Raw genomic sequence first — 144,179 nt, forward strand, 5'->3', positions numbered from 1 at the left:
CCTTATTTTGTTTATTCAATAGTAATTTGCTAGTCTTGGTCAATAGGGAAATAGCACTACCCCTTTAAACCATACAACGCATATAGCGGGCAAATCGCGTTAGCACCAATGCACCCGTTATAAATGACGGGGACTGTACTCCAATGTGCCATGTGTTGCTAGCTCGCTTACTCTACCAGCATTGCTCCAGAGAATGCAGTCTGTGACCTGGAGGTTTCAGTTAAAGATGAATTGCTATATAATATACTCTGTGCTGATTTCATTCAGGGCTCCACTACTACTGCAGTTGGCAGAGGAGCACCAGAAAGAACAGAAAATAACTTGCCAATGATCTAAGGTGGCAAGCAAGGAGTATCATCAGGTCTCACTGCCCCGCAATGCAGCTGGTCTAATGTACCAGGCTTTATTGGGAATGACAGAACAGATGGTACCTGAAGAAGACGAGGGTTAGTAGGGAGGCTGACACAGAGCTGTGCCATTTCCTGTAGAAAGACTTTCATTCAATATCCAACCCCACAGAGCTCTGCCAGTGGCTTTCAAAGTCACCTGGGACCTCAATTTTAATGCATCTGGTTTCTTCCAGGTTAACACTAGTGACAATTTCCTTGTTAGTCAGTTTGCTGTTCCCAGGCACATCCAAGAGGCCACAGCTATGTTACTGAGCGGGCCTAATGATTGTATCATAGAATCAGAGAGTTACACAGCAACCAAAGTACAAGAGCGGGTGCAAATTAACCAAAATATCATCTGTATATGCTCAACGCATGCATTTGTCTGAGTCATCCGTTGTTAAACTCAACAGTGAGGGTCACCAGGCAGTTCACTCAAAAATGGATAACAGCTATAGAATCATAGAATCTTACAGGAGGAGGCCAATCTGCCCATTCTGCCTGTGCCAGCTCTTTGAAAGAGCTATTCAATTTTTGCCACTCCCCTGCTCTTTTCTCATAGCCCTGCAATTTTTTTCCTTTTCAAGTATTTATCCAATTCCCTTTTGTAAGTTCCTATTGAATCTGCTTCCACCACCAGGCAGCGCATTCCAGATCATAACAACTCGGTGCATCAAAAAAATTCTCCTCATCTACTTACCGACCCTTCTGCCAGCGGAAACAGTTTCTCCCTATTTACTCTATCAAAACCCCTCATAATTTAGAAACTAATTTAGAAAATCAGTCAAGGTTTTATTCCTCATCGATATCCTATGGTCTCTGCTGGATAATGTGCTTATGCAGATATGAGATGAAAGTAGAGCGGAGAGGCGAGAAAATAGAGAGTAAGTCGATAGGAAAGGAAGGGGGGAGGAGAGAGCAGAGAGTAAGGGGAGAGGAAAGAGGAAGTGGAATGGAGAGGAGTGAGGAGAGGAAGAGGAGAGGGGAGGGGGAGAGAGGAGGAGAAAAATTTGGTTAAAAAAAGAAATGGACTAGATTGTCTTCTGTTTTAAAACCATTTGGTGTAATCTCAGCGCTAAATGGAGAAAAATGCACTAAATCTGTCAAGTTGGGAGTGCTATGTTTCAAGGATTCAGCTTGTGACTTCTTTGGGTCTTCTTCAGCTTTTGAAGCACTCAAAATGGATACCCTGGAGCTTCCTCTGATATAGTCACTTAAATGCTCTCGATAGAGGGTGAAAATAGCACCAAGAGCCTACCCACATAATGCAATGGGTTAAAATCGGGAAAATTAGGCAGGGTCACAGCAGGGTCACTAGGAAGTGCATTCCTGATGTTATTTTAGTGTTAATCTCAATGGAGAGGAAAATTTAGGCCGAAATGTCTTGAAGGTAGTTTACATTGGTCTCAAATACCGCAACAGACTAAGTACATACATTTCAAATGATGTTTGCACAAGACACATTCCTGCAAATCTGTTAGCTATTATAAACATACAAATGGCCTCGACATTAACCCCTCCACAAAGGGCAGGAGGTGGTTGGGGGAGGGGTTAATGTCGAGGCCATTTGTACGCTAAGGAAAAGGTACGCGACCCCAACCTGCCGCATACCATTTTCACGGTGGCAGGTACCGTGGCAACTGAGTGTCCTGTGTTGGAGAGGCGGGACATCTCATTAACATATTTAAATCAGGCTCCCACTGTGCAATTGCGAACCTGATTTAAATTTAACAGTTGCCACGCGGATTTCCCAAGGTTCTGAAAACCCGACAGTGAAAGGGAGGCGGGAGCTGTCAGCCCAAAAAAGTAAGTGCTTTTTACAGCACTCCTCGTGGGCCAGATCCCCCCAGCCCCTCAAGGAAGCCTTTGGCCTCTCTTCTGCCGATTGCGGTCTGCAGCCTGACCCCCGATCACGGCCGGCCCCCCCAACCCTCGATCCGCAGCCTGCCCTGCGATCGCATTTGCCGGGGACTGTCCTCAAGGGTCCCTGGCTGCGGCCTCCTGCCGCTGGTTTTCCCTCCCGGCAGCCAGTCAGCTTGTCAATTTGGCCGGCTGCCAGGCAGGAAACGGAAGGAAAAAATTATAATGAGGTCTTGCTGTTAAATTCGGCAGGACCTCTGCGTCCCTGGCCTCGCTGGGTTCCCCCTGCCCCCCACAACCGTGCTCTCCCGCATCCTCCCGGGCCTCCCCGTGAATATCGGGGCCAATAATCAGATAATATATTAACTTATCACATCACGGAATAAGTCACTTTCTATCTGTCTTGTATCTTTAATGTAAATTCAAATTTTGTATCGAATAGATACGCAGTTAAAGGGCTGGAAATTTTACCTAAAATCTCACAGTAGTATGAATCCCATTGACCCGAAAATATGAAGAAGAAATGATCCTGAATGCTGAAAGAGTTGATTTTTTAATCATTGCGTGAAGTTATTGAGCTGGTGAGCTCTGATAAGGTAGCAGGTACGTACGAAGGAGGGGCTGGCATTTTACCACAGTGCCTCTCTGTTGCAGAAGCTGGGGAGAATCTTAGGCTATCGACAAAGGGAACCTTAAGCAGTAAAGCCATCAGTTCCGCTCCAACACTTACTGGGTCAGCGAGGATAACATCGTACTTTGATTATCTCAGTTTTTCCATTAGCTCTTCATTCCTCAACTCAGCATCACAGACATTCCTGTTAATAGTTATGATGTTGGCCATAGTGACTTTAATTCTTTCATAGAACTTCCATGAAGACAGATCTCTCATACGCCACAACTTTAGCATATCGCCAATCAGTATCTCCACTTTGTCTTGCCCAAATGGAACCTCCACAATTTCAGTCTTCATGCTTGCTGGCTGGTCACGTAGCCCAAAGATTGAAGCCGTGAGCAGCACAGCAGTCATATATGGCCCTGTCTAATCAGTTCTTTGATGATACTTTTCACATTCAGCCAATGTGCTTTCCGTCGGCCAGACAAGCATATTGCCGCAAAGAGAGGACCCAGTCCAAGTCATGAGAAGGAACAGAAATCTTTGATGGATGCCCACCGATGCCATGATCGCTGTGCTGAAAAAGTCCAAATTCTTCTCTCGGCCTCATTGCTAATTCAGCAACAGCCAACAGATCAGCAATTCAGTAACCACAGGGTGTGGATTATTACCAGAGGGGAAGCCTGCCAGTAGAAGGCAAAACACCTGATGCAGAGCACAGTCATTGAATGTCTTCAAAATAAACCTGGATTAATGAACTTTGTACAAAACACCACGGTACTTCCTGTGTTTTTGTTGTGGGGGAGGGTGGGGGTGGGGGGAGAGGAACAAAATACCACGCGATTCTTCCTAGAACTTGGAATGAATGAGATGACTTTTTGGCTCTCTGTGCCGCATTTAGATAATAAAGAGCTACAAACGATGGTGATCTGAAACAGGAAATACCAGAAATATATGAAGAAAAAGACAAGTTCAATGAGTTAACAAAATTTACTCCCGAAACAGAAATTTGCACCTTCATATATCCAGCATTTTTGTTTTTGGTTGAGCCACGTTCAAACCCACGCTTCCATTGCTGAAATTATAGAGTTCGAATACACTGTGGAATCCAGTTTTTCAAGGTTTCAAATGTTAATGTATGCATATTTCCCTCTGTAAAGTCTTTGTAAAGGGATGCGATTGAACACAATGCCAATGTCTGGTAGTATTTCCATTAATATCCATTAAACTCGGAATGAAAGGAGGGAATGAGAGCGGTTTTTGTTTACCAATTCCAGTGGTAGCCATTGATCAGATTGAATCCAACCTGATGTGTTATGACAACCTTTATTCGGGGCAGTGTTGTTAGCGATCCCACAGACTGGGAGAGATATAAAGAACAACAAAGGGATACAAAGAAAGTGGTAAGAGCTGTAAAAAGGGAATACGAGAAAAAGCTTGCGGGTTATATCAAGGACAACTCTAAAGGTTTTTACAAATATATTAAGAGAAAGGGGGTGGCTAAAAGTAATGTGGGCCCCTTAATGACAGAAGCAGATGATACTGTAATGGCAGGAAATGGCAGAATTACTAAACAGCTACATTGTATCGGTCTTCACAGTACAGGATGAGGATAAAGTACCAGAGATACAAAGAAAGCTAAAAAAAAAATTAAGGAGGGGAACTAACTAGATTCAATATAAGTAAAAAAAATGCTAATGGAGCAACTAATGAGGTTAAAGATAGACAAATCTCCAAGACCCGATAGTTTCCACCCCAGGGAATTAAAAGAAGTAGGTGAGGAAATTGCGTTAGTCATAATCTTCCAAAAATCTCGATTCAAGAATTGTCCCCTTGGATTGGAAAATTGCCAATGTCATGCCACTACTTAAGAGGGGCAGGAGAGATAAACTTGGAAATTATAGGCCTATTAATCTAATGTCAGATGTGGGGAAGTTATTAGAATCTGTTATTAGGGACAGTGACTGAGCATTTGGACAAATATGAGCTGATCAGAGAGAGCCAGTATGGATTTGTAAAGGGTAAGATGTGGAGATGCCGGTGATGGACTGGGGTGGACAAATGTAAGGAGTCTTACAACACCAGGTTATAGTCCAACAGCTTTATTTAAAATCACAAGCTTTCGGAGGCTTCCTCCTTCGTCACCAGTCATGAATGGTGGTGGATAATTAAACAACTAACGGGAGGAGGAGGCTATTTAAACATCCCCATCCTCAATAATGGTGGAGTCCAGCACGTGAGTGCAAAAGACAAGGCTGAAGCGTTTGCAACCATCTTCAGCCAGAAGTGCCGAGTGGATGATCGATCTCGGCCTCCTCCCGATATCCCCACCATCACAAAAGCCAGTCTTCAGCCAATTCGATTCACTCCACGGTGATATCATGAAACAGCTGAGTGCACAGGATACAGCAAAGGCTATGGGCCCCGACAGCATCCCAGCTGTAGTGCTGAAGACTTGTGCTCCAGAACTAGCTGCGTCTCTAGCCAAGCTGTTCCAGTACAGCTACAACACTGGCATCTACCCGACAATGTGAAAAATTGCCCAGGTATGTCCTGTCCACAAAAAGCAGGATAAATCCAATCCGGCCAATTACCGCCCCATCAGTCTACTCTCAATCATCAGCAAAGTGATGGAAGGTGTCGTCGACAGTGCTATCAAGTGGCACTTACTCACCAATAATCTGCTCACCAATGCTCAGTTTGGGTTCCGCCAGGACCACTGGGCGCCAGATCTCATTACAGCCTTGGTCCAAACATGGACAAAATAGCTGAATTCCAGAGGTGAGGTGAGAGTGACTGCCCTTGACATCAAGGCAGCATTTGACCGAGTGTGGCACCAAGGAGCCCGAGTAAAATTGAAGTCAATGGGAATCAGGGGGAAAACTCTCCAGTGGCTGGAGTCATACCTAGCACAAAGGAAGATGGTAGTGGTTGTTGGAGGCCATTCATCTCAGTCCCAGGGCATTGCTGCAGTAGTTCCTCAAGGCAGTGTCCTAGGCCCAACCATCTTCAGCTGCTTCATCAATGACCTTCCCTCCATCATAAAGTCAGAAATGGGAATGTTCGCTGATGATTGCACAGTGTTCAGTTCCATTCGCAACCCCTCAAATAATGAAGCAGTGCGAGCCCGAATGCAGCAAAACCTGGACAACATCCAGGTTGGGCTGATAAGTGGCAAGTAACATTCGCGCCAAACAAGTGCCAGGCAATGACCATCACCAACAAGAGAGAGTCTAACCACCTCCCCTTGACATTCAACGGCATTACCATCGCCGAATCCCCCACCATCAACATCCCGGGTGTCACCATTGACCAGAAACTTAACTGGACCAGCCACATAAATACTGTGGCTACAAGAGCAGATCAGAGGCTGGGTATTCTGCAGCGAGTGACTCACCTCCTCACTTCCCAAAGCCTTTCCACCATCTACAAGGCACAAGTCAGGAGTGTGATGGAATACTCTCCACTTGCCTGGATGAGTGCAACTCCAATAACACTCAAGAAGCTCGACACCATCCAGGACAAAGCAGCCCGCTTGATTGGCACCCCATCCACCACCCTAAACATTCACTCCCTTCACCACCGGCGCACAGTGGCTGCAGTGTGTACCATCCACAGGATGCACTGCATCAACTCGCCAAGGCTTCTTCGACAGCACCTCCCAAACCCGCGACCTCTACCACCTAGAAGGACAAGAGCAGCAGGTACACGGGAACAACACCTCCTGCACGTTCCCCTCCAAGTCACACACCATCCTGACTTGGAAATATATCGCCGTTCCTTCATCGTCAAAATCCTGGAACTCCCTTCCTAACAGCACTGTGGGAGAACCTTCACCACACGGACTCCAGCGGTCCAAGAAGGCGGCTCACCACCACCTTCTCAAGGGCAATTAGGGATGGGCAATAAATGCCGGCCTCGCCAGCGACGCCCACACACATCTCATGAACGAATAAGAAAAAAACATAAAAGGCAATGATATCTGGAACTCTCTCCCCCAAAAGGCTGTGGATGCTGGGTCAATTTAAATTTTCAAGACTGAGATCGACAGATCTTTATTATGGAAGGGTATCACAGGATATGGATCAAACTCGGGTAAATGGAGTTGAGGTACAGATCAGCCATGATCTGATTGAGTGGAAGAATGGGCTCAAGGGGCTGATTGGTCTATTCCTGTTCTTATGTTTGTGATCTAGTGGAGATTTTGCATGGCAATATGGAGAGGATGGAAGCCTGAGACTAACTGGGAGTATTGGAGAGGGCATGGGAAGGCTTACTAAGCGGGTTGGAGAGAACAAGCATCAAAAGAGCAGTATGTGCTATGGAGTAGCACAGTGGAAGGTGCCCAGGTTGGAGCAGAGGAAGGCCATGAGACTAAACAGAAGGGACAAGAGGGCGTGGTGGCTGGCTACCAGTAGCAAAGGATGGGATAGGAGATGAACAGATTTTTGTTAGGTAAGGGTTATCAAGGAATATAAAGCAAAGGCAGGAAAACCGAGTTGAAGTACACATCAGCCGTGATCTAACTGAATAGCGGAATAGGCTGAAGGGGCTGAATGGCCTACTCCTGTTCCTATGTAACAGGAGCATGGTGCATGAAGCAGGGAGGGGGGAGGGTGATTATAAATGGCAGATGCCAGGGAGAGGGGAGGAAAGCAAGAAATGAGGTACAGGAGCAAAGTGGGGCAACAGACTGAGAGGCAGCGGAACTGGGCAGCCAATACTCAAGTGAGTAACACATTGCCAGCGATTTACGTCATTTACTGGACTATAGAATAGAGTACAATTCCTTGAAGGAAAGGGGCTGATGAGTCCAATGGTTTCTGTTTATCTCTTTTGTTATATTCCTACTCTCTCAGCCTCACGCTACCCTTACTGCCTGCATTATAATGATTTATTTTGTATTTGTTCCAATCCATGCCAAACATTTCCTGTTCGGAACAAAGAGAGAAAAGCCCGAGGTGGTTATATTCTTCGTTTTTATAAGCAAGCAAAATAAACCTTTGCAGCATTGCAGTAAATGACTATGAGCAGAAGTGGAGATATTGAAAACAGGTCACTCCTTCGATTTGAGTGGATTGGCTGAGAACTGGATTTTGATGGGACTCCAGGAGTTCTCTCTCTCTTTACGGTGCAGAGGGCGTAGTGTTTGGATTTAAGCACAAGTTCAGCGCCAGAGGCGCCTCGGGTTATGCTAGCAACCACAAACAAAATATATCTACATAAAAAAACAAAGCAAACCGTAAGGTCAGTTATCCGTCTACAGAAGCACATTTTTGTGCGGCATCCAATTATTAAAATAATTAAAAGCTTTAAGAGAGACAAACGGTTGAATAAGTTCCAATGATGTTGCACTTGAGAAGGTAGTAAAGTCTCCACTGACTGTCCCTTTCTTTCAGCTACTATCAAGCTGGTAATTTCAATGCAATGTCATGTTAGTTACATCTCCTCTGTTGCAGGCTCCCGGGGTGTTTGTGACCCGGTCACGTGACGCTGGTCGTTAAAGTAACTTTCGCCCCGGTGCCTGGTTACTGCTGAAGCTCAGCCCAGCTACACATGGTAACGTATTAATAGCCAGGAGCAGCCTGGGACACAGTAACCTTTTACTCAACCGATGAGAATATTCCTTCAAGGATATTACTTTTAGGTTCTTTCATTGCACTTTGCTTTAAGATGCCTTTTCCATTACCACTCAAAGCAGAGAATGTATTTAGTACGTTTGATCCGAACTTCATGCCTGGGTAAGACTTGAGAAATGTACTTTTTCTAAGTTAATTTGTGGAGATGCTGTATGTTGAGGCATTTTTGTGCACTGATCCAAAGTTCTGCCCAGCGATAGCAGCACAGGTTTGGCTGGCACACGCAGTGAGTTCCCAATTTCGGCAGTGCTGACTGGAGGTGTACTTCCCCAAAGGGAGGACAAGGCAACCTCAAACTAATGTCGCATGGCTTCTAATGATTGGCTCAGGAGTGCAATGGGCAGAGGCTTGGGAACACTAAACCCAGCTCATCATTTGGATCGGGGAATGGTTGGTGTGGTGCAGGGCAACAAAAGAGGAGGCGGAAAAATAACTTTAAAAATGGGTAAAATAAAATGCTCGTTAGCCGTGGCTCAGTGGCAGCACTCCCGCCTCTGAGTCAGAAGGTTGTGGGTTCAAGTCCCACTCTAGAGACTTGAGCACATAATCTAGACTTACACTTCAGTGCAGTACTGAGTGAGTGCTGCACTGTCGGAGCTGCCGCCTTTCGGTTGAGATGTTAAACTGAGGCTCCATCTGTTATCTCAATTGGATATTATAGATTCCATGACACTATTTGAAGAAAAGCAGGTGCAGTTCTTCCCGGTATCCTGGCTGATATTTATCTCTCAACCAACATCACTAAAAGAACAAATTATCCAATCATTATCTAATTACTGTTTGTGGGACCTTACTGTGCACAAATTGGCTGCCGTGTTTTCTACATTACAACAGTGACTACGCTTCAAACGGACCTCATTGGCTGTAAATTACTTTGGGACATCTTGAGGCTGTGAAAGGCGCTATATAAATGCAAGTTCTTTCTTTCTTTGCATGCTACTTCTAACTCTAGTAGTTGTAATATTAATATAGATTAGGAGGTGGCCTTTTTTGTTTTGTTTTACATACTTTTATGTAATATACACATTTGAATCAATAAAACTAAATAATTATATACATAGATTTACCACAAATTTAGTTAACAATTATCAGTAAAAGAAATAACAAAATAGTTGTTGCAATCCTGCTACTCTCCAGATATTTTTTCTTGAGCCTTTTCTTGAAGGACACAGGCAAATGAATGCTTCCTGTGAATCAAAATGTGACCTAATGCGCAATGTGCTTGGGAGGGAATGTGACATAGGTGAACAATAAACCCTGGATTGTTCCTCCCAAATTCTGTACCCGTCTTTCCTACAACTCCATGTTTGAACCTCTCCAATCAGGTTTCTGACCCTCCTATAGCTCAGAACAGCCCTAATCAAAATCACAATTGACATCCTGTGACAGTGACAGTGGTGCGATATCCCTCCTCGTCCTTCTCGACCTCTCACTGCCTTTGATATGGTTGACCACACCATCCTCCTCCGATGCCTCTCCTCCATTATCGAGCTCAGTTGGACTGCCCTCACTAGGTTCCACTCTTACCTATCTAATCATAGCCAGAGCATATCCAGCAATGGCTTCTCTTCCTGCCCCGTACCATTACCTCAAGGATCTATCCTTGGCATCTTCTCTTCCTCATCTACATACTGCCTCTTGGAGACACCATCCGCAGGCATGGGTTAGCTTCCTCATGCATGCTGACAACAGCCAGCTCTACTTCTCCACCACCTCTCTTGACCCCTCCAATGCATCTTTGTTGTCAGACTGTCTAACATCCAGCTTTGGATGAGTTGCAGTTTCCTCCAGGTAAACATTGGGAAAACCAAAGTCATCCTCTTCAGCACCGGCCACAACTTCCGTACCCTAGCCACTGGTTACATCTCCCTCCCAGGCCACTGTCTCAGGCTGAACCAGACTGTGCACAACCGTGGTGTCCTAGTCAACCCTGAGCCGAGTTTCCAACTCCATATTATTTTCATCACAAAGACTGCCTATTTCCATCTCATAACATCGCCCACCTCCATCCCTACCTCAGCACGTACGCTGCTGAAACCCTCATCCATGGCTTTGTCACCTACAGACGCAACCATTTCAATTCTCTTCTGGAAGGCCTCTTCAGCTCATCCAAACCTTTGCTGCTCATATTCCATCCTGCATCAAGACTCAGTCACCCATCAACCCTGTGCTCATTGGCTTACATGGTCCCATGGCCTCCAGCATCCCAAATTTAAAATTCTCATTTTTATGTTTCAATCTCTTCATGGACTCACCCCTCCTTATCTCCGTAACCTCCTCCAGCCATACAGCCCCTCTCAAGAGCTCTCCGTTCCCTTGATTCTGGCCTCTTGTGCATCTTGGTGGCCATGCCCTAAGCTGCCTAGGTTTCATGCTCTGTAATTCCTTCCCTAAACCCCTCTGCCTGTCCACCTTGCTCTCCTTATTTAAGAGCTCCTTAAAACCCAACTCTTTGACAAAGCTTTTAGTATCTCCATCTTTCACTTGGCATCCATTTTTGTCTGTTCACATTTCTGTGAAACTCCTTGAGACATTTTTCTAAGTAAAAGATGCTATATACATGCGAGTTGTTGTTGTAGTATAGTTCTGATAAGGTTAACGTTACTGAATATACCATAAGCTGCTTCACACTCTCCATTTCTCTTCAATGGAAATAGACAGGTTATACATCTCGATCCAAAAGCTAAGAATTGGTTTTATTAAGAAATATTAAATTAGTAGGAGCCACAAAGGAAGAAGGACTTGCATTTATACAGCATTTTTCATGTCCTTAAGGCATCTCAAAGTGCTTCACAGCCAATTAATTACCTTTGAAGGGTAGTTACTGTTGTTATCTAGGCATACACTGCAGCCAATTTGCACATAGCAAGGTCCCACAAACAGCAAATGAGGTGATTGATGAGTTAATGTCTTTTGGCAGTATTGAGTCAAGTGCTGGAGGGTGATTGTGGCTTAGAATCATAGAAACATGGAATGATACAGCACACAAGTAGGCCATTCAGCCTATTGTGCCTGTGCCAGCTCTTTGAAAGAGCTATCCAGTTGTGAGCTAACTAGACAGGAATGCCCCAGGTTCCATCCTCGGTCGGTGCTGAGTCAGCTGACCTCAGCCGGTGTTTGAAAGTTGTTATTGAATCTGCTTTTTTTTTTATTCGTTCATGGGATGTGGGCGTCGCTGGCAAGGCCATCATTTATTGCCCATCCCTAATTGCCCTTGAGAAGGTAGTGGTGAACCGTCTTCTTGAACCGCTGTAGTACGTGTGGTGAAGGTTCTCCCACAGTGCTGTTAAGAAGGGAGATCCAGGATTTTGACCCAGCGACGATGAAGGAACGGCGATATATTTCCAAGTCGAGATGGTGTATGACTTGGAGGGGAACGTGCAGGTGGTGTTGTTCCATGTGCCTGCTGCCCTTGTCCTTCTAGGTGGTAGAGATCGTGAGTTTGGGAGGTGCTGTTGAAGAAGCCCTGGCAAGTTGCTGTAATGCATCCTATGGATGGTACACACTGCAGCCACAGTGCGCCGATGGTGAAGGGAGTGAATGTTTAGGATGGTGGAAGGGGTGCCAATCAAGCGGGCTGCTTTGCCCTGGATGGTGTCGAGCTTCTTGAGTGTTGTTGGAGCTGCACTCATCCAGGCAAGTGGAGAGTATTCCATCACACTCCTGACTTGTGCCTTGTAGATGGTGGAAAGGCTTTGGGGAGTCAGGAGGTGAGTCATTCGCCACAGAATACCCAGTCTCTGACCTGCTTTTGTAGCCACAGTATTTATGTGGCTGGTGCAGTTAAGTTTCTGGTCAATGGTGACACCCAGGATGTTGATGGTGGGGGATTTGGCGATGGTAATGCCGTTGAATGGCAAGGGGAGGTGGTTAGACTCTCTTGTTGGAGATGGTCATTGCCCGGCACTTGTTTGGCGCGAATGTTACTTGCCACTTATCAGCCCAACCTGGATGTTGTCCAGGTCTTGCTGCATGCAGGCATGGACTGCTTCATTATCTGAAGGGTTTCACCACCCTTTCAGGCAGTGCATTCCAGATCTTGTGGAATCACACCCCAGAATGAATCACCATTTGCAAAAGAAAGGAGAAAATTGGAGGGAAAACTGGAGAAGAGAAGAAAAAAATGGTTAAGCGGGTTTAAAATATCGAGGCGTTTAAAATGATAAAGGGATTCAATAGGTAGATACAGAGAATCCATTTCCTCAGGTGAGGAACACAGAACAGGGTAGCACGGCCTTAAAAGTAGAGCTAGGCCATTCAGAAGAGAAATCAGGAAACATTTTTTCACACAAAAGGTAGTGGAAATCTGGAGCTCTCTTCCCCAAAAGGTTTTGAATGCTGGGTCAATTGAAATTATCAAGTCTGAGATCGATAGATTTTTATTAGGTAAGGGCATCAAGGGATATGGAACAAATATGGAGTTGAGGTGCAGATCAGCCATGATCTAATTGAATGCTGGAATAGGCTTGAGAGGCTGAATGGCCTACTCCTGTTACTATGTAATAATAGCTGCCATGAGAAATGTTAATACCTGACTAGTTCAGTGGGGAGGGGAAACATTTGCGGTTAGGGTGTAGATTTTAGATATTTGCGTACTATAAAGTGTATGTGTTTGAATCTGAGAGTACCTGTGATTTGGATTAGATAGATTTCTTTCAGAAAAGAACATTTTGGGTTACAGTATGTCAGTAATTTGAAATAAGATACGTGGTAAGTGTAGTATGCTTGGGAGGAACAGGTGACTTAGGATCTATGGTTCCCAAAGCTCTTCACCATTGGAGTTTTCCTCACGTCATGTCTAGATTTGTTATAGACTAATTGATAGAGATTGATTGCTCTGATTAGTCAACAACTCCATTATCCTTGTATCCTGAGACTATCTGGACGGTAGAAGGCGAACTGGATGGACATTGTTTTTTTCATCTAGCAATTCCTGTCATCATAGAATCATAGAAATTTGCAGCACAGAAGGAGGCCATTCAGCCCATCGTGTCCGTGCTGGTGGAAAAAGAGCTATCTAGCGTAATCCCACTTTCCAGCACTTGGTCCGTAGCCCTTAGGTTACGACACTTCAAGTGCACGTCCATGTACTTTTTAAATGATTTGAGAGTTTCTGCCTCTACCACCCTTTCAGGCAGTGAGTTCCAGACCCCCACCACCCTCTGGGTGAAAACATTTCTCCTCAACTCCCATCTAATCCCTCCACCAATTACTTTAAATCTATGTCCCCCAGTCACTGACCCCTCTGCTATGGGAAATAGATCCTTCCTATCCACTCTATCTAGGCCCCTCAAAATTTTATACACCTCAATTAAATCTCCCATCAACCTCCTTTGTTCCAAAGAAAACAATCCCAGCCTATCCAATCTTTTCTCATAGCAATCACATCTTTCCTGTAATGTGGTGACCAGAACTGTATGCAGTGCTCAAGCTGTGATCTAACTAATGTTTTATACACTTCTAGCATAACCTCCCTGCTCTTATATTCTGGGCATCAGCTACTAAAGGAAAAAATCCCCTGTGCCTTCTTAACCACCGAATCTACCTGTCCTGCTACCTTCAGGGATCTCTGGACATGCACTCTAAGGTCCCGCTGTTTCTCTACAACTCTCAGCATCCTCCCATTTATGGTGTATTCCCTTGCCTTGTTTGCCCCCCACCAAATGCATCACCTCACATGTCTTTGGATTGAATTCCATTTGCCACTTTTCCACCCTTCTGATCAGTCCATTGATATCTTCCAGCAGTCTACAGTTTTCCTCCTGGTCAGGTGGGCTATTTCCTCTCTTGCTTCTCTTAACAGCCTAGGATACATTTCATCTGGGCTTGGCGATTTATCTACATTCAAAGATGCTAAACCCTTTATTACTTCCTTTCTCACTATAAGAGATAGGAGCAGGAGTAGGCCATTCAGCCCCTCGAGCCTGCTCCGCTACCTAACGAGACCATGGCTGATCTGATTTTTACCTCAAATCCACTTTCCCGCCCATTCCCCATATCCTTTGACTCCCTTGCTGTTCAAAAATTTGTCCAACTCAACCTCAAATATATTCAATGACTCAGCCTCCACAGCTTTTTGGGGTAAAGAATTCCAAAGATTCACGACCCTCTGGGAGAAGAAAATCCTCCTCATTTCCGTCTTAAATGGGCGATCCCTTATTCTGAGACTATGCCCCCTAGATTTAGATTCCCCCATGAGGGGTAACATCCTCTCAGCATCGACCCTATAGAGTCCCCTCAGAATCTTGTGTGTTTCAATAAGATCTCCTCTCATTCTTCTAAACTCCAATGAATATAGTCCCAACTGTCAAAACTTAACACTATACCAATGCACTAACACACTCAGACCAGTATCACAAAGGGAAAAGTTTTATTTTAATTGACTTGTATACAAGGGAAGCTGTATTCTGAACAACGGTCAGAATAACCTCTTCACTGAACAAAGGAAACAGTTCACATTTATACAGTTTAATTAGCAATGTCACCTGTCATAGAATATGGGCGTACATGTACATTCTTTATTGGTTCAGGTAGTTGGTCAATCAAATAGTGAGCCTGCCTCCTCTGGACATCCATAGCTCATTCCTGTTTTGGCACGTAGGCCTCGTAGGCCTGAGAACACTACCCTCCCTAAATTCTAAAGCTGGTTATCAGTAGGGCTGAAGTCAGTCTCAAGGCCACATGGCCTCTCAAGAAACTGTATTCTCAGTATATTTTATAGTCAGCAATACCCTTATCTGCTCGGGGCGGGGGGGGGCAGACAGTACCAAGCACCTGCACAGCCAACTTAATTATCAACATACCAAGGCTTAAATGTAATTACACAATTGTGTCTTTCTGTGTGTGTGTGCTGTAGCTACCCCATTATGGGAGCCAAGGAGTTAACATTGGTCAAATATCCATCATGCATTTCTTCTTTACTGTGGTCAAGTAAAGAAGAAATGCATGATGCATAATGTAGAAATGCATGATTCATGCATTTCTACATTAACATGGTCAAGTAACTCTTTATGCATTTCTACACAACCTGTTCAATCTTTCCTCATAAGACAACCCTTCCATACCCAGAATCAACCTAGTGAACCTTCTCTGAACTGCCTCCAATGCAAGTATGTCCTTACTTAAATAAGGGCACCAGAACTGTATGCAGTACTCCAGATGTGGTCTCACCAGCACCCTGTACAGTTGTAGCATGACTCCCCTGCTTTTATACCCCATCCCCCTAGAAATAAACTATGTTTATCCCATCCAATATTTCACACTCCTCCTCAACTATAATCTCTGCATCATCCTCCTCTTTTGTGAAGATAGACGCAAAGCATTCATTAAGAACCGTACCCACCTCTTCCGCCTCCACAGATAGGTTACCTTTTTGGTTGCTAATAGGCCCTACTCTTTCCTTAGTTATTCTCTTGCTCTTTATGTATTTATAAAACATCTTTGGGTGTTCCATGATTTTACTTGCCAGTAGTTTTTCATGCCCCCTCTTTGCTTTCCTAATTTCCTTTTTAATTTCATCCCTGCGCTTTCTATACTCCTCTAGGCTTTCTGCAGTATTGAGCTCTTGGTATCTGACATAAGCTTCCCTTTTTTGCCATATCTTACCCTGTATGCTCCTTGTCATCCAGGGAGCTCTTGATTTGGCAATCCCACCTTTTTTCTTTGTGGGAACATGTTTGTTCTGAACTCTCACTATCTCTTTTTTGAATGCCTCCCACTGCTCTAACACTAATTTACCTTCAAGTAGCTGTTTCCAGTCCACTTTTGCTAAATCACTTCTCAGCTTAGTCAAATTGGCCTTTCCCCAATTGAGAACTTTTACTCCTGTTCTATCTTTGTCCTTTTCCATAACTATGCTAAATCTGACTATATTATGATCACTACCAGCAAATTGCTCTCCCACTGATACTCCTTCCACCTGCCCAGCTTCATTCCCTAAAACTAAGTCCAGAACTGTCCCCACTCTTGTTGGGCTTGCAACGTACTGGCTAATAAAGTTCTCCTGAATGCAATTTAAGAATTCTGCGTCCTCTGTACCTTTTACACTGATTGTATGCAGTTAATATTAGGGTTGTTGAAATCCCCTACTATTTCTGCCCTATTGTTATTGCACTTCTCAGAAATATGCCTACATATTTGCTCTTCTATCTCCCTCTGACTGTTTGAGTGGGTCTATTGTACACTCCCAGCAGTGTGACTGCCCCTTTTTTGTTCTTTAGCTCAACCCATATGGCCTCATTTGATGATCCTTCTAACATATCCCTCCTCACAGCTGTAATTGTTTCTTTAACCAATATTGCCACCACCCCCCTCCTTTTTTACCCCCTCTCGATCTCTGAAAACCCTGTAACCAGGAACGTTGAGCTGCCATTCCTGCCCCTCTTTACATTTACCTGAGGAAGGAGGAAGCCTCCGAAAGCTTGTGAATTTAAAATAAAATTGCTGGACTATAACTTGGTGTTGTAAAATTGTTTACAATTGCCCCTCTTTAAGCCATGTTTCAGTAATAGCTAAGATATCATAATTCAACGTGTCTATCTGTGCCCTGAGCTCATCTGCCTTATTCACTAGACTCCTTGCATTGAAGTATATACTATTAAACACTGCCGAACTCTTTTGTTGTCTATTTTCTAATCTTTGTTTCCTCTGCCTTCCAAACTCGCTTACTAATTTTTTACCTTCCATTTCCAGCTCTGCTTCTCTCCCTTCTGAATCTACGCTCAGGTTCCCATCCCCCTGCCAAGATCATTTAAACCCTCCCCAATAGCACTAGCAAACCTCCCCGTGAGGATATTGATTCCAGCCCTGTTGATGTGCAACCCATCTGGCTTGTACAGGCCCCACCTCACCCAGAACTGGTCCCAAAGTCCCAGGAATCTAAAGCCCTCCCTCCTGCAACATCTCTCCAGCACATATTCATCTGATATAGTCAGATAACAGCTGAAATATCTTCCCTACCTAAATAACAATAGACAATTAAAAAACTCTTTTTCGTTTGCTTTGCAGGTATGGAGGTTATGTGCCAAAGTTACGAAGCCGGTTAGGGGAGACCTATGGCAATGCTACTCTTGGGCTGCTCTCATATGAACCTGGGCAGCCCAAGTCACCACGTTTAACTCTGACCCAAACAAAATCACTGTACAATCCCCAGGTTCCGAGGCACCTCCTAAATAGGACTTACGGCCATCCAGAAATTACCACGTATGCGGGACAGGTGCAGAAGACAAACATTAAAAATGGTGATGCTGATTCTGCCTTTGTGATTCATTGAGGCTTGTTTTGTGACAGATTTCATAGAATCCACCAATGAATAAGATGCAGAAGAAATGTTTAGTTCAACACCATCTCACTTTGTAAAAAAATACTGCTCCACTTTATACAATATCAGAAAAGGATTTTTTTTTTACAAATTCTAGAAAGAAGGTCCCTCTGAAACCAGTCTCTGATTTTTCCAAAGTAGTCTTTGTTGCTTGCGTACACTTGCAAACAAGACGATTGAAAATCAGATAGGGAGCTGAATTTTTTTTTATTCACATGATTTTAGGTGGGGTGGGGAGTGTATATATTGTGATACACAAGGTATCACAATATATACAAGGTTTCACAATTGTGTGGGACGGGCTGGATGGACCAGATGGTCTTTTCCTGTCTGTCACTGTTCGTATGCTCGTATGTTCATTCTTGGGATATGGCATCGCCGGCAAGGCCAGCATTTACTGCCCATTCCTAGTTGCCCTATCCATCATAAAGACTTTGTACTAAAATACTGACTGAGATGTTACTAAAATTGTTACATGAGTTCCTAATTGCATCTATGTGGGTACCGAAAATCGTCAGCTAATCACAGGACCAGATTATTTGTTTTAGTGATGTTGGTTGAGGGATAAATATTGGCCAGAACACCAGGAGAACTCCCCTGCTCTTCTTCGAACAGTGCCATGGAATCTTTTATGTCCACCTGAGAAGACAGACGGCACTGTGGTTTAATGTCTCATCCAAAAGACAGCACCTCCAACAGTGCAGCAATCCCTCAGTACTGCACTGGATTGTCAGCTCAGATTTTGTGCTCAAATCTCTGGATTGGGGCTTAGAACCCACAACCTTCTCACTTCAGAGGCCAGAGTGCTACCACTGAGCCACGGCTGAATCCGCCTCGTGTTTTCACTGAATCCGCCTCGTGTTTTCACTGAATCCCTGCTGTTACGATGATTAACTCCAGATGACTCTAGTGATACATGGACAGCAGTTGAAATTTGACCACCAGGTCAAGATTAAGTGAGTATCGACTGCCTTATATTCTGTTTATTCTTCAACAGACTGCAGTGGTCTCACAGTTAATGGTGCAAAATTACCGTGTTGCGACTTTTCAGCTGTGTCAATTGTTTTCCCCCATCGTTTTTAAGTTGTTTGAATGAAGAAAGCCAGTATGCTTTTTCCTCACTTTGTCAAAAACAATAACTGTGTCACTTTTAACCATAGGCTACTTCTATCCGAGGGATGGTAAATATCATTTTGCTCTAAAGAATTATGTTTACGACAACAATCCTGAAGCAACATGTGCCATTCAGACAATTGAAGAACTGAAACAACTTGAAATGATGGAGTGCAAAAGGAGCGATATGATTGCATCAAAGATGTCATCGAGGCCTCTATCTGGCATTGTAAGATTCTGTGTGGATTTTGTGCTGTCTCTATGTCTGAAGTAACACATATTGCAACTTCTTTTCCTGTTTCCTTTAGGCGCCAGATCAAATTAGACCACCGAATAACTGTACTTTCATCCCCATGGAATGTGAGCTGCCTAGTGATCCTTGTCTCCCAACCAGGAGGGATATGATCCAAAAAACAGATCAAAATCTAACAGAGCAGCAGACAACAGAGCAGCAGAGCAGGACTATTTATAGACATAATTCTGCAGTCCATCCTACTTATAATGGTTTTGTTCCAGGTACGATGTTACCGTGCTTTATTCATCTTTTTCTCTCATTCCAATGTTGATATCTATTAGTATATTTCTTGCTGTAATTGACCAGCCTGCATTCTGGTTACGGTTCAGTAGGTTGTAGGTAAAATAAATAAGTACATGTTTAATGATGATAGTCTTACTCACAACACACCTCATTGCATACATTACCCATAGTAACATGGTGAGCATATTGAGCTCTGTATGTTTCAAATGATACATTTAATTCTGCATTAACTTACCTCCCCTCCCTCCACCCCACCCCGGGTGCACTCATGCCCCTTGTTGGGAGAGATTCTGTATACTACCAGGTTTTGGCCTGCTATCAATGTAATGTGTACTAAGGTTCTTCTCCCTCTCCCCCCACTGTTACGCTGCTGCTACCACCAATATCCACCAGCAGCTCTGTAATATAAATGAGGTGCACCTACAATCAATGCTTCTGAATTCAAGGTTGCCTACTTGAAACTATCAGTTAATCCAAATTGGTTTAGCACTAAATTCCCATCTTGCGGTGTTATATATGTTGCTGTCCCATTTTTGGGTCTTTACACAAGATATTTTCTTCATTGATCACTTTCGTAAGCTGAGCTAACGTGACTTATGACCCAGAGCATGACAACTATCCATTGATATGAAGACCCAGGAAACGCAACAGAGATCTCTTACATTTTTAATCTACTTATGATGGCTTGTCAATAATTTACAAGCTCAAGTGCAATTATCAATATCATCTCTTCCTTTAAAGTTTGGAATTAAATTAGGCTTAATAAAATTAGAGGCAAAAATTAACTGTACCCTCACCTGTCGATATGTATTTCTCTACCGGTTCAAAAGCTTGACAATGGGATCTCCTGTCATCAGCTTCGTGCCGGCACTTGTTCCTTTCTTTGGCTTCGAATTCATGTCCACGAAGTTTTTTCTTTTCTTCGTGTCTCAGGACCGCGGAATGAAACGCTCATTTTTTTTGCTTTCTCTTCCGCAGATACGGATAATAAGAACATAAGAAATAGGAGCAGGAGTAGGCCAATCGGCCCCTCGAGCCTGCTCCGCCATTCAATAAGATCATGGCTGATCTGATCCTAACCTCAAATCGAAATTCATGTCCAATTTCCTGCCCGCTCCCCGTAACCCCTAATTCCCTTTACTTCTAGGAAACTGTCTATTTCTGTTTTAAATTTATTTAATGATGTAGCTTCCACAGCTTCCTGGGGCAGCAAATTCCACAGACCTACTACCCTCTGAGTGAAGAAGTTTCTCCTCATCTCAGTTTTGAAAGAGCAGCCCCTTATTCTAAGATTATGCCCCCTAGTTCTAGTTTCACCCATCCTTGGGAACATCCTTACCGCATCCACCCGATCCAGTTTCTCGCCATTAAGATAATAACTTGCTCTCTGATTTTTCCTGCCAAAGTGCATAACCTCACATTTTCCAATATTGTATTGCATCTGCCAAATCTCCGCCCACTCACCCAGCCTGTCTATATCCCCTTGTAGGTTTTTTATGTCCTCCTCACTCTCTACTTTCTCTCCCATCTTTGTATCATCTGCAAACTTTGATATGTTACACTTGATCCCCTCCTCCAAATTGTTAATATAGGAGACAGTATATAGGGATGCTAAACCCACCTCTTTATCTAAGGCCAGGAAATTCCTCGAAGCTGCTTGAAATGGGGTTTCCACTGCACCTCCGGTGAAATTATGCTAGCGGAACAGACAGCAACTCCGAGGAAATTCCCAGCCTAAGTCTTGGAGTTTTTGTCATTGTGTTCCACTGTTTGTTACTTCAGAACCATAGAACAGTACAAGTTTACAGCACAGAAGGAGGCCATTTGGCTCATCGTGTCTTTGCTAGAGCAAGCCAACACTAATCCCATTGACCCGCTCTCTTACCATAGCCCTGCATCTTCCTCTGTTTCAAATATTTATCTAATTTTCTCTTAACAGCTGTGATGGTCTCTGCCTCAACAGTCCTTATGGCAAAGCATTCCACACTCCACAAACCGTCTGCATAAAGAATTTTTTCCTAACCTCTCTCCTCACTCTCTCAATAACAATTTTAAATTGATGACCCCTTGTTGATGACTCTCCAATCAGAGGAAATAGTCTTTCCCTATTCAGTCTATTAAAACCCTTCATCATTTTAAAATCCTCTATTAAATCTCCTCTTAGCCATCTCACTCCAGTAGAAATAGTCGCAGGATCTCAAATCTCTCCTCAAAGCTATAATTTCCCACCCCTAGTATCATCCTGGTGAAGCTTTGCTATCTCATTGCTATTTATGTGACCTTGCTGTGTGCAAATTTGCTGCCGCATTTCCTACATTACAACAGTGACCACATTTCAAAAGTACTTCATTGACTATAAAGCACGTTAGGACATCTTGAGGTCATGAAAAATGCTATATAAATGCAAGTTCTTGCATTCTTTCTTTCCTTTCAAAGTGTATACATTACGCTTATCCACATGAATTTGTATCTACCACCCGCCCGTTCCACTAACCTGTTCATCTTGCTGAAGTCTTTTACGTCCTCCTCACTGTTTGCCAAACCTCCAACTTTTGTGTTTTCAACAAATTGTACTCCCTATGCCCAAGTCCAAATCATTTGTATAGACCAAAAAAAAGTAGACCCAGCCATGACGTCTGGTGTACCCCTCTTTCAACCTGTCTCCAATCTGAGCAACCCCCTTTTACCTTAAATCTTGTGAGATCCCTTATTGAACACATTTTTAAAAATCAATATATACTACTCATACTATTTTTCCTTATTTATCCAATCGGCCACTTCTTCAATTCTCTATTAAATTAAGCAAACATGAGTTGCCTTTAATAAATCTGTGCTGGCTGTCTGTGATTAGTCTGTGCTGACCTTTTTAATCTCAAATGCCATTACTGTCCAAGTAACTTACATTTTAAATGTCTAAATCACCTTCAGTCCATGAGTGCTATTCAGATCCCACAAAGCTGCCACCATTGTCACATTTCTGGATGCTTAGATTAGATATTTTCTCGGGCTCAACATCATTGACTGCTCCCATAAGTAGACCTTGTGTCTCTACAATCTAGAGTCTGCCACAACCTTCCCACTATCTGGGTTCATGATACCAAAACGCGGGGATCATAAGAAAGAACCCTACTGTGCACATCAGCTACTAGACTATGTCACCACGTACTTCTCCTCCGAAAAGCAGACTGAATATTCATTCTACCAGTCCAAGGCTTGGGCTCTGAATCTGGCAGTTTATTTAAGTGAAAGAGATAAATGACCACAATGCAATATAAAACAGTGAATCATATACATCACCGTCCTCTGCCATACACAAAATAATAAGTATGCCACTCACTTTTTCTCCCCACATAGACTTTAAACAGAAGCTCGCTTCTTATGCTGTGAAACATGTTAGTTTCAAAATGATCTAACTTCTTTGCAGATCAGCACAGACCTAAACACAGAACAAGCTTACCACAGAATCATTTCACAAACCCTATTGAAGTTACGTTGAAACAAAAGGCAATAGATGACTGCATCTCCCATAGTTACATTCGATCAAAAGGCTGCCTTTCTTTTACCAATCTTAAATGGATGGCCAATCTTTGACAACAGGAAGGATGTTTGTCCCTACATTTCATCCATCTGATTTCCTCTCCTATCCTGCCATTGAACTTACTATGAAGCAGCTACTATTTAGTGCCTCCACACACTGCCTACATTACATATGAAAACAACTTTGCTCCACAGAAAGCACCATCCCAATGCACATTAATTGAACTTTTTAATTTAATGCTACGTGTAATTTCTGGACCCAGCAGAAAACCAAGTCACAGGAAACGGCAAGTAACCCTAGTAAGTGTACTGATTCTAGTAAGTGATACAAGTCAATCATCCAATGCAGACAAAAATACATTTCTGTCATGGTTGCTTAATTCAAATTATTGAATAATTCAATTTTATAGCGCAATAAAATGACTTTGACTTATAGTAGTAGTCTAGTGAACTAAGCAGCACAGAGCAGCTCATTGTTTTCCCTGTGCCATCCAGGGTCAACGTAAACATCTGCTTCCAGCCTTTGTGTTTTTTGTGGTAAGACCCCCACCTCCCCATGATCCCCATTCAAGTCTCCTTTCCACCAGACCATTCGGCTGATGGAGGAGAGATGGCTGTTGGTGTTAATGGGAACCACAATATCAGAGCAGAATGGGAGCTGTTCAGTGCCAACCCGCCCAGGTAGAATATGCTGCCACAGGGTATGTATGCTGACAATTTTGCCAGTGGTGTTTTTCCCCATAGTTCAATACCTGAAACTACAAAGTAATTTTCTATTGTGTGTCCTTCGTCTGCCGCACCAAATTCAAGTAAAGATTAAACTGACAATTATGTTCCACAAAGATGTGGCATTTGACCTGTTAGAGCAGAGTCTAGATTTTTTTTTTCCAGTACCAATACCTTGGGATTGTCTGTCCCTCCAGCACTCCATCTTCTTTTCCCAGTTCGTCCTCCAGCTCTTATTTCACTCCTCACAATCTCTGCAGATCTGAGCCTATGCCAGCTGGGTTTATTTCCCAGAGCGCAAATGCCCCCCTGCGACAGTCACTGCTAGCAGCACACAGCTGGCCACAACACCAATTCCCTGTGGCATGACAAAATCATTTAAAAAAATTCTTCATAAATAAGTTTATGATTTCACTACGCATAGTGCAAAGGGGAAACTTCTACCAGTATTATACCCTTGTATTTGAAGCTGATACAGATTTACTTTACCTCCCGCTCCCCCCCAGCCAACCCACCCCCCCACCTTGTCAAAGTTCCGTTGGTCCAAAGGCTGCACCAAAATGTTCCCTTTAAAGTGATGAAGGGATTCGATAGGGTAGAGACAGTGTAGCAACTATTTCCTCTGGTGGGGGACTCCAGAACAAAGGGGCACAATCTTAAAATTAGGCTGTTTAAGAGTGAAATCTGGAAACACTTTTCCACACAAAGGGTAGTGGAAATGTGTAACTCTCTCCCCCAACAGGCTGTGGATGCTGGGTCAATTGAAAATTTCAAGACTAAAATCGACAGATTTTTCTTCGGAAAGACTATCAAGGGATATGGAGCAAAGGCGGGTAAACGGGGTTGAAGTACAGATCAGCTGTGATCTAATTGAACAGTGGAACAGACTCGAGGGGTTGAACGGTTTGCTCCTGTTCCTATCTTCCTAATTTCTTTGACTAATTTATTTGCTTCCAAATAATTACTTATGTGTGAGTTGTTGTGATTTATAAATCAATATATTCATTTTGTTTTTTTACAGGTGAACAGTTTAAGGTCGGAAAGAGCCGGGGATGCAATACTTTTAACGCTCTGGGAATTGGTGAGAAGAGATCCATGCAGTCACCATGCCCCACTTGATTTAGGAATGAGCTCTCTATATAGCTGATTTCTAGGCTTTTTTGACTTTTACAAGAACATTACTAAAATTTGAGTGTGCTGGCAGACTGTTCTGATTTTCTGCTAATCATATCAGTCGCTCATTTGATTATGTTTACTGCATCCCGTAAAATTAAAGTCGGAGCTAATTCTTTCACATTGTTTAATCGTGTGTTGAGAAATTCATTAAGAATTCTGTCATCTGTATTATAGTTCAAAAGTCAAGGTTTACTACAGTCAATGTATAATATTTTACAAGGAACTTAAAATTTATTAAGGAGAAAAATCATTTTTGATCTCTAAACTTAGAAAGGTAGACTTCCAACTTACCATACAACACAAAACTGATATTTCAGATGGACCGCCCGTTATAAAAACCACCCAATTTTCATTTCCTTCAAGTGTCAGCCTTGGCTCAGTGGTCACACTCTCACCTCTGAGTCAGAATGTTGTGGGTTCAAGCCTCACTTCAGAGACATAATACAGGCTGACACTTCAGTGCAGTATTGAGGGAGTGCTGCATTGTTGGATGTGCCGTCTTTCGGATGAGATGTTAAAACTCTGTGAGATGTTAAAAATCTATACGAGACATCATTTATCCCTCAACCAACAACTAAATCAGATGATCTGGTCATTATCACATTGATGTTTGTGGGGCCTTGCTGTGTGCAAATTACTTGGCGTGTTTCCTACATTACAACAGTGACTACACTTCAAAAGTACTTCATTGGTTGTAAAGTGCTTTGGGATGTCCTGAGGTTGTGAACGACGCATATAAATGCAAGTCTTTCTTTCTTTCTCAGTGGAATTTAAAATCGGGTGGTTTCTGTAATGGGGTTGATCCACAATACCAGTTTTACATGCAGCTGACAATTCAAAAATCTACCCCAGACCGTTTAAATTTCAATTTTTGTACAGGTGAATCTTATAGGACTGAGATACTATCGAAACATGTAAATTGGAAAATGCAGTATTGTATCAAATAGCGTAAGATGCTTTTTGGAGAATTTATTGTAGATTATAAGGGTAATTCCATGATCAATCTCTGGTCTGTGCTGAGTTAGCTTATTTTAGCCAAGCTCACAATTTCAGGGAGCTGAAGTGCCGTCAGCCTTGGGCAGAGAAAAGTCAGCAAGGGTGCCTAATCCTAACCACTGTCCTGAACCCAGCAGGATAACACGTACATGTGGATATCGAAAGACGACAAAATCAGGATCTCACAGTTGAATAGTGGACTGACACTCTGAGAATAATTAATTAGCAAGGTATTGGGGGGGGTGGGGGGGGTGGGGGGGGGGGGGGGGAGTGTGCACCCTATATAGCACAAGTCATCCCTCTTTCAGAGAGGAAGATAAATAATTGGGGGGAGAAATTCTGATCGTTCATAAATAATCAAAGGTAGTGAATGTATCATAATATGTTGAGACTTTGCCATGAAAAACTAATGTAAAAATGGAAGTATTAACAGTTTAAGAATTAAAGTACAAGACGATAATAAATTATATTGTATACAAAAATAATAAAAGACCTCTGAAAGGCAACAGAGGGTGACTGTCTTATGAAGACCATGCAGGACCACCCTCAGACATTAATCTAATCACTACAGTCTATCATACACACATTTTGATGCTATAAATTATGACGGTCATAGGGTTCAAAATGCTGAGGAATCATCTAAATTTACAACAACAGCTTGCATTTATATAGCACCTTTAATGTAGAAAATGTCCCAAGGCACTTCACAAAGGCGTAATCAAAAAAACAAACTGGAGGCTGACCCAAAGGAGATATTAGAAAGGGTGATCAAAAGCTTGGTTGAAGAGGTGGATCCTAACTAGGCTCTTAAAGGCGGTGAGGTTAGGGAAGGCAATTTACACCTCGGGGCCTAGGCAATGCACAGCGTCAATGTGCGGCAAAGGGAGGATGCACAAGAGATCAAAATCAGCAGAATGGAGAGTTTGGGGATGGGACAGTTTGTAGGACTGGAGGAGGTTACAGAGATAGGTAGGGGCGAGGCCATGGAAGAGATTTTTAAACTTGAGGCATTGGGGGGCAAGGAGCCAATGTAGGTCAGCAAAGAAAAGAGTGATGTGGAAGTAAGATGAAATGCTGGATAGGATATGAGAAGCAGAGTTTTGAATGAGTTGAAGTTTATGGAGGCTGGAGGATGGGAGGCCAGCCAGGAGAACATTGGAATAGTCAAGTCTGGAGGTGATAAAGGCTTGGTTGAGGGTTTCAGTGGTATATGGGTCTAGGTAGGGGCAGCGGAGGGTGATGTTATTGGGGTGGAAGTAGGGAATCTTAATGATGGAGAGGATTATGAAGTTCCGCTCAAGGTCAAATAGGATGCCGAGCTTGCGAACAGTCCAGTTGAACCTGAGTCAGTACCAGAGAGGGGAATGGAGTTGTTGGCAAGAGTATGGGGTTTGTGATGGGCACTGAGGACAATGGCTTTGGTCATTCCAACCTTTAATGGAGAAAATTGTGGCTCATCGAAGACTGAATGTCAGACAATCAGCCTGATAGCACAGAGACAGTGGAGGGGTTGAGAGAGATGGTGGAGATATAGAGTGTACATTTTCCATCTCCCCAGCCAGAGTAGCAGTCTGTCCTCCGGTAAGTTTGATCACCTCAGTCTATACCTGTAACCCAAAATAAAAACAGCAACTGCATCAGCATCTGAAAAGAGAAAAGGCAGTAGAATGTGTTAGCTAGAGGCCCTTAATCTGAATTGACTTGTTGTCTTAAATCTCAATCTTAATCAGGCTAACGGGCTTCCTGCCCAGTCCCAAAGCCACAGAATGACCAAGAAAGAAAGAACTTGCATTTATATCGTGCCTTTCGCAACCTCAGGATATCCCAAAGCGTTTCACAGCCAACTAATTACTTTTGAAGTGTAGTCATTGTTTTGTAATATAGGATAATACAGCAGCCAATAATGCACACAGCAATGTCCCACAAATAGCAATGGGATAAAAGACCAATTAAACTGTTCTTAGTGATGTTGTTTGAGGGATAAATGTTGGCCATGGGATCTTCAAAATAGTGATCATGGGATCTTTTACTTCACCTGAGAGGGCAGACAGGACCTCAGTTTAACACTTCATCTGAAAGACAGCACCTCCGACAGTGCAGCACTCCCTCAGTACTGCACTGGAGTGCCAGTCAAGATTATATGCTCCATCTTGGAATAGAGCTCAGAACCCAGAATGTTCTCACTCAGAGGCGAGTGTGCTATCACTGAGCCAAGGCTGACACCTAGAGTTTTTTTTAAACTTAGCAAATCAATGATCAATAAAGTTGTTAAAGATTAAGGAAAAACTTTTTTTTATATATGGAGGGACTGAGATTCAGAGCTTAAAGTGAACATAATTTAAAAAAAAATGTAAACAGGACTGTCCAGAAGGATCACAGCTTAGATATAGGTTTAATATTTTCACTACAGTGATTGTTGGGGAAGGAATGAAAATATCTCATTAACTTGACAATGAATTAACGAGAAATAGAGAGAGGGCAGGTGAAAGGGGAGGGCCATACATTTTAAAAACAGTTCATATTGCTGTGGATTTAAAATAATTTAATTGCTACATAACAAGAATTAGACTGAAGCAGTTATGGAAAAACATCCCTTTCAATGAACGTGAACAAAGATAAAATTGATTATTACATTCACATGAATGTGAAACACATTAGACATGGATGAATATGAGCTACGAATGGGGCACTGAGTCTTACGGTGTTAATGCTCGGAGTCACAGAGCAGGCACTGATACAAGTTCAAGTTTCACCTCACTCACTTCTCAATCTGTGCATCTCTCAACCGAAGAGGGTGAAATCTGGGAATAGTCACAGTGAGATGGTTCGTGAGGCCGCTTGGCGGATGGTATCAGGGGTTATTGGTGACAGTTGATCAATCGCCCTCTCTACTGCAGAAATCAGGCTGCCCACAAAGTGATGGGAGATCAAAACACAGTAAGAGGAGGAAAGTTACCCAAAATACCCCCGTAAAAATAACATTGAACAACACAGACTTCATAACTTCTTTAATCATTCGCACGTAAATCTGGGTTTTCAAAATGCATTTTACTTCCTGAAGTGTCTGCCAAAAGAAATGACTATGGGGCGTAATACAAAACATGTTACTCGGGCAGTTATGAGTTTAGCCAACAATCCTATGTAACCTCGTTCTTATGGCTCAGCGGTAGCACTCTTGCCTCAGAGTCAGAAGGTTGTGGGTTCAAGTCCCACTCCAGAGACTTAGGCACAAAATCTAGCCTGACACTCCAGTGCAGTACTGACGGTGTGCTGCACTGTCTGAGATGCCATGAGGTGTTAAACCGAGGCCCCATCTATCCTTTCAGGTGGATGTAAAAGATCCCATGGCACTAATCGAAGAGAAGGGGCGTGCTCCCCCGTGTCCTGGTTAATATTTATCCTTCAACCAACATCACTAAAAAAAAATTATCAGGTCATTATCACATTGCTACACAGTGTTTGTGGGATCTTGCTGTGCACAAATTGGCTGCTGTGTTTCATACATTACAACAGTGATTACAATTCAAAGGTTTATTAGCTGTAAAATGCTTTGGGACATCCTGAGGTTGTGAAAGACGCTATATAAATGCAAGTCTTTCTTTCTTTACAAGTCATTCAAGAGGAACCACCTTACAAGGTGAACCTCCCAACTGCACTGCTGCAGGTAGGGGAAAGGTGTAGTGCAGTGGGCACGTTTGCCTGCACCACCAGGAAATGGTACAGCTGGCATAGGTGATCCTGGTATGTAGATTAGGAAATTTGTAAGGTACAGACCCCAGTCACCTATTTCAGCTTTCACTGTTTGTAATGTAGGGTCAGTAATAACTGTTCATGTTGTTAAAATCAGGATATTCCTGTGGCAGAAGAATAGCTCTTCCATGCCTCAAACATGCCGAGTTCTGTATTAGAATTTTTCCATCTAGAGCAATTAGTTTTAAAATTGACTTTTATTAGTTTGGCTGAGCCACAGAGTTCTTTACTCCTGGTGTCAGTAGAGAAAAACAATATTTGAAACTGTCACACTTAAGGCTGTAAGTTTCAGTTCATTGGAGATGTGGGTCTATTTATGGAAACTTTTTGCTGTGAACACGAGTTAAAAGTGTCAGGGGAAAGAACCATAGAAACTTACAGCACTGAATGAGGCCATTCAGCCCATTGTGTTTGTACTGGCTCTTTGCTGGAACAATCCAATATTAGTTCCACTGCCTCGCTTTCTCCCCATAGCCTTGTATCTTCCTCTACTTCAAATATTTGCCCAATTTTCCCTTAACAATTGCAATGGTCTCTGTCTTAAGCATTTCCCGTGGCAAAGCACTCCACTATTCAACATCCATCTGCATAAAGAAATGTCTCCTAGCCTCTCTCCTCACTCTCAGTGACAATTTTAACAACCCCACATCACCGACTACCCATCCAGAGGAAACAGTCTTTCCCTATTCATGGTATCAAAGTTCTTTATAATTTTAATAACCTCTATTAAATATCCTCTTAGCCTTGTCACTCCAGTAGAAATAGTCCCTGTATCTCAAATCTCTCCTCATAACTATAGTTTCCCATCCTGGTGAATCTATGTTGGATACTCTCTATGGCTTTAATCTCCTTTCTATAATGGGATACCCAAAACTGTACACAGTGCTCTAACTGTTAGATAGATTCCTGATTAACAAGGGAGTCAAAGGTTATAGTAGGTAGACGGGAAAGTAGGGTTGAGGTCACAATCAGATCAGCCATGATCTTATCATATGGCAGAGCAGGTTCAAGGGGCCAAATGGCCTATTCCTGCTCTTAATTTGTATGTTCGTATGGTTAGTATGTAATTGTGGCCTAGCCAATGTTTTGTATGAATTAGATTTTTAAAAAATATTGTTGCCTTCCTTACTCTTCTTTAACCCCTCCCCTCCTGACTGATGATTCATTTTGTGTTTGGTTCAATGGGAGCCACCCACCTTGCAGCATCCCATCCAAGTGACCAGTTGTCACATGGCAGCTTGGACAACCGGTGCCTGTGGCCTATTTAACTTTGCGGATTGCGGTTACTGATCCTGGTGCTGCCACCAAGATTCCACACGTGTACACTTCCAGCAGAGGGCTCACGCAGGATGACAACTAGTTTCAAGATCCTCTGTCAAATTGGTTCATCTCAATCTCTCTAGCTTGGGGATGCAAGGGCCAGTTGCAGAACCCCTACTGGTTGAGACTAAGGTCCTTCCTGGTCTGTATGATGTAATACCACACAAACATACATCCATCATATTAAAAGCCTTGCATATAGCACACACTTCCTGTAAGTCTCACGTTTCCTGCCACAGTTTGGACATCACACTTCAGCAAAAGCTCTGATTCATTGTGAGCAATTCCACGAGAGGTCTCGTTAGTATTCCTCAGAACATGTAGCTTGATTTTTCCAAAGTTTTCTCTTTAATATCATTTGACTGAAACACTGGAATATTCCTGCATGTTTCTGAATTTTCTTTCTCTTACTATTGGTGGAATTGAGGAGTTCTTATTGAGTTTCGGCCGAGGCGGAACAATGCAGTACCATCACATCAGCGGAAGGAGGAGGAGGATCCACACTCTCTGCAAAAGAGGGATAGACCAGCTGCATTGTCGGATAACGATAAGATGAACGATACGACAGAATTGGAGCATCGACGGGGATAGTAGTGCGTGCTGCAGCCTGAAACAAAACAGGGTAACATTTACCCGAGTAATTATTAACCTCCTTATACCTTACTGAGTTCAAATCAATCCACCTGTACATTTTTTTAATGACGGATTTGAAACATACATGTTTACAGCACAGGACAAGGTCATTCGGACCATCGTGTCTGTGCCGGCTCTTTGCTAGAGCAATCCAAAACCAAGTCTCTGTACAAATGTGAAAGATTCAAACACCGAAGATACCTCCCAGTACATTATAAATACCGCATATAATATAGGCAGAGATCAGTATCATCATTTAAATTAGTTTTAGGATACTGTGTAATCGCATATAAATTGTAATCATATTGCTCCTCTCCATGTGATAATGCCTCCCCGAGGCACTTTTCCTTCTCTGACACTTCCATTAGTAGCATCAGTCAAATTGACATTTAATGTTACTACCGACACTCACTCAAGGCCATTACAGTAATAACACGTGAAGAAGGCCTTACAAATCACAGTTCCAAAACAGCAACAATCCAGCAGGTGAGGGCCTAGCAATCTATGATACTGAGCCAGGAAGATCCCAATTGTTGATCTTAGTCACATTAGCTGATCTCACTCAGTACAGCAGTAGGCGAATTGGTCTCAGTGCCGAAGCCTGAAAAGGGAGAAGCAGCCAGGGTTTTGCCACTCTTACAATCCAACAACAACAATTTGCATTTATATAGTGCCTTTAATGTAGTAAAATGTCCCAAGGCGCTTCACAGGAGCGTAATTAGACAAAAATTAACACCGAGCTAAAGAAATAGACATTTGGACAGGCAACCAAATGCTTAGTCAAAGAGATAGGTTTTAAAGAGGGTCTCAAAGAAGGAGAGAAGTGGAGAGACAGAGAAATTTAGGGAGGGAATTTCAGAGTTTAGAGCCTAGACGGCTGAAGGCACGTAACTCCTGTTGGAAAGTGTGCCCGTGTTTTTCTTTTATTCGTTCACAGGATGTGGGCGTCGCTGGCAAGGCCAGCATTTATTGCCCATCCCTAATTGCCCTTGAGAAGGTGGTGGTGAGCCGCCTTCTTGAACCACTGCAGTCCGTGTGGTGAAGGTTCTCCCAGGAGTTCCAGGATTCCCAGGAGTTCCAGGATTTTGACCCAGCGACGATGAAGGAACGGCGATATATTTCCAAGTCGGGATGGTGTGTGACTTGGAGGGGAACGTGCAGGTGGTGTTGTTCCCATGTGCCTGCTGGCCTTGTCCTTCTAGGTGGTAGAGGTCACGGGTTTGGGAGGTGCTGTCGAAGAAGCCTTGGCAAGTTGCTGCAGTGCATCCTGTAGATGGTACACACTGCAGCCACGGTGCGCCGGTGGTGAAGGGAGTGAATGTTTAGGGTGGTGGATGGGGTGCCAATCAAGCAGGCTGCTTTGTCCTGGATAGTGTCGAGCTTCTTGAGTGTTGTTGGAGCTGCATTCATCCAGGCAAGTGGAGAGTATTCCATCACATTCCTGACTTGTGCCTTGTAGATGGTGGAAAGGCTTTGGGGAGTCAGGAGGTGAGTCACTCGCCGCAGAATACCCAGCCTCTGACCTGCTCTTGTAGCCACAGTATTTATGTGGCTGGTCCAATTAAGTTTCTGGTCGATGGTGACCCCCAGGATGTTGATGGTGGGGATTCGGTGATGGTAATGCCGTTGAATGTCAAGGGGAGGTGGTTAGACTCTCTCTTGTTGGAGATGGTCATTGCCTGGCACTTGTCTGGCGCAAATGTTACTTGCCACTTATCAGCCCAAGCATCAGGCAAGGACAGCACTGGGTTTGGCTACAATTCTCACTGTCTTGTCCTAACAAATACCAATTGGGCAAGGTACTGGCGACACCGAACTATATCACAAAAAGCCTGCTTCTGATATTGCATTTGTATGTAATATCACTAGACATAGCAACAAGAAGAAATCATCCCTACTAATGTGCAAGCAGGCAAAGCTTCCCATAGTGGTCACGGGACAGTGATCAGGAGTGAAAGCCCTGGTTGATTTCCCTTTCCTAGCTCAGGGGCGCTGAGATCAGCCAACTCATCACAGATCAGGGATCGTATTTGGGAGGTTCCCAGTCTATAATACTCAGTTCAACTCTGGGCAATATACTTCCCAAATAAGCCATTGGAGAAGGCTGTTTTCTGATGAAAGGTCATTGACCTGAAACGTTAACATTAGATTTCTCTCTCCACGGATCTGCCTGACTTGCTGGACGTTTCCAGCATTTTATGTTTTTATTTCAGATTTCCAGCATTTGCAATATTTAGCTTTTCATTTCACTTTTTGCCTATTTAATATGTTCTATTCTATTTGAACTGGATGGATCACCTGAAGGAAACAGTCATGCCCTGGATAAAATACAATCAATGTGAATTAGAAATTCAAATACAAATTAGATAGATTTGTTTCAGAAAATAACATTTTGGAATACAGTATATGAGTAATTTGAGAAATGACATGTGGTAAGTGTAGCATGCTTGGGAGGAAGAGGTGACTTTGGACCTATGGTTCCCAAAGCTCTCCATCACTGGGGCTTTTCTCACGTCATGTCTGGGTCTGTTGTAGACTAACTGATAGAGAATGATTGCTATGACTAGTCAACAATTCCATTATCCTTGTATTATGCGACTACCAGGATAGTAGAAGGCGAACTAGATGGACCTTGGTCTTTTTCCGTCTAGCAATTCCTGTTTCTATCCCCTGCGAAGGCTGGTGTCTAGGTACTCACATGGTATGGACAGACTAAAGTTTGGAATTGTGAAGAAACCTTACATACCAGTGGCGGATATTTATACAGTCTGGCATTATTGGGATCGATAGCAGCAGTTGTCTGGACATTTGCATCTCTTGCATTGACTAAACGAAGATATAGCTCTGCATTTTCCAACTATAAGACAAAGAAAAATCAAATTGACATAAAAAGAATACATTGAACGACAATCTTGATTTACGCACCTAAAAATAATTTCTGAATCAATGGGATAGGTGGTTTTTTCCACGGCCTCACTCTCTTAGCTACTGTGTTCAACAAGTTTCATCGCAGCTCAATGCTCCCCTCTCCCAATACAGCCCACTCCTCTGAATTCAAATTATCAATTTTTTTTAAAGCAATTATTTCAATTGCTTAATTTGAATTACTGGACGATTCAAATCTTTATTGAGCAAACACAACTTCAAATTAACATCAGTGGACTGTAAGCGCCATTAGTAGGCGGTGCATATTCAACAACAACTTATATTTCTATAGCGCCTTTAACATAGAAAAATGTCCCGAAGTGCTTCACAGAGGCATAATCAAAAAAATGGTGATATTAGGCAGAGTGGCAGCTGATTGAAGCTGCCCGAAGTTTTCACTTTCCAATTGGCCTCCCATAGTTGTTAACAGTGCGAACATCTGATGGAGACTTTGGGCAGCTTCAATCTGCTGTTTGCACTGTTAACAAATACAGGAGGCAGTCGGAAAGTGAGAACGTCGGGCAGCTTCAATCAGATGGTTTTACCATCCACCGCACGTAGTGGGCAAGTTGGGTTAATACGAACGCGCCCGCTATATGTAGTGAGGTCTGCTTTACATTCCTGGTGGCGATTATTTTCTGATCACCTATTCCACTTGGCAGTCACCTGAGTGACAAGTAACTAATTGTTCCACAATACTAGTGCCTCTATTTTATTAAGTTCACTTTATTCAGATAGTACCTTCAAGAGTCAAAAATGGAAACAGAAAATGTTCAAAATACAAAGGTCAATCTGCACCTGAAAGAGAAAAGCATTCTCTGGATCTGCCGCTGCAGGAGGGAGTATTTTACAGAGGCAAATGGAACAAACAGAAGAGGGGACTCAAGAGAGAAGAATAAGAAGCCTGTGCATAAAAGGAGCAAATGTGTATCCTAAGTATGAATGAGAACCTACTTCATCAATCATTACCAAAACATGTGCCTTGGGGCAATTTTTAGGATATGACAGCACTTCTCCTTGCAGAAGACTCTTCAGCATGTGAAGGGCAAACTTATTACCGGATGACCGCCCTAAGTTTGATACCAAGGAGAGCATCTTAAGACCCGAGTAGAGTTATCCCCATAGCTTTTAGTGAGATGAAGCTGTCAGCATCATCTTTATTGTCCAAAAGCAAGGAAGAGATCCGGGGATTTTAGTGGATAGATCATTAAAACCTGCCATCCTTACCTGATCTGGCCCATATACGTGTCTCCAGTCCCATACCAACGTGGTTGACTCTGAACTGCCCTCTGAAGTGACTGAGCAAGCCACTCCGTTGTATCAAACCGCTACCAGCAATTCAAGAAGGCGGCCCACCACCACCTCCTCAAGGCAACGAAGGATGGACAATAAATGCTGGTCTTGCCAGTGATACCCACATCCCAAGAATGAGTTTTAAAAAATTAAAACTGGTGGTTCAAAGTTTGCAGGCAGTGAAGAAAGGAACTAAAGTGTTGGGATGTATAATTAAAGGTCATGAGAAGAAGATGTTGAAGTTGTACGTGACCTCGGCAAGCCTGCAACTGGAGTACGGTGTTCAGCTCCATATTACAGGAAAGATGTAGAATTATTGGACACCGTCCAGAGGAGAGTGACAAGGCTAATTCCTGAATTTAGTGGGCTGCATTTATGAGGAAAAATAGGCTACCTTGAGGAGCAAAGGATCATGTTAAACTAGGCCACAATCTGAGTGTATGATGGCCTTTGCCTACTGTCCAGGATGTTGAAGAGAAAAGTATCATGGATTTTCTTATTGCTTCAGATTGCCTTGGGAAGGCTGTCTTTGTCTGTAGGTAAGAACAGGGGACAGATAAGCAGTGAATAACAAGGACAGCTGCTTTGCTGCGCTGTGAGAAAATTGTCGTAAACACCAATCCGTTCTGCCCAGCAACAAACTTGGAAAAGAAGATATAAAAAGACAGGCTTACAATGATTTTTAGGAGACCATCAGAAACAATCAAAGATGTAGTCTGCAAAAATTAACCCCTCAGCTCCCGGAACAAACGCACTGATTATTCTGAGTTTCGAACTGCATTCCCCCAGATAAGGTTGTATGACATCTTTATCTGAAAAACCGTTGTTTCTTAATATCAATAAAATGATTTAGAGTTTCTAAAACCATTCTAAGGTTCTTTCAGTCCCGGTTGATTCTTACCTTTTGTACCATAAAGAGTTAAAAACAAAACTACAGCATGATAGAATTCTGGAACAGATTATCAGCATGCGACAGAAATCATGACATATTTTCAAAAATATTAGATGTTAAGGGATGGATACAGGACTGTTAGTTCCAATGTCATGGTAAAGAAACAGATGGGTAGCTTGGAAGGATAGGCTAAATGGACCAATGATTTTCTCCTCTGTAAAGGATTAACTGCCTTACCATGGCTGTTATCACTCGTAATACTGCAGTGACCTAGCCTAATAGTAAGGGCTGGGGAAATGGCACATTCAGTCCTTCAGCAAAACTGTCACAAACCACCTAGTTAAATCAGACCATAATTCTGTCTCAGAATAATTGTAAACAATTTTACAACACCAAGTTATAGTCCAACAATTTTATTTTTAATCCCACAAACTTTCGGAGGCTTCCTCCTTCCTCAGGTGAACGGTGTGGAAATAACATTTTCGAATCCTTCGCATTTTAAAATCACAGAACAATGCCTGGTGATTACTGCCCGTTGCCAAGGCAATCACAGTGAGCAGACAGAAAGGTGTCACCTAAAAAGGCCACCGAATATACAAACCCCCAAAAACAAAAAAAAGAGAGAGAGAGAGATAAGGAAGACAGTCAATGACCCGTTATATTAAAAACAGATAACATTTGTTCGCTGGTGGGGTTACGTGTAGTGTGACATGAACCCAAGATCCCGGTTGAGGCCGTCCTCATGGGTGCGGAACTTGGTTATCAATTTCTGCTCGACGATTTTGCGTTGTCGTGTGTCTCGAAGGCCGCCTTGGAGTACGCTTACCCGAAGGTCGGTGGCTGAATGTCCATGACTGCTGAAGTGTTCCCCGACAGGGAGAGAACCCTCCTGTTTGGCGATTGTTGCGCGATGTCCGTTCATCCGTTGTCGCAGCGTCTGCATGGTCTCGCCAATGTACCATGCTCTGGGGCATCCTTTCCTGCAACGTATGAGGTAGACAACGTTGGCCGAGTCCCAGGAGTATGAACCGTGCACCTGGTGGGTGGTGTCCTCTCGTGTGATGGCGGTATCTGTGTCGATGATCTGGCATGTCTTGCAGAGGTTACCGTGGCAGGGTTGTGTGGTGTCGTGGACGCTGTTCTCCTGAAGGCTGGGTAATTTGCTGCGAACGATGGTTTGTTTGAGGTTGGGTGGCTGTTTAAAGGCAAGTAGTGGAGGTGTGAGGACGGCCATAGCGAGGTGTTCGTCATCATTGATGACATGTTGAAGGCTGCGGAGAACATGGCGTAGTTTCTCCGCTCCGGGGAAGTACTGGACGACGAAGGGTACTCTGCTGGTTGCGTCCCGTGTTAGTCTTCTGAGGAGGTCTATGCGATTTTTCGCTGTGGCCCGCCGGAACTGTCGATCGATGAGTCGAGCGTCATATCCCGTTCTTACTAGGGCGTCTTTCAGCGTCTGTAGGTGTCCATCGCGTTCCTCCTCGTCTGAGCAGAAAAAAGTGGAGCATCGTGAGGTTCCACTTTTCCAGCTTCCACCCTAACCATGTCAAAGAGGCCATCCCCTATGGACAGGCCCTGCGAATACACAGGGTCTGCTCAGACGAGGAGGAACGCGATGGACACCTACAGACGCTGAAAGACGCCCTAGTAAGAACGGGATATGATGCTCGACTCATCGATCGACAGTTCCGGCGGGCCACAGCGAAAAATCGCGTAGACCTCCTCAGAAGACTAACACGGGACGCAATCAACAGAGTACCCTTCGTCGTCCAGTACTTCCCCGGAGCGGAGAAACTATGCCATGTTCTCCGCAGCCTTCAACATGTCATCAATGATGACGAACACCTCGCTATGGCCATCCCCACACCTCAACTACTTGCCTTTAAACAGCCACCCAACCTCAAACAAACCATCGTTCACAGCAAATTACCCAGCCTTCAGGAGAACAGCGTCCACGACACCACACAACCCTGCCACGGTAACCTCTGCAAGACATGCCAGATCATCGACACAGATACCACCATCACACGAGAGGACACCACCCACCAGGTGCACGGTTCATACTCCTGTGACTCGGCCAACGTTGTCTACCTCATACGTTGCAGGAAAGGATGCCCCAGAGCATGGTACATTGGCGAGACCATGCAGACGCTGCGACAACGGATGAACGGACACCGCGCAACAATCGCCAAACAGGAGGGTTCTCTCCCAGTCGGGGAACACTTCAGCAGTCAAGGACATTCAGCCACCGACCTTCGGGTAAGCGTTCTCCAAGGCGGCCTTCGAGACACACGACAACGCAAAATCGTCGAGCAGAAATTGATTGCCAAGTTCCGCACCCATGAGGACGGCCTCAACCGGGATCTTGGGTTCATGTCACGCTACATGTTACCCCACCAGCGAACAAATGTTATCTGTTTTTAATATAACGGGTCAGTTGCTGTCTTTTCTATGTTTCTACCTCTCTATCTCTGTTTTTTTTTTGTTTGTTGTTTTTTTTTGGTGATTTGTATATTCTGAGACCTGGCAGGTAACACCTGTCTGTCTGCACACTGATTGCCTTGGCAACAGGCAGTTGAAAAAACTGTCTGTTATCACCGAGCATTGTTCTGTGAATTAGAAATGCGACTTCATTTCGAGGATTTCATTTCCACATCGTTCACCTGAGGAAGGAGGTAGCCTCCGAAAGCTTGTGAATTTAAAATAAAATTGCTGGACTATAACTTGGTGTTGTAAAATTGTTTACAATTCTCTTTTTTTTGTTTTTGGGGGTTTGTATATTCGGTGGCCTTTTTAGGTGACACCTTTCTGCCTGCTCACTGTGATTGCCTTGGCAACGGGCAGTAATCACCAGGCATTGTTCTGTGATTTTAAAATGCGAAGGATTCGAAAATGTTATTTCCACACCGTTCACCTGAGGAAGGAGGAAGCCTCCGAAAGCTTGTGGGATTAAAAATAAAATTGTTGGACTATAACTTGGTGTTGTAAAATTGTTTACAATTGTCAACCCCAGTCCTTAACCGGCATCTCCACATCCTGTCTCAGAATAAGCAGAGATCTCTCTCCTGGTATCAACAGTTGCTAGGTACATACTACAGGAACTGGCCTGGGCTTTCTGATTGGGGGTGGGGTACATCTCAGGCAGGGCCTGACTTCTCCCCTCCCCGGAGATGCTCCTCTGACCCCAGTGGTATTTCCGCCCTGAGAGTAATTTATGTGCAGGAGGTGAGCTCTCCAGCCAGAGTCAGGGTAGCAATCAGAAGTGGTCGTCCATAGAGACTGGCTGCTGTGTGGGAGTGTCAGCAGTCTCAGAGCTGCACAGGAAAAATTAATAATAAATATTGAAAAATTTCTTACCCTCTTCTGGGGCCTGTGCATGTCAATCTTGACGAGCCACAGGACCGGCCCTTGCTATTGGCAACATCATCTTCTTACCTCCACCAAACTTTGCACACTTACACCAGGGTCCAACAGGCAGCCCCTGCATCCAGCAAATGCAGGAAACCCTGGTGGAGACCATGGGGTAAGTTTTAACCCCAAGGACGGGTGGGTTGGGGATGGGTGGGAAGGTAAAAATCGTAAATAAAGTAAAACCTACCCCAATCTGCCCACTTCCGGTTTTAACGGAGGCGGGTTGAGGGGTGGGCGACCAACGCGCTCTCAGGAGGTGGGTCAGTCAGCGAAATCTTTTAAGGAGGCTGTGGGCCTCCATTTTAACAGCATTTTTATTTTTAACTCCTGGGGGCCTGGATTTCCGGGCCTTCTATTTCACGCCACGAGAGGAGGCAAGAAGGCCCCGATCAACAGGTAAGTGCCTTTATTGCACTGCTTGTGGGCCAGGAGGAGCAGGAATGTTTCCTCCAGGCCCAACAAGCTTACCTGCCCCGATTCCACATACGCGATTGGACGACCCCCCCACAAATGACTGAGCTCCTGATGACTGACCCCCTCCCCCCCCCGGATGACCGCCAACCCCGATGTCCGACGACCACCCCCGCCACGATGACCGCCAACCCCGATGACCCCCCCACCGATCTAAGACTTACCTGCTGCCATCCGCTCCCTGGCTGCTCTCCCGTCCGACTGACAGCCAGCCTGTCAATCTGGCTGGCTGTCGAGCGGAAACCTACTGAAAAACACTGAAGGACATCCTTACATCAAAATCATAAGGACCTCCGGGAAACCTATACTTCCGGATTGCCCATCCGGAAATCCGCATCCCCCCAACCAACCCCGCTCTCTTCCAGGCTGATGTTACCCCCACGCCTCCCTCAGTATCCTGTGATTTGCATATGCTCACCCACATGTGGGCAGGTGCATCTCAAACCACTGGGATTGGCCTCTGGAAAATAAAGCGGGGGGGGGGGGGTGCGGAGGGAGGCAGGACTGTAACAGAGCACGCCCCAAGCACCTTTCCTCTCTGAACACGATGGTTTGAGTTTTCCAGCCCTATCTTCCTCTGATCCATTGGAAACTGCACTGTGTCCAGAGATCATGGGGCTCCTGGCTCTGCCAATGGTGATAGCTGATGGAGCATGGAAGTAACTGATGCTAATGATTGGAGAAAAAGAACTCGAGAGAGATAATTACAGTGGCACTGAGGTGCAGTGAGAGGACATCTTATGCAATATTGCATAAGGCTTGCTGCACATACCCTAAATTTCTCTCACAAGTGGAGGTTATTAAAGTACCTCCAATGGGAGCTGCCAAAATGGACTTAGACCTAAGTTAGATACAAGAGGCTGAATGTGGAAGAATTTAAATGTCTCTGGATTAAGGTGCATGTTGTGAACAGTAATTTAAACTGGTTTACAATACAAAAAAAGTCTATACGCTTTCTTTAGGTGTCAGCCTTGGCTCAGTGGTAGCACTCATGCCTCTGAGTCAGAAGGTTGTGGGTTTAAGTCCCACTCTAGAAACTTCAGCATATAATCCAGGCAATAATTCAGTGCTACATAGTTGGAGGTGACATCTTTCGAATGAGACATTAAACCAAGGCCCCATTCTGCCTTCTCAGGTGGATGTAAAAGATCCCATGGCACTATTCAAAGAAGAGCAAAGGAGTTCTACTGGTGTCCCGGACAATATTTACCCCTCAATCAACATCACTGAAACAGATTATCTGGTCATTATCACATTGCTGTTAATGGGATCTTGCTGTGCACAAATTGGTTGCCACGTTTCCTACATTACAACAGTGACAACATTTCAAAAGTAATTAATGGCTGTAAAGTATTTTGGGACATTTTGAGGCTGTGAAAGGTGCTCAATAAATGCAAGTTCTTTCTTTCTGACCTGGAAATTGCTTTATATACTACACAGTAAAAAAGAGAGTGAGATGGTATGTGCACATCAATGTTACTTAAAGGGGAGAATATTCATCTGAAATGTTATATTAACCTGATTTTTCTAAAGGAAAATATCTGTATATTTATTTATTTTTTCTGTGCTTTGTGCTTCAATCCAGGAGCCTGGGAGCATATTTTCCTAAAGATTTCCTTCTCAAAGTGACACGATGAATCAGCAGTGCTGGTAACAGCCATTCTGATTCATATGATCATTGTGCCAGCTTGGTTCAGTTGGTAGCAATCTCACCCAAATCAAAAGATCATGAGTTCAAGCCCCTCTCCAGGCTGATACTTCACTGCAGTGCTGAGGGAGTGCTGTACTGTCAGAGGTGCCAACTTTCAGATAAGATGTTAAACGGAGGCCCCTTCTGCTTGTTCTGGTGGAAGTAAATGATCTCATGGTATCTCATAGAGCATAGGAGTTATCTCACTGTCCTGGTCAATATTCATGCCTCAACCAACAACATGAAAAGATTAACTGGCCACCTCCTTGCTATTTGTGGGACTGTGCTTGCTGTGGAAAAATTGGCTGCTGCGGTTGCCTACATAACACCAGCAGCTGTACTTCAAAAAAAGTAATTTGTTGGTTGTGAAACACTTTGAGACATCCTGAGGATATGAAAGGGACTATATAAATAAAAGAGCTTTCTTTCATTTGAGATGGGATTCCACTAAAAATGTTTGTTTCTGGACTGCCTCTCAGTCATTGGGTTTGAAGTAGACAACACAAAAATAATGGAAAAAATCTGCAGGAATTCCTCTTCATAACATTTACAATGAAGTGGCAAATTCAGTATCTCCACTTATAATTGATACATGATCAGCACATTTTCTGATTGGTAGCAACAAATGACAAAGGGGATGATACGAGAGCCTCTGTACAGCTGGAATTAGCCACTGCCATGGCAACTGTGGCTACTCAACCAGAACACACACCAACACATGCAGACATCATTTGTATGATCGCTCTGTTTGTCCATTGTAGAGTTAAGACTACAAATGCATGAACCTACGAAAAGAAGCATGTGGAAAAGACCATCAAGCCTGGTCCATTCAGGCAATAGTCGAACCATGGAGCCCACTCACCTACCTGACAGGCGAAAAAGACTGCAGCCAATTAAGGAATTACTCTGGCAAATTCCTCTCCGACTCCCTAGAGCAATTGAGCAAGGCTCCAGGAGACTGTGGGAGCCCAAAACTCCTCGTAATCACAGCTAACTAGCAACTTAAACTCTATAACTGAAAATGTCCTCTTCTCTTAGGAACCTGTCAGTTGCCTTTTAAAGGATTGTTTCAACTCCTTACCCACTACATGTTTTTAGCAGTTTGCTGTAAGGGGTGATGACATTCTGTAAAAAGAAATGGATCCTGGCATTTAATCTAATTCTTTTCCTACAGATTTAACAGACACAACCTCTACTCCTATCATCCCAAGTAAACTATCCAAACAAACTAAGTCTAATAAGATTACCCTGCTCGTACTCCTCTGCGCTTTCTATGGAGCCATCATATCCTTCAACCAATGCAGAGACTAAAACTGGATACAATACTCCAAGTGCTGACATTCCAGAGCCTTAAATAGCCTTAGTACTCTTCATTTTGTGCTCAGTGATCCTAGCAATACAACTTAAAATGCTATTTGCTTTCCCTACAGCATCGCACACTACTTGTGTACCTCTAATGAGTCACCAATTACTATTCCCAAGTCTTTTGCCTGACGTGTTGCCTTTTACAGATAGTCCTGCATGGTATAGGCATGCCTGGAGTTTCATAATCCCACTGCATGACCTGTCCACATTAAAGGACATCTGCAATATAGGATCAGGAGTAGGCCATTCAGCCATTCGACCCTGTTCCCCCATTCAATTAGATCATGGCTGATCTGCACTTCAACTCCATTTACCCACCTTCGATCCATATCCCTTGATACCCTTACCTAATAAAAAATCTGTCAATCTCAGTCTTGAAAATTTCAATTGACCCAGCATCCACAGCCTTCTAGGGGAGAGAATTCCACATTTCCACTACCCTTTGTGTGAAAAAGTGCTTCCTGATTTCACTCTTGAATGGCTGAGCTCCAATTTTAAGATTGTATCCCTTTGTTCTGGATTCCCCCACCAGAAGAAATAGCTTCTCTGTGTCTAATATAGCTTACTGAATCCTTTTATCACTTTAAACAACTCAATCAGATCACCCCTCAACCTTCTAAACGTGTCTAAGTTGGCCTGCAACCACTTACTTGATGTGAATTACTAACCCCAGGGCAAATTTTTGCATCATCAGCCAATTTAAAAACATGATGTGGAGATGCCGGTGATGGACTGGGGTTGACAATTGTAAACAATTTTACAACACCAAGTTATAGTCCAGCAATTTTATTTTAAATTCACAAGCTTTCGGAGACTTCCTCCTTCCTCAGGTAAATGTTTCAGGAGCTCCTTGAAGCCTACGCATTTATACATATAGAACAATACATGGTGTTTACAGACTGCCCCTGCAACTGCCCGTTGCCAAGGCAATCACCGTGTTCAGACAGAGAGGTGTCACCTGCAGAACCCCCGAATACACATTCAACAAAAAAACAAACAGGGAAAAAAAACATTTGCTGGCTCTCTCTGCCTTCCGGATGTTTCTGCCTTTCTCTGTTTTTTTTCTCTGTTTTTTTTCCCTGTTTGTTTTTTTGTTGAATGTGTATTCGGGGGTTCTGCAGGTGACACCTCTCTGTCTGAACACGGTGATTGCCTTGGCAACGGGCAGTTGCAGGGGCAGTCTGTAAACACCATGTATTGTTCTATATGTATAAATGCGTAGGCTTCAAGGAGCTCCTGAAACATTTACCTGAGGAAGGAGGAAGTCTCCGAAAGCTTGTGAATTTAAAATAAAATTGCTGGACTATAACTTGGTGTTGTAAAATTGTTTACAAAAATTTAAAAACAGTTCCATCTAAACTCTGACCTAATTCACCAATGACTTGCTTCTTCTCAGACATTATCCAGATTATTTTACCTGAGGCACTCCATTTAGTTCACCAGTAGTCATGGATGGTTTAACCGGAAGAACTCGAACTGGAACCTTCCATCGGCCACTGATTACACGATTCTGACAGTCAAAAATATCAATCTTGATCCAGCCTCGTGAGACAAGACGGTTGATGTCCTGCCCATAGGGATCACAGCCACCAGAAGCCTGTAGCTCCATTATAAGACTGATACCTGGAGATGGACGCACCCTGTAACAGAATAGATAAATAAAATCCATGAAATAAGATAGCTCATATCGGTTTTTAAATACACAAAGCATTCAATATTAGAGCCTGAGCCCACTTTTCATTTATTTTATTTTCAGGTCTTTGTCAGGTAGACAAGCTACTCGCAGGCTTCAAGGCTTCAGATCCAGCATTTATGATATCGGCTTTGGCTGAGTGGTAGTACTTGTGCCCCTGAGTCAGAAGGTCATGGGTTCAAGTCCCACTCCAAAGACTTACACACATAATCTAGGCTGGTGCTTCAGTGCAATACTAAGGGAGCACTGTACTGTCAGAGGTGCTGTCTTTTGGATGAGACGTTAAACCGAGACCCCGACTGCCCTCTCAAGTGGACGCAAAAGATCCCACGGCACTATTTGAAGAAGAACAGGGGAGTTCTCCCGGTGTCCGGGACAACATTTATCCCTCAACTAACATAACCTAAACGGATTATTTGGTTATTTATTTCATTGCTGTTTGTGGGACCTTGCTGTGCGCAAATTGGCGGCTGCGTTTCCTACATTACAACACTTCAAAAGTACGCCGTTGGTTGGAAAGTGCTTTGGGACATCCTACGGTCATGTAAGGCACTACATAAATGCAAGTCTTTCTTTTTCTTTTCTATCTTAACCTGTTACTGGTAAAAAGAGTATATGGAGTGTTGAGTCAACACACAGTGCTCCTGTTCAGCTCCCAGTAGCTGGCTCTAAGCAACACTGCCAGAATCCTAGGAGCAGTTCACCACCTCCATCTTGGTTTGAAAATGACAGGTGGCTTTGGGACAGGGCAAAGAATTGGTGAAAATAATTTACATCATTTGGGGAAAAGAAGCCAAACAAGAACATTTATTTTCAGGAAAATGCTCGTAGAAAGATGGTTAGATTTTTTTTTAAATCCCCTGGTAAGGTTATTTGTGAAACACTGCTACTTCCAGATATAAAAGATTGTAAGAATACAGTTTTGCTCATTCCTAATTATGTTAATGAGTATCCTACATATACATCACTTTTCAGTGATAGTATCATCACTGACCATTCCTTTCCACTTATTTCATGATATTGAAATGCTACCAACCAATCATCCAATCAGCTAGCCAGCTAGCTAACCAGCCATCTATCAGCCAATCAGGCAATTATTTTATAATACACCTTCTGAAGCACCATTTCATTACTGAAAAATTTACAATTTGATCCTAACTATACAAAAAAATCTTTAAAATATCTGTTTGCCTCATATAATGGTCCCTTTATAGTCTATTACACATTCTTATTTATATATTAAATTGGTAAGTTGTTGTGTTGAATGACCAGCAATTCAATAAGCACCTGGGCACAACTTGCTTGACTGCCAGGATTGCTCCATTGCCTCTGTTAATATCTGGAAAGTAGGCAGGTAAGTTGCCAATATCACAGTAGACAGCTGGAAGTGGAGATGGATCGCCCATTTCCTGTCCGCCATGATACAGCCCCATTACCAAGCGGCAAGCCCGATACGCAGGATCCAACCCAAGGAGGAAGTCATAGAACACCACAAAACCAGCTCTGAAAGGAAATCAGTCAAGAGTTATTAGAACTTTGTTTGCTGTACAGTACTATCTTATCTAAAATGGCAAGAGTTAGCACAATATTACACTGCAAACTCTACTTCTGAGAGTAAATTTTGTGAGGTTCCACTCCCAGTGCTCAGTTCCACTCAATTGGACTACAGAGCAGAGTCTTTGCATGTCTTTGCAAACCAACAGTGCTCTAGTAATGGAAAATGAACCAGAGTAGATTAGAGAAGTAAATGTAGGGGAATATCTAGGCAATAGCGATCACAACACAATAAGGTTTAAAATAATGATTGAAAAAGACATAAGTAAAACAAAGACCAAAGTAATAGATTGGAAAAAAGCTAATTTTGAGACAATGAGACAGAAATTAGAAAAACATTACTGATAGACAAAGAGATAAAACAGCAGTGGGAAATATTTAAAAAGGTGATCAAGAGAGTGCAGGAGAAATATATTCCGCTAAAAAACAAGAACAAACTAGCCAATAATGAAACACCATTGGCGAATAAAGAGATAAGGGAAAAATTGAAACTAAAGAAAAAGGCATACACTAAGTACATAGACAATAAAGGAGAGGATGACAAAAGGGAATATGAAAAGGTTAGGAAAGAAGTAAAAAAAAAATTAGGAAGTTAAATTATCAAGGAATATAAAAAGAAAAGGTAAAGTACTATACAGACACATAAATAACAAAAGGAAAATCAGGATAGGGATAGGGCCACTAATGGATGCTCAAGATATAGGCATTTGATAAAGTACCACATAATAGACTTGTTAGCAAAATTGAAGCCCATGGGATTAAAGGGACAGTGACAGCATGGATACAAAATTGGCTAGTGGACAGGAAGCAGACAGTAATGGTGAACGGTTGTTTTTCAGACTGGAGGGAAATATACAGTGGTGTTCCCCAGGGGTCAGTATTAGGAATGTTCTTTTTGATATATATTCATGACCTGGACTTGGGTATAGAGGGTATAATTTCACAGTTTGCAGCTGACACGAAACTCAGAAATGTAGTAAACAATGTGGAGGATAGTAACAGACTTCAGGAGAACATAAACAGACTGGTGAAATGGGCAGACACATGGCAGATGAAATGTAATGCAGAGAAGTGTGAAGTGATACGTTTTGGTAGGAAGAATGCAGAGAGGCAATATAAACTAAATGGTATAATTTTAAAGGGGGTGGAGGAACAGAGGGACCTGGGGGTGCACATACACAAATCTTTGAAGGTGGCAGGACAAGTTGAGAAGGCTGTTAAAAAAGCATATGGGATCCTGGGCTTTATTAATAGAGGCATAGAGTACAAAAGCAAGGATGTTATGCTTAACTTTTATTAAACACTGGTTAGGCCTCAGCTGGAGCAGTGTGTTCAATTCTGGGCACCACACTTTAGGAAGGATGTCAAGGCCTTAGAGAGGGTGCAGAAAAGATTTACTAGAATGGTACCGGGATGATCGACTTCAGTTATGTGGAGAGACTGGAGAAGCTGGGGTTGTTCTCCTTAGAAAAGAGAAGGTTAAGGGGAGATTTGATAGAGGTCTTCAAAATCATAAACAGTTTTGACAGAGTAAATAAGGAGAAAGAGTTTCCAGTGGCAGAAGGGTCAGTAACCAGAGGACACGGGTTTAAGGTGATCGGCAAAAGAGTCAGAGGCAACCTGGGAAACATTTTTTACATAGTGAGTTGTAATGATCTGGAATGCACTGCCTGAAAGGGTGGTGGAAGCAGAGTCAATAGTAACTTTCAAAAGGGAATTGAATAAATACTTGAAGGGAAAAAATTTACTGGGCTATGGGGAAAGAGCAGGGGAATGGTACTAACTGGATAGATCTTTCAAAGATCTTTCAATGGGCTGAATGGCCTCCTCCTGTGCTGTACTTACTACGATACTATGATAAACTCACAGGTAATGTCAGAACAATGGCAGCAATATTGAATAATTACTTTGTCTCAGTATTTACCAGACACTAAGGGGTGGACATGACATTAGAAGAAGAGATCATAAAGATAACAGGACATTTAAGTTAGAAAGGAGGAGACAATTGACAAACTAGTTAAACTTAGAGAGGATGAAACCCCTGGTCTGGATGGATTACATCCGTGCATACTAAAAGAAGCTAGAGAAGGGATAGTAGAGGCACTATTAGATATTTATAAAAATTCATTAGAAAATGGTATAGATCCAGGGGATTGGAGAATGGTTAGTGTTATTCCCATATTTAAAAAGGGAGATAGAACAAGTCCAGGAAACTATAGACCAATTACCTTAATGTCAGTATTAGGAAAGATAATGGAATCTTTACTCAAAGATGTAATAGAAAAACATCTAGAAAACAAAAATATAATGAAGAATAGTCAACAAGGATTTCAAAAGAGAAGGTTATACTTGAACAGAAGTAACAGAAAATGTAGACAAGGGTTATGCAGTAGATGTAATATACTTGGATTTTCAAAAGGGCTTTGATAACATACCATATAATAGAGTCATGACCAAGGTCAGAGCATGTGGAGTTAGGGGACAAGTAGCAGAATGGATAGCAAGCTGGCTACAAAACAGAAAACAGAGAATAGGGGTCAAAGGTAGTTACGCAGATTGGCGGAAGGTGGGAAGTGGTGTTCCACAGGATCGGTGCTGGGTCCACTGCTTTTCACTACATAGATAAAGAGTTTGGACTCGGGAATCAGAAGTACAATTGCAAAATTTGCAGATGACACCAAATAGTTAATTCAGAGGAAGACTGCGACATGAAGACATTAACTAAACATTCACTCCCTTCACCACCGGTGCACCGTGGCTGCAGTGTGTACCATCTACAGGATGCACTGCAGCAACTCACCAAGGCTTCTTCGACAGCACCTCCCAAACCCGCGACCTCTACCACCTAGAAGGACAAGGGCAGCAGGCGCATGTGAACACCACCACCTACACATTCCCCTCCAAGTCACACACCATCCCGACTTGGAAATATATCACCATTCCTTCATCGTCGCTGGGTCAAAATCCTGGAACTCCCTACCTAACAGCACTGTGGGAGAACCTTCACCACACGGACTGCAGCGGTTCAAGAAGGCAGCTCACCACCACCTTCTCAAGGGCAATTAGGGATGGGCAATAAATGCTGGCCTTGCCAGCGACACCCACATCCCATAAACAAATTTTTAAAAATAAACTTGCAGAATGGGCGTGTAAATGTCCAAATGAATTTTAATATAGATAAGTGTGAGATGGTACATTTTGGTAGGAGGAATAAGGAGGCTACCTACTCCTTGGAAAATTAGAGTCTAAATGGGGTAGTGGCGCAAAGGGATCTCGGGGTACACATTCACAAATCATTAAAAGTAGCAACACAAGTTAACCAGGCCTATAAGAAATGCAAACAAAGCACTGGGGTTCATTCCTAGAGGAATAGAATTGAAAAGCAATGAAGTTATGCTAAACTTAAGTTATGAAGGATTTTGATTGGATAGATATAGAGAAGATGTTTCCACTTGTGGGGAGCCCAAAGCTAGGGGCCATAAATATAAGATAGTCACTAACAAATCCAATAGGGAATTCAGGAGAAATTTCTTTAGAATGTGGAACTTGCTACCACATGGAGTAGTTGAGGCGAACAGCATAGATGCCTTTAAGGGGAAGCTAGATACGTACATGAAGGAGAAAGGAATAGAAGAATATGCAGATCGGGTTTGGTGAAGTAGGGTATGAAGAGACTCATCTGGAGCATAAACACTAGCACAGACTAGTTGGGCCGAATGGCCTATTTCTGTTTTGTAAATTTTATGTAACAATGAGAGGAGCTACACGCAATTAGAAAAATCCATAAAACTTTAATTCTCTGAAGCCTAGCTTCTATCTAAACAAACTGTGTTAAATTATTCACTAATAGTTGTTTTTTTTCCAAATATCAATTTTAAAGGCCTGCTCTTGTATAAGTATTGCTAAAGCCACCATTTTGGAATCAAGGCTAACAGTTAAATGATGCGGCTGAGCAGTTAGTTTATAACTGCAGTAATCAATCTGCTCATTAAATATAACAAGGTTTCTGAAGTTGTGAAGAAAAGAATCCTACTGTTACATATGCTGAGGGTAAACACTCTACTGATTATTCTGATGAAAAACGTTTTGGGTCACAATTACAGTGCATAATGTTTTTATTTATTTTTTTCAGAAATTTTTGTCTATCACATAGGCCCCTTGAGCCTGTTCCTCCATTTAACTAGATCATGGCTGATCTGTACCTCAACTCCATTCATCTGCCTTTGATGTAATTCCCTTGATACCATCACCTAACAAAGATTTGTCGATCTCAGTCTTGAAAATTTAATTGACTCAGCATCCACAGCCTTATGTGGGAGAGAGTTCCACATTTCCACTACCATGTGGGTGAAAAGGTGTTTCCTGATTTCACTCCTGAATGGCCTGGCTCTAATTTTAAGATTGTGCCTCTTGTTCTGGACTCCCCCACCAGAGGAAATAGCTTCTCTGTAACTATCCTATCAAATCCTTTTAGTCAAAGTGGCTACAAAAAATCCATACAATTCCATATTTTAGTCAAACCCAACAGGTGTAAATCATTATTTTTTTTGAAATCTGTAAAAAATAAACCCCACGCAAAAGAATCCAATTTACATTATTTGTTCCACTTAGTTATCAGAAACAAATGATCTTGTAGCCTCTTTTCCAATAGGAGAAATCTTATTTTTAGTTTACTCCCCAAAGCCTTCTGAACTCAGAAGAAAGTCTCAAAACTGGCCTTAGCTGTGGACTCCACAATTAAGCATCATCATCATCCTCTCTAGTTTTGGATGTCAATGGGGAGGGGTCAGTGAGCGACATCAAAATTCAGTACCAACCTAAAGTAAGGACTTGAAAAATTACTTTATTTTAGACTCCTCTGACTGCTTGGTGAATTTAGCCAGTGAAAAGCTGTGTCAAACAGACCAGGAAAGGTTCAAAATTTGATCTCCCATCAGCACCCAGTTAGCTGATTTCCGACAGGACGGTGATACTGCATTTGCTTCAGCATCTCAAGATTAGAGAAGGGAAACAGCCAGCCAGGGTTTCTGCTTTTGATTGATTCCACAGTGACCCCTGCTGGAAGTGCATGGCTGTACAATTGACTGAGCACAGGATCAAGCTCAGCTGTGACTGCTCCCAGGAACAAAGGGGGGGAAAAAGTTGGATACGGGCCATTTTTGGGCGTAGGTAGTGAGATGTGCTATTACCCCCCCCCCCCCCCCCCCCCCGCCTAATGGCCCCTGCGCAGGCAGGACGCAAGTTTCAGCCCACCCGAGCACTCACCTGCAATCAGCGTTCCATTCCAGGCCTTGCAAGTGGAATCAATGCAATTCGCACTTTCCACCACCAGGGCAGCTCAATCTCTTAAAGGGAGGATGTTTCTTAGAAATCTCTTAAAAGGTAGCTGGTACCTGTTATTTACTGAAAATAACATTCTACTATCTGCACGGAGTCTGAACGGAGATCAGACATCGCACATGTAAAACACAGATGCAGGTCCCATCCCTATGTTTACACACTGATGAGTTACGTTAAAACACTGAATAAAGGTTGCACACGACTAAATCCCACATCCTCCAATCTCCACACCAGACCTCACCAATCTGCCGATCTGAGTTGATACCAGGCCTGCGAGAGTGCATGCACCAAGGTTCTCTGCTGATGCACTTGGTGCAAGAGGTGGACAGAAGGAGGGACATCCTATATCCACAGGGGGGGTGGGTGGCAAGAGGCCCTCCAGACATATATCCAAAAATGGGAGGCAGCGGGGAACGAAGTCAATGCCAGGCGCACAGCTTCATGAACATGGATGCAGTGCAGGAAGAAGTTCAATGCTTTGACACGAGTGGTCCAGGTGAGTGATGTCAACTGTCAAGTGCCGTCTCTTACCAACTGCACCATGCACTACACCCCCATCCCCCACATACCAATAAACTCACTCTTTCCATTAGTACTCAACACTTCCAATCAGATGCTTCCTCTCACCCTTACACATTACCACTGTTGCAAGCCTCCCAACCACAACCTACAGGCCACACACACTGGTAGCTATTCAACAATGACAGGCACATCACCCAGACACATGACCTGCTTTCTTGCTCAAGATTGTGGCGCATATCAGGAGGTAGCAAGTGGCATTTAGCCTTTCGAGCCTGTTCCACCATTCAATGAGATCATGGTGGACCTGTGACCTAACTCCATATACCCACCTTAGCCCCATATCCCTTAATACTCTTGGCTCACAGAAATCCGTCAATCTCAGGTTTAACATTCATAAGTGAGCTAGCAACAACTGCCGTCTGCAGAAGAGCGTTCCAAACGTCTCCCACCCTTTGTGTGTAGAAGCATTTCCTAACTTCACTCCTGCACGTCCTGGCTCTAAATGTTAGGCTATGTCCCTGTGTCCTAGTATTCAAGTCTAGGAGACCTCCAAAAACAGTTACAAATATCTCGGCAGCCAGAAGCAATAATCCAGCCACTAACCTGTAAATCCTGCATGGTCCCTTTAAATAGCACTGGTGGGGGGTCCTCAAGGCACTCTAAGACATGTTCAGATGGTTGGGGTTAAGACTGTGCATTGAGTTGAGCGTTAAGTGCCAAAATGGTGTCCATCACTTTAAATCAGCGTTGCACACTGACTGAAGCCATTTTCTCCCTACTTTACATGATTCCAGCGTTCATTATCTGCACCTGTGCTTACTTCTATACCAAGATGGTGTCTGGCACACGTCATGCTGGAAACGTGCGTGCACATCCAAGACACCATCTTGGATGTCAGAGAGGCCTTGTAGCACCGAAACAACGGGCGCTACTCGGCTCAATTTAGCGCCCAAATAGTCCACCAACACACAATGTCAAGGGTCACAAATCAATAATGGCCACTTGGATGAGATATTGGGAGGCAACCAGCAGCCATGAAACCATACTCCGGTGAGGAGTCAGCGTTTTCAGGAGAGGGGAGAAAAATGGCCAGAGGAAAATAAATTTATTTCCGACGGCTAAGTGAAAACATTTTTTTTTTACAATATTTTACTAAATCTCAGATAAATTCAGAGCAGTGTCAAAGAATCGTCACACCCATATCTATGAAGTGGAGTAAAATGCATGAATTCTTTAAGATAAATCATCAGCCCTGAATTTCCACAGGGTTGTCCTGATCTCCAAGCCCGAACTTTGCAGTGAAAACAACCTTTTATGCCGTTTCTCTGGGAGTTCTGCTGAGATTCCAGCAGGAGGTCAGGACACCTCCTGCAGAAATTCAGGACCAAAGTGTATAGTGGTTATCATACACTTGTACAAGTCATCTGTCTGAGTGTAATCTTAATGGAAACTTTAATTTTAAAAAGAGAGAATTAACTGGGAACAATAGATTCCAGAAATCATGCAATACTAGAAGAGATGTGATTGCATTAGAGAGGGTACAGAGGAGATTTATGAGGATGTCGCCAGGGCTAGAGAATTTTAGCAATGAGAAAAGATCGGATAGTCTGGGGTTGTTTTCTTTGGGACAAAGGAGGCTGAGGGGAGATTTAATTGAGATGTACAAAATTATGAGGGGCCTAGATAGAGTGGATAGGGAGGACCTATTTCCCTTAGCAGAGGGAACCAGGGGGCAGAGATTTAAAGTAATTGGTAGAAGGATTACAGAGGAGCTGAGGAGAAATGTTTTCACCCAGAGGGTGGTGGGGGTCTGGAACTCACTACCTGAAAGGGTGGTAGAGGCAGAAACCCTCATCACATTTAAAAAGTACTTGGATATGCACTTGAAGTGCCGTAACCTACAGGGCTACGGACCAAGTGCTGGAAAGTGGGATTAAACTGGATGGCTCTTTTTCAGCCATCACAGACACGATGGGCTGAATGGCCGCTTTCTGTGCCGTAACTTTCTATGATTCTATGTTTCAGAGAGATTGTAGGGTTAGAGAAAAGCTACCAGATACAATAAAAGTCATCATTACTCAAACTGGAAATGTTGACATGAATTGGCAGTTGGGTTCTTCCTGCACTCCCTCAATCAACTTTCAACAGAAGGACTTCTTTTTCACAATTTTTTTTTAAAGCACCACCAATAAAGACTCTTTAACTATAACAACAAAAGAAACCAGAAATCCCATTTATACCAATTTGTTTGGTAAAAATATTGATAGGAAGAATTTTATCCCACCCCACATCTAGTCAAAAAATGTATTTTAATTATATACTTTCATGGCAACCCAAGAACCTACTGAATGGACTCACACTGGGTCATACGGTGCAGGTCCCAATCCATCACTGGAATCTAGAAAATGTTTGGCAAGAGTTGGAGTTTGAGGCCTGGGGTCCTCCTAAATCAATGAAGTACAAAACAGAGGTTTTAACTCTTTGATTTTCCGCACACAGGCTACATGTTCTTACAAGTATTTGCTACTCAAGAACTATCTTAATAGTCAGTAGATAAGCAACTTTTTCTTTCTGTAAAATTGTAATATTGAATTCTATAAAGTACTATTGTAGATTATTTGTTTTTGTCTTTATGAAAAAGCCATCCGTCCGTTTGGATATGTAGAATGTAAATTTCCTCTACCTTTCCCCTTCAGTAAACCCGATTTTCCATTCGTAACTGTCCTGCACTGTTCTTTTTAAAAATGGTCTATTCATAAGGGTACTATTAATAAGTATGGACAGGCTCAACCAGGTTCCGAGTGGCCAAGGACCCACCATAAGCAGAGGTCCCTCATTTCATTGTATCATAGTAGGTACAGCACAGGAGAAGACCCCTCAGCCCATCGTGCCTCTACCAGCTCTTTGAAAGAGCTATCCAATTAGTCCCATTCCCCTGCTCATTCCCCATAGCCCTGTAATTTTTTTCCCTTCAAGCATTTATCCAATTCCCTTTTGAAAGTTACTATTGAATCTGCTTCCACCACCCTTTCAGACAATGCATTCCAGATCATTACAACTCGCTACGTAAAAAAATGTTTCCTCATGTCGCCTCTGGCTCTTTTGCCGATCAGCTTAAATCTTTGTCCTCTGGTTACTGACCTTTTTGCCCTTGGAAACAGTTTCTCCTTATTTACTCTGTCAAAACCCTTCATGATTTTGGACATCTCTATCAAATCTCCCCTTAACCTTCTCTGTTCTAAGGAGAACAACCCCAGCTTCTCCAAATAACTAAAATCCCTTCTCCCTGGTACGGATCCAGTAAATCTCTTTTGCACTCTCTCCAAGGCCTTGATATCCTTCCTGAAGTGTGGTGCCCAGAACTGAACACAATACTTTGGCACTAGAGTGGCAAACTCACTTAGAGGCCTGAAGGATTACTGAGGTGCAAAGTGGAAAAATTCACACTGGTGCTGTCTGAGCTTGATATGTACTGGCCTAGCCATCAAATTTTGGCTGAGTAAAACTAAGTAACTAAAAAAATATATCTTTTTTGTTTATGGACTAAAATTCCATGGAAAAGTTTAAACTACCAGGACAAAACAAGCAATGACGTTTCCCCCTAATCCTCACCCACGTGGAAAGGAAGTACAATATTAGAAGTTGACTCCACAGCACAGGATTACATGGTTCAGACCAGTTAAATTCAGAATTGGTCAAGCTTCACTCACAGGAGACCATTCAGCCCATCATTCCTCTGTCATAGTTAGCTCTTCAGTTGGAGCTCTCTAATTTCATTTCCCTGTCCTTTCCTCTTATCCTTTTCAAATACTTATCCAATTCCCTTTTAAATAGTGTTACAGTTTCTGCCTCAATAGCCACTAGTGGTAACACATTCCATGTTCTAGTAACCAATTGTGTGAACAAAATTTCCTCTACCTTTCCCCTTCATTCTTCTAATAATAATCCTAAGTCTATGCCCCTTTGTTACCAATTCTTCAAACAGTCGAAACAATCTCTCACTATTTACCCTCTCAAAGCTGAAAACCTCTATCAATCCCTCTTAACCTTCCTTGTTCCAGTAAAAAGCCCAATTAGAGAGGTAGAGAACCCAAAACTACACACAATATTCCAAATGTGTTCTCACTGGTGATTTTAGAAAGGACTTGGTATGGTCATTGCAAAGACAGCACTGCTCTTGAAATGTACTATGTTATTTATCCAAATAAAGTCCCAGCCAAGAAGGGTACGACACAATTGATCTCACTCTTTGTCTTCACTTTTTATTTTATTTTGGTGAGCTTTCGTGTTCATCACCTTCTAACACGATCAAGCTCTCCCAAGGCAGGAATAGCACAGCCAGCTACAAAGTAAGCTGGATTGTTTCTCCCACCCATCCCCTTAATGTCAGCCTTGGCTCAGTAGTAGCACTCTTGCCTCTGAGTCAGAAGGCTGGGGGATCAAGCCCCACTCCAGAGATCTCAGCACATAATCTAGACTGACACTCCAGTGCAGTACTGAGAGAGTGCTGCACTGTCAGAGGTGCTGTCTTTCGGATGAGATGTTAAACGTCTGCCCTCTCAGGTGAACGTAAAAGATCCCATGGCACTATTTGAAGAAGAGCAGGGCAGTCCTGCCTAATATTTATCCCTCAACAAGCACCTAAAACAGATTATCCGGTCATTATCACATTGCTGTTTGTGGGACCTTGCTGTATGCAAATTGGCTGCCATGTTTTCTACATTACAACAGTGACTACACTTCAAAAGGACTTTATTGGCTGTAATGCACTTTGGGACATCCTGAGATTGTGAAAAGCGCTATATAAATAACTTTCTTTCTTTCTAAAGCTCCCTCTGTTCTGCCCCAATTAAGTGCCCCAGTCCCAGCCTCGGAGCAGCAGCCTTATTATACCAGTGTGAATTTTTACATCAGTCATCCTTGTGATAAGAATGAGGGTACTAAGTTGTAGCACATTGGGGTCAGCTTTGTGCTGTGAACCTGCACTCAATCAGAACTAGGTTGAGAAGATATTCTTCGCATGGGACCCCAAGAGAAGGAAGAGACTTCCATGCCATCAGTCCAGACCCAGAGATGAAATCACAATGTGTTAAGCCTTACGTGCCATCCCAGGTCGTTTTTTTCCAGGTTTATTCAAGTGGACCATTCTTAATACAAAGCTGTGAGACGCTATTGGCTGCTTTACAGTTTTTGAGATGAGAAGGTGATCCACTTTATCACACTCCTCCTGAAGGCAATGACTCAATCTGGTGTCAAGTTTCAGAAGCAGCAGCAACCTGCACTTTGGCCAAGCTGCCATTCAACATGTTTGAACAATGCTGAATAATGAATGTCAGCTGGTTATTCGACCATGGAGACATCACGGCCAAGCCCTCACCCCACACACACACCCCACACACACACTAAGTGTCCTCATTTTAATAAATACATATAAAATACTGCATACTGGACTTTTCTGACTAATTATAGATACAGTGCGTATATCAGTGAATAAATTAGTACTAATAAAGTAAACTTTCAAGAATAATACTGCAGGATACTATCATGCAAATATTTTTGCAACTTTTTCTATACATTAAAGATTCTAGTTGTCATTTTGGTAAAATTAGATCAAAGCCATAGTGTTTAATTGGATTATGGGTCTTCTGTATAACTGATTAATATATATATCTCCTCTCTTTTCTGGATATGAAGGACTTCAGAAGAAAAATGATTTTTTTTTGCAAGGTTTTCAAGATTATGAAAGGTTTTGAGAGGGTAAATAGTGCAAGATTTATTTTCTACTGTTGGAAAATCAGTAACAAGGGCATAGACATAGAGAAGATATTTCCACTTGTGGGGGAATCCAAAATTAGGGGCCATAAATACAAGATAGTCACTAATAAATCCACTAATAAAGCAATTTAGGAGAAACTTCATTACTCAGAGTGGTGAGAATGTGGAACTTGCGACCACATGGAGTAGTTGAGGCGAATAGCAAAGGCACCTTTAAGGGGAAGCTAGGTTAAGTACATGAGGGAGAAAGGAATAGAAGGATATGCAGAAAAAGTTAGATGAAGTAGGGTGGGAGGAGGCTCGTGTGGAGCATAAAGACCGGCATAGACCAGTTGAGCCGAATGGCCTGTTTCTGTGCTGTACATTCGATATAATTCTGTGTAATTCCATGTAATTATATTTTGACATATAAAATGAAGACATTATACAAATGCTGCACAGAAGTTACAACGTGGAAACTGGTCATTCATCCCAACCAGCCTGCGTTGGCAGTTAGCCTACACACAAGTAAATAGTCCTAATTACATTTATCTGCCCTGTTCCCATATCCTTCATCCCCTTTTCCTTCATCCACCTATCCAATCCAATCTTGAATGTTGACATACTTTCTGCCTCAACCACTAACCTCATACTTTCTGTTCGAAATCTCTGACATTTCATCGTGTACCCATGGCTCCTTGTTGTAGACCCCTCAACTACTGGGAACAAGCTTCTTCGACCTATCTGCCTTTAACGCTCAGAACTGTAAAGGCGACCAGGTCTTTTTGACACCCAAAGCTGTGACTTCTGGTCACAATCTGCTCTTACCATTGGCAGGAGGGGAGGAGTCGAAGGGGGAGCAACGGGTAGGTCTCGTGTCTTTGAGCTCCTCAGGTGACGCTGAAGACGCTGAATCTCCATCTCTTGTTTCAAGAGGTCGATCTCGGTTTTCAGAGCCCTCATTTTCTGATTGCTATCTTTCCGAGTTAGCTGTAGTTGATCGTTTTCATCTCCGTCTTGTAAAAATTAAATTTTATTTCATTCAATTACAATTTTTTTTGTTCTTCTCAAAACAAGTAATGTTAATGCCTGGGAACAGAAGTCTTTTATCACAGGTGTCAGCATCAAGCACTTAGAGGTCAGGCAGAGCTTGGGCCAGGTTCAGTGTAAAGCTCCCTCTCCTCTGCCTCAATAATGCACCTTAAACCCAACCTACTCTGGGATTGAGGCATCCCCCTCTTGTACCAGGGTGATATTTTAACTCACTGCACCAGACACACTGTGACCTCTTAATTACCTTGCCATAAGAGCAAGTCACTATTCACTATTTAAAGAAGAGCAGGGGAGTTCTCCCTGGTGTCCTGGCCAACATTTATCCCTCAATCAACATCACTAAAACAGATTAACTGGTTATTATCACACTGCTGTTTGTGGAACCTTACTGTGCACAAATTGGCTGCCGTGTTTCCTACATTACAACAGTGACTACACTTCAAAAGTACTTAATTGGCTGTAAAGTGCTTTGGGGTGTCCTGTGGTCATAAATGCAAGTTCTTTCTTTATTTAAACAGAAGATGTCAGTCTACTATACAAACTGGCGTGTCACAGGTTTTAAATTGGAAATCCAGTCAGCTTAAGTACAATTAAACTCACCATGTCCCACATGCTTTCCCAACATAATATTGCACCTGTCCAGATATTGATGCTGTATGCTAGTTCGCTTTTTATCTATCCCGCCATGTTGCACACACAATAAGACTCCACTCTATTTGCTTTTTAGGATCCCAGTAAATGAATAAATGCTGATAAATACTTTGCAAAGCTTACCCAATAACATTAGCCTTTGGCCAATGGAAGTCTTCAGTGATTTTTGACTTCCACGGTTCCTTTGTCGTTTTAGCTGCAGTTTGAGAATTTCTTCTTCCAGCCGCTGATTTTCCAACTCCAGGGAGATCAGCTCCGAATCTAAATTGCGTTTAAATGTATCGTGTCCCCCTGTCAATCAAGATGAAGTCTGTTTAAATGCAGATTTCAATAAATTTAATTCAATTATAAAAGACAGAGAGTCAGTATATTATATATATTAAATGACTGAGTTGAGTGAAGAACAAGACCTCAAGCTGAACCTCTAGAGAGGGGGAGAACTTTACGAGTCCACACTTCCGGTGAGGAGTCTCACCCGCTAGCACCACAAATCGGAAATTTGCGCATAGACTGCCCTCAGTTTATGACCATTTATTTTCATTATTCCAATCTCATTACACCACTTTTAAAGAATATTTCAAAAAAAGTAATATGATTTTTTCTTTAAAGTATTTTTCCTCAGAATTTATTCCATCCCCCATTCCCTTTGTCCCTCTGTAGGTTTTGTCAAGCTAAAAACCTCCAGTAAACAAGAAGGTGGGGGTGGGGGAGTAGGATGACCTCCTGCTGGAAGGTATGGAACAGCGGCCTACCAACAACTCTCCCTCCTCCCCCCTCTGGGGAGGCACTTGGTATCCACTTGATAGAATGTCAAGAACTCAGCAGAGTAAAGGGGGGGGGGAAGGGAGACAGAAGGGGGGTTGGCCCTTCATTCCAGCACACCATGACACCATGTGGTAGAGCTCCAACATGTTGCACCACTCACCACCTTAAAAGATAGAAGTGATTGGTGTTTATGTACTGTGGAGGTGACGGAGACAGCTCAGCAGATCGGAGGCAGTGACGTAAGGTGATGGTTCTATCAATGCTACTTGTACCTTGCGAAGTTAGCTTTCTAAAAAAAAAATTATGGTGGCACTAGCTTTGAGCAGTTGTGTGAAAACCTGGCCTGTAAGTAATCTTAAAAAAGTTACAAGCCAAAAAATATTATTTAAAAACATCCCCCTAGGTGATTACCCTCCGACTCAGGACTGCGACCTTCTCACTATTTCCAAGACTACTGTGGAACAGGACACTTGAAGGCTCAGCCCTGTTCCAAACTAGCTTTTGTTCACTGCTTTCATTTTTTAAATTCATTCTCGGGATGTGGCCGTCGTTGGCAAGGCTGGCATTTATTGCCCATCCCTAGTTGCCCTGAGGGTGGTGAGCCGCCTTCTTAATTGTAGTGGTTTGATACAACTGATTGACTCTTAACAAGCCAATCACATTGGTGTGGGACTGGAATCACATATAGGCCAGACGAGGTAAAGATATCAGGTTTCCTTCCCTAAAGGACATTAGTGAACCAGTGGGATTCACAACATTCTGACAGCTTCATGGTCACTTTATTGATGCCAGCTTTTTATCTGAATTCTGATTCTCAAACTGCCATGGTGGGATTTGAACTCACATTCTCTGGATTATTAGTCCAGGACTCTAGATTACTAGTCCAGTAACATAATCACTACCATACCCAGATTATTCCAGGCTGTTCCTTTAACGACCTAATATCTAATCTAATAAAACCTTTGCCAGCTGTATTAATCTATTAAAAAGCCTCTGCATTGTAGCCTCTGCAGACACTCAGCAGCTGCTGATTTAAAACAATAATTATTTTCTGTGGTATTATGCACTTTCCTCCATTTTACGGTGCAGACGTACGTAATTAGGTTCAAAGTATTTTTAATTTCCATTTGCAACTTGGCGTGTTCTCACTTCTGTCTGTTAGAGAGGAAAAGAAAATTCAGAAAGAGAACAAAAAAAAAATGGGCCTGATCATGATTTGAAAATAGTATTGTGCTGCTTAGTACAAAGGCCAAGCAGCCTGGAGTGCTCGTCGGTTGGAGGAATGCATTGATTGATTGATTGATTGATGTACACCCCTGTACAACAGGCTGGCAATGCTCCTCACAGGTATGAATGCCTTTCCCATATATTAGCACCATTGCTAAACAAACTTCTACACAACCATACTGTGGTTCCTCTCCTTCCGGTGAGTCCTTGGGTGCTTCACCCTCCGTTCCATTTGCAGAGCTTCTGCCAAGAGGTCCTGTAGCTGTACGAGGATCAGCTGATCATTGCCGCCGTTCTGCAGGTAGGAAAGCCGCAAGACACTGTGGGGGAAATTCAGATACACGAATCGTCAACACAAATCACACAGGGAGTATCTCAAGTTTATCGTCCAATTCTGCTGAAAAATAGACTGCACAGCTTTTGCCTTCCACTCCCTATACAATGAGCTACCAATCTTAGCCATGCCATCTGTGGAAGAGCGGAGCAGAGGCCTAGACAAATACGGGAGGGAAAATCAGGGGAAGGATCATACCAGCTGCTCTTTGTGCACCTCCCAGCAATCAGATGTCTGGTACAGGCCTACGAACAGGTCAAAAATTCATCCTTTTGGCCAAGATATGGAGCAGGGCTTGGGAGGAGAAGCAAAACTCAACCAAATACAAACAAGAAAACTATACTTCAGATAATATGTTTTGTCTAAGGGCAACTCAAACTCTGAGTCTATTTTCTTTGATAAAATACAGTAAACAACAAGCCAGATTCAAAGATTTTTCATTTAAGCACCCTTTATACTTGAAAAAATAACAGCAAAAAGTAATAGAAACAAACACCAGTGAAATTTTAGTAACTTGCCAGATATTGAACTTTTCATGTAATAAATTGTAATGTCAGGCAGGGTTAGTGAGGTTTTACAGACACCAGTTTTTCTAAGTTTGGTAATTCTCAAAGCTCCAAAAATGCATTTCTCTGCACACGGCAGAATATTTCCAATAACTATGTGATTATTGTAAATGCACAGACCACTTTTGTTAAAAATACCAAATGCAAAATACTGCCAAAAATTAAAAGTGGCAGAAAAGCATGGAATTGATTTGCACACTGAGGAGAACTCCCCGCTCTTCTTCGAAATAGTGCAATGGGATCTTTTACAACCATCTGAAAGGACAGACAGGGTCTCGGTTTTTAACATTTCATCCGAAAGACAGCACCTCCAACAGTGCAGCACTCCCTCAGTGCTGGACTGGAGTGTCAGTCTAGATTCATTATATGCTCAAGTCTCTGGAGGGGGGCTTAAACCCACAACCTTCTGATATAGAGGCAAGAATGCTACCACCGAGCCATGGCCGACACTGGAAGGCACAGGACATGAAGATGGCCTGAGATTGGACAAGGCAACTAATGAAATGTAAAGACAAACTTTTAATCCTAGTATTCCCTTTCCAAAGCTGACAGCCATATATAAAGATAGACTGTGAAGAAAAAACACGACAGAAACTCACTCAACGAAAACCATGAATATTTATTTGGTGACATGAAGCATCACTTTTAGGGAACTGGAATACAATTGGTGCAGGCAATGATGCAAAATAAAAAAATGTAATTCTTCCCTCAGTTTTCCATCTGTTCACAACACATAACTTGGGCTAAAATATGGTGCAGCGGTGTATTGTGCAAAGTACTTCCCATTCATGATGTCACAGCGGGGGGAGACAAAATGTCTGCCTGCAAGGTGCTTCTTAAAGCATAAAACGACATCGAAGTTATAACACAGAAACAGGCCATTCAGCCAAACCAGTCCATGTTGGTGTTTATCCTCCACACGAGCAGTAGTCCTAATCCCATGTGTCCACCCTGTTCCCATATCCCTTTATTCCATTTTCCTTCAACCACCTATGTAACCTATTCTTAACTGTTGACATGGTTTCTGTTTCAGTCACCAACTCAGATATTGCATTCCGCAGCTTCGCAACCCTCTGTGTAGAAATATTTCTGCTGCTCTGTCCTAAATATCTTACGTTTAATCTTATTTCTATGTCCTCTTGTACTAGACACCCCTCAACTACAGGAAACAGTCTGTTTCTAACTACTCTGTCCCATTCCGATATAATTTAAAACATCTCTATGAAATCACCCCTTAACCTCCTCTGTCCTGAAGAAAGCAGCTCCAATTTCTCAAGTCTTTCTTCATATTTAAATTACCTCATAACAGGCAGCATCCTTGAAAAGAACAAGGATAAACAGAGAACAAAATATTAATAATGATATTACTCTTTATATTGTTTAGCATCATAGGAACAGGAGTAGGCCATAAACCCCCACGAGCCTGTTCCGCCATTCTGTTAGATCATGGCTGATCTGTACCCCACCTTTGCTCCATATCCCTTCATATCTTTACCTAGCAAAAATCTATCTCTCTCAGTCTTGAAAACTCCTATTGACTCAGCATTCACAGCCATTTGGGGGAGAAAATTCCAGATTTCTACAACACTTTGTGTGAAAAAGTACTTCCTGATTTTCCTCTTAAATGACCTAGCTCTAATTTTAAGATTATGTTCCCTGGTTGTTGATTCCTCTATCAGAGGAAATAGTTTCTCTGTATCTACTCTATTGAATCCTTTTAAAATTTTAAATACCTCGATCAGATCATCCCTCAATCTTCTAAACTCAAGGAAATACAAGCCAAGTTTATGCAATTTGTCTTCATAATTTAACCCTCTCAGCCCCGGTATCATTCTGGCGAATCCGGGTTGCACCCTCTTGAAAAGGCCAATATATCCTACCTGAGGTGTGGTGCCCAAAACTCAATGCAATACTCCAGATAGGGTCTGACCAAGGCTCTATACAACTACAGTATACCTGCCTCCCCTTTGTAATCCAGCCCCCTTGAGATAAAGTTCAACATTCCACTAGGTTTTTCGGTTGCTTTTTGTACCTGTCTACTAGCTTTAAATGATTTGTGTACTTGAACTCACAAATCTCTTTGCTCTTCTACATTTCCTAGTTTCTCACCATTTATAAAATACTCTGATTTATCTTTCTTACGTCCAAAGTACATGGCTTCACACTTGCCCACATTAAAGTTCATCTGCCATAGTTTTGCCCACTCACTTAATCTGTCTGTGTCCCTTTGCATCATGTGACAATTCAGCAGAATATACTTCTTGATCCTCACTGCCATATATTGTTACTCTTTTGATATTTAAAGACAAACTATGTTTCTTAGAGGTTCTCACACACCGCTGCTTCTTTAGGCAAGGAAGTTGGACTTTTATTTTGAAGTATAGGAACAGTTTACTTACATCGCTGAGCCTGATTCAGCCACTGCCTTCCCAGCTCTGCACAATTGCTGGTGCTTCTCTCTATAGGTGTAACCAGTGCACCCGGTGGCCCTGCTGTAGGAATTTACACTTTTCTCTTTTAATTTCTTTTAAGTTATTCATTGTCGTTCAAAACTTCAGCACAACTAGGTCAAAACCCTGTGCCCAGCATGAGGCTAAGCTACTAATCTGTACCGAGATATCTCATACATTCTTCGCTCAGAACAAATCAACAACTTAAAGTAACAAAATCTTTCTCTTAACAGTTCTTTCAGACATTGTCGCACAAGGACCATTGATTTTGATTCATCATCCATTCTGGAACAGGTATCCTATTCTCTCAGTATTAATTCCGCACTCTCATCTTACTGTGTCTGTGCTTCTCGAGATGTAGGTGTCTGAGCTCGAGTTCATCATACCCATGAGTGAGTATAGCGATGGATCCAATTCTCTTGCAATTTCCTCAGATGCTAACAATTTCTCAACACTTGTCCACCTTCTGAGAGAACCTCACAAGTTTCAGTGCCTTCTCCTCTTTAGACCTCTATCTTGTCCCATCAGCAACATTCTCATGAAATCTCCTTCCTTCAGGGGTGAAGATTCTTTGGCTCCCTTAGTACTTTCTGAGCTTCTGTTGCACATTTTCATTCATTTTTATTTTGACTGAAAAGCCTATTGTAAATAGTAGAATCTCGGTTCTGCTCATCAACACTGCAACAGATTGCTTCGCACTCCATGTACAAATTGCATTCTTATAGTCCAGCACTGCAATGAATTGGTCTGCCCTGGCTATTTTAACCTTTATCATTAGAGATTTTGTTATTGGACTGCTCATTCAGCATTTCCATTACTCTTGGATATCTTGGCAATATGCTTGAGGTCATTGAGTTACTTCAAGTAATGTGCTTGAGGTTCCAGTCTGTGGTGAACTTCCCGAATTCCTCAAAGATAAATGGTAGACATTTGCTGAAAAGATATATCCAACAATCCAGTCTTGCAAACTGACCTTTGAGGGTTTTTCTTAAACTTAGAGTCTCGGCTACTGTGTCATTCAAAGAGTCAATTTTCCAGAAATTCATTTAATAACAGAGGATGATCAAAAAGTTATCATCATTAAAGGTAAGCAAGTCAATTCTACCCTTTGACCACAGACAATCAGACACTTGTTATTACTCTTTTAATTTAATCCATTAGGAGACACTGGCTTGCCCCAGTGTCATCAACCCAAATACACTTAACAAAAGTGCCCCCTTTTTAGAGGGGCACAAACAATAAACCCACAAATCATAAAAAAGGGACAAAGGAAACTTATTAAATCAAATCACAATATTATTCCCATTATCAAGCATGCACCCAGTCAGAGGGTTGTTATTAATTGCAGATGATCTGAATGGGACCCGGCTATGGGCAGAGTTCCATATTGGGACCACTGTTGTTCATCATTTTCATTAATGATCTAGAGAAAGGGTTAAACAGAATCATTCTTACATTTGCAGAAGAAGCAAAAGAAATGTGCATAGGGTTTAGTAATTCAGAACACATTGATAGATTACAGACCAATTTAGATAAATTAGGTGAATGGACCAGATGTGTGGCTGATGATATTTAATGTGGACCATACATCTGGAGTTAGGAAGCTGTGGGCATCTCTCCCATGCAGGGATACCTGTTAAATGTTTATAAATTAAGGAGGAGACCTGGGGGAAGTAGTTGATCACTTATTAAAAGGTGCACAAGGTGTGTGAGGTGAGCATAGGGAAAGCAAATTAGGTTGTATTACTAGGACCATTGAGCACAAAATGGAGTGTACTATGCTTATGCTGTATGAGGGTCAGGTACATCCACACTTGGCGTATTCTTTCCACTTTTGGTCCCTGTTCATGATAAAGGATAACAAGGCTCTGGAGAGTGGACAGAGGGCAATGACCAGAATGATACCAAATTTTAAAACTCTTAGTCATGAGGATAAGCTCCAAGAGATAGGTCTAATACTTTGAAGATACACAGGGATATGTTTGAAGTTTTAAAATGAAGCGGTGTTTGGATGCAGGTCATTTGAAATGGTATGGGATTGTAGTATTGGATGGTTATACCAATAAAATCCATGACAAAGCATTAAGCTAGATGCCAGGAAGTACCCCCACTCCCAGCCCCAGCCCACCAGAGAGAGTCACAACCCTCTGGAATAAACTCCCAAGGTATGTGGTAAGTATGGAATTGCTACACTCCTATTCCTGGGAGAAGAGGACATTTCTAGTTATAGGGGCAAGTTGCCAGTTAATTGTGACTGTGATGTTTCATGGGCAACTATGGTTACCTGGAGCTTGCTTGATTGACTGAGGGGGTTAGAGAGGAATTGCCCAGAGGTCATCCTGAATTGGCCGCAGATCTTTTTGCCTCTCCCAAGAGACTGCTCTGTTAGGCGGCGAACAGAGTGTCGGGTAGGAGCATCGACTGGATGGGGCAAACCTAATGGTTTCTTTTCACCCTTCTTCTCCTACCTTCACATATTAGAATCTTTTCTCTTTTGCAACATGTGACTCACAGTGTAGCTCTGCAATCGATGTTTTTTTTAAAAATCAGATTAATTGCCTCTGGCTCTTCCTGCTACTGATCCTCAGAAGTATGGACTAAATATGTCCTGCTTGAAGTATCTAGTTTTAAACCAGCTGATGCAAGGAATTCAGCTTGCTAGAACATGTTTACATAATTAAACTCAGTGCCATAAGGCCCAATTTTCCAAACTAGTGCATAGGAGCATAGTGCATGCCCACTCTTTCATTCAAAAGCAAAACTATGCAGCATGCAGCAGACAATAATGACTCTGGTTGGACTGTAAACCAACACCCTAACCAACTGGTTCATACAACTGAATCATTCCTTCAGCATTCCTAAGCTTTGCTTGACAGTCACTCGAGTTGCGTCATGGATCTCACTGTTTCTGTGCTATGCTGTTGTGTGGGATTTCTAATTGAGGTTATTAGCCATGGCTGGAAGGGTCTCCTACTGTGGACTGCTGAGGAATAAAAGATTCATGGCTACCCTCTGGATAACAGACATTAACATGCAGGACTGCATTTCTTTGGTCTGAATAATTATGGTATAGTACCCCTTCCTCTTCCTGTATGCATTCAAGTTGGTAGATGGATCCTTGTACTCTTCGGAAGCCTGTACAGTGGATGACGTTCTGTGCCTTCTCCAGTTGGTGTCTTCTTTCCACTGGGAAAGTTATAAAGGTGTTTCCACTGACAAACATGGCATCAGTCACTCGCTTGGTAGAGATATGATAGACTAAATTATAAAAATAAAGAAGGCCTTGCATTTATATAGCACCTTTCACATCCTCAGGACATCCTAAAGTGCTTCACATCCCACAGTACTGTTGTAATGCAGGAAACATGGCAGCCAATTTGCACACATCAAGGTCCCATAAACAGCAATGAGACAAATGACCACATCATCTGTTTTAGTGATGTTGGTTGAGGAATAAATGTTGACCAGGACACCAGGGAGAACTCCCCTGCTCTTCTTCAAATATTGACATGGGATCAAATGAGGACTTGGTTTAATGTCTTATCTGAAAGACTACACCTCCAGCTGTTCAGCACGCCCCTAATACTATACCAGCCAGCCTGGATTATGTGCTCATTTCTCTGGAATGGGACTTTAATGCATGACCTGCTGACTCAGAGGCAAGAGTGCTACCAGTGAACTAAGGCTGACAGCATATGGCTGATGGCTTGAATGGATCTTGTTGCCTAGAAGCTTTATGCCATTATTAATTTCACAGCCATGGGAAGAGGCATCCAGTTCTTGAGGACATCAGTAAGTCAGCCCACAGCAAATGGCATAGTTTGGTCACTGCCTCTGTAATGAAGCATGTCTGACAAAAAACAGATCTTGTTTAACAAAGCCTGCAAGGGTAGCACGGTGTGCAAACTGGCTTAAACATCCATTCCCTCCACCAGCAACATACCGTGGCTGCAGTGTGTACTATCTACAGGGCGCACTGCAGCAACTCACCAAGTCTTCTTCGGCAGCACCTCCCAAACCCGCAACCTCCACCACCTAGAAGGACAAGGGCAGCAGGTGCATGGGGACACCACTACCTCCAAGTCATCCTCCAAGTCACACACCATCCCAACTTGGACATACATCGCTGTTCCTTCATTGTTGCTGGGTCAAAATCCTGGAACTCCCTACCCAACATCATTGTGGGAGCACCTTCACCACACGGACTGCAAAGGTTCAAGAAGAAGGCCCACCACCACCTTCTCAAGGGCAACTAGGGATGGGCAATAAATTAATGAATTAAAAAACCACAGGTCCTTGGGTATTGGTGACAGTGAACATGTTGCCTGAGGTATCCTTGAACCTGAAGATTTAGTGTCCTCACACATTGGTCTTCCTTATCCAATTCATGCAGCACTTTGGGAAAAGCCAAAGAGATTCTCATCCTCGAAGCCTTGTTAGGTACAACTTGTACTGCAGCAGTAATTGTCCAGACTAAGCAAACTGAAGGCTTTAGCAAAAAGGCAGAAATATAGAAAGAAAAAGTATGCAAATTTCAATGCACAAAGAATGCTCACTACCCACAAAATAAAAATTAGACATCAACAGAAACAATAGCAGCAACCTTGCCAAAGCAGACCAGATAGGTAGAGCAGTAAAGTGGCCATTTTATGTAGGTGAAGTTTGTGCTCAGAGCAGAGCCTTGTCCATTGTCTTGAAATACAACATGGTGCTTCTTTTGCTTAAATATACCTCTTAAATTAGGCTTGTGCATATGTGTCACGCAGCTGCACTCCGTCCCCAAAATCACATCTTAGAAAATTGGATGCTTGAAGTTAAGAACCTGATTTTGCAACCTGTGTCCGCCACCAGCTGTGCTGCATTCCACTGGTGGAGCCATGTAAAGTCAGCTCTGTAGATTACTGAAAATGGACAGGAAACTATACTATAAATTATTTGTGTCTCAACAAAACGTACTTGTGTTGCAAAATATGATGCAAATGCTTTTTTTTTAAACAGTACGCAAGTGTAATCAAATTCGGTACAGGGTCTACAGTCTAACCACCTACTTCCACCTCCGTAACATCGCCCGCCTTCGCCCTGGCCTCATCTTATCTCCTGCTGAAACCCTCATTCATACTTTTGTTACCTCCAGACTCGACAATTCCAATCCTCTCCTAACCAGCCTCATATCTTCCACCCTCCATAAACTCGAGCTCATCCAAAATTCTGCTGCCCGTATCTAAACCTGCACCAAGTCCTGTTCACCCATCACCCCTGCGCTCGCTGACCTACATTGGCTCCCGGTCCACTAATGTCTTAATTTTAAAACTCTCATCCTTATGTTCAAATCCTTCCACGGTCTCGCTCCTCCCTATCTCTGTAATCTCCTCTAGCCCTACAACCTTCCGAGAACTCTGCGTTCATCCAACTCTAGACTCTTGTACATCGCCTCCTCCCTTCGCCCCACCATTGGTGGCTGTGCCTTTTGCTTTATAGGCCGTAAGCTCTGGAGTTCTCTTCCTAAATCTTTCTATCCTCCTTTAGGACTCTCCTTAAAACTTACCTCTTTAACCAAGCCTTTAGTCACCCATTCCAATATCTCCTTCTTTGTCTCGGCGTCAATTTTTGTCTGATAACACACCTGTGAAGCGCCTTGGGGCGTTTTTCTATGTTAAAAACACTATATAAATGCAAGTTGTTGTTGTTAATTTATTTTCATTCATTGATTATAGATTACTAGAAGGTACAATTAACACCGTGTAGTATCACAGCCCCATCATTAACTGGATTTAGTCCAGAAAAGATTTACCTGATTTCGGATGACAGGCTTCCTCCTCCATAGAAAGGAACGAAAGTCTGTGGCTGCTGAACCTTTTCCTTTTTCTTTGATGAATGTGAGTGCAAAGTGCTCTGTCTGCTTACAACTTTGTTTCGTCTGCATTAATAAAAGTATAAGAATTAGTTACTGAAAACTCCCTGATACAGGTTGTATTCTGACAATTTGAAATTTTCCCAATAATTCAGCCTATTGCCCTAGAAATTTGAGTCAAAAGCTGATTAACAACCTCACTTCACGAGGGTTTTTGAAAAGAAACTTAAAATGAAATTCCTCAGTTAAGATTTGCTTTTTTTTTGCCTTTTTCCATTCCACTCATGATGTGAACCATCCCCCAAAAAAAGGGTGGGTGGACAGCCTACACCCACTAATGCCGCTTTGTATTCCAATGCTGAAAATATGCAGAGTAAACATTGCACCACAGGAATTGCTAGATGAAAAAAGACCAAGGTCCATCCAACTCGCCTTCTACCATCCTGGTAATAGCAACAATAATGGAGTTGTTGAATAATCATTGCAATCAATCTCCATCAATTAGTCTGAAACAGACCCAGAGGAAAACCCCAGTGGTGGAGAGTTTTGGAAACCGGGCCAATTCTCTCTTTGATTTCTTCCTCACTGCCCTTGAACGAATATCTGACTCCAGACAAGCTGAAGCTCATTCCTAGGATATTCTTCTCACTTCCTTGTACTTTTGTCAACAAATTTGTCAACAAATCAGTAGTAGTTGAGCTGAAACTTGTAGGGGAACACTATGAAACTTCTCATGGATGAAACGTGCAGAAGTAGTAAGGATAGTGCAGTCCAATCCTATAGGAAAGTTGCAATAGAACCTTATAGTGAAGGACCAGGAGAATCCATATAATTATCTCGAATTTAGGCCGCATTTATTGCCCATCCCCAGTTACTCGAAGAGCTTGGTGGCGGTTGCAATTTTGGAAAAGGAATAGGCCAATTTTTTATTCGTTCATGGGATGTGGGCATCGCTGGCAAGGCCAGCATTAATTGCCCATCCCTAATTGCCCTTGAGAAGGTGGTGCTGAGCCATCTTCTTGAACCGCTGCAGTCCATGTGGTGAAGGTTCTCCCGCAGTGCTGTTAGGAAGGGAGTTCCAGGATTTTGACCCAGTGACGTTGAAGGAACGGCGATATATTTCCAAGTCGGGATGGTGTGTGACTTGGAGGGGAACATGCAGGTGGTGTTGTTCCCATGTGCCTGCTGCTCTTGTCCTTCTAGGTAGTAGAGGTCGCGGGTTTGGGAGGTGCTGTCGAAGAAGCCTTGGCGAGTTGCTGCAGTGCATCCTGTGGATGGTACACACTGCAGCCACTGTGCGCCGGTGGTGAAGGGAGTGAATGTTTAGGGTGGTGGATGGGGTGCCAATCAAGCGGGCTGCTTTGTCCTGGATGGTGTCGAGCTTCTTGTGTGTTGTTGGAGCTGCACTCATCCAGGCAAGTGGAGAGTATTCCATCACACTCCTGACTTGTGCCTTGCAGATGGTGGAAAGGCTTTGGGGAGTCAGGAGATGAGTCACTTGCCGCAGAATACCCAGCCTCTGACCTGCTCTTGTAGCCACAGTATTTATATGGCTGGTCCAGTTAAGTTTCTGGTCAATGGTGACCCCCAGGATGTTGATGGTGGGGGATTCGGCGATGGTAATGTTGTTGAATGTCAAGGGGAGGCGGTTAGACTCTCTCTTGTTGGAGATGGTCATTGCCTGGCACTTATCTGGCGCGAATGTTACTTGCCACTTATCAGCCCAAGCCTGGATGTTGTCCAGGTCTTGCTGCATGCTGGCTCGGACTGCTTCATTATTTGAGGGGTTGCGAATGGAACTGAACACTGTGCAATCATCAGCAAACATCCCCATTTCTAACGTTATGATGGAGGGAAGGTCATTGATGAAGCAGCTGAAGATGGTTGGGGCTAGGACACTACCCTGAGGAACTCCTGCAGCAATGACCTGGGGCTGAGATGATTGGCCTCCAACAACCACTACCATCTTCCTTTGTGCTAAGTATGACTCCAGCCACTGGAGAGTTTTCCCCCTGATTCCTATTGACTTCAATTTTACTAAGGCTCCTTGGTGCCACACCCGGTCAAATGCAGTCACTCTCATCTCATCTCTGGAATTCAGTTCTTTTGTCCATGTTTGGACCAAGGCTATAATGAGGTCTGGAGCCGAGTGGTCCTGGCGGAACCCAAACTGAGCATCGGTGAGCAGTTATTCGTGAGTAAGCTTGATAGCATTGTCGACGACACCTTCCATCACTTTGCTGATGATTGAGAGTGGACTGATGGGGCGGTAATGGCCGGATTGGATTTGTCCTGCTTTTTGTGGACAGGACATACCTGGGCGATTTTCCACATTGTCGGCTAGATGCCAGTGTTGTAGCTGTTATGGAACAGCTTGGCTAGAGGCACTGCTAATTCAGGAGCACAAGTCTTCAGTACTACAGCCGGGATGTTGTCATGGCCCATAGCCTTTGCTGTATCCAGTGCACTCAGCCATTTCTTGATATCACGTGGAGTGAATCGAATTGGCTGAAGACTGGCTTCTGTAATGGTGGGGATATCGGGAGGAGGCCGAGATGGATCATCCACTCGGCACTTCTGGCTGAAGATGGTTGCAAACGCTTCAGCCCTGTCTTTTGCACTCCGCCATCATTGAGGATGGGGATGTTTACAGAGCCTCGTCCTCCTATTAGTTGTTTAATTGTTCACCACCATTCACGACTGGATGTGGCAGGACTGCAGAGCTTTGATCTGATCCGTTGGTTGTGGAATCGCTCAGCTCTGTCTACAGCATGTTGCTTCCGCTGTTTAGCATGTAGTCCTGAGTTGTAGCTTCACCAGGTTGGCACCTCATTTTTAGGTACACCTGGTGCTGCTCCTGGCATGCTCTTCTACACTCCTCATTGAACCAGGGTTGATCCACTGGCTTGTTGGTAATGGTGGAGTGAGGAATATGCCGGGCCATGAGGTTACAGATTGTGCTGGAATACAATTCTGCTGCTGCTGATGGCCCACAGCACCTCATGGATGCCCAGTTTTGAGCTGCTAGATCTGTTCTGAACCTATCCCATTTAGCACGGTGGTAGTGCCACACAACATGTTGGATGGTGTCCTCAGTGCGAGGACGGGACTTCGTCTCCACGAGGACTGTGCGGTGGTCACTCCTACCAATACTGTCATGGACAGATGCATTTGCGACAGGTAGATTGGCGAAGGCGAGGTCAAGTAAGTTTTTCCCTCGTGTTGGTTCGCTCACCACCTTCTGCAGGCCCAGTCTGGCAGCTATGTCCTTCAGGACTCGGCCAGCTCGGTCAGTAGGGGTGCTACCGAGCCACTCTTGGTGATGGACAGTGAAGTCCCCCACCCAGAGTACATACTGTGCCCTTACTACCCTCAGTGCTTCCTCCAAGTGGTGTTCAGCATGGAGGAGGACTGCTTCATCAGCTGAGGGAGGACGGTAGGTGGTCATCAGCAGGAAGTTTCCTTGCCCATGTTTGTCCTGATGCCATGAGATTTCATGGTGTCCAGAGTCAATGCTGAGGACTCCCAGGGCCACTCCCTCCTGACTGTATATCACTGCACCGCCAGCTCTTGTTCTGGATTCCCCCAGCAGAAGAAATGGTTTCTCTGTATCTAATCCAATTGAATCTCTATCATTTTAAGCACCTCAATTATATCACCCCTCAACTTTCTAAACTCAAGGAAATACAAGGCAAGTTAATGCAACCTGTCCTTACAATTAGCCCTTTAAGGCCTGATGTCATTCTGATGAATCTGCGCTAATATATCTTTGCTGAGGTTTGGTGCCAAAACTGAACAAAGTTCTCCAGATGGGGTCAGGCCAAGGCTCTGTAAAACTGAAGCATCATTTCCTCACTTTTGTATTTCAACCCCCTTGAGATAAACGTCAATATTGCATTAGCCTTTTTGAACCTGTGTACTAGCTTTTAGTGATCCGTGCACATGGACACCCAAATCCCTTTGCTCTTCCACAGCTCCTAGTCTCTCATCATCAAGAAAATATTCTGATTTGTCTTTTTCAGATCCAAAGACCTCACACTTTCCCACAGTGAACTCCATCTTCCAGAGTTTTGCCATCTCCTTGAACCATCGCTTGTCAGCCCAACTCTGAACGATATCCAGATTATGCTGTCGGCTGGCATGGGCTCGTTTACGCAGGCGTACAGTGTGCATGTTGACCCAACTGATTTTCCAATATTTTCCAATGTGGTGCACCTGGGCGTGAACCCAAGAAAATCTCCCCTTACCTATCTGGTAGTTTTTAAAGTCTTTAAAGACTTATGGTCTTCTTGCAAAAAGCACCTTTTGCCCACAGTTTTATACCAATAACATTTTAAGCTTATAGACAACTGTGCTTGTACTTCTAACTTCATTTTTGCCCCTCTTTCCTTCAATCCATTAAATTGAGCCCTGATCCAAAATACCATAGATTCAAGCAAGTCAATCACAAATTGGGGATGCACATGATATTGCAAATTGTCCAAATTAGGCATTAACTCACAATTAGTTGATATTGGCCATTAATCTATATTTTTAGTTAATTAATTAATCAATACATTTAAATAACTAGACAAATGCAAACCTCATCTTTTTCAGCTTTGTCAAGTGGACATAGACGTGATTGCTAGTGGCTTCACTGATAAAACCCTAGTACAAGGGGGTAATTTTCAACCTTCACGGTCTGGGTAGTTATCTGACACAGCTGATCACTCGTCATTGTAGAATCCATCCGATTTCATCCCTCTGATTTTAATGGGATGACAATCGGGCAGGTTTTATACCAGGTGGGCAATCTGCCCCGCCAGGCCATGAAGATGAAAATTACCCCTCCCCCAACAGTTTGTTGATCCTCTTTATGATTTTTATTGGCATTGTGCTGAGTTAAACAACATTTTCTCATAAAACCCAAATGCAAGACAAAACCAGAGCCTGCTGCCCGTTTCACCACTGGCATAGCGGCAAATTCAAAGAGAAAAATGAATCCTGGACCTGAAAGTTTTTTTCTCTGTGATGTTTTTGAATGTGCTTACATTGATTCCTGCTGTAGGATCTCCAGCTGTTGCTTCATTGACTCCAGAAGTAGCTCATTTTTGTGTTCTTGTGCCTTAAGCTCTGCCAACATTTTCTCCACTTGTGAAGAGGTCTTGCTTTGCTCAGACAATTCATTTAATCTTCTCACAATCTCTGCAGTGAAATTACAAATGCTAAATTTCTGTGGCAATCTCTATAAATCTACCTATAACAAAAGTATACCTTACAGAAAGCCACAATTACACACAATGCTTGACAAACATTAGCCATTCCCCTTAAGTATCAGCCTTGGATCAGTTGGCACCACTTTCACCTGAGTCAGAAGGTCATGGGTTCAAACCCCACTCCTAACACTGAGGCACATAATCTAGGCTGACACCTCAGTACAGTACTGAGGGATTGCTGCACTATCAGAGGAGCTGTCATTTGGATGAGACGTTAAACCGAGCCCCATCTGCCCTCACAGGTGGACGAAGGTGGGCAGGGGAGTTCTCCTGGTGTTCTGGTCAACATTACTATAAATCTGTTAACTCATTGTTGTTTGTGGGGCCTTGTGCACAAATTGGCTGCTGCCTTTCCCGACATTACAACAATGGCTACACTTCAAATCTACCTCATTGTCTGTGAAGCACTTGGGATGGCCTGAGGTCATGAAAGGCGCTATATAAATGCATGGTTTTTCTTTCTTTAGGGGAAAGGGGGTCCCAGGTCACATCTGGGAAAAAAAGGCCCAAAGTATTTAAGTAGTTCACAAATACACAAAGAGTTCAGCATTTTGAAATATTAGAACAATTTTTAAGACCTCAAGCTGTTGAGTGAACAATGCCTCATTTGATAGTGGAGTCAGGGTCTTGCCTTGTGTATAAGGGACTATGCAATGCAGGATACTAGAAAGTGACTGTACACAAAGTAGCAACACGTTTACTAAGCTCTACCTTATCGATTGTAAAATATAGCTCAAGATAGAGTTCTGGAAAGATCAACAGGGCTATGGAACAAAGACACCCGATTACATCAGGACTCCAGTTTTGACCATTGCAAAACCATAACGGAAGATAATTCTATCTAGAATACAACATTAAATAATCCTGACAGAGATGACAGGTTGAATAATAAACGTAAGCAGCCACTACTGTTCTGCATTGAGACAATACATTTAAATTTAAAAATTTCTTATTCCCCATCCGGGACTACATCAGGCAAGGAATTTGGCAGCAACCCCTGGTGTTGGGGAGAGGTAATAATGCAGCATTTCTTTATTAAATGGAATTAGATAGTAACCCTTTATCAAATCTGAAGCGGTCTTTGTTGTATTTTGATGATTTTCCGGTAATCAGTTCGGATTACTATTGACCGAATCTTGGGAGTTTACCTGCTCTCTGTTCCTCTAGTTCCTTGTTGCGAGATAATATACCAGTGACGTGTTTCCCGTGATCCTGTGCCAAGTTCTGCAACTCGTTCTTGTGTTCCCGCATCCACTGCTCTCTGGGGCTTGGACCATCCTGAGGTTTAAGGCATAAGGCATAACACAGGACAAAATGTTAGTGGATAGTTACTCTGGCACTTATGATAACCTGGCATTTTACGTCAAAAACAAATTGCTGTACCTTGCAATGGTTGAATGTGGTTTTGGATCCTCAGACACTGAAGGGAGAATTTTAACCCCCCCTGCTGGGGGAGGGGAGGGAGGAAGGAGGCTGGGGGCGGGGGTTTAAATTCTTAAAAATGTGAAACCCGATCCCAACCCGTTATGAATGCACCTACTTCCGCTTTAACCGGGGTGGGTTGAGAGGGGACAAGTAACCTGCTCTCCAGAGGCGGGTTGGTGATTTTAATATGTTAATGAGGCTGCGTGCCTCAGATTTTAGAAGCCATTTGGATTTAACGGCTGCAGGCCGGGTGTCCCAGGGCTCGGGAAACTCAGCAGCTAAAGGGAGGCGAGAACTGCCGGATCCAGCAGCAAAGTGCTTTTCCAGCACTGCTTGTGGGCCAGGAGGAGCAGGAGTGCTTCCCCCAATTCCCCAAGATAACCTGCCGTGATCTGCCTCCTTCCTCACGATCTTCTGACACCCTCCCCATGATCGGCCGACACCCTCCCCGCGATCCAATGTCTCTGCTTCCCCCCCCCCCACCACCCTGGCGATCTCTTCCCCGCCCCCCCCCCCACCTCCCGCGATCTCTCCCTCCTCTCCAGTCCCCGGCTGTGGCCTTCTCCCGCAGGACTTCCCGCCCAGCAGCCAGCCAACCTCTCAATCTGGCCGGCTGCCGGGCGGGAAATGGAGAAAAAAAATGTAATGAGGTCCTGCCATTAAATTCGGCACAACCTCCGCGTTTCCCAGATTTCCAGATTTCCCGGCCGCTGACAGTCGCCCCCACTCCCTCCCATCTCTCCATAAATATCAGGACCTGCATTTTCAAATTTGACAACAGTGGGCCATTTCAGTAGTTCAGACAGAGCAAGAATACACCATTTCAGTTAACAGGATACAAAGCTACCCTTAAGGACTACCCTTAATTACCTTCCTACATTACAACAGTGACGACACTTCAAAAGTACTTCATTGGCTGTAAATCATTTTGGGACATTCTGAGGTTGTGAAAGGCTCTATATAAATGCAAGTTCCTTCTTTCTTTCCCTAATGCTGGGGCTTTTCCTGGAGATCTATGTGGCACAATGACCACTAGGGCTGCCTCAGCATTCCCCATAAAAGACAAGTCAACCAATGCATCAAAACAGGAGCACCTTGCCCTAAAATTCCACCTGTTTGTTCCCCTGTAGACTACAGCCATCAATCCACTCCAACCCCCTAAGGCACATGCCACCCAAGGACAGTTAATGCACATATATCTTTGCAATCAATGGATGTAGCACCAGATGTAATAAAATGACAGGATCCTGTATGTAAATATGTATTTAAACTCGTTTCATAAGAACATAAAAACATACGAAATAGGAGCAGGTGTAGGCCACATGGCCCCTTGAGCCTGCTCCACCATTCAATAAGATCATGGCTGATCTTCTACCTCAACTCCACTTTCCCACCCTATCCCCACATCCCTCGATTCCCTTAGTGTCCAAATATCTATCGATCTCAGTCTTGAATACACTCAACGACTGAGCATCCACAGCCCTCTGGGGTAGAGAATTACAAACCCTCTGAGTGAAGAAATTTTTCCTCATCTCGGTCCTAAATGGTCGACCCCTCATCTTGAGACTATGACCTCTAGGTCTAGACTCTTCAGCCAGGGGAAACAGCCTCTCAGTATCTACCCCGTCAAGCCCTCTAAGAATTTTATATGTTTCAATGAGATCATCTCTCATTCTTCTAAGCTCCAGAGAATATAGGCCCATTCTGCTCAATTGCTCCTCACAGCACAACCCTCTCATCCCAGGAATCAATCTAGTGAACCTTCATTGCACCCTCTCTAAGACAAGTATATCCTTCCTTAGGTAAGGAGACCAAAATTGTACACAGTACTCCCGGTGTGGTCTCACCAGAGCCCTATACAATTGCAGCACAAGACCTCCTTACTCTTATACTCCAGCCCCCTTGCAATAAAGGCTAACATACCATTTGCCTTCTTAATTGCCTGCATGTTAACTTTCTGTGATTCCTCTACAAGGACACCCAAATCCCTCTGACTACCAACATTTCTTAGTCTCTCACCTTTTAAAAAATATTCTGCTTTTCTATTCTTCCCACCAAAGTGGATAATTTCACATTTTCTCACATTATACTCCATCTGCCACCTTCTTGCCCACACACTTGACCTGTCCAACCCTTTGGAGCCTCTTTGCATCCTCCTCACAGCTTACTTTCTCACCTAGCTAGTCAGCAAACTTGGATGCATCACACTCGGTCCCCTTATCTAAATCATTAATATAGATTGTAAACAGCTGAGGTCCAAGCACTGATCCTTGAGGCACCCCACTAGTTACAATCTGCCAAACCAAAAATTACCTATTTATTTCTACTTTCTGTCTGTTAACCAATCCTTAATCCACACTAATATATTACCCCCAATCCCATGAGACCTAATCGTGTGTAACAACCTTTTATGTGGCACCTTATCGAATGCCTTTTGAAAATCCAAATATGCTACATCCACTGGATCCCCCTTATCTATCCTGCTAGTTACACCCTCAAAAAATTCTAATAGATTTGTGAAACACGATTTCCCTTTCATAAAACCGTGTTGACTCTGCCTAATCATATTTTGATTTTCCAAGTGCCCTGTTACTATGTCCTTAATAATAGATTCTAGCATTTTCCCTACTACTGATGTCAGGCTAACTGGCCTGTAGTTCCCTGTTTTCTCTCTCCCTCCTTTCTTGAATAGCGGGGTTACATTTACTACCTTCCAATCTAGGAGTTCTAGAATCTAGGGAATTCTGGAAGGTCGAAACCAATGCACCCACTATCTCAGCAGCCACCTCTTTTAAAAACCTAAGGATGTAGGCCATCAGGTCCAGGGGATTTGTCGGCTTTTAGTCCCATTAATTTCTCCAGTGGTTTTTCTTTACTAATCTTAATTGCTTTAAGTTCCTCACTCTCATTGGACTCTTGGTTCCTTATTTTCCCCCCATTTGTTCATGAAAATAATGGACGAAAATATTCTATAGTCTGTACATATCTTTAGTTCTGCTTTATAACATTCTTCATTAGAAGTATACTGTACAAGTGTTAAGTGAAAGCTGCAAAATGTTTTTCAGCAATCATTGCATAAACATAGTCAGGTTTATCCTAATCATTTTTGTATTTGGTTAACACAACAACATGAGACACTGAAGGGGAGAGTGAATGCTTGCTGGTAAAAAATGAAATGGAAAAATAGAGATCACGGTGAAATGATTAAACAAGTGATATTGAGGAATTAAAGGGGAAAAAAAGGAAACACAGCCTTAGTTCTTTTAACAAAATAATGTGGTCAACTGCAAAGCAGGGCAAGAAAAAAAAAACTTTCCTTGATTGTTCTTTACCACATTATAGCTGCAGTTCATTTGCATTCCTGTGTTTGGGAGAGATACTATTTATCACACTACTAAGCAACAAGGCAAATAAAGACTTAACTACATCATAGTGCTATCTTACTGAGATAGTCTAATAGCTACTACAGGACTTTATCTACCTCTGGTAAGACACATATGATGAATACTGTTTATTAATGATGGAAAATTAAATCTGCTGGTTGCGATTATTCAGCATTGACATTGTTTGAGTATGATTTCAGTGTGGTAACTGCAGTCAAATGGCAAAAATAGATCCATGCAGCACAAAAGAGGTTTGATTAAATTCCCAGCAATTTGATTCACCTCAGTGGGTCAGAAAGCACAAAAGGCTTGAGCAATTTAGAACACGCAGTTTAAAGATGCAGTTTACTGAATAAAATAATCAGAGGCATTCCGGGCAATCAAGCTTCTGAGTATAGAAATTCACTCAGCACTGGTGGATTTAAAAGGAGAAGATCCTGTCTGACAAACATCCTTTACTTTCTTGAGGATGTTACACAGAAAATGCATAGAGGTAATAAGATATACTGGGCAATAATTTGTTGTAGCAGGGCATCTAACAGCATCTGCCATTAGTTAGACTTGCCCTTGCATGGTTTAGGTTTTTAAATTTTTTGCGTGGCAAGTTGCTAAAAGTGCGAGCTGATAACGTCGCAGCGAGGGAAACAGGGCAAGCAACTGTGTATCACCTTACCCAATCACATTGAAGGATTGTGAAATTTACAACACAAAGACTGAGCAGGAAGTGTAAATTAGAGTGGGTGAATTCAATATCAAATCAGGTACAGAAAGAAAAATAAAGAGAGGGAGAGAAAGATTGCGTTGAGAGAGAGAGAGAAGTGACAGAAAGGAAAAGTAAAAAAAGTTCTTAATTATTAAATTTGACATTTTAGAATTCTCCAACATCAATTAATACCTGAAGGAATGAGACTCCACACTTGTAATAGTTAACTTTCAGTGTCAGATGTTGATTGGCAGTTATTAACAGTTATCACTTCGTTAAAAGGGTACTTGCACTTGAAATGACAAGACTTAACTTTCTGTTGCAAGTTTAGTTCGTATCTACCGTGCAAATACAGCATCTTCACACCATTCAATGCATTTCAGTGATGAGGCAGGGGGCGAGATGCTGTTATCGTGAAACTAACGGCAGAGCGGCGCAACTCGAACAGCAACTTTTGGATATTCATAGAATTACATTGAATGTATGGCACAGAAACAGGCCATTCGGCCCAATAGTTGTGTGCCGGTGTTTATGATCCACACGGGTCTCCTCTCATTATTCACATTTAACTGCGCATCTACTCCTCACATATAGTTGCTGTACCATTTACGCATAAATAATGGCGAGCACCGTTAGCCTCACTGTTATTTTGACCGCAAATTCTGGCCCATTATCATTATAATTGTGGAGGGTCTATGACAAAGTTCCCCATAAAAGACTTCTAATTTGTCTGAATAAGAAACTCATTAAAAACAGGAAAACAGAGGCCCCGATTTTAAGTGGGGGACGGGAACGAAACGTGCATGGGCAGTAGCGGGCGACGAGTCCACAACTTCAGGAGATGTGGAGGTCTGGCCGATTTCAATGGCTAGGCCTCATTTACAAAAGGCTTCCGGATTTCCCGGCCAGTGACGTGCCTGCCGGACGCAATCTCCAGTGGGAGATCCAGCCACTATTGAAAGCACTAGTACACGTCTTCAACGGAGGTTGCATTTAGTCAGGGCTCAAATCTGAGGAATTGTAAATCACTGGTGAAAAGTCTGTATGTGCCTGTGGTTGAGCCTTCTCTGGCGCAAGCTAGCTTGTCCAATTTGGGATCTTGAGCTAGTTCACATGACATGGAGGCATCAGTTGTATTCATTGATAGTGTTGCAGTAAAGGAAAGTGAGCTTCAGACAGTCATTATGCAGGTCTCACTGCCTTTGAAGGGCAAACTTGATGCCATGTTCTGATATACTGCTCTGATATCAAGGACAGGCTTCTGGCTTACTTTCTGGTGAGCATCTGTTCATGGCTGTCAGTGATCAGTCATCATGTATAGAATCAAAGTTATTGCCTCAGAACTGACCACATTCTCTTCTCAAGACTGTCCTGCCCTGAGCAACTGGTTCCTTGGATGATGGATCCTGTATTAGACATAGCACCAAGCAGAGTAATCTGGGTTATTCCCCAATGTTGCTTGGTCCTTGGGTCACAAGATTTCCATTGCAAATGCCATGTTAGTACCAGTCCCTCCCTGGTGAACATGGTTGGTCTAGCACATCATCCATGTCAGAGATTATAGAATCACAGAAAGTTACGGCACAGGAGAAGGCCATTTGGCCCATCATGTCCGTGCCGGCTGAGAAAGAGCTTTCCAGTTTAATCCCACTTTCCAGCACTTGGTCCATAGCACTGTAGGTTACGACACTTCAAGTGCACATTCAAGTATTTTTTAAATGAGTTGAGGGTTTCTGCCTCTACCACCCTTTCAGGCAGTGAGTTCCAGACCCCCACCATCCTCTGGGTGAAAAAAAAATTCCTCAGCTCCCCTCTAATTCTTCTACCAAATACTTGGAATCTATGCCCCTGGTCACTGAGGGAAATTGGTCCTCCCTAGTCCTATCCAGTCCCGTCATAATTTTATATACCTCAATTAAATCTCCCCTCAACCTCCTTTGTTCCAAAGAAAATCACCCCAGCCTAGCCAATCTTTTCTCATAAAAAAATTCTCCAGCCCTGGCAACATCCTTATACATCTCCTTTGTACCCTCTTCAGTGCAATCACATCTTTCCTGTAATACGGCAACCACAACCGTATGCAGTACTCAAGCTGCGGCCTAACCAATGTTTTATACAATTCTAGCATAACCTCCCTGCTCTTATATTCTATGCCTCGGCTAATAAAGGAAAGTATCTTGTATGCCTTTTTAACCACCTTATCTACCTGTCCTGCTACCTTCAGGGATCTGTGGACATGCACACCAAGGTCCCTCAGTTCCTCTACACCTCTCAGTATCCTCCCTTTTGTTGTGAATTCCCTTGCCTTGTTTGACCTCCCTAAATGCATTAGCTCACACTTTGGATTGAATTCCATTTGCCATTTTTCTGCCCACCTGACTAGTCCATTGATATCTTCCTGCAGTCTACAGTTTTCCTCCTCACAAGCCCCCCACATTCAAGTCCAAATCATTAATATATACCACAAAAAGCAAGGGACCTAGTACTGAGTATTGCGGAACCCCACTGGAAACAGCCTTCCAGTCACAAAAACACCTGGCAACCATGATCCTTTGCTTCCTGCCACTGAGCCAATTTTGGATCCAACTTGCCACTTTCCCTTAGATCCCACAGGCTTTTACTTTTTGACCAGTCTGCCATGTGGGACCTTGTCAAAAGCCTTGCTAAAGTCCATTTTCGCTACATCAAACGCGTTACCCTCATCAACCCACCTTGTTACCTACTCAAAAAAATTCAATCAAATTAGTCAGATGGAGCTACTCATCTGAATTGGAAGAAAATAAGAACATAAGAAATAGGAGCAGCAGAAGGCCATAAAGCCTCTTGAGCCTGCTCCGCCATTCAATAAGATTATGGCTGATCTTTGACCTCAACTCCACTTTCCCGCCCAATCCCCATATCCCTTGATTCCCTTAGAGTCCAAAGATCTATCGATCTTAGCCTTGAATATACTCAACGACTGAGCATCCACAGCCCTCTGGGGTAGAGAATTCCAAAGATTCACAACCCTCTGAGTGAAGAAATTGCTCATCAGTCCTAAATGGCAGACCCCTTATCCTGAGACTATGGCCCCTAGTTCTAGACTCTCCAGCCATGGGAAACAACCTCTCAGCATCTACCCTGTAAAGCCCTCTAAAAATTTTATATGTTTCAATGAGATAAACTCTCATTCTTTTAAACTCCAGAAAATATAGGCCCATTCTACTCACTCTCTCCTCCCAGGAATCAATCTAGTGAACATTCATTGCACCGCCTCTAAGGCAAGTTTATCCTTCCTTGGGTAAGGAGACGAAAACTGTATGCAGTACTCCAGGTGAGGTCTCACCAAAGCCCTGGACAATTGTAATAAGACTTCCTTACTCTTGTACTCCAATGCCCTTGCAATAAAGGCCAACATAGCATTTGCCTTCCTAATTGCCTGCTGTACCTGCATGTTAACTTTCTGTGATTCATGTACAACACCACCCAAATCTCTCTGAACACCAACATTTTAACCCCTTGCCCAACCCTTACCTGCCCATGGGGAGGATTAGAATTGAGGCCAGAGTATTTGTGAGAGGTATAAAGTCAGACTAAGGTGCGAGATGCTGAATGGAGGCCCACAACAGTCAGTGCTTCCAACCTTATTATTTATAATCTTATTTATAATCTTCAATGACCTGAATACCAAAACCAACGGTGAGCTGGTCAAATCTGACGATGACACAAAAACTCTTTTTAGATAGGGCATGGCCGCAGGTCAAAATAGCACAGTTTCAGGGCTGTTAAAGGCAAATTTCGGACAGATATCAGGAGGTATTTCCTTACACGGAGGGGGATCAACAGCTGGAATGGGTTGTCAGGAAAGGAGCTTAAGGTCTGGACACTTGACTCATTTAAGAAACATCTCCAAGTTGTATTGGAAAGAGAGTAGAGTTGGTATTCTGGAATGATAAGGATGAAAGAACTCAGACATCCCCAGAATGTCCCAAATCACGTCACAGCCAGTGAATTGCTTTTCAACTCCAGTCACTGTTGTTATGCAAACAAACATGGCAGCAAGGTCCCACAAACAGCAATGAGATAAATGACCGGTTAATCTCTTTTGGTGGTAGTGGTTGATAAATGATAGACAGGACACCTGGAGAGCTCTTCTGCTCTTCTTCAAAAAGTGCCATGGGATCTTTTACATCTGCCTGAACAGACAGATGGGGCATCGGTTTAGAGTCTCATCTGAAATACAGCTCTCCCCTTGTGTCAGCCTAGATTGTGCTCTTAACCCCTGCAGTGGGGCTGGAACCCACAACCTTTTGACTCAGGAGCGAGAGTACAAGCACTGAGCCAAGCTGACACGAGCTAAAAAAAAGCTGACGAGCTGTCTTATATCCAAACTTGTCTTGTAATCTGGTGAAAACAGGGAGACAGTGACGAGTTGAAAAGCAATTCACTGGCTCACCTGACGAAGGAGAAAGCCTCCGAAAGCTTGTGATTTTTAAATAAAACAGTTGGACTATAACCTGGTGTTGTAAGATTCCTTATATTAGAACATAGACATAGAAGAGGAGTTCTATTAGAACATGTGATTCCTATATTTAAAAAGGGAGATTGTTCCCTGGACTTGTTCTATCAACCAATTAGCTTAACGTCGGTGGTAGGAAAGATAATGGAATCCTCACTCAAAGATGTAATAGAAAAACATCTAGAAACTGAAAATATAGTAAAGAATAGTCAGATCGGATTTCAAAAGGGAAGGTCATGCTTGATCAACCTTATTCAATTCTTTGAAGAAGTAACAAAAAGGGTAGACAAGGGTAATGTTAAAGATGTAATATTTTTGGATTTTCAAAAGGCCTTCGATAAGGTAAATTTGATTTGAGATAGTAGACTCGTGACTAAGGTCAGAGCATGTGGAATCAGGGGACAAGTAGCAGAATGGATAGCAAGGTGATTACAAAACAGAAAACAGAGAGTAGGGGTTAAAGGTAGTTACTCAGACTGGCAAAAGTTGGGAAGTGGTGTTCCACAGGGATCGGTGCGGAGACCACTGTTTTTCACCATTTACATAAACGATTTGAACTCGGGAATTAACAGTACAATTCAAAATTTGCAGATGACACCAAATTGGGGGTATAGATAATACAGAATGGTGAATGGTTGTTTTTCAAACTGGAGGGAAGTATACAGTGGTGTTCCTCAGGGGTTAGTAGTAGGACGACTGCTCTTTTTGATATATATTAATGGCCTGGACTTGGGTATACAGGACATAATTTCAAAGTTTACAGATGGCATTAAAGTTGGAAATGTAGTAAACAATGTGGACGATAGTAGCAAACTTCAGGAGGACATAAACAGACTGGTGAAATGGGCAGACACATGGCAGATGAAATTTAACACAGAGAAGTGTGAAGTGATGCATCTTGGTAGGATGAGGAGAGGCAATACAAACTAAATGGTACAATTTTTAAAGGGGACGCAGGAACAGAGAGACCTGGGGGTGCACATACACAAATCTTTGAAGGTGGCAGGACAAGTTGAGAAGGCTTTTTAAAAAGCATGTGGGATCCTGGGCTTTATTAATAGAGGCATAGAGTACAAAAGTAAGGAAGTTACGCTAACCTTTATAAAACACTGGTTAGGCCTCAGCTGGAGTATTGTGTTCAATTCTGGACACCACACTTTAGGAAGGACGTCAAGACCTTGGAGAAGGTGCAGAAGAGATTTACAAGAACGGTACCAGGGATGAGGGACTTCAGTTATGTGGAGAGACTGGAGTTGTTCTCCTTAGAATAGAGAAGGTTAAGGGGAGATTTGATAGAGGTGTCAAAATTATGAACGGTTTTGATAGAGTAAATAAGGTGAAACTGTTTCTAGTGGCAGGAGGGTCGGTAACCAGAGGACAAAGATTTAAGCTGATCGGCAAAAGAGCCAGAGGCGACACGAGGAAACATTTTTTTATGCAGCGAGTTGTTATGATCTGGAATGCACTGCCTGAAAGGGTGGTGGAAGCAGAATCAATAGTAACTTTCAAAAGGGAATTAGCTAAATACTTGAAGGGAAAAAATTTATAGGGCTATCGGGAAAGAGCAGGGGAATGGTCTAATTGGTTAGCTCTTTCAAAGAGCCGGCACAAGCATGATGGGCCGAATGGCCTCCTCTTGGTTTGTACCTACTATGATATTAAGAGAGGAGGACTGCAACAAAATACAGGAAGACATTAAAAACTTGCAGAATGGGCGTGTAATTGGCAAATGAATTTCAATATAGATAAATGTGAGGTGGTACATTTTGGTGGAAAGAATAAGGAGGCCACATACTGCTAGGAAAATAAGACTCTAAATGGGGTAGACAGATACACAATCACTAAAAGTAGTGATGCAGGTTAATAAGGCTATTAAAAAAGAAAACCAGGCACTGGAGTCATTTTTCAAGGGATAGAATTGAAAAGCAGAGAAGTTGTGCTAAACTTGTGTAGAACCTTGGTTAGACCACATTTGGAGTACTGTGAACAGTTCTGGTCTCCATATTATAAAAAGGATATAGAGGCACTGGGGAAGGGACAAAAAAGATTTACTAGGATACCACCAGAACTAAGAGGTTATACCCTTCAGGAAAGATTGAATCGGCTGGAGCTCTTTTCGCTACAAAAGAGAAGACTGAGGGGTGACCTGATAGAGGTCTTTAAGATTATGAAAGAGTTTGATAGGGTAGATGTAGAGAAGATGTTTCCATTTGTGGGGGAAGACCAGAACTAGGGGCCATAAATATAAGGTAGTCACTAATAATCCAATAGGGAATTCAGGAGAAGCTTCTTTACCCAGAGAGTGGTTAGAATGTGGAACTCGCTACCACATGGAGTAGTTGAGGCGACTAGCATAGATACATTTAAGGGGAAGCTAGGTAAACACATGAGGGAGAAAGGAATAGAAGAGTATGTCGATGGGGTTAAATGAAGAAGGGTGGGAGGAGGCGCGTGTGAAGCATAAACACTGGCATCGACCTGTTAGATCGAATGGCCTGTTTCTGTGCTGTACATTCTATGTAATTCAATGTCATGGACTATGGGTGAGTATCAAGCATCGACTCTCATTCCAAAAGAAACAACAACTATTGCGGCACAATTGGATTGTTGTTGAGGTTCTTGGAGGTTCAGCAGGCTCCATGACCTGTTCTATTAATTTACTTTCTGTTGTGTCTGCTCAGCCCAGTTGCTTGGTTATGAATGCATCAAGCCTGGGGTGGTTCCTTTAATTCTTGGCAGATGAAGATGAAGAAATTATGGAATCTGCCATATGACAAAAATGTCCAGACACATGCTTTAGTCAACTAAATTTGTGACTTCATCAGCTAGTTATTAAATAAATTTCTCTGTCTTCACCAACTGCAAAATTTGACTATTTAACCATATTGCTAAAACCAAAGAGCAGTTTAGCAACAAGATAACATCTTCATGTAAATGAGAGAAGTAAAAGAGATTTGGTATTATTAGCAATTCCACTAATAACACTACTTACAGAATCAATCCTTTAAAAAAAAAAGGAAAAGAAAACCGTGAATATAAGAACCTGAGATAAAAACAGAAAATGCTGGAAATGCACAACGGGTCAGTCAGCATCTGAGAGAGAGGGAGGTTAACATTTTAGGTAAAACCCTTAATCAGGACTGGCACAATCTAACTGGAACAGTCCCCTCCATGAGACTGACCAAAACAAAGCAGGGAGTGGAGAAGGTCTGGTGAAAGGTCCCACCCAATATGTTAACCTATCTTTCTCTTTCAGATGCTGATCGACCTGCTATGCATTTCCAGCATTTTTTCTAATACCCCTTTAAAATGCCTCTTCATTCCTAACACTCCAAAAACGTGCATTCTGTTAACACTGGTGCTACAACACTCTTAACAACCATTCATGATTAATGAGGTGGTATAGAGCACTTTTAGGGTGTTTTTACATTGGCCTCAGTGAAGAGCTGGAGCCATTAGTTCCTAACACACGGGTTTTTTGTTTATTTTGTCTTGGTATGTGGGTAACACCAACAAGGCAGCATTTACTGTCCATTTCTAGTTTCCCTGAAGGTATTGAGTCAACCTCATAGGGGGGATCTTGAATCACACGTAGGGGGAGCAGGCTCCCCTCCCTGAAAGATATTAATGAACCAATTGAGTTTTTAACGACAATCTAGCAGCTTTCATGGTCATTCTTTCTGGTTACAGCCCATATATTACCCAATTTATTGAATTCAATTTCACAACTTGTCCTGGTGGGATTTGAACTCAAGACATCTGGGTTACCAGTTCAGTATTATAACCACTAGGCTAATGCAAACACAGCAACCCTTGCTGGATTCATCAAGACCAGCCACAAGGGAAGAAGCTCTTCCCAGCAGCCTGTTATAGCAAGTTTACATTTATATGGGTTACCACCAGGTGCGTTAGGAACTAGTGGTTCAAGTCAACCTCCAAGGCCAATGTAAAAGAAGCTTTAGAAAGACACCTAATAAAGTCTGTTCACTCCCTTCTTCCAAAAGTCACCTCAGATACCCATTTCTTTGAATCTAAAATGATTAAAAGCCCTAGGAGCAAATAATGAAGTGCACCAATTAACAATAACAATTGCACATTCTGTCAGTTTTCATTATGCTAAAACACCCAAGATGCACTTGAATTGGCAAACAGACAAGTATAAAACTTTAATTATAATTGCCAACTAAATATTTAATGAAGCATCATAAAAGATACAATGAATTAAAATGTCAACCACATTATACATCAGTTGACGTATTTATTATTTTTAAGTCAATGCTTGTTCAGTGTTGCATTTGGCCATTGTTCAGATTCAAGGTGAAGTCCCATGTTGGTTATTAATTAAATTGACTTTTAGAGTAATTCACCCTATAGTTTTCATCTTGCTTCATTCTTTAGTTGATTTTACTAGTGGGAGATAACCACAACTATAGAGAAGGATTGATCAGGCTAGGGCTCTTTTCTCTAGAAAAGAGAGACTAAGAGGTCTTTAAAATTCTGAAGGGATTCAAAGAGAGGATGTGGAGAAACTGTTTCCACTTGTGGATGAGTCTAGAACAAGGGGGCATAAATATAAAACAGCCAATAAAAGATCAAATAAAGAATTTAGTAGGAATTTATTTACTCAGAGTGACAAAAATGTGGAACTCACTGCCATACAGACTGGATGAAGCAGATAGCATTGATACATTTAAGGGAAGGCTTGATGCATACAAGAGGGAGAAGGGAATAGAGGGACATGGGGGCAGGGTGGGAAGAGGCTCTTGTGGACTATAAACACCAGCATAGACCAATTGGGCCGAATGGCCTATTTCTGTGCTGTAGATTCTATGCAATTCTATGTAAAACTGCTTGTACCAATGGGTTGGCTTACTTGGCATCTACAGCATAATGGTGAAGCAATTGGGTGAAAATTATTTGTACCACTACTAAAACAGTGAAATGTAATGGGGGTGTGTTTGTGTGTGTGTAAATTACAAAAGATATGTGAATGGTGGATTGGGGCAGTGTGCATTGGAAAAACAGCCTCCTTGTTTGGTTTAAGCTCTGCACAGCTCGTGTTGTTAAACCAAGTGCTCGCAGGCTAAATGCTAGAACATATATGATTTTTGTTTTTAAACGTACATCAGGTAGTATTTGAACAGTAGCAGGATATCATTTCTTTACAGATGAGTGATCAAGCAGAAAAAAAATCTATAAATGTTAAGTGCTAGGCTGACCTGATTAACTCAAGTACAGACATCAGCGTTAGTGCACTATAGTTCATGTAAACTGGCAATAATTGTCTCTACATTTTCTCGGCCCACTTTCAAATTGCCTGCTGACCTTGTAACCCTGAGGGATGGATTTTTCTTTTCCCACCCTCATAGTGTCAGGATGGGACTTCGCCATAATGACCCTGACAGGCGTCATTATATATTCATGGCGTGGTCCCTGCAGGATTCCCGGCATTAAGCGGGAGTCTGCCAGAGGCCCCCAGACACCAGAAGAGGCCAGAAGATGACTAAAAGGAGCCACAGAGACCACACTTGGCTGTGAAGCACTTTAGGACATCCTGAGGTCATGCAAAACTTTATATAAATGCAAGATCTTTATTTCCCCCCATATCCTCTTCCCCGCTCGGCCATCCATCTCTTCCTCATTTCTTACATGCTCCCTCTCACCTTGCACATCCTTCTCCTCCTATCTTTCTCCTTCAGCCTTGCCCCACCCTCCCCTCCTTCTCTTCCCTTTCCCTCTTCTTCCATCCTCTTTCTCCTCTCCACTCCTCCTCCCCCTTACCCCTCCCTCCCTCGTCTTTGCCCCTCTTCCTTCTCCCGACCTCCTCCCCTTCTCTCCCCATCCTCCTCCCCTTCCCTTCCTCCAATCATCCTCCCTCTCTTCTCATCCTCCTCTCCATCTTTCATTCCCCCTTCTCCTTCTTTTCTCTGACCCTCCCAACTTCTCCTTCTCCCCTTGCCTCTGCGACTCTTTCCTTCTCCTCCCTCCCCCACTCCTATCCCTTGCCCCCGCCCTTCCCTTCCACACTTCCGCCCCACCCCCCCAAATCCTTTCCCCCTTAGTCCAGTTATCCTCCCACTCTCTTTGCCATGGGAGATGCGTGAGTAGTATCTCCTACAATCCTAAATGACACATTTAAACAGCAAGGATCTCAGGCTTTTAAAAAGTGTCTAGAGTGATGCAGGAGGCCTAACAGATGATAATACTACTTCCCTGTGATATATTGTGCACACTTTCTGTTAGCCTAAAATAGGAGGCATTTACATTCCCTTGACAGACCATGGTTTCTTCTTTTAAAACAGAAAACTTACCTGGCCAAATGCTAACTGCCTATCAGATATCAAACTATCATTCGTTAACCTCCTCTCATTCTCATCCATTTCCTCCAGGATATCTCGCTCCTCCATTTCACGCTGCTTCCTTTGCTCCTCACGGCGTCGCTTGTAGTCCTTCAACTGATCAAGCTGTTGTGAAGGAAGGAAAATGAGCTTATATCAATTACATAAATCTCCATTAGCAATCTCTCACCTATTGTAAGAACATAAGAATTAGGAGCAGGAGTAGGCCGTACGGCCCCTCAAACCTGCTCTGCCATTCAATAAGATCATGGCTGATCTTCGACCTCAACTCCACTTTCCCGTCCTATCACCAGATCCTTCGATTCCCTTCGTGTCCAAAAATCTATCGATCTCAGTCCTGAATATACTCAACGGCTCAGCATCCACAGTCCTCTGGGCTACAGAATTCCAAAGATTCACAGCCCTCTGAGCAAAGAAATTTCTCATCTTGGTCCTAAATGGCCAACCCCTTATGTTGAGACTATGACCCCTAGTTCTAGACTCTCCAGCCAGAGGGAACAGCCTCTCAGCATCTACCCTGTCAAACGCTCTAAAAATGTTATACATTTCAATGAGTTCACCTCTCAACTTCAGAGAATATAGGCCCATTCTATTCATTCTCTCCTCATAGGACAACCTTCTCATCCCAGGAATCTATCTAGTGACCCTTTGTTGTACCCCCTCTAATGCAAATATATCCTTCTTTAGGTAAGGAGAACAAAACTGTACACACTACTCCAGGTGTGGTCTTACCAGAGCCCTATATAATTGCAGCAAGATCTCCGCACTCTTGTACTCTAACCCCCTTGCAATAAAGGATAATATACCAATTGCTTCCTAATTGCTTGCTGTAGCTGCATGTTAACTTTTTGTGATTCGTGTACAAAGACACCCAAATCCCCCTGACTACCAACATTTCTTCGTCTCACACCTTTAAAACAATATTCTGCTTTTCTATTCTTCCTACCAAAGTGGATATATAGAAAGAAAGAAAGAAATAACTTGCATTTATATAGTGCCTTTCACAGCCTCAGGACATCCAAAGCATTTTACATCCAATGAAGTACTTTTGATATATAGCCACTGTTGTTATGTAGGAAACTCGGCAGTCAATTTGTGCACAGCAAGGTCCCACACACAGCAATGAAATAAATGACCAGATCATTTGTTTTAGATGTTAGTTGATGTATAAATATTGGGGAAAACTCCCCTGGCTCTTCTTCAAAGAGTGCTGTCGGATCTTTCACGTCCACCTGAGAGGGCAGACAGGGCCTCGGTTTACCATCTCATCCGAAAGACGGCACCACCAATGGTGTTGCACTCCTTCAATACTGCGCTGAAGCGTCAGCCTAGATTATGTAATCAAGTCTCTGGGGACAAATGAATAATAAATGTGCACACATTAGATTTCAGTTTGGGAACAACAGCAGAACACAAAGAGGTTGTGTATCATACATAGGGAATTACTGCTTCAATTCATGCAGTCCTGACCTTCCAACACCCTCTCCACCCCAACAAAAAGTTAGATAGTTCAAGTCCAATATCTGAAGAAAACTGAAGGCAGTGCACCTCAGTAGGCCTAAGTTGTAGCTAAAGAATCATCTGCAATGGCTTCTCTTCCAGCTCCCACACCGTTACCTCTGGAGTCCAACAAGGATCTATCCTTGGCCCCCTCCTATTTTTCATCTACATGCTGCCCCTCGGCGACATCATCTGAAAACACAACATCAGGTTCCATATATACGCTGACCACACCCTGCTCTACCCCACCACCACCTCCCCTAATTTGTCACACTGCTTGTCCGACATCCAGTACTGGATGAGCAAAAATTTCATCCAACCAAATATTGGGAAGACCAAAGCCATTATCTTCGGTCCCCGCCACAAACTCCGTTCCCTATCAACCGACTCCATCCCTTGTTTTCAAATACCTCCATGTCCTCGCCCCTCCCTATCTCTGTAACCTCCTCCAGTCTCACAACCCTCCGAGATCTCAGCACTCCAATTCTTTCCTCTTGCGCATCCCCGATTTTAATTAGACCCTAAGATCTGGAATTCCCTCCCTAAACATCTCTGCCTCTCTACCTCTCTCTCCTCCTTTAAGATGCTCTTTAAAATCTACCTCTTTGACCAAGCTTTTGGACACCTGTCCAAATATCTTCTTATATGGCTTGGTGCCAAATTTTGTTTCATATTCGCTCCTGCGAAGTGCCTTGGGACGTTTTACTACGTTAAAGGCTGTATATAAATGCAAGTTGTAGATAGAATGCCTCTCAACCACTTAGAAAGCAAAACCACCCTGACCATTATAGTACCAAGCACCTTGGATGGAAAGCTTCCCCCACCCAACCCAAAGAGCAAACAAATATGATAAGACAGAAAAAACTTACATTTATATAGCACCTTTCACAAATGAAGTACCAAATAGTTTTGAAGTATAGTCACTGTTGTAATTTAGGAAACATGGCAGCCAATTTGCGCACAGCAAAGTCCCGCAAACTGCAATGAGTTAAATGACCAGGTAATCTGTTTTAGTGATGTTGGTTAAGGGATATATATTGGCCAGGACACCAGGGAGAACTCCACTGCTCTTCTTCGGAATAGTACCATTGGATCTTTTATGTCCACCTGAGAGGGCAAACAGGTCCTCAGTTTAAGCTCTCATTCGATAAAAGAAGAAATGTTAAGAGATTAATTGAAAAGAAGTAGAATTTGTTAGTTGATCACTTAAGTTTCTGAAGCTAGAGTTAGTAAAGTAACAGTATACAGTACAGAGAGATAACATGCGTGCACGATTAGCTAAACTAGGAGGAAAAGACAACTACCACAGATGGCAACTACCAACATCTGGTACCCCATGATTTAAAGCAAAATACTGGAATTCTGAAATAGAAACAGAAAATGCTGGAAACACTCAGCAGGTCAGGCAGCATCTGTGGAGAGAGATTTTCTTGCAAGCAGCAGGTGCTGGTAATGGAGGATTGCTGCACCAGAGCCACTGAGAGTGGGGGAGATGTGGGCTGGTGTTTGGGATGGGAATCCCCTATCGGTGCACGTCCGACGGGGTGGTCCACACCCCTGGGGTCTACCTGCCTTTCTTCCAGCACATTCCAGGGCCACGGGAACCTTCTCTTTGTCAGATTTTCCATGTTTCCCTACCCCTCTGCTATACTGCTGTAACCATTTACACCTCCTCTGGACTCATCTTTTGTTTCTATACTTGTCTCATTATCACCTCCCTTTACCCTGCACCATCATCCCTTTTGTAATTTAATCAATCCTGCCCTCCACCCGATCACAAACCTCTCCCTTTTATTCTTTCAATGCCCACCAACTCCCCCCCCCATCTAGACCAGCTTTAAACAGGCTCAAATTACTAGTCAAATTTATTTACATTTAAGCAATTTACAGATGCAGACATTAGCACATAGATAATACTATAAGCACAAAATGCATTGTGTGTAGGCTCCACTACAGCATCTCTTTGTTTTTGTTTACAGAACATAGTATAATAAATATACATGACCTGGACTCAGATGTCGGATAGATTTGATATATAATATCAAAATTTGCATATGACAGAAAAATAGGCAATGTGGTTAATAAATGCAAAAAAAACGTCACCAAAATTACCAGAGCATCAGCTACCATCTGAAATTTTTGTGGGGTGAAGTAGAAAGCTCCACTTTATTCAATTATGTCCCTGAAATTAATTTTTATGACTTGGCAACTCTGCAGCAGATGAAAATTATGCTTTGAAACTGGTGAGCTGGACTGCACGTAATGTGTTTTTTTTGGCTCAGTGGTAGCACTCTCAACTCAGGTCAAAAAGTTATGGGTTCAAGCCCCATTCCAGAGACTCGAGTACATAATCTAGACTGACACTTCAGTGCAGTACTGAGGGAGTGCTGCACTGTCAGAGATGCCGTCTTTCGGATGGGACGTTAAACTGAGGCCCTGTCTGTCCTCTCAGGTGGTCGGAAAAGATCCCACAGCACTATTCGAAGAGGAGCAGGGGAACTCTCCCTTGTGTCCTGGCCAATATTTATCCCTCAACCAACAGATTATCTGGTCATTATCTGATTGCTGTTTCTGGGACCTTGCTGTGTGCAAATTCTCTGCCGCGTTTCCTACATTACAACAATGACTACACTTCAAAGTATTTAATTGACTGTAAAGTGCTTTGGTCATCCTGAGGATGTAAAAGGTGCTATATAAATGCAAGTCTTTCTTTTCTAGGATCATCATTAATAGATGCTGCAACAGCGGTTTTACAATGCAATAAAATAAACTTTTTTGTACTTGGAACAAGATGGATCTTAAGGGGATTATATTTCATTTTAAAAAGTCTTTAACAAACTTTTTTACAAATATACAATGCAATGATGTCAACTGCATCAAAACATGCACTATAACTTGCATGCGACACCATAACAACTTGTATTTATACAGCACCTTTAATGTAGTAAAATATCCCAAGGCTCTTCACAGGAGCGTTATCAGACAAAATTTGACACTGAGCCACATAAGGAGATATTAGGACAGGAAGCTTGGTCAAAGAGGTAGATTTTAAGGAGTGTCTTAATGGAGGAGAGTGAGGTAGAGTGATGGAGAGGTTTCGGGAGGGAATTCCAGATCTTAGGGCATAGCAGTTGAATGCATGGCCGCTAATGGTGGAGCGATGAAAATCGGGGATGTGCAAGAGGCCAGAATTGGAGGAGCGCAGAGAAATTTTCTCCCTCCCTAGAAAAAAAAAGCCAAATATTTCATCATCCTTTATTCATGTCGCCGTTTTCTCTTGCCAGCTGGAAAACTGTAAAACAGACTCGTCTCAGTGCCAATGGAGGTAGGTGTCCATGCACTGCTGGCAATGAGATCTCATCGGGGCAAGTTTGCTTTTACTTTCTGGAGATAAGGATCTGGATAGCATAACGACACACCAGCAATAACATGCTTTGTTTAGGCTAGTAATCGAACGCCAAAGGGTTAATAAGGTATTCAACTAAATAGACTAGGAAGGGCCAGAAGTCACAATCTCAAGTCATACAAGGCCAGAACTAGGTTTGATGTCAGGATGTGGTTCTTTTCCCAGAGAACAACGGACCTGTGGAACAGGCTGCCGGCTCGTGCGGTCAACACTGAATTCCTTCAAGCGAGAGCTGGACCTGTTTCTGGCTGGAGCAGAGATCACCTTGTACAAGAGGTAGGTACTGTATGACATTAATCAGGGCCAGAGTGGTCTGCTGGACTAATTTTGATTGCCTAAGGAGTGCGGAGAGGAATTTTCCAGATTTTTCCCTCAGGAATTGGCCTGGGTTTTTATCTGGTTTTACACCTTTCGGGGGAAATTCCATGGCTTTCGGGTGGGGTGGGGAGTGTATATATTGTGATGCACGAGGCATTGCAGTTGTGTGGGACAGGCTGGTGGACCAGTGGGTCTTTTCCTGTCGTCATTGTCGTTTGTTGGTATGTATGTAAATACATCTCCCAGGACAAAATGACTATTACACGGATCTAGTTCTGCTCCAGCTAAAAAGTCAGCGGTGTAAACACTTGGATCCCTTGAACACCACACAAGGCGATTTGTCTACCAGGGCTTTAGGAAATGCAACTCTACGGTGCCTGGTGACAAGTGTATATCCTAGCACATAGCAACCAGCATTTACTTACAAACGCTAGACACACAAACACACACGGAAACTGTTCAAGTCTGTGAGTTTCAGTAAACACGTGGTCTTGTTGCTAGGTTTCAGAGCCTGGGCAATCAATCAATTTCAATCCCTGCGTCAGAAACACTGAACTGCAATGTAAATGGCGAAAGCAATTGCCAAATAAACGCCTGCAACTATTTCACTGTGTTTTTTAAAATATTCTATGCATCGAGTTTTGGTTCGGAATATGTAACAAAATACAATAAAAAGAATCGTGTATAATAAATTAAAATGAAGAGCTTTGTAATCATGTTCCATTTTTTCACATCTAATTTTTTCCTTTCTAAATAGAGCAGTGAAGTTCTTCAACTGTATCTTGATCCTGTGATACTGGGGATTATCGATTAACCAAGGCAAGTGAAAACTTACAGAAAGTACACTCGCTCACCAGTCAAAGTTAAATGGAATTGGGCTTCGCTAGAAGTCCTCAACAATGACACAAAGATGAGTGTTTTTGTGTCTTTCCTTACGATGTCATTGTTGGAAATACAACATAAAAGGGACAACAGAAACATTTTTTTTTTAAAAAAACAATGCCACTTTACCAAGTCTTCTGGGGTTTTGGTCATTATTCCTCTCCCGATCTCGGTCCCGATGCAAAACTTCTCCCGGTGCTTTTGAAGCAGAGACGGGGATTTAAAAGTCATGTTGCAGCTCGAACATCTCAGGTACCTGGACGTCATCTCGACTAATAGAAATAGCAACAAAGTGAGCCAAACTCTGCACCAGGCACTGGGAGCGAGGACCGCCGTACAGAGCCAGCTAGCGGTGGGAGTAGGCTGTACCGTGGCTGACTGATTAAAACAGCGTGTGTTTCAACCCTGTCGGTCCAAATCCGCTCCACAGCCAATTAATTACTTTCTGAAGTGCTCTGTTGTTCTGTAGGCAAAAAGAGCAGGCAATTTATGCACAGCAAGGTCCCAAAAACAGCAAATCAAGAAAAATGACCAATTATTCTCTTTTGGTGGTGCTGGTTAAGAGATAAGTATTGGCCAGGACACCGGGGAGAACTCCCCTGCGTTTCTTCCAATAGTGCCGTGGCATCTTCTACATCCACCAGAGAGGGTAGTGGGGACCTCAGTTTAACATCTGGTCCAAAAAATGGATTAACAACTAAACTCGCTGTAGATTGGAAAATCTCATCACAAAACCTAATATTTTCACCAAACCCATTCTTTCCTATCTCCAAATTTAATATAATCTCTAATAAATATATTTAATTTTTAAAAGGAAATTAATTTTGTAAGTCTTCTATTATTAGTAGTTATCCCTGGTTACACCTTCTTGTCACCACACCTAATATAAAAAAATACCTAAATGAGAAAAGCACCATTTTAGTCTAAAATTAAATGTTGAATTTAGAAAAGAACCATTGGGACATTTAATTGAAAAGGGAACAGCAATATGAAATGAAACCTAGAGACGGGACTGAAATTTGAATCCGAATCCTGAAAATGGAAATTAATTTACATCTATGGGTTAGAATATTGATTCAATTAGAAAAGTAAATAATCTGTATTAAGAGAAAAGACAAATAGCTCGAGTACAGAGGAATCGATTTATAAAATGGTTTTGAAGTTAAATCTGAATTAAGAATGATGTGGAGATGCCGGTGATGGACTGGGGTGGACAAATGTAAGGAATCTTACAACACCAGGTTATAGTCCAACAAATTTATTTTAAAATCACAAGCTTTCGGAGATTAACCCTTCGTCAGGTGAATGAGTGAAAAGGTTCTCAAATCGCATATCTTATACTATGCTGGGACAGCATCACACCAATCAAAAGGTGTCGTTGTTATTCAAACAGGCCAGTCACGGAGAACAGTACGTCCCAGTACACTGGATATACATTGTGTCAATTACACAGACAGGCAGAAAGAAACCCAAAATGGCAGAGAGAGAGAGAGAGAGAATATATTAAAAAACATAATTTTTTCCCCCTTTTTGCTGGTGGGGTTACGTGTAGCGTGACATGAACCCAAGATCCCGGTTGAGGCCGTCCTCATGGGTGCGGAACTTGGCTATCAACTTCTGCTCGACGATTTTGCGTTGTCGTGTGTCTCGAAGGCCGCCTTGGAGAACGCTTACCCGAAGATCGGTGGCTGAATGTCCTTGACTGCTAAAGTGTTCCCCGACTGGGAGGGAACCCTCCTGTCTGGCGATTGTTGCGCGGTGTCCGTTCATCCGTTGTCGCAGTGTCTGCATGGTCTCGCCAATGTACCATGCTCCGGGGCATCCTTTCCTGCAACGTATGAGGTAGACAACGTTGGCCGAGTCACAGGAGTATGAACCATGTACCTGGTGGGTGGTGTCCTCTCGTGTGATGGTGGTATCCGTGTCGATGATCTGGCATGTCTTGCAGAGGTTGCCGTGGCAGGGTTGTGTGGTGTCGTGGACGCTGTTCTCCTGAAAACTGGGTAACTTGCTGCGAACGATGGTCTGTTTGAGGTTTGAGGTTGTTTGAAGGCGAGTAGTGGAGGCGTGGGGATGGCCTTAGCGAGGTGTCTCTTCAGTGATTCTTCGCCGTGGGTCGTGAAGAGACTACACGATAACATCAACAAGTTCCATCCCACCATCAAACTCACCATGGACTACTCCTCAGAATCGGTTTCTTTCTTGGACACACAAATCTCCATCAAAGACGGGCACCTCAGCACCTCACTCTACCGCAAGCCCACGGACAACCTCACGATGCTCCACTTTTCCAGCTTCCACCCCAACCACGTCAAAGAGGCCATCCCCTATGGACAGGCCCTACGAATACACAGGATCTGCTCAGACGAGGAGGAACGCGATGGACACCTACAGACGCTGAAAGACGCCCTCGTAAGAACGGGATATGACGCTCGACTTGTCGATCGACAGTTCCGACGGGCCACAGCGAAGAATCGCATAGACCTCCTCAGAAGACAAACACGGGACGCAACCAACAGAGTACCCTTCGTCGTCCAGTACTTCCCTGGAGCAGAGAAACTGCACCATGTTCTCCGCAGCCTTCAACATGTCATCGATGACGACGAACACCTCGCTAAGGCCATCCCCACGCCTCCACTACTCGCCTTCAAACAACCTCAAACCTCAAACAGACCATCGTTCGCAGCAAGTTACCCAGTTTTCAGGAGAACAGCGTCCACGACACCACACAACCCTGCCACGGCAACCTCTGCAAGACATGCCAGATCATCGACACGGATACCACCATCACACGAGAGGACACCACCCACCAGGTACATGGTTCATACTCCTGTGACTCGGCCAACGTTGTCTACCTCATACGTTGCAGGAAAGGATGCCCCGGAGCATGGTACATTGGCGAGACCATGCAGACACTGCGACAACGGATGAACGGACACCGCGCAACAATCGCCAGACAGGAGGGTTCCCTCCCAGTCGGGGAACACTTTAGCAGTCAAGGACATTCAGCCACCGATCTTCGGGTAAGCGTTCTCCAAGGCGGCCTTCGAGACACACGACAACGCAAAATCGTCGAGCAGAAGTTGATAGCCAAGTTCCGCACCCATGAGGACGGCCTCAACCGGGATCTTGGGTTCATGTCACGCTACACGTAACCCCACCAGCAAAAAGGGGGAAAAAAATTATGTTTTTTAATATATTCTCTCTCTATCTCTGCCATTTTGGGTTTCTTTCTGCCTGTCTGTGTAATTGACACAATGTATATCCAGTGTACTGGGACGTGCTGTTCTCCGTGACTGGCCTGTTTGAATAACAACGACACCTTTTGATTGGTGTGATGCTGTCCCAGCATAGTATAAGATATGCGATTTGAGAACCTTTTCACTCATTCATCTGACGAAGGGGATAATCTCCGAAAGCTTGTGATTTTAAAATAAATTTGTTGGACTATAACCTGGTGTTGTAAGATTCCTTGCATCTGAATTAAGAAAACAAACATCGAATTATGAAAAGCAATTCAATTTGATCGGGCAAACTATTTAGGAAAAGGGATTAGACTACAAAAGAATAGAATTTGAAATCATTTAAGAAAATATTTAAATGAAAAGATCACAATTTGAATATGCATTTAGAAGAAGGAACTTGCATTTATATCTGATTATCTGCCAATGAAGTACTTTTTGAAGTGCAGTCACTGTTGCAATGTACTGACGGTGGCAGCCAATTCGCACACAGCAAGGTCCCACATACAGCAATGTGATAATGACCAGAGCATCTGTTTTAGGTGTTGATTGAGATATAAATATTGGCCAGAACACCAGGAGACCTCCCTGCCCTTCTTCAAATGACATCCCTCTGAGAGGGCAGACTTAGTTTAACGTCACATCCAAAAGACGGCACCTCCGACAGTGCAGCACTCCCTCAGTACTGAACCGAAGTGTCAGTCTAGATTACATGCTCAAGTTTCTGGGGCTTGAAATCATGATCTTCTGACTCAGAAGCATGAGTAGGGTTGCCAACCATCCAGTATTGGCCTGGAGTCTCCGGGAATTGAAGGTTAATCTCCAGGACATTACTGCGAGCATCCCTAGAGAAAAATCATAGGGGCATTTAAAAAAGTGTGCTTTTTCATTTTCTTTGAACACTTCTGTTTATTAGGTATAAAAATATTGGAGATGGGAAAAAAGGCTGTTCGACTGACAGTCAAGAATCATCCAATCAGGTAACAAAGAGTGGGAAGGTGGAGCGGCATGAGGCATTGAGTGGCTGGACCGGGGGAGTTAGAGGCAGGAGGTCATGTGATGAAATCTCCAGGAATACATTCAACCCTAGGCATGAGTGCTACCACTGAGTCAAAGCTGACACCTTAGACTCATTTAACTGGAGAAAAGGTATCTGAATTGTTAAATGTAATCAAAATTCTAAATTGAAGCAGGATAGATATTTGAATTTATGAAAAGGATTTGAAGTTCAATTACTTGATGAACTGAACGTGAATTGGGGGACTAGAACTGATCAATGTAATGATAAAATGTGAAAGCTGCCGTCCTTACCCAGTCTGGCCTATGTGTGACACCAGACCCACAGCAATGTGGTTGATTCTTAATCGCCCTCTGAAATGGCCTAGCAAGCCACTCAGTAGTAAAACCTCGCTAAAAAAAGTCATAATAGGAATAAAACCAGACGGACCACCCGGCATCGGACCACGAGGCACCAGACACAACAAAGGCAAACCAAGCCCCGTCGACCCTGCAAAGTCCTCCTCAATAACATCTGGGGACTTGTACCAAAATTGGGAGAGCTGTCCCACAGAATACTCAAACAACAGCCTGACATATCCTGACATAGCCATACTCGCAGAATCATACCTTTCAGCCAACATCTCAGACTCTTCCATCACCATCCCTGGCTATGTCCTGTCCCACCGGCAGGACAGGCCCACCAGAGGTGGCGGTGCAGTGATTATACAGTCAGGAGGGAGTGACCCTGGGAGTCCTCAATATTGACTCCGGACCCCATGAAATCTCATGGCATCAGGTCAAACATGGGCAAGGAAACCTCCTGCTGATTACCACCTACTGCCCTCCCTCAGCTGATGAATCAGTGCTCCTCCATGTTGAGCACCACTTGGAGGAAGCACTGAAAGTAGCAAGGGCACAGAATGTACTCTGGGTGGGGGACTTCAATGTCCATCACCAAGAGTGGCTTGGTAGCACCATTACTGACTGTGCTGGCCGAGTCCTGAAGGACACAGCTGCCAGACTCGGCCTGCGGCAGGCGGTGAGCAAACCAACACGAGGGAAAAACCTACTGGACCTCGCCCTCACCAATCTACCTGCCGCAGATCCATCTGTCAATGACAGCATTGGTAGGAGTGACCACCGCACAGTCCTTGTGGAGATGAAGTCCCGTCTTCACACTGAGGACACCATCCAACGTGTTGTGTGGCACTACCACCGTGCTAAATGGGATAGATTCAGAACAGATCTAGCAGCTCAAAACTGGACATCCATGATGCGCTGTGGGCCATCAGCAGCAGCAGATTTATATTGCAGCACAATCTGTAACTCATGGTCCGGCATATTCCTCACTCTACCATTACCAACAAGCCAGCGGATCAACCCTGGTTCAATGAGGAGTGTAGAAGAGCATGCCAGGAGCAGCACCAGGCGTACCTAAAAATGAGGTGTCAACCTGGTGAAGCTAAAACACAGGACTACATGCATGGTAAACAACCGAAACAACATGCTATAGACAGAGCTAAGCGATTCCACAACCATCGGATCAGATCAAAGCTCTGCAGTCCAGCCACATCCAGTCGTGAATGGTGATGGACAATTAAACAACTAACGGGAGGAGCAGGGTCTGTAAACATCCCCATCCTCAATGATGGCGGAGTCCAGCACGTGAGTGCAAAAGACAAGGCTGAAGCATTTGCAACCATCTTCAGCCAAAAGTGCCGAGTGGATGATCCATCTCGGCCTCCTCCTGATAGCCCCACCATCACAGAAGCCAGTCTTCAGCCAATTCGATTCACTCCACGTGATATCAAGAAACGGCTGAGTGCACTGGATACAACAAAGGCTATGGGTCCCGACAACATCCCAGCTGAAGTAGTGCTGAAGACTTGTGCTCCAGAACTAGCTGCGCCTCTAGCCAAACTGTTCCAGTACAGCTACAAAACAGGCATCCACCCGACAATGTGGAAAATTGCCCAGGTATGTCTTGTCCACAAAAAGCAAGACAATTACCGCCCTATCAGTCTACTCTCAATCACCAGCAAAGTGATGGAAGGTGTCGTCGACAGTGCTATCAAGTGGCACTTACTCACCAATATCCTGCTCACCGATGCTCAGTTTGGGTTCCGCCAGGACTACTCAGCTCCAGACCTCATTACAGCCTTGGTCCAAACATAGACAAAAGAGCTGAATTCCAGAGGTGAGGTGAGCGTAACCACCCTTGACATCAAGGCAGCATTTGACCGAGTGTGGCACCAAGAAGCCCTAGTAAAATTGAAGTCAATGGGAATCAGGGGGAAAACTCCAGTGGCTGGAGTCATACCTAGCACAAAGGAAGATGGTAGTGGTTGTTGGAGGCCAATCATCTCAGTCCCAGGACATTGCTGCAGGAGTTCCTCAGGGCAGTGTCCTAGGCCCAACCATCTTCAGCTGCTTCATCAATGACCTTCCCTCCATCATAAGGTCAGAAACGGGGTTGTTCGCTGATGATTGCAGAGTGTTCAGTTCCATTCGCAACCACTCAGATAATGAAGCCCGCGTGCAGCAAGACCTGGACAACATCCAGGCTTGGGCTGATAAGTGGCAAGTAACATTCACGCCAAACAAGTGCCAGGCAATGACTATCTCTAACAAAAGAGAATCTAACCACCTCCCCTTGACAGTCAACACCATTACCATCGCCGAATCACCCACCATCAACATCCTGGGTGTCACCATTGACCAGAAACTTAACTGGATCAGCCATATAAATAATGTGGCTACAAGATCAGGTCAGAGACTGGGTATTCTGTGGCGAGTGACTCACCTCCTGACTCCCCAAAGCCTTTGCACCATCGACAAGGCACAAATCTGGAGTGTGATGGAATACTCTCCACTTGCCTGGATGAGTGCAGCTCCAACAACACTCAAGAAGCTTGACACCATCCAGGACAAAGCAGCCCGCTTGATTGGCACCCCATCCACCACCCTAAACATTCATTCCCTCCACCACCGACGCACAGTGGCCACAGTATATACCATCCACAGGATGCACTGCAGCAACTCGCCAAGGCTTCTTCGACAGCACCTCACAAACCCACGACCCCGACCACCTAGAAGGACAAAGGCAGCAGGTACATGGGAACAACACCACCTGCACGTTCCCGTCCAAGTCACACACCATCCTGACTTGGAAATATATCGCCGTTCCTTCATCGTTGCTGGGTCAAAATCCTGGAACTCCCTTCCTAACGGCACTGTGGAAGAACCTTCACCACACGGACTGCAGTGGTTCAAGAAGGCAGCTCATCACCACCTTCTCAAGGGCAATTAGGGATGGGCAATAAATGCTGGCCTTGCCAGCGAAGCCCACATCCCATGAACGAATTAAAAAAAAGAATTTAAAATAGTTTACTTGACAAGAGAAAGGGAAGTATGCTTCTGTGACACTATTTTCATTTAAACTCTACTCATGAGAATGATTTTCAGGTCTAATGCAATGCAGTATTATCAAAATAATTAGTACTATAACTTGAGTATTTCCAAGGGACTAGAATTCGAAATTGAATTAAGGAAAAGGAAAGTAATTCCTATTTATATTTCTATTTGGAAAAGAAAAAATATGAAAGTTAAGAGAAGTGAAATTGAATTTTAAAAGATCAGTGCTTTAACTTGCCATCGAAAGTAGAATTTTAATTTATGTTGAGAAAGGGGAATTCAAAATTCAAATAAAGAAATTTGTGACTTCAATTGGAATTGAGAAAAAAAGCTGCATAATAAAGTGCCAGTTGGCATATAGCAAGTGATCGAACAATATGGGCAGGTCAAGGAGAACTTGCATTACAACAACTAGCATTTATATTGCGCATTTAACGTAGCAAAACATCCCAAGGTACTTCACAGGAGCGTAATCAGACAAAAACTGACAAAAAGCCAAAGGAGGAGACATTAGGACAGGTGACCAAAAGTTTGGTCAGAGAGGTAGGTTTTAAAGAGTTTCTTAAAGGAGGAGAGAGGTTTAAGGAGGGAATTCCAGGGCTTAGGGCTTAGAAGGTTAAAGACACAGTCGCCAATGTTGGGTTGAAGGGAGTAGGGGATGCACAAGATGCTAGAGTTGGAGGAATGCTGAGTTCTCGGAGGGTTGTAGGGCTGAAGGATGTTACAGAGGTAGGGAGGGGCGAGGCCATAGAGGGATTTGAACACGAGGTTGAGAATTTTAAAATCGAGGCGTTGGTGGACCTGGAGCCAACATAGGTCAGAACGTAGGTCATAGCGGCCTGAACAAATGGTAGCGAGGGTTCAACCGAATGATTACCTCTGCAATACTTGAGGGAGTTCTGCAATCATTCCTAAAATACCCGTTCCAATGGACATGTGGAGAAGGCGCCAAAGTCCCTACATCAACTGTTTTAATTATAGAAACAATTTAAATTTAGTTTCCTCCTTTTATCTTGAACATTAACCTTATTTTAGTAAGTCTTATGAAAAGTAATTTTAGTATTGCGTTCCCTCATTTTATTTTGCCCTGGAAAATAACTTAAAATTGTAGTTTTCTTCCCTCCTTTTTTTTTAGTTTTTAATGCATGGAGATGTTATGAATGTTGTGTCACTTCTTACACAATTCAGAAGGCCACAAGCAATGTTGAGAAACAAACTGGGGCTGAACGAAAGCCTTTATTCATGTTTCAATTTTCTCCAAAAGCTCCAAAAGTTGTAGATTGGATTAGTTCACCTAATAATTTTTTTTAAATTGGTAGTTTCTCTTGACTGGTCATTCAGGATGGATTGTTTTCACAAGTCCTTATTAATTGACAACGAGAATGCTGATGGTGAAAGTATGATTGAAAAATTGTGACATCAGGGAGTAAGGTGAATGTAAATGGGAAATGCTTGCTATACACAAGATTTTTGATATATATAATAAATATAAAACATTACATCTAGCACATTTATCAAAAACCATAAATGCAAACTTCAGTGTCATAGTCTCTCAAAGTTGATATTCATAAAACAACAGCGAATCACATCAGTAAGTAGCAAGCAGGAATGGGAACCACCAATCATGAAGTTTAAAATACTAATTCTCAAAAAGATGCAAATCAACAACAGCTACGGGAAAAAAACTATTTAAATCATTCCAAAGTATCTTTTGAAAATCCTCTCAGCTAGCATTTTTGGTTCTCCACTAAACTACTGTATAAGACTTGCACTACAGATCTAAGAAAGGCTCACACTCTAGACATGTTAACCTTCAATATTTATTGATCATATACGTGATTAGAAGTAAGCGAATACATCTATTATACTTACAAGTAGGATATCCATCAGGGGCCAAGAAAGTCACCGATCCAGGCTAGTTGTTGATCAGAAATAACCCACGAAGATACAATGCATTTGACATTTATACTTTAACCATAACATACATACATTTGGTTATAAAATATGATGTAACCCTAGCACCATGTGTTATTCCTTTGTCTGAAAACTCACTCAAACCAGATTTGTCCTGCTCTGCAGTACATCACTTCACCAGTTTGGCACAAAACCATTAGACAGGAGGCCCAATAAGACCATAAGAGATAGGAACAGGAGCCTGCTCCGCCATCCAATGAGATCATGGCTGATCTGATTTTTACCTCAAATTCACTTTGCCTTGCTGTTCAAAAATTTGTCTAACTCAGCCTTGAATGTATTCAATGACTCAGCCTCCACAGCTTTTTGGGGCAAAGAATTCCAAAGATTCACGACCCTCTGGGAGAAGAAATTCCTCCTCATTTCCATCTTAAACGGGCGATCCCTTATTCTGAGACTATGCCCCCTAGTTTTAGATTCCCCCATGAGGGGTAACATCCTCCCAGCATCTACCCTATCGAGTCCCCTCAGAATCTTGTATGTTTCAATAAGATCTCCTCTCATTCTTCTAAACTCCAATGAGTATAGACCCAACCTGTTCAATCTTTCCTCATAAGACAACCCTTCCATACCCGGAATCAACCTAGTGAACCTTCTCTGAACTGCCTCCAATGCAAGTATATCCTTCCTTAAATAAGGGCACCAGAACTGTACACAGTACTCCAGGTGTGGTCTCACCAGCACCCTGTACAGTTGTAGCATGACTTCCTTGCTTTTATACTCCATCCCCCTAGAAATAAAGGCCAATATTCCGTTTGCCTTCCAGATTACCTGCTGCACCTGTATGTTGACTTTTTGTGTTTCATGTACGAGGACACCCAGATCCCTCTGTACCGCAGCATTTTGCAGTATTTCTCCATTCAAATAATATTTTGCTTTTTTATTTTTCCTCCCAAAGTGGATGACTTCACATTTTCCCACATTATATTCCATCTGCCAAATTTTTGTCCATTTGCTTAACCTGTCAATATCCCTTTGCAGACACGTTGTGTCCTCATTGCAACTTGCTTTTCCACCTATCTTTGTATCATCAGCAAATTTGGTCACAAGACACTCTGCTCCTTCATCCAAGTCATTGATATATATTGTAAATAGTTGAGGCCCCAGCACTGAGCACTGCGGCACCCCACTAGTTACAGATTGCCATTTGGAAAGTGAACCTTTTATCCTGACTCTTTGTTTTCTGTTAGTTAGCCAATCCGCTATCCATGCCAGTATATTACCCCCAACACCATGAGCTCTTATCTTGTGCAGTAATCTTTTATGTGGCACCTTATCGAATGCCTTTTGGAAATCCAAATATACTGCATCTATTGGTTCCCCTTTGTCCACCCTGCCTGTTACTTCCTCGAAGAACTCTAATAAATTTGTCAGACACGATTTCCCCTTCATAAAACCGTGTTGACTCTCCTTGATTGTATTATGAGTCTCCAAATGTCCTGCTACTATTTCCTTAATAATGGATTCTAGCATTTTCCCAATGATAGATGTTAGGCTAACTGGTCTATAGTTACTTGCTTTCTGTCTCACTCTTTTCTTGAATAGGGGAGTTACGTTTGCGGTTTTCCAATCCGCTGGGACCTTTCTAGAATCTAGTGAATTCTGGAAGATTACAACCAATGCATCCACTATCTCTGTAGCTACTTCCTTAAAGACCCTCGGATGCAAGCCATCAGGTCCAGGGGACTTGTCAGCCTTTAGACACATTAGTTTACCTAGTACTTTTTCTCGAGTGATAGTGATTGTTTTTAGTTCCTCCCTCCCCTTTGCCCCCTGATTTTCTACTATTATTGGTATGTTATTAGTGTCTTCTACTGTGAAGACAGATAGAAAATATCTGTTCAATTCCTCTGCCATTTCCTTGTTTTCCATTATTATTTCCCCAGTGTCATCCTCTAAGGGACCAATGTTGACTTTAGCTCCCCTCTTCCTTTTTACATACTTATAGAAGCTTTTACTGTCAGTTTTTATATTTCTTGCTAGTTTACTCTCATAATTTATTTTCTCCCTCTTTATTATTCTTTTAGTCATCCTTTACTGGTTTTTAAAGTTTTCCCAATCTTCAGGCTTACCAGTAATCTTTGCTATGCTGTATACTTTTTCTTTTAACCTGATACCATCCTTTACTTCCTTAGTTAGCCCTGGTTGGTTCACCCTTTTTGTGGTCTTTCCTCCTCACAGGGATATATTTTTGTTGCGAGTCATAAAATATCTTTTTAAATGTTTGCCACTGCTTATCCACCATCATACCATCTAATCTGTTTACCCAGTCCACTTTAGCCAATTCCACCCTTATTCTTTTATAATTGCCCTTATTTAATTTTAATACAGTAGTTTCAGACCCAAGGTCCTCACTCTCAAACTGGATGTGAAATTCTATCATGTTATGATTACTGCTTCCCAAGGGATCCTTTACTTTGAGATCATGAATTAATCCTGTTTTATTACCCATTACCAGATCCAAAATGGCCTGTTCCCTGGTTGGTTCCCTAACATATTGGTCTAAGAAATAGTCCCTTTAAAATACATGAACTCCTTGTCAGGGCTGTTTTTGCCAATTTGATTTGTCCATTCTATGTGAAAGTTAAAATCGCCCATGATTATTGCATTACCTCTTTTACAAGCCCCCCTTATTTCCTGATTAATATTTTGCCCTACAGTGTAGCTACTGTTAGGGGGCCTATATACTACTCCCACCAGTGATTTCTTTCCCTTGCTATTTCTTACCTCCACCCAAATTGATTCGACATCTTGATCTTCTGAGCCAAGATCATTTCTCACTATTATACCAATTTCATCCTTTATCAACAGAGCTACCCCACCACCTTTACCTTTTCTCCTATCCTTCCTAAATGTTAAATAACCCTGATATTTAGCTCCCAACCTTGGTCACCTTGCAACCACGTCTCTGTAATGGCCATGAAATCATACCCATTTGTTTCTATTTGTGCCATCAATTCATCTATCTTATTACGAATGCTCAGTGCGTTCAGATAAAGAACCTTTAATTTTGTCTTTTTACCATTCTTTCCTACCCCGGCCCCATTTGCTAGTGCACTCTTATGTTTGTACGCTCTGTCCCTTCCTGATACATTGTGTTTATCATTACCCCCATCACTTTCCTGTACTACTTCCTTGTCTTTTCTCTTTATCAATCTAAACTTCGCCCCACCTGAGCCCTCCGTCCTCTATTTAGTTTAAAGCCTTCTCTACCACCCTAGTTATTCAGTTTGCCAGAACACTGGTCCCAGCATGGTTCAAGTGAAGCCCGTCCCAACGGAACAGCTCTCTCTTTCCCCAGTACTGGTGCCAGTGCCCCATGAATCGAAACCCACTTCTCTCACACCAATCTTTGAGCCACGCATCCATCTCTCTGATCTGATTTACCCTGTGCCAATTTACTCGTGGCTCAGGTAATAATCCAGAGATTATCACCTTTGTGGTTCTGCTTTTTAATTTAGTCCCTAGCTGCTCAAACTCCCTCAGCAGAACCTCTTTCTTAGTCCTACCTATGTCGTTGGTAGCTACGTGGACCACGGCAACTGGATCCTCCCCCTCCCAGTTTCTCTCCAGCCCTGAGGAGATGTCCTTAACCCTGGCACGGGTAGGCAACACAGCCTTCGGGACTCTCGCCTTTGGCTGCAGAGAACAGTATCTATCCCTCTAACTACTCCAACCACATTCCTTTTTACTCCCCCAACTTGAATGGCCCCCTGAACCACGGTGCCGTGGCCAGTTTGCTCATCCTCCCTGCAGTCCCCGCACTTGTCCACAAGGGCTGCAAGAACCTCACATCTATTGGACAAGTGCAGAGGCTGAGGCTCCTGCAATGCTACCTCCTGGATCCCCATACTTGCCTCACTCGCAGTCACATCCTCCTGTCCCTGACCACTTGCCAATTCTACAGTATTTAGACTGCCTCCTGGATCAAAGTGTCCAGGTAACTTTCTCCCTCCCTGATGCCTCGCAACGTCTGCAGCTCGGACTCCAGCTCCTCAACTCGGAGCCGAAGTTCCTCGAGCTGCAGACACTTACCGCAGATGTAGTCGCTCTGGACAAAACTGTCCAGTAGCTCCCACATATTGCAGCTGCAACACATCCCCTGCCCTGTCATAACTATTTTATTATTTAATTAATTACTACAATGCCAATCAAATTATTTTTAGGTTGAACCAAGTACTGGCCTTGTTTAATTTATTAAATTAAGTTTAGTTTTTTTTTTAAAAAGTTTAGTTTTATGCTATAAGTTACTAAGCCCACAGTCCTAAGAAGAAAACAGAAGAGATACTCACCACCAACCACTGCAGTTTGGTTTTGTTGTTGCGTGACCCGCTCTCGGTACGCTCCGCTCTGCTGTCTAAACAAATGGACCTCACCCCTTACTGCACCGAATCCCCTCACTCACCAAATTCCCAATTATAGACTCTGTTGAAACCAGACTCTGTCAATAGCTGCTACTCTGTGTGTTAGTAAAACCCTTCTGAATTTATGCTAGCTAGAATGCCAATCACCTGAGTCAGCCCTAGCTGACAGTAGATTACCAGTTCCAACCATTCACCTAATTAACTAGGTGACCAACTGCCACTTCAGGCTGCTTGTTTACCACTAACTGAAAACTGCAAGTTAAGATTAAATTTAAGTTCAATGCTTGATGCCAAACTTAGATAAAGATCAACCCTTAAAAATCCCCTCACTCACCAAATTCCTAATTATAGACTCTGTCGAAACCAGACTCCGTTGATAGCTGCTACACCGTGCTCCCTCACTCTCTTATTCAGGGTTACTTCATCTTGTTTCTCAGTACTTTTCCACTCCTAAAATCGTGATATATTTTTCATTTAAGAGTCTATTGCCTAAACCAAGATCTCCAGGAATACAGTTAATTACTTATACACCAGCTGCCTTATCTTTCTCAGGCTATCTGTTCTGGACAGAGATGATTCTGGCATATGCTGTACTCTTGCTTTCTCTCGCGATATATATGTGTGTGTGTGTGTGTGTGTGTGTGTGTGTGTGTGTGTACATGTACCAATTAACCCACGATGTTCCTTACCCATATCAGGCTGTTAACATGTTATATTATACGCTATCCTAACTATACCTCATAGGCCATTCAGCCCCTCGAGCCTGTTCCACCATTCAATTGGAACATGGCTGATCTGTACCTCAACTCCATTTACCTGCCACTGTTCCATATCCCTTGATACTCTTACCTAACAAAAATCTATCAATCTCAGTCTTGAAAATTTCAATTGACCCAGCATCCATAGCGTTTTGGGAGAGAGAGTTCAAGATTTCCACTACCCTTTATGTGAAAAACTGCTTCCTGATTTCACTCCTAAACAGCCCAGGTCTAATTTTAAGAGTGGGCTCCCTTGTTTTGGATTCCCCCACCAGAGGAAATAATTTCTCTGTATCTACCCTATTGAATCCCATTATCATTTTAAAGACCTCAATTACATCGCCCCTCAATCTCCTAAACTCAATGGAATATCAACAAAGTTTATTCAACCTGTCCTTATAATTTAACCCTTTAAGCCCTGGTATCATTCTGGTGAATCTGCATTGTACCCAATCCAAAGTCAATGAGGTTAGAGATTAATCTTGAGATAGTTGAGAAATCCAATTTATGCAAAAGAATCACTTATATTCAATTCCATTTTATATTAAGTTCTGTAATTAAATCTTAAAGACTGCAAAAGCAACTAAGAGTACAATATCTGTACAAGAGATATTCTCGAAGGCCAGCTGGCACATGTTTACATTTAGATTCACGTTATCACTCAAAACTGGAGACTCAATAGCGTTGGTTTGGTGGCATGGCTCCTTTTGTGTCATGCTGACCCTAAAACTCCAATGTTTTTCAATACAAGTCGAGACCATAAGATGTCAGAATAGAGAACGAGAGTGGGTAAAGAGTTATGGAATGCCAAGACCTGTAGAATTAGCGCAGCTAGCAACAGTATAAATGGTGTAAAAACAAGATGAAGTAACCATGGGAAATAATGAAGGGAGACATCTGGAGGATTGAGCTGTAATGTGTGTATCTTCTGCAGCAAAGCTTCCTTTGTAACCTCAGCTGTTGGTCATGAGTATGTGTAACATTAAACTTTTAATAAATCTGCAAGCGTTTTTGACTTTGTCTTTGAATTCGTTATTAATATAGACACAAGACTGCAGCCTATTGTCTATATTATTACAAAATTCACCTTTCCTAAGGTTCGGTGCCCAAAACTGAATGCAGTACTCCAGATGGAGTCTGACTAAAGCTCTGCACAACTGAAGCATAACTTCCTCATTTTTGAATTTCAACCCCTTTGAGATAAAAGCCAACATTCCATTAGCCTTTTTGATTACTTTTTTCATGCTCAGATTACACCAAGATATGAGTTGGCAGAAAGACCTAGAGGTGATAAATATATCCCCAAGCATGAAGCCATGCCTGTTTTATTATTGAGTTTTGGATGGTTTGAGGACTGCAATGCTCGCAGTTAAGTAGTAAAGTAGCCAGCCTTCTATCCAAACCTCTACAAACTGTAAGGAAGAACACATGAAAACTGCCCTATTACGAGGTTCAAAGCATTCTTAAATGTTAAATATCTTAAAGCCAAAATAAGGCCACAATACCAGTATGGAGTAGAGGGTCCAAGTCCTCCAACATATAACTCAATGTAGAACATGCTAGGCAGTAGGGACAAAATGATTTTATATATGTGTGCGGACTACACAGTGTGCTGCTGAGAGTTTGGTAAGTGTGGGAGTTCGGTGAAGTGGGGGAAGGAGGTTCTGCTTTGCCTTGCTTTTCCGAACTTTTCCCGCAGAGCGGCAGTGGATCTGAGAGTAGAAGACTGAGATTGCGGATTAAAAGCAGCAGCAGACCGACAACAAGAGACAACTACTGTGCGACATCACAGGTGAGGCAGGAGAGTCCGAGAGGTGAGCAGAGTATAAAAGGGGAGACCTAGAGCGGGAAGAGAGTCTAACAGTCTAAGGCAAGTCATGGCAGCACAGCTCGCACCCGTGATATGCTCCTCCTGCACTATGTGGGAAGTCATGGACACTACCAGTGTCCCTGGCGACCATGTGTGCAGGAAGTGTGTCCAGCTGCAGCTACTGGCTAACCGTCTTTCGGAGCTGGAGCTGCGGGTGGATTCACTGTGGAGCATCCGCGATGCTGAGACTATCGTGGATAGCACGTTCAGTGAGGTGGTCACACCGCAGGTAAAGAATACGCAGGCAGAAAGGAAATGGGTGACCGCCAGGCAGAGTAAAAGGACTAGGCAGGTAGAGCAGGAGTCCCCTGGGGCCATCTCCCTCTCAGATATTCTGCTTTGGATGCTGTTGGGGGTGATGGCTTATCAGGGGAAAGCAGCAAGAGCCAGGTTCGAGGCACCACGGGTGGCTCTGCTGCACAGGAGGGGAGGAAGAAGAGTGGCAGGGCTATAGTGATAGGGGATTCAATTGTAAGGGGAACAGATAGGCTTTTCTGCGGCCGCAAACGTGACTCCAGGATGGTATGTTGCCTCCCTGGTGCTAGGGTCAAGGATGTCACGGAGCGGCTACAGGGCATTCTGGAGGGGGAGGGTGAACAGCCAGTAGTCGTGGTCCATATTGGTACCAACAACATAGGTAAAAAAAGGGATGAGGTCCTGCAAGGTGAATTTAAGGAGTTAGGAGATAAATTAAAAAACAGGACTTCAAAGGTAGTGATTTCAGGATTACTACCGGTGCCACGTGCTAGTGAGTATAGGAACAGGAGAATAGACCGGATGAATGCGTGGCTGCAGGGATGGTGTAGGAGGGAGGGATTTAGATTCCTGGGACATTGGGACCGGTTCTGGGGAAGGTGGGACCTGTACAAGCGTGACGGGTTACACCCGAGCAGGACCGGGACAAATGTCCTCGCGGGGGTGTTTGCTAGTGCTGTTGGGGAAGGTTTAAACTAGAGTGACAGGGGGATGGGAACCTGAGCGGGGAGTCAGAAGGGAATAAAGTTGAGAGCAGCAAGAGAGGGGAAGACCCAGGGGAAATCTGCAATACAAATAGTACAAATAGTTGTTCAAGAACAAGTGAAAGGGAAAAGCATAGAGCAGCGGAAAGAAAGTGTACTTTAGGCACTACAAATAAAATGAAAACTAGAAGACGTAAGGCGATTAACCCAGCATCAAAGCTGTGGCAGGGGGTTGGGAACCTGAGCAGGGAGACAGAGGAAAGCGTATCAGGAAGGGACAGAAGGTATGGAGTAAAAGGTAAAGTGTTAAAAAAGGAAAAAGCAGGAACTAAGTGTCACAAAACATATTTGAAAGTTCTTTATCTGAATGCACGTAGCATTCGTAACAAAATGGACGAGTTAACGGCACAAATAACGACGTATGGGTATGATCTTGTGGCCATTACAGAAACATGGCTGCAGGGTGACAACGACTGGGAATTAAATATGCCAGGGTATTTAACAATCAGGAAGGACAGGCAGGAAGGAATGGGAGGTGGGGTGGCTATGTTAATAAGGGAAGGAATCACTGTAATACAGAGAAAAGATATTGGGACAAAGGATCAGGATAATGAAACAGTTTGGGTAGAGATAAGGAATAATAAGGGGCAAAAAACACTCGTGGGCGTAGTATATAGGCCTCCTAATAGTTGCAACTCTGCTGGAAGAAGTATTAATCAGGAAATAGTCGAGGCATATAATAAGGGAACAGCTATAATTATGGGGGATTTTAACTATCATATTAACTGGACAAATCAAATTGGGCAGGGCAGCCTTGAGGAAGAGTTTATTGAGTGTATTAGGGATGGATTTCTTGAGCAGTATGTAACTAATCCTACAAGGGGGCATGCAACCTTGGACCTGGTCCTGTGTAATGAGCCAGGATTAATTAATAATGTCCTAGTTAAAGATCCCCTTGGAATGAGTGACCGTAACATGGTTACATTCCATATCCAATTAGAGGGTGAGAAGGTTGGTTCTCAAACAAGCATACCGAGCTTGAATAAAGGAGACTATGATGGTATGAGAGCGGAATTGATTAAAGTGGACTGGGAAAATAGTTTAAAGGGTAAGACGGTACATGAACAGTGGTGTTCATTTAAGGAGTTATTTTACAGCTTTCAAAAAATATATATTCCACTGAGGAAAAAAGGGTGTAAAAGAAATGACAGCCATCCGTGGCTAAGTAAAGAAATTAAGAATAGTATCTGACTAAAAACAAGGACATATAAGGTAGCCAAACTTAGTGGGAGGATAGAAGATTGGGAAGTCTTCAAAAGACAGCAAAAAGTAACAAAAGGATTGATTAAGAAAGGGAAGATAGATTATGAAAATAAATTAGCAAAAAATATAAAAACAGATAGCAAGAGTTTCTATAGTGATATAAAAAGAAAAAGGGTGGCTAAGGCAAACGTAGGTCCTTTAGAGGATGAGACCGGGAAATTAATGGTGGGAAACATGGAGATGGCAAAAATGCTGAACAAATATTTTGTTTCAGTCTTTACGGTAGAGGATACTAAGAATATCCCAACACTGGACAAACAGGGGGCTCTAGGGGGGGAGGAGCTAAATACGATTAAAATCACTAAGGAATTGGGACTCAGTAAATTAATGGGACTCAAGGCGGATAAATCCCCTGGACCTGATGGCTTACATCCTAGGGTCTTGAGGGAAGTGGTAGTAGGGATTGTGGATGCTTTGGTAATAATTTTCCAAAATTCTCTGGACTCGGCAATGGTCCCGGCAGATTGGAAAACTGCTAATGGAACACCCTTATTTAAAAAGGGTAGTAGGCAGAAGGCTGGAAATTATAGACCAGTTAGCTTAACATCTGTGGTGGGTAAAATTTTGGAGTCTATTATTAAGAAGACAGTAGCGGAACATTTGGATAAACATAATTTAATAGGACAAAGTCAGCATGGCTTTACGAAGAGGAAGTCATGTCTGACAAATTTGCTTGAGTTCTTTGAGGATATAACATACAGGGTGGATAAAGGGGAACCAGTGGACGTAGTGTATTTGGACTTCCAGAAGGCATTCGACAAGGTGCCACATAAAAGATTATTGCTCAAGATAAAGAATCACTGGATTGGGGTTAATATTCTGGCATGCGTGGAGGATTGGTTATCTAACAGGAAGCAGAGAGTTGGGATAAATGGTACATTCTCGGACTGGCAACCTGTAGCCAGTGGTGTTCCGCAGGGGTCGGTGCTGGGTCCCCAACTCTTTACAATCTATATTAACGATTTGGAGGAGGGGACCGAGTGTAACATATCAAAGTTTGCAGATGATACAAAGATGGGAGGGAAAGTAGAGAGTGAGGAGGACATGGACAGGCTGGGTGAGTGGGCGGAGATTTGGCAGATGCAATACAATATTGGAAAATGTGAGGTTATGCACTTTGGCAGGAAAAATCAGAGAGCAAGTTATTATCTTAATGGCGAGAAACTGGAAAGTACTGCAGTACAAAGGGATCTGGGGGTCCGAGTACAAGAAAATCAAAAAGTTAGTTTGCAGGTGCAGCAGGTGATCAAGAAGGCCAACGGAATGTTGGCTTTTATTGCTAGGGGGATAGAATATAAAAACAGGGAGGTATTGCTGCAGTTATATAAGGTATTGGTGAGACTGCACCTGGAATACTGCATACAGTTTTGGTCTCCATACTTAAGAAAAGACATACTTGCTCTCGAGGCAGTACAAAGAAGGTTCACTCGGTTAATCCCGGGGATGAGGGGGTGGACATATGAGGAGAGGTTGAGTAGATTGGGACTCTACTCATTGGAGTTCAGAAGAATGAGAGGCGATCTTATTGAAACATATAAGATTGTGAAGGGGTTTGATCGGGTGGATGCGGTGAGGATGTTCCCAAGGATGGGTGAAACTAGAACTAGGGGGCATAATCTTAGAATAAGGGGCTGCTCTTTCAAAACTGAGATGAGGAGAAACTTCTTCACTCAGAGGGTAGTAGGTCTGTGGAATTTGCTGCCCCAGGAAGCTGTGGAAGCTACATCATTAAATAAATTTAAAACAGAAATAGACAGTTTCCTAGAAGTAAAGGGAATTAGGGGTTACGGGGAGCGGGCAGGAAATTGGACATGAATTTCGATTTGAGGTTAGGATCAGATCAGCCATGATCTTATTGAATGGCGGAGCAGGCTCGAGGGGCCGATTGGCCTACTCCTGCTCCTATTTCTTATGTTCTTATATATTGGGGCATTTTCTGTACAGAATGTTGGCCTAATACTGGAATACCCTCTACATCATGGGTGGCTCATGTACTGCTGTCAAATGTCTCAGTACTACTGTAGCAAAGATGAAGGAGTCAACCATAACTAGCGCCTCAAGGTCAAAACTTCAAGAAGCCATTCCATTAGCAAAAACAGAAAAACTGGGGACCAGCTGGATGAAGTCTTTAAGTCCCATCACCCTCAGAATACCATAAAAAAATCCACTCCACATAAAAACTTTTAAGTATTAAGGGTGCGGACAATATATTCAAATGTATTAAGCAAGCATTGAATAGAGTTGACAGCGCACGTTCATTGAAAACCAAACTGATCTATCAGATTAGACGCAGTTTATCAAATTACTAAGATGAATTTTGCTGGTATGTGACAAAAGTAGTTCATAAACAAGATCGCACATCTTGAGAGTTTTATCCATTTTGAGCATTACAAAATTATTTCAAGGGTCGGTGCAACTGTGAGAGTATTGTGTACCTTACTGCAGAGGTGTCCAAGGTTCTGTCCTTGCCGGTTGCACTAGTGCATGCCACAGAGTCTCGGGGCCTACATATAAAGTTCAAGCCCACATTCCCATTAGTTTGCATATATCTCAAGTTGCTGATACCAAGCAAATTTTGTATGTTAGGATGTATCCACCAATGTGGAAACAGTGCCAAAAACAAAGTACTTTCCAAATCTCCAACCCAACAATACTCAGATAAGAAATATAAGCATAAATAGGATTGAACTGCCTGAATTGCAAGGGCTAGATTGCTATCCCCAAAGGATCATTCTCTTCCCAGACTTAGAAGAGCTTTATCTTGGGTCAGAGAAAATTTCTATATTATATTATTTTTCTATGATTTTATATGACAGTGTGATATGAATTAAAGATTAGCTGCATCTTTAGAGGTATCAGCAAACGTTTCATTAACCTTAATCTGACCCATCAGGAATCATCTTGAAAAGAAGACAGTTAACATCTCAATACACCTAGGCCAGGAAAGGCTTCTTTCAGAATAAAAGCAGTGTCATTACTACTCATCGTCATCTGATAATTCAGTCCCATTTCAGTTTCTATAATCGACATTGTGCAGTGCCTCACCATATAGAAACATCACATTGGAAAGTCTATGAAAAATTTTGTCCAAGTTCTGCAGCTCATCAGACTGAGAGAGAAATGAATTCTAACAATATTTCCAAGTCTTTTGGACTGATTCTACTTTTATTATCTATGTATTATACTATTGGTAAATTGTGTTTTTCTGCTTCTGTTAAATTATCTTCCTTATAATTGAAAATATTCATTTCAGCCTTCACATAACCATCTGACAATCTGACTTTTACCACTTCAAAATGGACTGAAGAGTGTGGCGGGCATCTGGCCTCTGGTGTGTTATACCATCATAGGAGCTTAATTGTTTGTCTCATACATGGCATTCATTAGAGTGCATTTTTTTCAGCTCATAGGAGACAAGAGTCTGGATGGAAGCAGTTAGATACCTTGAACTGTCACAACTGCTAGCAGACCACACTAACTATCTAAAGTTTAAATCCAAGTCAATAATCATAAGCAAACAGCGGCTACGGTAAGTGTAGGCCCAGAAACAGACCCTGGAGTGGCAAAATCTTAAGCTGCAAACAACTTAAGGTATATTTTCCGCTTTGGGCGCAATCGGGAAATTGCACCGGTCAGGTTTCAGTTCAAGTTTCCAATAAAATTCATTTGCATAATTACATACGTAATGTGATTACGTGAGCTAGCGCAATTGGGCAGCGTAATAGAGCATAATTCTTTATTTATTTTCTCATTCCATTAAAAAGTATTTATGAGTGGTAACCTGGTGTTGTTTTATTAATACAGCTGAAAATGGGTTTATCAACAAAAATAAGCATTTTTAATAAGGGTGTCCAGTCCTCTGCCTGTGAGTAACCTGATTTAAAATCACTGAAAATGACTTTAAAAAACTATACTGAACCATTTAATAGTTTCATTGGTGTACACTAGTCAGTTTCTTAATAACTTTAATATTTTTTGATGTGAACTTTTAAAATGTGCCTACTAGTGCCTGTGCGCCTAAGAAAATGAGCACAATTTGAAGAGGCTTCCCAATCCAGCGCAATCTTGACCAGGGGGCACGACCTGATTTGGGCGAACTGAATCTTGAACCAGCGTAAAAGATCGCAGAAAACATGAGCATAAGTGGTTTGCAGCGTAACTCACCTACTTTTTAAATTCCCCAATCTTTTGTGCTGGTTTGGCTGATTCCACCCAGATTGCACTGGAGTCTGGGCGTAAAACTAACGGAAATGTTGTGCAGGAGATCGAAGATGGCTTCCGTCTTCCCAATGTTTTGCTGGAGATAAAGTGCTCTGGCTACTATTGGGTTTCGTACGAGTAGAACAAAGCGAAGGCCGTCCCACCGAGCTGATCAACAGAGGAGAGGCAGTGGAGGATGCTATGACTGACTGTGCGAAAGGCTGCAAAGAGGTTGAGGAGGGCAAGAAGGGATAATGTATAATGGTGACAGTAATAGAGAATGCCATTCGTAATTTAGCAGAAAGGTTGGAACCCTGTTTGGAGGGATTGAAAAAGGGAGTTGAGGGAGAGATGGGCACAGATCTGTGACATTCAAGGACCTTGGAGTGGAAAGGGAGGTTGGAGATAGGGTGATAATTTACAAAGACAGAGGTTGAGTGATTTTTTTTGAAGGGGGCGGGGGGGGGGGGGGGGAAAGAATCACTGCAGTTTTTAAAAAGGGTGGGGGACAGTGTCTGAGGAGAGGGAAGTATTTTAAAAACTCATCTAGCATGGGGTCAAGAAGGGAAGTTGGGTGGTCAACAGTTTAGTGAGAATGGAGTTAAGGTCAATTTGTCTTGAATATACTCAATGACTGAGCATCCACTGCCCTCTGGTGTAGAGAATTCCGAAGATTCATAACCCACTGAGTGAAGAAATTTTTCCTAATCTCGATCCTAAATGGCCAATCCCTTATCTTGAGATTATGATCCCTAGTTCCAGACTCTCCAGCCAGGGGAAACAGCCACTCAGAATCTATCCCGTCAAGCCCTCTTAAGAATTTTATATGTTTCACTGAGATCACCTCCTTGCAATAAAGGCTAACATTCCATTTGTCTTCCCAATTGCTTGCTGTACCTGCATGTTAAATTTCTGTGCTTCATGTACAAAGTCACTCAAATCCCTCTGAATACCAACATTTCTTAGTCTGTCACCTTTTAAAAAATAATCTGCTTTTCTATTCTTCCTGCCAAAGTGGATAATTTCACATTTCCCCACATTATACTCCATCTGCCACCTTCTCGCCCACTCCACTTAACCTGTCTGTATTCTTTCGCAGTCTCTTTGCGTCTGCCTCACAGCTAACTTTCCCACCTAACTTTGTATTGTCAGCAAACTTGGATACATTATACTCGGTCCCTTTATCTATGTCATTGATATATACTGTGAACAGCTGAGGCCCAAGCAGTGATCCTTGCGGCACCCCTCGAGTTACAACCTGCCAACCCAAAAATGACCCGTTTATTCCTACTATATTTTCTGTCCATTAGCAAATCCTCAATCCATGCTAATATATTACCCCCAATCCCACAAACCCTAATCTTGTCTAACAACCTCTTGTGTGGTACCTTATCCAATGCCTTTTGAAAATCCAAATATACGACATCCACTGGTTCCCCCATATCTACCCTGCTAGTTACCCTGTGAGGGATACAAGGAAATGATCTGCCATGGCCTTGTCTTTTATTGAGACCACAGACAATCCATGGAAGATGACAAGGATGAGAGGGTGACCATGAATATAGGTAGAAGAATCTATATGGATCCAAAGTTTAAGGAAGGACATGAAGGTAGTGAATTCAGAGAGCAAGGTGAATTGAGATGGAGATTGAACTTGCCACGGCTGAGGAATTGCCCGTATAGAATCCAGGGCGGATATTTCGAGGGAAAATTGAGTGTGGGGCTTTTGCAGAGAGTGTTGATGAGAATTTTGAGAGGTGAAAGGGAAGAGGGTGAAGTGCTCACAGGTGAAGGTGCCAGAGGAGTAAAGGGATTTGGTTATAAGGGCTACACCACCATCATGACGGCTTGGACAAGGCAGGAGGCAGGAAATGTAGCCAGACCAGATGCTTTCAGTAAGGGGCTAGGCGTACCCAACCATGACGCAAGTTTCAGTCAAAGCAATTTCAATACGATATCCACAGTGAGGTCGTGGATAGCAAGGGCCTTCTTTGCGAGTGAAAAATTATTCTGAAGGGAAATGCAGAGACAGATGGTGACTGTCGAGCAGCATAGAAAGCAGGCTGGTGAGTCCCCAGTGAGCCCACAGGGTGAGTTGAGCAGGAGGGGATAGGGCAATTGGGGTTACTGCTCAAGAAGACAGCGATGGATGCCACGATGGGCCCATTTGAATTTGCCAAGATACACAGAGGGCAGCTATGGCAAGTTAGATTCAAGTTTGGGATGTTGGGAGGAGAGAAGGAACGCTGGCGAGTAATGATGGGTTGATTTAGGGAACGGGGGGTAAATCACTTCAATGAGGAGAAAATGAAAGGTGGCATGCCAGGTGAGGGAAGGGAGACAGAGACTGGAGGAAAGTAAAAGTCAATAATAATAAGGGAGAATGCACACAAAGGAAATTCTGGGCTACATAGGCATGGCAGAATTTAGGCATGAGTCATCATAAGCAAAGGTCAGGGAGAAGGCAGGAGGCTATGGTGGGATAAAGTCCACTTGTAGCCAGCATAGTCGGCTTGGATCAGCCAAACAACTTGCTGAAGTTTTGAGTCAGTAGTAGAGGGGCTGGATCCAGGATCCATCGGAGTGGCTGAGTATTAGTTGAGGCGCTGGTGGAGGTTGTCTGTTGGATTCAGCGAGTTGAGGGATGGGGTGGGAAGCTGGAACTGGCTAAGCAAAGCAAGAGCTTTCCAGTAGCAGAAAAGGAAGGATAAGGCCCACTTGCACTAATTAGAAGTGCTTCAGCTGGAGGCTGAAAAGCAGAAGTGCAGATATAAGGCTGAAGAAAAGGATCAACACCTGCATGAGGCAGAAGAAGCATCAGAAGGATAGGGAGGAATAAAAGAAGCGCTGATGTCAACTCAAGGCATCGTGCAGACATGAGACCGTTCAAAAGGAGCAACAGCACAGATGTGTTTCAGCATTCCATCCACTGGCCTAAACATCCACTCCCACCACCACTGGCGACCAGTGGCTGCAGTGTGCGCTATCTACAGGATGCACCGCAGCAACTCACCAAGGCTTCTTCGGCAGCACCTCCCAAACTCATGACCTCCGCCACCGAGGACAAGGGTTGCGGATGCATGGGGACACCATCATCTCCAAGTCACACACCATCCAGTCTTGGACATATATCACTGTTCCTGGGTCAAAATCATGGAACTCCCTACCCAACAGCATTATAGGAGTACCTTCACCACAAGGACTGCAACAGTTCAAGGCAGCTCACTACCACATTCTCAAGGGCAGCTGGGGATGGGCAATAAAGGCCTGCCTTGCCAGCGACACCCAAATCTCAAGAATGAATTTTTAAAATGTGCACTTTAATTGGCAGGGAGAGGCAAAACTATGGTAGTGGTGTATAGGGGTCCACCAGTCTAGCCTGACCACTAAAACCAATGCATGACCATTCTTAATGGATGGCTTGATTGCACTCTATTTTTGCAGATTATTCAATTTTTTTGTTAAATTGCAACAATTTAAATTGACTGTCAAACAAGTTACATTAATAAAAGCTTGCATTTGAACACAAATCAACACTTTTGTAGACTGCATTAGGGGATTTCCCAGGGGAATCGTGAAATTCTTGTAAGCAACTGGAATGGTTATTCTTCCCTCACACATAGAATGAACTCACTATTCTGTGCCTTACCACTGAATATTCTGTTAACTCAAGTATCAGAATGGCACCAATTGTTTGTAGATATAAGAGGTGAAGAATAAAGCTTTGAAATTCTACTCGGATGTTTTTCTTTGTTTTGTCCATTTTCCACACTGCGTGCTAAGTTAATACACAGGTTATGCACCTTGGATCAGTGCCAACACAAAGTAGAACTATACCATGTGGTGCAGGGTACAAGCTCCCATTAGTTTAACCGCCAAAATAGGGAAATAATCTATATGCAAATGAGCATAAAACTTAGGATTTGTAGCAAAAATCACCAGCAATCTCACAGAATCATAGAATCCTACAGCAGAGGAGTCCATTTGGCCCATCGTGCCTGCTATCCGATTAGTTCCACTCCCTGCTCTTCACTGCACATTTTTCTTTTTCAAATATTTATCCAGTTCCCTTTTGAAAGTTACTATTGAATCTGCTTCCATCACTCTTTCAGGCAGTGCATTCTAATTTATACACATTTTTGATGCAAAGTTTGATGGCTTCATCAAAACCTTCAGTGAAGGGTTTCAAATAACCAGGAACCGTCCCCCTCCATTTAAAGTAAAGTCCAACCATTTGCACTCAGTGCTGGTTCCCTACCACACACTGATTCCAGATCTTTTTGTAGAGGGTATGGAACTTTCAAAGGAGCAATCTCCAATTCTTCAACAAGAGTGTTGTTAAGCGACCTTGTCAGAAGTGACACAACTTTACGTCAGTTCAGGTAAAGAGCTTTGGCTGGGCAAGTATTCAGGGCATTTACAACTAAAGATTCCAGAAGCATTTTAATATTAAAAAAGCACTTTTACAATGGACAGTATAAATGCAACGATGTGTTTTGAGTGGATTGGAAAAAGTGTATGAAAACAATAATTTTTCATTTTTAAATAGATATACAATGACAAACCATTAGAACATGGTCATTGACACAAAGGATTGAAACGTTAAAAAAAAGCATCTTTTCCAAACAAGCACTATTTGAAAAGTGGCAACTATTTCCAGCTTAAACTAGTCATTATTTCTTAATGGGCCTACTGTTATCAGACATTATCTGAGCAATAAAGAAAGAACTTGCATTTGAACAGCGCCTTTCACAACCTCAGGATGTCCCAAAGTGATTTACAGCCAATTAAGTACTTTTGAAGTGTAGTCACCATTGTAATGTAGGAAAAACAGCAGCCAATGTGCTCACAGTAAGTTCCCACAAACAGCAATGAATTAATGACCAAATAATCTGCTTTAGTAATGTTGGTTGAGGGATGAATATTGACCTTGAAACCAGGGAGAACTCCTCACCTCTTCTTTGAATAGAGCCATGGGATTTTTTTTTAAAACATCCACCCAAGGCGGGTTTGACAGTTTAACTCCACATCCAAAAGACGGCATCTCTGACACTGCAGCATTCCCTCAGTACTGCATTGAAGTGTCAGCCTAGATTACCTGCTTACGTTGCTGAAGTAGGACTTTAACTCACAGCCTTCTGACTCAGAGGTGAGAGTGATACCTTATCATCCGTTTACAGGGTAGGTTTGTGTACCCAAAGCACAGTGCTTTGTGGACTGTTAGTGGAATCTCCACATGGCGAACTCCTCACTTTTCCTAGGGAGGGACAGAGGGAGGCGACTCAGCCAGCTGTTCAATCACCTAATGACTGGGTACTGAATGACACAGGCCTAATTGAATGGTTGGGGGGCGGGGGATGCCTGTCTACCATCCTGGCCAAGGATTGTGACACAACCACCAGAGGAACGAAGATTTTTAAAATGAATCAGCGGTTCATTCTTTTGTTATTCTTTGGGGGTTGGTAAATCCACCGGAAAGAAGGTAATGGCCTCCCAGTGCAGAGTACAAGGAAACATGAAAAATGGTCAAATTAAGTCATGAAACAGGACCTGTATGAACTGAAAGGCCTCCCACCATTCCTCAGTTTATTAGGAACCCTTACATTTTCAGCACAAATGATGTCTTTAAAAATTCTGAGCAGGCAGGACAGGGAAATAGGAGTGAAGAACCGGTAGAACTATCCACACCTGAACCAACTGTGTTGACTCCTGTTTTATCTAGAAAATAGTTTCCATTTTTCACAAAACTGGTTGCATCCACTTTGAATTATCCGTGGAGTTGTTAACCATCATGCTAGAAATCAGTTGTCAACCCAACTGAAACCAAAGAGGGTACTTCTAAATCTTATCCTCTAGCCACCATAAATTATAAATATCTAACCCAACACACAGCACTGAGAACGAACATTCTGAAGAGCCATCGCTTGACACTAACTACAGTATTAAGTGAAAAATTCTTCAGTTGAATAAATGCAAGATTTACAACTGCTTTTTAAAAAAAACAGGCATTAGTATCTAGACAGAAACCAATCAACTGGCATTGAGCACTTAAGTTTTTAGTCTAAGCCAAACTGAAAAGCAATGTCATTTACAGATGGATCATGCCATGTCCTTGTAAAACACCATTTTTCCATGTATAAAATTCCAGAGGAACATTTTTCTGAGTGAAGGTTTTCAAACAGAAGGCTTAAATATAAAAAGAAATCCACCAAACATGTCAAGATGCAACAGTGTGCTAGTCGCTTCTACGTGACGGTCTTGCTGATGTTAGAAAAGCCAACTCCAATACAAGTCATTAATACTTTCTCTCCGCCTTTCTGTTCTTCCATGGGCTGGGTTTCAATTTTGAACATGATTTGGAAGAAGCTTTTCAGATGGCGCAGAAACTCAATCCTTTAAAAAAAGTTACACATTTTCAGGGTCTGCAGTCTTATTAATGTTTCACTGTTGTACTCATTAAATATTTAACAGAAACCATGCATCCTATACTCCCAGGACAAATATTTTCTTCAGAATCTCAAGATTTCATCAATCAGACTTGTATCTATGGAGGAATGTAAAGCTCACAACACTGTAGGATCTACATAACAAATAGGAGAATCCACACAGGAATGATGAGTTAAAGTTCAGTGTTAAAACAAAAAATCATAAAACCATTCAATTTTCAACTTCTCCATTAATTTTTAAAAATGGACTTGGCAAGTAAAGGATTAGCAATGCTTGTGAAAAAGCATGCTCCTTCGATTCGATAGAATTATCTACCAAATAGCTTAAATTAATGGCTGTTGCAGTAATTGGCTGTAAACTCTCTACGCAACTGAACCAGAACTTCCATTGTTCCATATTTCTCATCTAAATCAATTAAGGTGCCAGCAGTCTGGAAAAATAAACAAAGTCACTATGATGAACCTAATTGAGACAGGCACTAATAAAAACAGTAGCACAGAGATGTTCCAATAACGTGACCACAACACCATAACGCAATGGCTTGGCACATAACTGCGTACCATTGTAAAACACAACATAAAGATCACACTGTTTATGTGAAGTAATAGATTTCCAATTCTAATTAGTGAATCTGAAATGTGAACCAAATCATTCAGCGCTAAAAATTCAGTATTTGCACACAATGACAATAAGCACGAATTCGGTCAATGATTAATGCCAAGGTTTGAAATGGGTTTCTACACAAATGGACTTTTGCTTTTACGTAATTTGGAAATGTTCTGGGATTAAGCCAGTTCATTTTGCTGGTCAATCAATCATTTACTCTCTGCTTGCACACAAAAAAAATATAGACTGAATAGCAAACCTTAAATACAGCAGGCTGTGCAAGAATAAGGAGATTTAGCAGTAAAACAGAGAATCCTGGAAACAAAGGTCAACGTCTGAAACAAGAAAAGACCGATCTGAGTTGCAGATCCTTCGTCAGAACTGATAACAGAAAGCAGGACAACCCCTTCATATGCCTGAGCTAAATAAACAGGGGAGGAGAGGGAGAAACAAATCTGCAAGTAGTAACGTTAGTAAAGTCGCTAAAATAAAACAGTGTCTCAAAACTTGATCCTTTTTAGTATTGGCTTCAAAATGAGACAGTGGCCTAAATTAAACATTTTAGTTGCTAATAAACGAAATGTGGACGGGCTCCATTATTGGTACGCACTCACAATTCAGGAATGGAAGGGAAAACAAAAAGTCACTGAATATTGCAAACCCCCCCTTCACACTGGCCCAAACTTTCTTAACTGTCCATTATTGCATTAGGTCACCTTGTGATGCAACCAGGTCTTGGCCTACCCTCAGTCTTCTGATCTAAAAAAAAGTCATTAAAAAACCTGCTCCCATCTCCAAAATGACCAATGGGGAGCTTGATGACAAGACAAGCAAAGGATTTAAAGGTTTTTTTTAATATATAAAAAAGGCAAATTAAAGGCATAATTAAATAAATTGGGGAAACGTATGACCAGGTGAGGTGTTTATAATATTTATTCTTCATTTTGATTATGTCTGCGTCTTCATTTTTCTAATTTAAGGTTATTTCAACGCTAAACTATTCCAAATTCAGGATTTGCACACGACGACAATAAGCATGAATTTGGTCAATGATTAATGCAGAGGTTTGAAATGGGTTTTATACACAAATGGACTTTTGCTTTTATTTAATTTGGAAATGTTCTGGGATTAAGCCAGTTCATCTTGCTGGTCAATCAATCATTTACTCTCTGCTCGAACACAAAAAAAACATAGACTTAACAGCAAACCTTAAATACAGCAAATTTTCACAAGTTATTGGGACGAGCGGGATCTTAGAAACCTACAGCACAGAAGGAGGCCATTCGGCCCATCGTGCCTGTGCCGGCTCTTTGAAAGAGCTATCTAATTAGTCTCACTTCCCTACTCTTTCCCCATAGCCCTGAAGATGTTTTCTTTTCAAGTATATATCCAATTCCCTTTTGAAAGTTACTATTGAATCTGCTTCTACCATCCTTTCAGGCAGTGCATTCCAGATCACAACTCGCTGCGTAAAAAAATGTCTCATCTCCCCTCTGGTTCTTTTGCTAATTATCTTAAATATCAGACACGGTTTCATTTTATCAAGTCTTTGCTGGGTTCATATCACTTTATTTATTTTAGCGGATTGTGTTCCTTAAGATATCACAATTTCTGCACCGTTTTAATTTATGCGTACTTTTTATGATGCAGAAAATTTGACATTTCTGGATGTAGAGTTAATCCATACTGCTTACCATGAGTGAAAAATATATAAAAGAACTTGCATTTATATAGTGCCTTTCACAACCTCAGGATATCCCAAAGTGCTTCACAGCTGATGAAGTACCTTTGAAGTGTAATCACTGTTGTAATGTAGGCAAATGTGGCAGCCAATTTGTGCACAGCAAGGTCCCACAAACAGCAAAGAGATAATGACCAGATTTCACTGTGATGCTGGTTGAGGGATAAATATAGTGATGCTGGTTGAGGGATAAATATTGGCCAGGACACCAGTAGAACTCCCCTGTTTTTCTTCGAATAGTGACATGAAATCTTTTACATCCGTCCAAGAGGGCAGACGGAGCCTCATCCAAAAGACAGTACCTCTGGCAATGCAGCACTCCCAGTATTGCACTGAAGAGTCAGCCTGAATTACGTGGCTTGAATACATAATCTTGTGACTCAGAGGTATGAGTGCTACCACTGAGCCAAGACTGACACTTCAAACTCTAAAAGATTACAGGCCAGGTTCACTCTTGCTGCGCAAAATGGGTAATTCTCCCAACCTGCTGTGGCCGAGAAAATTAACAAGAAGAGAAAAGGAAAACGAAAAGTGATTTAAAAGTAGGAAAGTCAATCAATTAGATGGGAAAAGAAAAAGAGAAATAAAACCAAGAAAAAGGTAAACAGAAAACAAAGCAAGTACATCATACGCTGGACAGCGACACCCCATAATAGGCTTTACTGAAATCTCAGTGACAATTCTGATCTAGGAGATGGACAGAAATCAATCTGACCCGCTCCCTATTCATTTTCAACTGACTCAGTCTTTCATTTCACTTTCACAGCTTTACTCAAGACTAACGGAGAAAGGGGAAACTGCTCCCTGGACGGAAGCCTGGTAAGTCGACGTTTGCCTGGCCTTATTATCTCCAAACTTTACCCAGAAACAAGAGGTGAGGAATGCTCCATGGCTGACAGTCTTGTGATGGCACTGCCACTCTTCAGTTATCACAGTACTGTACCTCTTGAAGAAACAGCACCGGTACCGTGATAACTGAAAAAGGACAGTTCAGATCTCTGGACCTTCCCACTTCCAGTCGGGAGAACATTTTGAAAATTGCTAAATGAAACATTTTCAACCAGTACCAAAAAAACACAATACAGCAATCTGACTTTTTTTAAACCAAGTTCACTTCCACGCCACGCGTACACAATATGAGGCTTTCGCTTACGTGTATGGGGACAGTGGGCCGATCTGAACTTTCGAAACATCCTGCTGTCCAAGGGTCATGTACAGCAGAGCCAAGCTTTGATTTATCGAATCTACACAGCCACCCTATACAAACAGAATCAGAAAACAAAGCGAGTTACAAAAGCTCAACACTGCCTTAGGAAGAAAGCTAAAATCAGAGTGACAAACAAGTGTTATGTTCTCGTCTACAGAGAATGCACTTCATGTTAAAAATGAAGCCGTTTACACTGTGGGAACCGATGAGAATGGTTCTTCCCTTCAGCATTGACTCTTGATGCTGTATAGTTCCATGAGTTGAAGCAGTCCTACAATGCATCTTTCAAAAGGGTACATCTCCGCGTATGAGAAGAAATGGCAAGTGCCGACAGACTGTTTGACCAGAGGGCATCCGAGGGGAGAATCCCATCAGCTGACACCCACACATGCAACCTTTCCAGCAAGGTTATTAAATCATCAATGGAAGGCTGATTCATTCCCCCCTTCCAAACCCAAGGGACGCTGAAGCCAGCTGTCGCAATCCAAGTGCTGCCCCAAAGCATCTGGGAGAGCTTTTGACCACTACTTTCATGTGAGGAAACCGCTGACAAGAGGTCAGAAGGTTGTGGGTTTAAGCCCCACACTAGAGACATGAGCACATAATTGAGGCTGACTCGTCAGTGCAGTACTGAGGGAGTGCTGCACTGTCGGAGGTGCCGTCGTTCAGATGAGACATTAAAATCGAGGCCCCGCCTACCCTCTTAAGTAGACGTAAAAGAATCCATGGCACTATTTCAAAGAGCGGGGGAGTTCTCCCCTGTGTCAAGGCCAATATTTATCCCTCAACCAGATTACTAAACAGAACAATTTTGACATTACATCCTGATTGAAGTTAAATTCCTGTTCAAAGATTTTGGCTACAAATTGTTCTGTGTATCAACAGCTGACCTCAACGGGAAAAGATTCAGTCAAATGAGAGCACAGGGCTAACCAAAATTTCTTATAATAGCATTAAGCTGCCATTATTGTGAAACTGTTTAGTCTTGTGACCTCAAGGCTCTGCCCTTCGATTGTGTACAGAAGCTCTTACAAGTGCATTAATCACCAGGTGATGCAATGGAGAGACACCAGTGTAAAAATTTTAAAAGAGTTATATATTTAATGCACAAAACTCCATTATTCATAAATAAAGCATACTTAAAAGTTAGACACACTAGACTGACTCTCATCATCATCTTAGGATAAAACCCTAGTACAGAAACCGGTCAAATTGGCTGACAATTTCAAACTAAGAGGGTCAGTGGAATTGGAGCGGGCAGTCCAGAAATTACAGCTGAGCTGGGCAGAACAATGGCAGGTGAAGTTTAATGCAAACCAATGTAAAGTACTACACACTGGAAGGAAAAATGAGCAACACACAAACTCCATGAATGGTGCTGAAATTACTAAGGATGATGTTGAAATAAATCTAGGAGTTTTAGTAGACTAGGTTCTGTGCTAGTAGGTCGTCTTATCCATATTAAATAGAATAAACACGCAATTTAGCTATGAACTAATCAAATCCAGAACGGTAAACAGCAACTAATTTGTCCCTGGAGAACCATTAAAAGCCAGCTCTAAGACACCCAAAACACACGACACAGTGACATCTGATCCTTTCTGCAGCAACTGGAGCAGGCAAGGCAAAATCTGACATTTTGTAGACAGCTCAGATCTCCACTTCTTTAGGTTTGGATCAGGGAAGCAGTACAAGTCCAAAAATGGAACTCAATATAAACGGTTTTGTAAATTCTTGCAGCATCACACCCCTGTGCACTTGTCTCTCTTCATTTCTCCCTTCAATTCTTTCCAGCTAGAAGGAAATCACTCCTGTAGACTTAGCCACAAGTAAAAGTTGCAAGCTAAAATTGTCAGGTATTCAGATAGCAGGAGTACGGTAGTGTAGTGGTTGTTGCTGTACTAGTAATTCAGAGGCCTGGGCTATTAATTCAAAGAAGGCAAGCTCAAATCCCACCATAGCAGTTTGAGAATTTGAATTCAGTTTAAAAGTGATCTTGAAACTATAGGATCGTCGGAAAAACCTAAGTGGTTCACTAATGTCCGTTAAGGAAGGAAAGCAGCCATCCTTATCCAGTCTGGCCTATATGTGACTCCGGTTGACTATAAACTGCCCTGTGAAGTGGCCTAGCAAGCCACACCATTATAAACTGCAGTAGTTCAAGAAGGAGGCCCACCACCTTCTCAGGATAACAAATGCCAGCTTTGCCCACATCCCAAGAATGAATATTAAAAAAAATTCAAAGCAACACTGCAAAGTCAAATGTCCAGTTTTAAAAAAGCAAATAAAACCGAGTGATCTATACTTTCAGACAAAACAAATTCAAACTTGGAACTCAGCATCAACTCAGTTACACTAAGCATCTATTTTGGGAGCAAACATGTTCTTTTTGAAATGCAATTCAGTTTATGGAGGAATTACATTTGATCTGAAAGCGAGAGATTTGATGGCTTATTGGAGATACTTTCTTCCTATTTTATTTGGAAATGAATTATTTGATATGGGGCTAGCCCACAGTTTTTCTCCCTCCTCTGTAACAGCAGTTCTGAGTATCCTGCTGTTAAGACCACAAAGCAGTGCTGCTGATACTCACTCTGTAGACTTCTTCTAAAAGCAGCTTTGCACAGTTCTTGCCAAGGTCTTCTGGTAGGACCGGTGACCCTTGACCCTGAGGATTCGAAGCCAACTCAGCACTAAGAAATGTTCCATTTGTTGTTTCTGCCACTAATGACAAGCCAAATCCCGGGGACCTAAAATATAATTGCAAGTCATTAAAAACACTCTCACCCAAGTCAGAGGGATGTGGTTTCAAATCTTACCCCCGCACTTCAACAGCGTCGTGTGGAAATTTTCGCAGGACACCTCGTATTGCGAAAGGTAGATTCAGCTTGGAGGAGATCAGAGTCCTTTACTTCTTTCTCACTTACTATCATTTTGAAATTTAGTCACAGAAAAACATATACACTACTTTAAGTGTAGACTTAATGTGCTCACGTAAAGGCATGGCATGGTTTACTGCTTTGTCACTTTGTAACACACTTCCCTCTACCACTCTGTCTTCAGGTTAGTTGGGTGGTATAAACAATAGTGAGCTCATCACGGTATCACACAGTACCCAAGACTGTAGTCAGGCTGCATGTGAGCAACATGCAGTTTCAGTCTGTACCTCCTCCTATATATAAATAAAGCAGACATGATAGGGCAGTAGGGGTCTCATTCTACTTTTGATTGATTTCAATTTTTTTTGTTGCAAATTCTAATATTCTACCAAATACTAAACAACATATGCAACTCTTTAGCAACACTGCATAATGAAAACATTGCAGAACAATAGCGCTGGTGGCTGAGTGAGAGATTCCCACACAGGAGTTCCAGGCTTGAATCCCAACACTAACATTTAAATTGAGTTACGTTCTGCTAGAGAGAATCATGAGTTCAGGAACAAGCAAGTTGACTGATGGGCTTTTTCCAAACAAAATGTTACAATTTGAGTGGAGAGAGATTACAGCCTGACAGAGGGAGACCTATCTATTTCACTGCCACCAGAGTATGGAGAAACAATGACAGCAATTATAGAAAAAAGTCGGCAACCCACAGTATTAAACCTTAGCCACATGACTGCAATATGGAGAAACAGTAACAGGTGTAATTGAAAACAAAACACATGCGGAAAATTGTTTGCTTGCAGTTTCAACAGCACTTTTGGCAATTGTTAACCAGAGCATTTTATCTGGCTTTCTATCAAGGACTACATTTCAAAAAAGCCATGAAACATTTTAATCTGTTTATCAAAATTAAATTTAAGATCGGGGTTCCCGTTCCCCCAGACTGACTCACTTTCCTGAATTTGCTCCTTTCATGTGATCAGTGTAGATGTAGATATCCGGTATGAACTTGTTTAAAATGCTTCTGGCTGAATCAACAATCCTGTTGGCTATCTGTGGAGACACCCTGACAGAGTACCTGCAGTTCTCAGTGAAGGAAAGTCATACAGCAGCAAATACTGACACAGAAGATAGCAACTCGCAGAAGAGAATAATTTTTTTTTAAAGTCTTCATCCACTTTGCACAACAAAAGCTTCAACTGTGCTTCCAATGTAACACACAGTTCAATCACTAGATGTAGGTAAACAAGTTCATTCGGAAATATTTGTACAATGCCAATTTTCCTTACTATATCCCTCCCTCTTTTGTCTTTCTTGCCTGCTTTGGGTCCCGAGCACGGTCCCGATCTGAGGGAATGCAGGCGACCACACTTCAGGCCCCTACCAACAGCGCTGTACAACCCACTACAAGGCATACCAGAGGTTGCAGGGATAAATCACCAATCTCTGGAGGAAGAGCATGATCTCAGTCTCCTCTTCCACCCCAGATTAAACAGCTGAGATTGGGAATGCGCTGTGGGTTTTTTTTTGGAGGGGAGGGGGGTTGGGAAGAGGAGGAAAAGGGAGAATCCAATATCAAAACTAAACTGAAGAAAAACAGTGAAATTTCTACCACTGTCCTGGCAATGCCTCTGATATAGCTGTGTCACTGCTTCGTGCAGAGGGGACCACGGGTTTCATGTATCAGGACAGTGAGTAAACTATCGAGAAATCAATACCAAGGCTCAAATTGTTTTAGCACATACTACTCAGAAACGTATTAGCACTCTCGTATCTGAGTCAGAAGGTTGTGGGTTCAAGTCCCACTCCAAAGACTTGAGCACATAATCTCGGCTGACACTTCAGTGCAATACTGAGGGAATGCTGCACTGTCAGGAATGCCATCTTTCGATCAGACTTTAAACCGAGGCCCCGCTTGTCCTCAAAGGTGTACGTAAAAGATCCCATGAAGACAACCAGGCAGAATATAGAAAGTTCTGGGGGGGAAGTGAAAAAGGAAATAAGAAGGGCAAAGAGAGAGTATGAGAACAGACTGGCGGCCAACATAAAAGGGAATCCAAAAGTCTTCTACAGGCACGTAAACAGTAAATGGGTAGTAAGAGGTAGGGTGGGGCAGAGATTAGGGATCATAAGGAGATCTACTCATGCAGGCAGAGGGGATGGCCGAGGTAAAATGAGTACTTTACATCTGTCTTTACCAAGAAAGAAGATGCTGCCAGAGTCTCAGTAAAGGAAGATTTGGTTGCAATACTGGATGGGCTAAAAATTGATAAAGAAAAGGTACTTGAAAGGCTAGCTGTATTTAAAGTAGATAAGTCACCCGGTCCGGATGGGATGCATCCGAGGTTGCTGAGGGAAGTAAGGATAGAAATTGAGGAGGTACTGGCCATAATCTTCCAAACATCCGTAGATTTGGGGGTGGTGCCAGAGGACTGGAGTATTGCAAATGTTACACCCTTGTTCAAAGAAGGGTATAAGGATATATCCAGCAACTATAGGCCAATCAGTTTAATGCTCAAGGGTGGGGAAACTTTTAGAAACGATAAGCCCGGACAGAATTAACAGTCACTTGGACGAGGGAAAGCCAGCATGGATTTGTTAAAGGCAAATCGTGTTTAACTATCCTGATAGAGTTTTTTGATGAAGTAACAGAGAGGGCAGATGAGGGCAATGCAGTTGATGTGGTGTATATGGACTTTCAAAAGGCGTTTGATAAAGTGCCGCACGGTAGGCTTATCATCAAGATTGCGGCCCATAGAATTAAGGGGGCAGTAGCAACTTGGTACAAAATTGGCTGAGGGACAGGAAACAGAGTAGTGGTGAACGGTTGTTTTTTGGACTGGAGGGAGGTGTACAGTGGTGGTTCGCCAGGGGTCGGTGCTGGTACGACTGCTTTTCTTGATATATATTAATGACTTGGACTTGGGTGTACAAGGCACAATTTCAAAATTTGCAGATGACACAAAACTTGGAAGGGTAGTAAACAGTGAGGAGGACAGTAATAGACTTCAAGAGGATATAGACAGGCTAGTGGCATGGGGGGACACGTGGCAGATGAAATTTAACGCAGAAAAATGTGAAGTGATACATTTCAGTAGGAAGAATGAGGAGAGGCAATATAAACTAAAGGGCACAACTCTAAAAGGGGTACAGGAACAGAGAGATCTGGGGGTATATGTGCACAAATCGTTGAAGGTGGCCAGGCAGGTTGAGAATGCGGTTAAAAAAAAAATACAGGATCCTGGGCTTTATAAACAGAGGAATACAGTACAAAAGTATGGAAGTCATGATGAACCTTTATAAAACACTGGTTCGGCCACAACTGGAGTATTGTGTCCAATTCTGGGCGCCGCACTTTAGGAAAGATGTGAAGGCCTTAGGAAGGGTGCAGAAGAGATTTACTAGAATGGTTCTAGGGATGAGGGACTATAGTTACGTGGATAGACTGGAGAAGCTGGGGTTGTTCCTTGGAAGAGAGGCGGTTGTGAGGAGATTTGATAGGGGTATTCAAAATCATGAAGGGTTTAGACAGAGTAGATATAGAGAAACTATTCCCATTGGCGGAAGGGTCAAGAACCAGAGGACATAGATTTAAGATGACTGGCAAAAAAACCAAAGGTGACATGAGGAAAAACTTTTTTTTTAAAAACACAGTGAGTACTTAGGATCTGGAATGCACTGCCCAAGGGGGTGATGGAGGCAGATTCAATCATAGCCTGCAAAAGAGAACTGGATAAGTACTTGAAAGGAGAAAATCTGCAGGGCTACGGGAATAGGGAGGGGGAGTGGGACTAGCTGGATTGCTCTTGCATAGAGCCGGCGCGGACTCAACGGGCCAAATGGCCTCCTTCTGTGCTGTAACCTTTCTATGATTCTATTCTAAGAGCAGAGGAGTTCTCCCCAGTATCCTTGCCGATACTTACCCCTCAACCAACATCACTAAAAGTTTACCTGGTCATTTATCCCATTGCTGTTTGTAGGAACTTGCTGTGCACAATTTGGCTATCGTAGTTCCCTACATTACAACAGAGACTACACTTCAAAGTACCACATTCACTAAGTGCTTTGCGATGTCCCCAGGTCGTGAAAGGCGCTATATAAATCCAAGTTTTCTTTCTTTCTCTTTGCAGGGTGAAGTGTCTGTTCTAACTGCCCAAATGACAAGTGGACACCACTACACATTTATAAATGTTCATAATTCATATGGTTCAAAGCAGCCTCACGTACCCTGGGGTGACAATACGAGGGAGTATTTAAACCCTGTCCGGGAAAAAAAATAGCGTAACAACTTATTTTTCTCTCCTTCCACCATGCTGTTGATTTTCCTCCTCATGTGCTTCTATAAAACACTGCTCCCAAAGAAAGAAAGAAAGAGAATAAAGTTTTAAACAAACAGGATGAAGTATCTGGTGATGCCACATGTACAGAACTAGGCGCAGTGCAGAAGGATACGCCACACCTCTGATCCGTTTGATTTTGCCAGGGTCTGTTAACTGGACAGGCTTTAAAAACCTCCGCACTGGGCACGAGAAGATAACCTCACCGCCTCCGCCAGGGGCCATGCCTCTCCGGACTACCTATCAAAACAAACGCACAGCACAACCTTTACTACAATTACAAATTACCTAGGTAACACCATATTTTTTTTAAAACCGAGAAAGCAGGGACAGGTTTTAAAATCAAGATTGCATTTATATAGCACCTTTAACATAGTAAAATGTCCCAAGGTGCTTCACAGGAGCTTAATCAGGCAAAAATTGACACAAGCCAAAGAAGGAGACATTAGAACAGGTGATCAAAAGCTTGGTCAATCATAAGTAAGTTTTGAGGAGCGTCTAAAGGAGGAGAGATAGGTGGAAAGAAAGAGAGTTTAAGGTGTTAATTCCAGAGCTTAGGGACTAGACAGCTGAAGGCACGGCTGCTAATGGTGGGGTGAAGGGAGTGGGGAATACACAAGAGATCTGAATTGGAGGAATGCAGAGTTCTTGCAGGGTTGCGAGAGGGGCAAGGCCATGGAGGGATTTGAACACGAGGATGAGAATTTTAAAATCCAGGCATTAGTGGACCCGGAGCCAATGTAGGTCAGCGAGCACAGGGGATGATGGTTGAACGGGACTTGGTGTGAGTTAGGATATGGGCAGTAGTTTTGGATGAGCTCAAGCTTGTGAAGTGTGGAAGATAGGTGACTGACCCAAATTATGAGTAGTTGGGTGCTTGAGATCATCAAATTTATTTCATTTACAGGCAGAAGCAAGGGGAGATTTGAATCCCCTCAGTCTGTGTCAGATGTAAATTCAAGTAGCAAAGAAGAGAAAGCAATGTGTTAACCCACTTCTGTTACAGCCATTTGCCTACCTTTAAAAACAAGATTTTGGAACACACTCAGCCATTAAGTATAATATCAGATACAAGTCAGATATAAAAAAAAACCTCTTCCAGTCAAACTTCTGTATCGAGAACGATTGTAGACAATCGTCTAGCACGGCATCAAGTCCATTGGAATGAACTTTCCTTACAGCTTTAAAATTATACAAATCCATTATATGTGAAAATGTTGCCCAAAAAAGTGCTCTGCACATTTCTACGGCTGAATACTACCCAAAATTGGCAATCAGAATAACAGAACGTTTATTCACTGCCGTTTGAGTAAAAACCAATCCCTTCAGTTAATTTTTATTTTTGGCCTAATCTTTATCACAGATTGAAAAAGGGAATTACATTAAACTCTACCACCATTTTAAAAAGGAAAAGATACACTTTGCTTTTAAAACCAATATGAAGATTTTCTTACCTTCAGCTCAAGCCCATCACCATCGACACCAAACCTTTTCATTAAGGGGAGGGCCGTCACTTTAAGAGTATCCACCTGAATGACACACACGAGGAATAAATGTATTGCAATTGATATTAAAACCATAATTCATACCAGTGTCCTGAATGACCAGACAATACACATTTTCTACACAGTATGTCTTGAATTTTTTGAAACTAAAGGATCTAAATGTATCAAAAAAGCTTCCTCTTTTAGCTTTAGCCACTTTTAAAATGAAAATGAAGAGCAAAGTACTATTTGCAAAGATCAGTAGATACTTATTTTCACCATCATTGTAGAACACAGCAAAGTACCTTTGCAACACTTCCTGACTTAAGAAATAGTGTGCAAGTTTCGTTAAAAATTCCTGAGAGGTTTTTGTTTATTAGTTTTTTTTTTGAAAAGTGCAACCAACTGGTGTAATAAGATGCAGATCCTCCTCACATTCCCCCATCACGGCAAATAGCTTAAAGCATGCATAAGTTAGGAGCGCTGGGGAATAAGGAAGAGATTGGAGTATTGTGCACAGCTCTGGTCTCCATATTATAAAAAGGATATACAGGCACTGGTGAATGTACAAAAAAGATTCACAAAGATAATACCAGGACTGAGAGGATATACTTATCAGGAATGGCTGAACAGGCTAGAAAAGATAAGGCTCAGGGATAACCTGATAGGGTCTTTAAGATTATGAAAGAGTTTGATGGGGTAGATGGGGAGAAAATGTTACCACTTGTGGGGAGTCCAAAACTAGAGGTCATAAATATAAGGTAGTCGCTAATAAATCCAATAGGGAATTCAGGAGAAACTTCTTTACCCGAAGAGTGGTAAGAATGTGGAACGCACTACCACAAGGAATAGTTAAGGCAAATAGCATAGATGCATTTAAATGGAAGCTAGATAAGCACGAGGGTGAAAGGAATAGAAGGATATGCTGATTGGGTTATACGAAGAGGGGTGGGAGGAGGCTTGTGTGGAGCATAAACACCTGCATAGACCAGTTGGGCCCAACAGCCTGTTTCTGGGCTGTAGACTCGATGTAATTTAAAATGTGCACGTCGACCAACACCATTATCATACATGACAACAACTTGCATTTCTATAGCACATTTAACGTAGTAAAATATCCCAAGGCACTTCACAGGAGTGTAATCAGACAAAAATTGACACCAGGCCAAAGGAGATATTAGGACAGGTGACAAAAGCTTGGTCAAAGAGGTAGGTTTTAAAGGAGCGTTTTAAAGGAGAGGGGTGGAGAGACATAGAAAATAGGAGCAGGAGTAGGTCAGTTGACCCTTCGAGATAGAGGCTGATCCTCTATCTCAATACCATATTCCCACTCTCCCCCCATACCCCTTGATGCCTTCTGTGTCTAGAAATCTATCTAGCTCCTTCTTAAATATATTCAGTGACTTGGCCCCAACAGCCTTCTGTGGTAGAGAATTCCACAGGTTCACCACCCTGAGTGAAGAAATTTCTCATCTCAGTCCTAAATGTCTTACCCCGTATCTTGAGACTGTGACCCCTCATTCTGGACCCCCCAGCCAGGGGAAACATCCTCCCTGCATCCAGTCTGTCTAGCCCTGTCAGAATTTTATATGTTTCAATGAGATCCCCTCTCATTCTTCTAAACGCGAGTGAATACAGGCCAAGTCGACCCAATCTCTCCTCATATGACAGTCCTTCCATTGCAGGCATCAGTCTGGTGAACCTTCACTGCACTCCCTCTATGGCAAGTATATCCTTTCTTAAGTAAGGAGACCAAAACTGCACACAATACTCCAGGTGTGATCTCACCAAGACCCTGTATAACTGCAGTAAGACATCCTCGCTCCTGTACTCAAATCCTCTTGCAAGGCCAACATACCATTTGCCTTCCTCACTGCTTGCTGCACCTGCATGTTTGCTTTCAGTGACCGGTGTACAAGGACACCCAGGTCCCTTTCTACATCAACATTCCCTAATCTATCCCCATTTAAATAATACTCTGCCTTTCTGTTTTTCTTTCGAAGTGGATAACTTCACATTTATCCACATTATACTGCATCTGCCATGTATCTGCCCAGAGACAGAGAGGTTTAGGCAGGGAATTCTAGAGCTCAGGGCCTAGACAGCTGAAGGCACCTCCAGCAATGGTGGGGTGAAGGAAGTGGAGAATGCGCAAGTGGCCAGAGTTGGAGGAACGCAGAGATCTGGGAGGGTTGTAGGGATGAAGGATATTACAGAGATAGGGAGGGCCAAGGCCATGGGGAGATTTGAACACAAGATGAGAATTTTAAAATCGAGGCATTGCTGGACCAGGTGCCAATATAGGTCAACGAGCACAAGGGTGGTGGGTGAATGCAGCAGCATTTATATGAGCAAGGACAAGGCCATCTACTGATTGCCAAAAGAACAGGACAAGAAAAATAAAGCTGGAGGGAAAAACTAGGATAGAAGGAAAATTTAAGCATTTGCCACAGTGAGATGCAAAAGGAACTTCCTTGGCCTAGCCTAAAGTAAAATCAGAAGGCACCAACTTCGTAGAACAACCTAACACATGGATCTACAATTACTCAAACCTGCCGATTCGGTCAGTTAAGCATAAAGAACAGTATTTTTTTAAGCTCAGATGAAATCAAAATGGAAGGGCAAGTCTTCTGGTTACATTTTAAAGCAGGATTACATAGTAACATTTTGCCGAGGATCACAAGCCCTTTAACTGTACATCCTGGTTTTAGCAACAGCCCCAGAGCTGGTGGACTGTGAATGGTACAGTATGTATGCTGAGGACTGCAGGTAAGGAGTAAGTGGGCTGCAAGGGGCCCCAGGCCACATCATCAGTATCAGGCTCTTAAGGCAAAATCTGGGTATGGTAGTGTAGTGGTTGGTTATGTTACTGGACATGTAAACTGAGACCTGGACTGATAAGCCAGGGAGCATGAGTTCAAATCCCACCATGGCAGTTTGAGAATTTGAATTCTGGAAATAAAAAGCTTGTATCAATGAAGTTGTCAGATTGTCATAAAACCCCAACTGGTTCGCTGATGTCCTTTAGGGAAGGAACCCTTACCCAGTCTGGCCTATATGTGACTCCAGTTCCACAGCAACGTGATTTGACTCTTAACTGCCCTCTGAAGTGGTCTAGCAAGCCACTACCAGCAGTTCAACAAGAAGTCCCACCATCACCTTCTCTGGGCTACTAGGGATGGACAATGTTAGCCTTGCCAGCGAGAATGAATGAATGAAAAAAA

General features: G+C 42.8%; 3 protein-coding genes across 7 annotated transcripts in view; 1 reads left to right on the forward strand and 2 right to left on the reverse strand.

The window, feature by feature from the left end:
• The first annotated feature begins 8,458 nt into the window (after nt 1-8,458).
• Nucleotides 8,459-26,130, forward strand: LOC137321166 (ciliary microtubule inner protein 2B-like). The gene is made up of 5 exons (XM_067983419.1): nt 8,459-8,603; nt 17,508-17,740; nt 18,981-19,162; nt 19,242-19,449; nt 24,756-26,130. Exons 1-5 carry the CDS (start codon nt 8,536-8,538, stop codon nt 24,851-24,853), a joined length of 789 nt encoding a protein of 262 aa, XP_067839520.1. The 5' UTR covers nt 8,459-8,535; the 3' UTR covers nt 24,854-26,130.
• On the reverse strand, nt 25,122-99,596 carry LOC137321164 (coiled-coil domain-containing protein 17-like). Of its 3 annotated transcripts, none has more exons than XR_010962728.1 (14): nt 99,275-99,596; nt 92,992-93,144; nt 77,820-77,949; nt 76,447-76,600; nt 71,357-71,482; nt 62,396-62,535; nt 60,347-60,514; nt 59,348-59,535; nt 55,124-55,209; nt 46,637-46,852; nt 45,074-45,296; nt 34,356-34,466; nt 30,853-31,583; nt 25,122-27,550 (listed from the first exon to the last, which is right to left on the reverse strand). XR_010962728.1 is itself a non-coding variant. In XM_067983417.1 (14 exons), exons 1-14 carry the CDS (start codon nt 99,410-99,412, stop codon nt 27,503-27,505), a joined length of 2,019 nt encoding a protein of 672 aa, XP_067839518.1. In that variant the 5' UTR covers nt 99,413-99,596; the 3' UTR covers nt 25,122-27,502. The 3 variants fall into 3 exon arrangements, 2 of the variants coding, with proteins under 2 accessions (XP_067839518.1, XP_067839519.1); XM_067983417.1 differs by having other exon boundaries at nt 31,446-31,583; XM_067983418.1 differs by having other exon boundaries at nt 25,122-31,583.
• A 27,078-nt stretch (nt 99,597-126,674) lies between these two features.
• rcl1 (RNA terminal phosphate cyclase-like 1) overlaps nt 126,675-144,179 on the reverse strand; it is a 28,054-nt gene continuing 10,549 nt past the window's right edge. For all 3 annotated transcript variants that reach the window (XM_067983427.1, XM_067983426.1, XM_067983428.1), the window contains 6 exons: nt 140,926-141,000; nt 139,587-139,711; nt 136,087-136,212; nt 134,843-134,999; nt 132,196-132,299; nt 126,675-128,641 (listed from right to left, as the gene is read on the reverse strand). In XM_067983427.1, the coding sequence (XP_067839528.1) occupies nt 128,494-128,641; nt 132,196-132,299; nt 134,843-134,999; nt 136,087-136,212; nt 139,587-139,711; nt 140,926-141,000 (735 nt within the window). In that variant the 3' untranslated portion in view covers nt 126,675-128,493. The remainder of the gene's footprint in view (nt 128,642-132,195; nt 132,300-134,842; nt 135,000-136,086; nt 136,213-139,586; nt 139,712-140,925; nt 141,001-144,179) is intronic.

Source organism: Heptranchias perlo, chromosome 4, assembly GCF_035084215.1.
Source record: "Heptranchias perlo isolate sHepPer1 chromosome 4, sHepPer1.hap1, whole genome shotgun sequence".
Classification (NCBI taxonomy): domain Eukaryota; kingdom Metazoa; phylum Chordata; class Chondrichthyes; order Hexanchiformes; family Hexanchidae; genus Heptranchias; species Heptranchias perlo.

Coding starts and splice junctions, on each gene's coding strand:
- LOC137321166 (XM_067983419.1), top strand. CDS start 8,536: ATGCCTTTTCCATTACCACTCAAAGCAGAGAATGTATTTAGTACGTTT. Junction 8,604..17,507: donor GATCCGAACTTCATGCCTGG/GTAAGACTTGAG, acceptor TTTGCTTTGCAG/GTATGGAGGTTATGTGCCAA. Junction 19,450..24,755: donor TTATAATGGTTTTGTTCCAG/GTACGATGTTAC, acceptor GTTTTTTTACAG/GTGAACAGTTTAAGGTCGGA.
- LOC137321164 (XM_067983417.1), bottom strand. CDS start 99,412: ATGACGTCCAGGTACCTGAGATGTTCGAGCTGCAACATGACTTTTAAA. Junction 34,467..45,073: donor AACTAAATGGAGTGCCTCAG/GTAAAATAATCT, acceptor TTTGTCTTATAG/TTGGAAAATGCAGAGCTATA. Junction 31,584..34,355: donor TGTATAAATATCCGCCACTG/GTATGTAAGGTT, acceptor GTTTTGTTTCAG/GCTGCAGCACGCACTACTAT.